Source organism: Nymphalis io, chromosome 23 (assembly GCF_905147045.1).
Source record: "Nymphalis io chromosome 23, ilAglIoxx1.1, whole genome shotgun sequence".
Lineage (NCBI taxonomy): Eukaryota > Metazoa > Arthropoda > Insecta > Lepidoptera > Nymphalidae > Nymphalis > Nymphalis io.
In genome coordinates this window covers 5,649,972-5,794,150 of record NC_065910.1, presented here as the reverse complement: position 1 = coordinate 5,794,150, position 144,179 = coordinate 5,649,972, and the positions used below count along the sequence as shown (strand labels likewise).

Below are 144,179 nucleotides of genomic sequence, written 5' to 3'. Positions count from 1 at the left end.
TATAAGTTGTAAAAATGTAAAAATAATAACAAATGCGCGCGTCTACATTAAAAGTAGGGATTTTGATTGGCGCGTAAAAACCTGTTTTGCGTCTTACTCCCGCGCTTAATTCCCCACTATCGATGCGCGGCTGATTCTACAAATACTCGTTTTACCGCGGCGTCACTTTCAGTCAGTTCGAGCGGTATGTGGAGCGAAGACGTATTTCAAGAAGTCAGCAAGTTGAGTTGTTTTTGTTGAAGAAGTGAAACCAATTGAAGCGAAGATTATTACATGAAGATGCTAACTATAAAAACAGTTCTTTTAAGAGCTTGACATTACGTCATACCACGTCATTGCAAGCTGCTTCTTGTTTCAAATAAACAGTTCTTTTCAGAGCTATTAATTGTTTCAAACGAAGACGTCAAGTAATGAGGCATGCGTGGCGTGTGTATTCTTGTTGCTATGCGTACTGCTACAGAACTGTCAAAATTAAAATTCTGACAATATATATTATTTTGAATGCAAGTACTAAAAAGGATATTAAAAATTTTATTGGGTTTATTTTTCGATAAATTGTCATCTGGTATCTAGAATTGGCAGTGTTGACACTCCCGTGCCTCAGAAAGCACGTTAGGTCGTTGATCCTCTTTCGGATTTCTCGTCCCATAATGAACTCGCATAATGAACGTGAAGGAATGAAGGAATATAGTATGTATTTATGTTTGCGCACAGACTTGTGTACTATAACACATCTCCTGAGACATTTGTAAAAGTTGGTATACATTTTGGTATGATATCTTAAAGATCATTTAATAATATAAAGACCTTTGCAATTCGAAAGTTAAATATTATTCAGTAGTCGACAATCCTAACAACGCATTCTCTTTGTATTAAATTCCAGCAACTGTCGAGTTTGTCAGTTTGTTTCGGTAATGGAATTTTATATTAGTTCTATTGAATTTTTTCGATTGATCGAAGCTTCGATATTGAACATTTAAAAAGGCATAAGATACAATTATATAAAACAGCAAATCTTTTTATGTTTGATGTTATATGTCACCGAGTCACCAAACATGGTTGAAATGAAACATTTTTTTGTTATAATTTATACAAGCAATACGTAAGTAAATAATACAATCGGATCTTTATCAGTCTTTTAGGAAACATAAAATACATAGTATTTGGTTTTAATTTTGTTTTATAGTAATCGTTTATATATATTAGTTTGATCTTAATAATATTCGTGAAATATTTTAATGTTTTACGCATTCATTATAATAAAGATACCACATGTATCTCAAAATAGAGTAACATCGTCAGTCGAAATTACATAATTGAGATACAAAGTGAGTTCTTACCAAATAGCACTACATTAAAGATTATATATCTCCTTTCATTAGTCTTTATCTCATATTCTCACCCTTCCATTCCGCAGACAGTTCATCCGTAGTTATTTCTAATCTTACTCCTCTCTTATAGCTGTAATAATAAAAACCATTTTTCCCTTAATATGACTTTCATCGTATTACGTGTTCATACCATGATTTATTATAGCAGTGCTTTAAGCGCACCTTCTCTCGCACAATTCAGAATCGTTAAATACTAATTTCCGTATTTTTTTATTATTTTTTTGCATAAATCAAAGATTTCCAAATAACTTTCATCCCCGTCATCACTCAGTTAAATTATCAAAAAACCGTCGTTATTGCTAACCTTTATTTTATTATTGCTTACTGTGTAAAAGGAACTCGTATGCAAATTTTCATGGTGCTAGCCCCAGTAATTTGGGTTGTGCGTTGATATGACAGACAATCAGTTACTGTTTTATATACTGTATAGAAGATTATATGGTGTTTGTCTTGAAACAAATCGTCGTAAAACATTCATCATGAATTAATGACAAGGACGCGGTATTTGCCATTCATGCAATTGGCCTTTTGCCAATTCATTTTTTTTTAATTATCATTTAAAGCTTATGTGTATAAAAAAAACGTCAAAAGTCAGTGCATGTTATATGTTTTTTTTATATTATTGTATACAAACACATAAATATCACGGGTAATTGGTAATTGGTGCTAAACAAATAAAGACAATGCATGTTATATCTTTTTAATATTATCACTGGCAATTTGTACATGACGTCTAAACATATATATAGTTGTAACGGATGTTTATGTAATGATGAGCCGGTTGGCGTAGTTGACGGATGCTTGCCTTGCACGCCGGAGGTTGTGGGTTGGATTCCCATCAAGGACAGATATTTGTGTGCATTAACATGTCTGTTTGTCCTCTGCTATGTCGACATGAGAGAAGTATACAGATTCCTTCAGATGAATATCAACCACTGTGCTGGGGCTCAGGACCTGCTACTGCAGTCCATGGCAGAGTGGGGGATCGACCTGGCTGTGGCCTGCGAGCCCTATTACGTCCCTCCCCTACCTCACTGGGTAGGAAACCTAGATGACACCGTGGCGGTCGTCACTCGTAGCAGAACGGGTCCTCCCCTCTAACTCATTGAGAGGGGCTCGGGATACGTAGTGGTGGAATGGGGGGAGTATTCAGTTGTAGGTACGTACTTCTCTCCCAACCGTAGCCTGGCAGAGTTCGATATTTTTCTCGACTCTGTCAGGGCCGCGGTAACCAGACAGTCATCAAGACCGACTATGGTCGTCTGTGACTTTAATGCCAAGTCACGCACCTGGGGAAATCCAGCCACGAATCCGCGAGGAAGGGCCGTCCAGGTGTGGGCTTTATTTTCTTGCCTGTCCCTACTCAACAGAGGGAAGGTTCAAACCTGTGTGAGACATAACGGAGGTTCCGTGGTGGACCTATCATTCACCACCCCTGACGCTGCACGCAGAGTGAGGAATTGGAGGGTGGAAGAAGAGGTGGAGACTCTGTCAGACCACAGATACATCCGATTTGAGATCACTGCCTCCCACAGGCCAATAGAACCTCCGAGGGTGCCAACCACGCTCCTGAGGTGGTCTCTTGGCCAGATAGATCGCGAGCTGATCAAGGAGGCCGCCATCGTGCAGCGATGGGGTTCCGCGGGAAGGTGGGAGGGCGCCAATGTAGAAGAGCTGGCCAGCTGCATGCGCAACGCTCTTAAGGAGGTGTGCGATGCGGCCATGCCGAGGGCCCGACGTAGGACACCGCGCCGTTAGGTGTACTGGTAAGTACCCGAAATTGCTAAACTTCGAGTGACGTGTAACCGGGCGCGGAGGGTATACAATTTTTTTATTTACAGGCACAAGGGACATAAAATCTTAGTTCCCAAGGTTGGTGGCGCATTGGATATGTAAGCGATGGTTGACATTTCTTACAATGCCAATGTCTAAGAGCGTTGGTGACCACTTGCCATCAGGTGGCCCATATGCTCGTCCGCCTTCCTATTCTATAAAAAAAAAAAAAAAAATACGTCAGCTGTCGCAGACGAAACGGCTTCGACACGGAATTAGAGGGACAGTTGCTGGCCGCTTACCGCCAACTGAAAAAAGATTTGCAACTGGTAATTTGTCGGGCCAAGGAATGAGCGAGGGAGGAGATGTTGGCTGACCTGAATAGGGATCCATGGGGGCGCCCGTACCGAGGTGTGCGAGGAAAAGTTAGCACCCACGGCGCTCCCGTGACGGAAACGATGCCGCCGGAGCCTCTCCTGCGCCTGGTTGGGAGCTTTTTCCCCTTCCGGGTGAGCATGTCCCTCCGCGAATGGCTCCTCGCTCCGTGATCGAAGAAGAAATTGTGGCTCCACCACAAATCACGGAGCGAGAGATGGAGATGGCCCTTGATCGTCTGAAGGTCAGAACCACTGCGCCGGGTCTGGATGTGGTGCCAGGACGTGTTCTGCGAGATGCTCTGGAACACCTAGGTGGAAGGCTTCGGGAACTATTTGACAAGTGTCTTTCCAGCGGGCAATTCCCAAAGCCATGGAAAGAGGGCAAGCTGGTCCTGTTGCCGAAGGTGGGGCGTCCTCTAGAATCTCCTTCTGCATACAGGCCAATTGTACTGCTGAATGAGACGTGCAAACTCTTCGAGAAAATTCTCGCTGCCCGTCTTGTTCAGCATCTCGAGGAAGTGGGACCGGGTCTCTCAGAGGCTCAATACGGGTTCAGGGCGGGTCGATCAACCATCGACGCCCTGAACGCCCTAAAGACCCGGACCATGGAGGCGGTGGCCCGAGGGGACGTGGTCCTGGCTGTATCGCTGGACGTGGCAAACGCCTTCAACAGTCTTCCTTTCGAGACAATAAGAAAGGCGCTTCAATATCATGGGGTGAACGTCGGCTTTGACTACCTCCTGCAGGCACCTGTCTTTCCCGGGATGGGGCTGTTGTGCTACGCGGACGACACTCTACTCACGGCGACAGGGCGAAATTTCCAAGAGGCGGTAACCCTGGCCGAAGTTGGAACGTCGCTCACGATGGACCGGATAGAAATGTTGGGCTTGAAGGTCTCCATCTCTAAAACGGAGGCCCTCTTATTGCACGGTCCACGTCGGGATCCCCCTCGTGGAGCGTGTATCACAGTCCAAGGGACAGTGATAAAGGTGAAGGCCCATATGAGGTATCTGGGTCTCATCCTGGACGGAAGATGGAGCTTCAGGCAGCACTTTGTCCAACTGAGCCTGAAGCTTATGAATGCCGTCACCACCTTAGGCCGCCTCCTACCTAATGTGGGAGGGCCAGAATCACCATGCCGGCGATTATACGCCGGTGTACTGCGCTCCATGGCGCTATATGGTGCACCCATATGGGTAGACACTCTCACCGCTCGTAATAGAGCTCTTTTCAGGAGACCGCAGAGAGTTATAGCGGTGAGAGCGGCACGAGGTTACCGTACGGTGTCGTAGACGGCGGCGACACTTCTTGCGAGTGATCTGCCCTGGGAACTCCAGGCCGAGGTACTCGCGGAAGTGCATCGGTTTCGGGTAGAAGCCAGGGCGAATGGCGATCGTCTAGGATCAGCGGAGGTATGGCGAATCAGGTCTGTAGCCCAACAAGCTCTCATTCGCAGATGGGAGGAGGATCTGGGGTCCCCATCAGCAGGCCTGGCTTGAAGTATACAGATTTGAATCTTTGGGTAATTGACTTGAATCGCTGGGTAACAAGAAGGAGCGGCACACTTACGTTTAGACTTACGCAGGTGCTTACCGGACACGGCTGTTTCGGTAAGTACCTGCCGGGATACCGAGGCGGGACATATCACTCTCCTGCCATGAGTGTGGTGCGCCACTGGACACGGCACATCACACTTTAACGGAGTGTGCTGCGTGGGAGCCCCAGAGGCATACCCTAGCGGCGATAGTTGGCGGAGACATCTCGCTGCCGAGCGTGATTAACGCTATGCTTGGCAGCGAGAGGTGTTGGATGGAGATGGTCTCTTTTTGCGAGAGTGTCATGTTGCAAAAGAAGGTCGCGGAGCGAGAGCGAGAGATGCTGACCTCGCCTCTCGCTCTCGCCGCTGATTCGCTCCGCCGAAGAAGACCCGGGAGGAGGCGCCGACGCTATGCGCACCTTCTTCCCCCATTATTAGTATATATATAGTATATATTTTAGTGGGTATTCCGGCGCCTTCAGTGCCGGCGAGTCCCACATATCTCATGTGGGGGAAACGCGTAAATGCGTTTTTCCAGCGAAAAAAAAAATGTATTTGTCCTGAGTCTGGGTGTAATTATTTATATAAGTATTTACAAAAGAAAAATAGTATATGTAGTATATCAGTTGTCTGATTTCCATCGCACAAGCTCTGTACAAGATTATTTTGGGATCAGATGGCCGTGTGTGAAAAATGTCCCAGGATATTATTATTATTATGATTATGATTATATAACAATATGTTTGCATCGAAAATTATAGTATACATTTTTAAGAATTTCTAATAAAAGAATAAGAATGAGACTCATATCAAAATATATTGTGACATATGTGCCCAAAAAATTTCTCGTCTTTCGTCCAAAGAATGACTCAAATGACTACAAGCGACACGAATATCGTATGAATTGCCATTTTCATTTCAATGTATAAGCTAATCACGTTTAAATGTGTCTTAAAATTCAATGTGTTATATAAAAGCCGAAGAACTTAATGATTAAGTTATGCAAGTCACGTCTAACCCCGACTTCCTAAAAGTACTTACATCTTAGTTCATAAAAAAGTTTTTAAAGGTCATTTGAGTCCGTGTTCACTGTAATCTTCTAATGTTTTGGAATTCACGAGTTTTGTATTTTTTGCACGATTACGGAACATCCCTGATATGCAACAAACAAAGCTGTCTTTTTTTCTGGTATGACCAGATATATCTACGGGTGCACCTGTTTAGAAAATTTAAAAGACCCTTACATCTAATACATCTAATTAAACTAATTTAAGATACAATTAACAATTTTCTTATTCTTTTTCTAAAAGACTAAAATACATGAACCTTCAAGATTGTGGGTTCAAACTTGGGAAAGCATAACTGAATTTATGTTGTTAATTTGTAGTTATAATTTACTCGTCCACGGATTAATATTTATTTATTAAGGATTAATATTTCTTACAGTGCCAATCTCCATTTATATGGTAGTGACCACTCATTAATATAAATTACTTATATTACTTACTGATAGATTTTATTTAAGAGTTTAGAAATTAGATTAGCAATTTCTAAGTGTGGAAGGAAAGTTTTTTCAATAAATAAATAAATAAAGCATTTCGAGTAAACAATTATTCGATGTTAATTGTCCGTGAAAAAACAATTGCCTTTCGAACGAATGACTTTTGAGAAAAGAATTTTCCTGCTTAAATTCAAACCAGTAATTAAAAATACCACAAGATTTTTGTCTTATTTTAGATTTTCTATTTTGTTAAAGCGTTTGATTCTAACACTAGTTTATAATTAAAATGTTTTATGTTTATTAGATTTGTTTAAGCTTAGTTATAATAAAAATAAAACATTCGTATTTGTAATCAACCTAACTATGATATTAATGACTAGTTCACCCACTTTATTAAGGATCAGAAATTGGCTTTCGAAGATGAGCTAAATATTATAAAAGAAAATGAGCCATCTATACGTAAAACGATGGGATTAATGCTACGCCAACCATGAGAAATTAAAACAAAAAATATAGTTAATTCATAGTTCCTTATGTAATATAATCAATACTTCCTTATGTATGTTCGTTTGTTACAGTAGGTTGAGTAGTTAAGATATAAAAGCGCTACTCAACCGATCATCATGACATATCGAAAGAAAAGATCATAGGGTACCTATTTTGTTAAGGTTCGAGTTTCGCAATAATGTATGTGAATAATTTAATAAAATTGTGAATATAGGTAAACAGAATTTTGTCAGTAATTTCACGTTTTTGTACATAATATTTAAATGACCACAGAACTGGCAAGGGAGTAATTTCAATTTCATCTCATTTTGTATATATTATTGCGTATTTATATTTATGTGAGCCATTATCAAATTGAGTTTTGAAACGTCAATTTTTAATTTCGCATACATTTTTATATTTGTTTTTTTTTTCATTTATTAGTACTCTAAACGTAATTGTCAATAATAGATATAATTTATAATCATTACCCTAAGCACCTGTTGCACATGAATCAGATTTTATGTCAGGAAGATAAACATCTCATTTAATACATTCTAATCTAATACGAGTTAGGCCCAAGTGAACACAAAATCTTGAAATCTAAAATATGGCCGTTTTAAATACTACCTTTGTCCTTTAAAAACATTATTGGTATTGGCTTATTGGTAAAAGCTACCATGTCCCGCTTGACGCTATGGTAAAATCATAAACAGGGTCTAATAATGTGTGTTTTCTCTTGGGTGATCTTACTAACAATAATTCTTAATGGGTTCTCCGTTAAGTGGAGGGAACCACATTTTCATCAAATGCCATAATCGCTTTTATCGCCTCTCTTTGAACCGAGTAATAAAGAAATACCTTTGTTTTTATAAAGCATATTTTGTTTAACATTTTAGCCCTCCAGGATATCCGCAGAGTGCTCCGAAGATACCCCAAATAAAGAGGTATTATGCTCTTTATTTTTGCATCTGATGATGTCTCGTTAACAAGATCATCTTAATTTTGGTGGTAAAATTTATATCAATTATTGTACCTTTAGGTATTATCTTTTACAGTGACGATGAAACGCTTGTAAAATTTTACTTTTTGTTTTTCCTTTAGACTTTGAGATTATACTATTTTACTGAATATATCAATAATATTATTTTCTGCAAATAATACGTTTCGTTATGTATTGCTATATATACTGAAAATTATACAAGCGTTACGTGTCTGATAACGTTGATGAAAGTCTGAAATTCCCTGGAGGCAGAGAAACGATTACAGTATTAAGCAAATACAAAGTGACGTCTAATGAGAGCGAGATTAGTTAGAGATTCAATTTCAATTTTCAATGAGCTAAGAAGGTCGAGTGGTTAGAACCCTTCGATCATAACCTTCCATCGTAGATACGAATATGGGTACGCACTAGTATTATTTTATGTTCTTGTGGTCTTTTGTCATCTTGTTTTGATGTTTGTTGGGAGACATTATTACAAACTAATTAGTTAAAACAAACTATGTTTACGCTCATCTAGGTATCACTTAGTTATCAAATATTCATAGCATAAACATCAATACTTGTTTATGTTTGTGTTCCAATTTAAACGGAGTGTGGTATCACATTGGCGATGTACATAAGTAAAAGTTGATCTTTCTTACAGCGCGCATCTCTATGGGCTCTGGGAAATACTTACCACCCTGTTACCAATTTTCCAGAAAGCCGACCGAATTATAACTAAAAAATATTAACTGTAGTGAATATGGAAGAATTCTTTTATTTTATTATGCGTAGCAGTGGGATATTTACGACTTATTTTATTTTTGGTTTAATATTGTCTTCGAAAATTATACAATACATTTATTCAAATATCATTTTGGTGAAACTACGTAATGGCTCGTTTGGGTACAATCTAGTTAGCCATTTATTGTTCTGCAAAATGTAAAGTGTATTTCTGTGTTCCAGTCTTAGGGTATTCCTTTGCAATTACTGAATAAATAGACAAAACAATTTATATTTCATAATTGCCAACGTATAACAAATGTTAAGATGAATAGAAAACTTTTACGACATTTTAAGAAATTGCAGTGTGACATAAGTTCCTTAGTTTGTAACTATAAATTCTAGTAGATTTTCTTGAAAGAAACACCCGATAACTTTGTATTGATCGAACCTCCATTTGACCTCTTTGCAACTTTATAATCTAGCCTGTAGACAATTATTCAGTTACATAAATAACATCCAATTATGAGTTATTCTAAAAATAAATAACAAACTTTATGCTATCAGTTTTATGTGATGCTGTGTAGCAGTCAACGGGATCTCAACGCTTAGAGCGATCTCTTTAAAGTAGACCTTATTTTTATTTTTTATATTATCTTTCTAATCTCCATAGACATCTTATATGCCATTGGTATTTTTATATTATTTGTTATTTTTTAGTTTAATGGGCTGCATATTTATACGTCCATGTAATAAACATTTCAGAACTACGATTTTTATTTGTTCTCTTTTTTCTTGGGTGTCAGTTATTGTAGTCTTTCCTTTGTAGTCGAATAATGCATGGTATTCGGCCAGTCTATCTCTGATGGGGTCATCTCTATTGTAAATCAGCATTACAAAGTTGTAGTCTAGAATTTCCTTTGGTAATCACCATTTGTGCCGTTTTTACCAATTTCTTCGCCGCAAAAGATCTTATTTAAAATTGTGAGGAAAAAACATTATACACGCATACAATAAAAAAAAACATAAAACGAAGAATACAGTAATGACCTTATTAAGACGACAGTTTACATAATGCAGGCTTATCTGAATATGGTTGAACCTTTAATAGATATACCTTAATACATAAGTACACTAAAATACTATGTTGCTTAATTTTTTTTATTGTGATGGTAATCTTCGGTATGTATAAAGTGATACATTCTTGAATTTCCATCAAAAAATTTCCATATTCAAACTCGCCTGTTAACCTTCGTTTAACAGACAATATTTTTTCTACAGTACGAATTTTCAGCATTTAGATTTCGCTTTACCGTTTTCGCTTGCTTTTGTACTGAATTGTGGTAACGCCAAAAGATTTTGTATATGTGTGCCTCACTGTTAGGCACAACGTATAAAATATCTCAAAATATATTCCGGCGATTGATTGCAGACGACCTCAATTGCTAGGATACTGGAACGATGCAATTTAAAAAAAGTTCTGTAAATGAATCCTCGTGGCTTAAGTTTTTTTTTTTATATTTATCTTAGAAAGACAAAGGATAGCAATTCTTAGGCCCCGTAATGCTCAACTTCACCCATACTTACACTGATATTGTAAGTAATATAGTACACTTCTTACAACTTACCATCAATGCGCCATCAACAGCTTGATTTATGCTATTGTTATGTTTATTACATCTGTAATTACTCTCGTTCACTCTCCCTGGAATAGTGAATAAAACAAAACAAATATATGCCATTTGGCGTTAAAGTAAATGGTGGTGCCCACCCATATGGGCATCTATAAATCCGCACTACAGGTTAAAGGAGGATTATCATTTTAATTTGGCGCCCTCTAGAAGAAATAATGTCAGATAAAAAAAATTAAATAGCTTAAACAGCATACATAAAAAATACTAGCTTTTGCTCGACTTTTTATTTGCATTGATTCGATAATTGCGTAAAATTACGTACATCGATGGATAATCGGTTTCTTTATACATTATTTGTTTATATATATTATATATAACTTAGGTATTCGTTTTGTGAACGACAAAGAAAAAGATTTTAAGATAGATTGGCAGTAAACAATTTTCCTGTAGCAAACCTATCAAATTAAGTTGTATCAAAATCGGAAGGCTTAAAATGTTATTACTAAAATGTACAAAATTTATTAGATGTTGATTTAACAATATAAATGCATAATATTGGCTTGACTTTTTGTAATATGGTGAAAAATAGCTAATAAGAAAATATTTAAATAAACTATACCTATTGCAATAGCCTTATTAAAAACCTTACATAATATCTGTAGTTCTTAAGAAAGAGGATTTTCGTAAGATTAAGCCAATTAACATATTTTCCTTGGGACCCTCTTCAAGTTTAATCGCCGTTATGCCCCTGACAAAGGATAACATTTTCGTGCAATATTTGATATTTTTAGGATTATGGATACAAGATACTAGGTTATATATAAATATTTTTTTTAGGTAGGTGGACGAGCATATAGACCACCTCTTGGTAAGTGGTCACCGACGCGCACAGACATTGGCATTGTAAGAAATGTCGCTTACATACAACCTTACTTGCAATACGCCACCAACCTTGGGAACTAAAATGTTATGTCCTTTATGCTTGAAGTTACACTTGCTCACTCACCCTTCAAACAGGAACACAGCAATACCAAGTACGGCCGTGGTACTTACCCAGACGAGCTTGCACAAAGCCCTAACACCAGTGAGAATTCATTATATTCTTTCAATGTATCAACCATTTGTGAATTCTAAATATTATACATAAAATTATTTACATAACACATATATAATTTGAGAACTCAACTGTTCAAAAAGAACAAATATATGCATATCAAAATAAAGAATATTGCTACTATACAAATTATAACGGTGTGGAATAGTTACAAGAATGCTAGCAGCATTTTCGATTATCTGAGCGAAAAATAAACCAGCCCATCAATGAAAGATGGTGTTTCTTATAATTATTTTTTATTAATAATACCATCACCAGTAACCACCGCCCGTAGATGTTGGACATTTCTTACATCGCCAATGCGCCACTAACCTTAGAAAGTAAGACGCTAAGTCTCATCTGCCTTTAATTACACTGGCTCACTCACCATTCCAACCGGAAAACAGCAGTAATAAGTTCCACTATTTATCTATAGAAATTGTGAAGATCCCTTATAAGTATTTTAGAAAAGTGTTTACGCTATTACTCCATGGACATAAATACATAATTTAACCAGCAAACGACACACATATAAAATATAATTAGGAATTATTGTAGATTCAACTAATCATTAAAAACAGTGATTATGATATTTAAATACAGACTCTCTGAAGTTATGAAAAATAAAACGTTATTTGAAAGAGATTTCATTACAGAAAGAGGCTTTTTCTCCGTAAAGCGGAAGGACGCTTCTTGGAGCCTTCAGGCATTCCTTTTAAGCACTAACGAGGTGTAATTCTCTTTTGATTCGTTTTTTTCAGCGTCTTGGTTACTCACTACATTTTTTATTGCTTTGCTACAGATGTCTTGTAGACTTAACTTTAATGATTTTTTATATTAATATAATTAGTAAGATTCATAGCAACTAATATTATAAATACAAAGTAAGTTAGTTTATTTTGTTGTCACGCTTTCGCGTCTTAACTTATCAACCAATCACAATGAAATGTATACATGTTGTCAGGGAACATAAGACTAGAACACGAATACCATTTTGATAGCCTGTGAATGTCCCAATGCTGGGTTAAAGGCCTCCTCTCTCTTTGTTTGAGGAGAAGGTTTGGAGCTTATTCCACCACGCTGCTCCAGTGCGGGTTGGTGGAATACACATGTGGCAGAATTTCAGTGAAATTAGACACATGCAGGTTTCCTCACGATGTTTTCCGTCATCGTAAAGCACGAGATGAATTATAATCACAAATTAAGCACATGAAAATACAGTGGTGCTTGCGCGGGTTTAAAACCACGATCATCAGTTAAGATTCCCGCGTTCTTACTACTGGGCCATCTCGGCTTTTTTATATTCATTTAAAATATTTTTTTTATATTTTCTGTTAATATATTATTATAAAAATAATATCCTGTGACATTATTAACGCACGACCATCTGATCCCAAACTAAGCAGAGCTTGTAATATGGAAACCAGACAACAGATGTACTACATATACTACTTGTCTTTTGTAAATACATACTTATATAGATAATTATTTAATTAAATATTTTGTAAATAATCTCCATTTACTCTAGACATCCTATAAAATATCTTTCGTATGATATATATTTTATTTTTTGATACATTAAATAATAAAATTATCACATTAAAAACTAGTTTTGATACAAGATGTTTCTCAAACTTTATCCGATTAAATTATATATAAAAAAGAATAACTGATTGACTGGCATATTAACGCACATACGACTTATAAAGCGGATGAATATTTGTATGAAAATCCTTATTTTTTGTAGAAAGAGCTATGGAAAATGGTATTAAGCATTATATATATATATTAATTATGCATTAAAACGCAAGCGAAACTGCGAGTAAGGCGCTAGTTATGTTTAAATTTTTATTTCTGTCACGATAAACCACTATAATTTTTACTTTAATAAATAATATAGTAAATTGTAAATAGACATAATAGTTCATTATGAATTAAAATAGATAAGGCTAGATAAATAGATTAGACTTTGTGCTAAAAAATAAATTAATTATAATTAAAATGGTACAAAATTAATAAGGGCCTTGTATATATGTAACACAGATGTAATTAATGAATTTTAACTAATAAAAAATATTTTTTGTTTGTAGTGAAATTGTAATGAACTATATTGTACTGCGTATGTCCGCGAAAGCTTCTCGTGTAAAAAAATATTATTCGTATGTTTGTCCTATAATAGAAACGTTGTATGTACATATTGTACTCGTGCGAAGCGTTGACACCCATTCTTATAAAAATATTACCAAATAGGTTTCCAAAACGAAGTAATTTAAAATATTCAGATATATTTTTTTTTTACTTTTCTTTCGAAATAGTTTTATTAGTTGATAAGTAGTTTGAGGTCAATTACGTGGGACTATATTTTGTTACCTACTAATATGTGCAAACATTATTTCTTTAAATCATTATAATTATATATAAACGTATAAATTTTTATATGTATTTGCTTTAAAAAAATATGAGCGACTAAACTTAGGCAAATATTTTACATTTTTTTAATTTAAAATATTGAAAAAAATATGTTCAATGAAATAATTGACTTATATAAATTAAATAATGCAAACATAAACTTTTGCATTGATAATTTTAGTAACATTTGAAACTCTGCCATGCGTTAGAATGATACAGTAAACGATTTATGTTCGACCCAATGGGCGACTTTGCGTCTGGTTGAAACCGATTACCAATTTACGATGAATTCACAGCATCTGCAGTAAAATCAGTTCTTAATCTCATCTATTTTATTCGTTAAGATCCTAACAATCCGTCTCATACCTATTTTTTTTAATAAAAACTTAAATCGCAATAAAAACCTTTTCAAAACCTTACTTGTCTTAATTTCCGATGTCCTAGAAAATTTTGCGATATGAGTATTTATAATTATGAATTTATAATTTGCATGTTACACTTAACATATGCGCAAAATGCTAGTTTTAAACACAATACAATTTAATTGATTAAATTGATTATTTCACACATTTTACTGGTAGTAGAGCTTTATGCTAGCTCGTCTGGGTAGGTACCACCCACTCCTCAGATATTCTACTCCTAAACTGCAGTACTTGGTATTGTGTGTTCCGATTTGAAGGGTGAGTGAGCCAGTGTAATTACAGGCACAAGGGGCATAACATCTTAGTTCCTAAGATTGGTAGCGCAAGGTTGGTGGGGCATTGGTGAAGACCACCGCTTAGGTGGGTAACATTTCTTACAATGCCAATGTCTATGGGCATTGGTGACCACTTACCATCAGGTGGCCCATATGCTTGTCCACCTTCCTATTCTATAAAAAAAGATTCAATTCATAATTTTATTAAAGAACTAAATTAAATGACTTCATTTAGCATTATATATATTTTATTAGTAATACAATATTACTTTTATTTGTGTTGCAATACAAATTTAAGTTTATGTCGCTGTTATATATGCCTTTATGTAATTATTAATATAATTATGAACTGTTTATTTAGTTGTTAATTACAGTTCTTGTTTTATAATATTTCATATTTTATGAATCATTTACTTGTTGAAACCTGTTTCTGTTTTAATTTTTATGTTCCATTTTTAAATATATTATCTTGTAGTGTTTTGTAAATAAAATGAAATTGAATTAAATATTACTTATTTAATACGCTTTTATAGGCACTTTTGAAGCTACAAATAACATATCTCGATAGAATGCTACGTCTCAAAATGGTAGCAACGATGTTTTCATTTATTTTCTATTTTTTAAATGTACTGTATATTTCCTAAATTATATACAAATATATAATTATCCTTATTTAAATAGCTTCTTATCAGTACTTTTGAATTAAATTCAATGTTAAGCTTCGTCTTTGTAGAATCTACCAATAAACAACAACAAATTCGGTAGTTGCTCTTTTTCTTAAATAAAATACATTGTCAATGTTTTAGTACATGGTTAGGAAAACCGCATACCGCATAACCGTCTTACTCTACAAAAAAAAAAATGAAATACGTGCATTGTTGAAGCCCAGTGCAGATGTCCCTGAGGAGCTAGTTAAAATGGAAAAAATGCCTTTGCGTTTATATTAAGCTGCTACATTATAATATTAGGAAAAAATTTAAGTTGATCTCAAAATGAAAATGTTTGGTTTTATTCAAATATCATTTGCGATGCTTAAGAACTGATTTTTATGTTTATTTATAATGACATTAATATCAACATATACTATTTTTTCTTTTTGTAAATACATACTTATATAGATAATTATTACACCGCTGGGCGACCCGTAAACATATTATATATAATAACTATAAGATTCTGTTTCACCTCCACAAAGCAATCAACATTTACAAAAAGACCTTAAGTACTCATATCTGATACGAATCAATAATTATAATAATTATTCTCAATTATCTCGAAGTCAAGTGTACAACTATGGTTGATGAATAACTAAGGTACTCTGAATGTTGAATAACAATATAATGGTGCTATTTGATATTGTTAGAAATCTAGTAATAATTAATTGTATATATTATGTACATTTAGCATACATTAACAGTAACAGCCTGTGAATGTCCCACTGCTGGCTTAAGGCTTCCTCTCCCTTTTTGAGAAGAAGGTTTGGAGCTTATTCCACCACGCTGCTCCAATGCGGGTTAGTGGAATACACATGTGGCAGAATTTTAGTGAAATACATATGCAGGTTTCCTCACGATGTTTTTCTTCACCGTCAAGCACGAGATGAATTATAATAACAAAGTAAGCAAATTCAGTGGTGCTTGCCCGGGCTTGAACGCACGATCATCGGTTAAGATTCACGCGTTCTTACCACTGGGCCATCTTGGCATTTAGCTTAAAATCATCATAATATTATTGTTGATAAATTTAATGATTACTTATATTGTTTTAAATTTATTATCTCATTCTTTTTTATGGTGTTAGTATTGTCTGAATGTGGAATCAACTTCCTAGTTAAAAGTAAATGGTCACCACCGCTTATAAACATTAGGGTAGTAAGAAATATTAACCATTATTTATATCGCCAATGCGCCACCAAATTTGGAATCAAAAATTATATCTCTTGTGCTCGTATTGTATTTACAGAAAAAAATGCTTTTTATTAGCCAAATTTTAATATGAATTGAAGACTTCGGGATCTCCAGCCACACAGAGAGCTACTAGTCTAGACAAAGGAATAAAGATAAAGGAAACCGAGATGGCCTAGTGGTTAAAACGCGTGAATCTTAAACGATGATCGTGGGTTCAAACCCAGGCAAGCACCACTGAAATTTCATGTGCTTAATTTGTATTTATAATTCATCAGGAAAACATCGTTTTCCTTTACCGTCAAGCACGAGGAAACCTGCATGTGTCTAATTTCATTGAAATTCTGCCACATGGGTATTCTACCAACCCGCATTGGAGCAGCGTGGTGGAATAAGCTCCAAACCTTCTCCTCAAAAAGGGGGAGGAGGCCTTAGCCCAGCATTGGGACATTCACAGGCTGTTACTGTTACTAGACAAACGAGGTTGTCAAAAGCTTAAAAACTTATAACAATATCGGTATCAATGACAACATTAAAATGACCTAAACATAGATATTAATGCAAGGGCATTATATTAACTAACTTCAATTGCGTAAAGGCAATCATCACATACCTTGAACCAAATTGTTATCACTTTGATAATATAATTATGGTATTTTTTAATGGAATTTTCTAATAACCATGGCATATTATTTGTTTCGACATCAACTTTGATTCTATTATAAATATTGGAGGGAATTGATATAAATAATTGAGCATTTCGGTTAATCGTAATTTGGTTTTTAAGGATTCTGTGTTTTTTTTTTTAAATGTATTTCATAAATGTTTGACGTTATGTTTATGCTTATGTGTCGGAATCTTTTAAGTCTGTGTATGTAACTAACAGAGTTGATATTATGTGATGATGACATCTTTCTGACCGATCTCAGCCACGGTGGCCAATCTCAACGCAGATAAGCCAACTGCGAAGGACATATTATTGTGAACAAGTGTGTGCACAAACACCGATGGGACGGCAATCCGAAACGACCGGAAAGAGTTCAGGCATAGGTCCAACGGGTTTACAAGGTTTTTGAGGCACGGGATAGTTCACACTTCTTACTTCCAGACTCCGGATGCTACTGAGAATCTTCGACGGAAAAACCCAATAACTTTTTTATATCCAGTAATTTATAAATCAACGAGGCAAGCGAACTATGACAGTAAATGTTATTCGGAGACAATACAGTCATTTGGGTTCATTTTATTTTGTTTTGATCCTTACATGACAATTCCAAACAACAATAAGACATATGTTTATTGTTAATTTGTGACGTAATCATTTAAAAAAATAATTCTGAAAAAATCTTATCTGTGTTGTCGTAGCTATAATAAATCCTATAGTAATTTTAGAAACTTTTATTGAATAAATATTTAATGAATGAGCCTTTATATTGAATCACATTGGAGTCAGCAGTTATACGAAAGTACGTTTATTAAAAATGACGTTGGATACAATAATACGTGGTTCGTAATGCTCATATAAATGCATACAGTAAATGAGCAGAAGCGGTGTGTTTGTTCATTGAATTCATTTATCAAAAAAACAAGTGTAGATGATAAAAAAGAGTAAAACAACATGAAAGTACATTTTTTTAATATCCTCATGAGTGAAATCTTTCACTCATACGAAGTCGCGCTTTAATACAAAAAAACAACTTAGATGATAATAGTATCATCTAAGTTGTTTTTTTGTTTATTTTAGTTAAACTATCAATTTTTCTTTTTACTGGTGGTAGGGCTTTGTGCAAGCTCGTCTGGGTAGGTACCACCCACTCATCAGATATTCTACCACAAAACAGCAGTACTTGGTATTGTTGTGTTCCGGTTTGAAGGGTGAGCGAGCCAGTGTAATTACAGGCACAAGGGAGATAAAATCTTAGTTCCCAAGGTTGGTGGCGCATTGGATATGTAAGCGATGGTTGATATTTCTTACAATGCCAATGTTTATGGGCGTTGGTGACCACTTGCCATCAGGTGGTCCATGTGCTCATCCGCCTTCCTACTCTATATAAAAAAAAATTTAAACTTTCTCTATCGATAGATTATAATATTGAAAATTGACATACAATATGTATGTTATATAATATATTTCAGATATAACTACGGTGTAACTTATCACTATTGTTTATCGTATAAGAATTATTTACATTGAGGACATAAATAAGTATTATTAAATTAAAATAAATAATAGATCCTGTACAAATATGATCACACGTTGAATCGGAATTCTTGTCGCAAAATAAATTACTATTGTAACTAAAGTTGATTTGGTACTACTGAAACATTTCAACAGATACGTTCCTTTAATAGATTAATAATGCATAAAAAACTTGTAACAAGCACACGTACTTAAGGATAATCGTACCATTCGCCTTGACTGCAGCGTAATCGGTTGAAATTATCAAATCTTTATTCCAGCTTATCGAAACGGTAGCAACGAACTGTACATAATATTTTAAAAGTTATCACAACACTTCTAATAAAATAATTATAAACAATAGCTTATCTTTATATAATCTTTATCTTTGAATTGGTGTGAAGGTCCATCATTATCAGACATTTGATAATTATGTTGACCCAATAATCTTTCTTTTGTAACTCTCAGGTATAAATGATGATTCCTAAATGGGACCGTGGGCCAGTGCTTATTGTTGCGCATAATGATTAAATATCTTATATTGATAATTTATATCGGCTATGCCGGTAGGTATATTGATTTATTACAAAACATAATTTTGTATTTCGAATTAAACAGATAATACACAATGTTTTCTAAATATTATTTTTTTTGGAATTGAAATTTTAAATAAGAATTGTTTGATTTATATTTTTAAAATTTAAAATTTAGAATCAATAAATATATAATGTTTTACAATTTAATCGTTTAGTGTCAAAACCATTGCTGGAAGATACGAGAATTGTTGGTGGAAAGGATGTCGATATAGCAGCGGTTCCCTACCAAGTTTCAATTTTAAACAGAGGAAGACATTCTTGTGGTGGTTCAATCATTGGCAACGATTTAATATTAACAGCAGCGCATTGTTTAATCGGGTAAGAATTAATTGAATAAATCAATTAACAAAAATAGATAATAATAGATAGAATAAATACATAGAAAAAATTGAACCGTAATTCTGAATAACACTTCGGTATTGAACGGTAGTAGTATTGAAATATGATTTATTTATATTAATTACTTGATATGTTATGTATTTTTATTTCTTATACATATACTACACACTACATAATATAACAAAAATCGGATTAATCTAGTCTCCATATAGTAAATTGGGATGTTTTTGTGTCGTCAAACGGAATCCCAAGAAAATTTTATTTAAGTAAATTTAAAAAGGTTCACTATAGCCCTTGAATCGTAACATTGCAAGAAGTACAAACTCTATTCCACTACTCTATTCCTACTCTATTCCATACACATCAATCCGAAACCAACGATGCTAAGATTTTACATCCCTATTTTACATCCCTTGTACAAATATACATAGTGTTTGATATATGGTTGCCGAATAAGATATATGCATAGAGTTTGCAATAAGATGGTACCCACTCATCGGTAATTTTTTTAAATTTTTTTTTTCAGTTCATCTCCAATTAATTTACAAGTTCGCGCTGGTTCATCCTCCAGTACAAATGGTGGAAAAATTTATCCCGTTGGTGACTTCGTATGGAATCCAGCTTTCACTTACAGCAAAATGGATAGTGACGTTGCGATCATTTGGTTATCTAAGTCTCTTGATTTGAGCCCACGTATCGCTCCCATTGAAATGTTCAACGATGGAGAAGAAATCGATGACGGTGAACTAACCGTTGTTACTGGATGGGGAAATCTTAGAGTGAGTATTGTTTTGTATAACAATATATTTACTAATGTACATATCTAAAAATAATTTATCAATTTATTGTATGTTTCTATTTTCAGTAATATTAGTCTATTGTTGCTAAAGCTAAAGAATTAGATATTCATTAAATTACTTGATTTCTGAAATAATATTAAATAAAAACACTTATTTTAAAATAGTTTACCCTGGAAACAATTCCTATTCTTTTCTTTAATTCAATTATTTGAAAGCATAATTACAAAAGGGTGTTGTTTGAATTTACTTAGTTCCGGATGCGAGGCAGAAAATTCGGACGTTATTAGTAGTAAAATAATAATTTCACTAATAAATATTTAAACAAAAAATCTGAAATTTATGACTCATTTGGACTAATTTGTAGGAAGGAGGTGGTCTTCCACAGACGTTACAAATGGTGCTGGTCCCAAAAGTGAATGAAAATAGTTGTGGCAAAGCGTACGCACCACTTTATGCCATCACACCCAGAATGATCTGCGCTGGTAATCCGGAAGGCGGAAAGGATGCCTGCCAGGTAAATTATAATTTCTTAAAAGATTTCAATAAGTCTAAGTGTGGTAGTATATTTGAACAATCTATCTAACTTCCCATCAATGAAAACCACTATTCTATTCTAATATGGTGATGAAAAAATTAATAATTTATTAAATACTTTATGCTAAAAGCATAATTTAATTGACGGAATAAAACTCGTCACTTCGCATACTGTCTCATTTATTTTATTTTGTTTTAAATAGCGCAATCATAAGTACGGACTAGGCTTGAAAGTTATTATAGAATCATTACGTGATTATACATTTTTATGATTTCCATTTTTTCGACAAAAACTTGCAGAACCATTTATAAATCTTTGTCGAAATTCTAATTTTGTTACTACTTCTATTCAAAATTTACAGAACGACTAGTTTGTTTTTGCAGGTTTTAATTAGAACTTTAAAATAATTCAAATAAAATATTTACAACAGTTCGATTAAAAATCGAGACGTTTCGTTAAAATTGCAATAAAACCGTCAAAAATTTAAAGATAATATAGACGCTTCGAGAAAAACTTTTTTAATAATATGCATGTATAAGTAGATGTTTTTTTGTGTTATTTAGGGTGACAGTGGTGGTCCTCTAGTTCACAATGGAAAGCTCGCCGGTATTGTCTCCTGGGGCTTAGGGTGCGCACGGCCTAATTACCCTGGGGTCTACGCTAAGGTATCAGCTCTCAGAAACTGGATTGACGACCAATCAATTAATTTAAGAATGAAACACATCTTTCGAACTCTGTAAATATTTCCGTTTTAGATTTATCTGGTAACACTGATTATATTTTTAATTTTTTGATAAATAAATAAAAAGATTTATAGCCTATGGAGTTTTTAATTAATCCGTTCACATTTTAATTAAGATGTTATTAAACGGGGATTTCGAATGTATTCAACATATATACTCGTTATATTGGTCAAATCTATCACATTTAGTTCTAAATCATTTTATGTTTAGTCTGGTAGTGTAGTTTTCTTTCATGGTCTAATACGAAATGAATTATTATTAAAATCTATGAACGTAGAGGCTGATTTCATCGCCTCTTCTTAAATAATAAAAAAAAACAAAATTTGACACATGACAATAGCAGTAATTTTACTATTTTAACGAAAAGTTTAGTAGTTGTAAAATACATTTTTTTTATAAATTATTGACACCACTCGGGTTCATTATTACATAAAACGACTAATATTTTTTTAAATGATTTTCACGCCACGGCCATGCCGTGAATAAGATAAATTATATAATGTTGAACTCAACTGACATTAGATTTCAAAGGCATTTATTCAAATAACTTTTTTTTTTAATCGCGATCTCAGTTCATCAATCATGGACGTACAGTAAACTACACCGAGTGAAATTGAATTTTATCTTAGGTTATTAAAATTCAAAATCGCCTAAACCTTCAATATAGTATATAGGCATGTTAAATAATGAGCTTTTCCTGTCAAGTTCAAAACATTTAGGAAATTGCGATGGATAAGATAAAATAAGTAATAAGTTAATACAAAGATAAAAGTGTTTTTTTCATTTATTTCATAAAATAGATCTAAATTATATTAATAATATAAAAACGTATTTCTTTCAATTTCATAAATTGTAATTGAAATATTGTGAAAAGTTTCGATTAGAATATTTAAGGAAAACATTATGAGATTAAACACTATGAAATACTTTGTGTGGTTAAAGCTACGAAGGTTACGATTGTTTTTTTTTTTAATTATTTACTACAACAATTTCAGATCGTTCGAATTACCAATAGCATCATCAGGGTTATATAGTACATCACGTGTGCCTCTGGGACATTACATCATATTATTGTTTTAATTTAATTTTCATTATAATATGTACATAGTTAATGATGTTATTAAATTTGTTGAATCTCATTAGTTAGGATTTTGTATTAATTAGACACATATACTCATAACCAAATTAATCACTCAACTAACTAACTATATATATTTCTTATTTGGTAATATTAAAAAAAAAAAAACTTTGAATGGTAATAGCACAGATTGTTTTAGAAAATATCTATTGAATATAAATTTCGGATTGATATATAATATTAATTTTGACCGACGAATAATCCCATAAAATTGCGTGAGTTCGAATACTTACAAAGTTTATATTAAAGAATAAAGTTCAAACTACCATATACAAAGCAAAATAGTCGATAAGGAACTAAATACCGCAAGTAATTTGTAGACGCTTTTACACTCGTGCGGCTCCGCTGCAAGGTCGTTTTGGCATATTTATCGTCTCTTATTAAAGCTTAACGACTTCACTGACCGATGATAACAGGCAAAGCACATTGTCCGTCTATTTGTGTGTCCATTAAATTAGTTTACTTGAAAAATTAAAGAATTTATTACTTGGACTTTAATTTAAACAACGTCATCCTCTCAAAATGTTCCCAATTTCGCCGTAGTTTGTCCTTTTCTAATGTTTTGCCACACCAGTCAGCCGTTACTTACACATACAAAAAAACTCACATTATAGCCATTTTCATAAAATTTGTCCATCTTTTGTTTGGTTTTCTTTTGTGTTTTCATAAATCGATAATCTTATTAGCTTCTCCTTTTAGTCATATAATATTCATCTCTTTTTTCTGAAGAAAAATACAATAAAAGGTTTTATACTAACTAAAACCCTAGTAATATAAAAATATGGAAATATTCGAAGATAGGCTAGCCCTCCATGTCTTCAATAAAGACCCTAAGAGGGAATTATTATACTATACAATACATCGTACACAGAACAGACAAAAGTTTGGAATGATATAAGTACATATCAAACGGAACAACATCATACTCGTATTATTGCCACTATTCCTCGCAGTTGTGATTTGTATACATAACACACATATGTATATAATCCTTCTTAATACATATAATTAAATATTGAAATCCCTACGATATAGGTTCGTCTGTTTTGAAATTGGTATTGAAGTAGAATAATTTGCAAATGGAACGGCTATGGATAAATTTCTTATCAGTTAATATCAGTTGATCGGAAATGGAGGAATGCCGAGATGGCCCAGTGGTAAGAACACTTGAATCTTAACCGATGATCGTGGGTTCAAACCCGGGCAAGCACCACTAAATTTTCATGTGCTTAATTTGTGATTCCACTCGTGCTTAAGGTGAATATCGTGAGAAAACCTGCATGTGTCGCATTGGAGCAGCGTGGTGGAATAAGCTCCAAACCTTCTCCTCAAAAAGAGGAGAGGGAGCCTTTAGCCCAGCAGTGGGACATTCACAGGCTGTTACGGATAGGAAACTGGTTTGATTTCGTAAATACTTAACCATTACAAAAATAATTATAATGAATTATTATTCCGCTTGTTGTCTAGCCACAAAACTGGGGATATTTTGGGCGGAATGGGTGACTCTAATCTTTATTTACGGTACAAGTCCCCACAGACCGTTTGATTGCCTCACCGGAATCAAACTGCAATTGTAGATGGTTGCATATTGGCTGAGGCTGACAATTGGCTTTTGGACTTTGTACGTTTAGATTTGTTGTTGTTGATCTGTGTTTATTTTAGAAATTTTATTTGTGTATTCTATTTTATTAAGGTTTTAGTCGTAGATATTGAGTGGTAGCCTCCCTTCAATTATTGTACCACAAAGCAGTTATACTTTATATAATTTGCTCTGCTTTGAAGTGAACCTGGGAAGTTACTGATGCAAGGCGTATAACATTTTAGATTCTTTGTTTGGTATCACGCATTGACAGTGTTACAAGGGGCTTGTACTTCTAACAGTGCTGGTCAGTTAGGCATAGGTGACGACGTAGCATCAGGTAGGTTACTCGTATGCCTTTATCAAATATTTTGCTAGATCGCTGTCAAATTAAATAAAAAAGGCAGTCAAAGCGAATGCCAATAGAAGTAAAAACTTGAAACTATTAAATATATTTGTCCAATGTCTACATCTGATGACAAGTGAAATTTCTATTCATTTTATTATATAGCTTTTTATTCATCAAAATACACAGTATATCGTAAACTCGGTACAAAATATTATAACAGCTTAATTTAATTAAATAACAGTTAAAATACTCTTATATTATTTGTATATACTGTTAGTATTTACATAATAAATTTCAATCATTATTATCATCAATAATTTCCACAATACTTTTGTGGTTTCAACGATTTCATTATATTAACATTAGCGTGTCGGTGACGCTAAGCCACAAATCTATCTCCTACGATAAACGTACTGATTTACGCGCCTATAGGAGTTTTCACTTCAAAAATCATATAAACGACAAGTAAGTAATAATATATATAGGTTTGGTAGAACAACATGATTTAATCGGCATTCGACAGTATTATAAACAGCACCCTCTATTGTAATAAGATTCACGCAAAGTGATCTCTTCACTAGTAACAGTGTCGTTCATAAATTTTGAACAATATATATTATTATACTCAAATGCGTAAAATAATAGCAGATAATTGTCTCACTGCTGAGCCTATTGCTTCTCTCCTTTTGAGGAGAAAATTATAGTCTCCACATGTTTTCCTTCACCGCCGATCTCGAGATGAATTATGAGTTTCGTCTCCTATAACAAGATATCCTATATCACTCTATACCTAAAATTTCATAAAACTAATCTCGGTCATCAATCTCTGATACCGTCGCTTAAGCAGGCTCAACAGAGAATTTACGATTAAAAATAAATCACTCGATGTGTTTCCAGATAAATTATTAAGGTAGGTCTTTAAAACTGAATTATTAGTGTCGCTTGACACTTCAGTAAATATGAAATAGTTTTTGTTTTGCTTTTTAAATTGTTATTTTGTATTAGGTTTAAGTTAAATATAAGATTTTTTTTCGATTTTCAGTTTAATAAAAGTTGCCGGAGACAGCCAGTTCCACAGAGTGGTTGTGCGAGGTAGGAATTGCTTTAAAGATTATGCTGTTGTGGATTTCCAGCATCGAGGTGAGGTAAGGGTGGAATATATTATTCTGACGCATATGCGATAGAAATAATTTGAATCCGCAAACTTCGATTGAGATACACGTGTTAATTTTTAATTCAAATAAATAAAGAGAGAAAATTACAAAGCAAAAATCATAATAAAAAAATAAGGTAACGCTTTTTATTGTGTATAAAATAAGTTTGTAATAAAAATATTATGTTCAACTTTTTAAATTATTCAAAATACTTGAAAGTCAATATCTCGTTATACGTATAAAGATTCCAAACATTTTCCTTGCTAATTTTGTTTATGATTTTTAAAGTTTCTCTAAAAATATTTTACGAAGCAATGAAACTTAGTTCGCAACAAACTTTATGAATCCAACCAAGGTTTTATGATACGCAATCAAAATCCTCTTCTTACGTACGTACGTCGTGAAATTTAAAAATTGAAATAAAATTTGAGTTCTTGACTCATTAGACATAAAACCTTGACTGAGTATCTTTCAATGAAGGTCGTGCCAAGACTTTATGACCAGCTTAAGTTTTACTTCAAAAAAGGAAGGTGAGGCCCTTCCTTTTTTGAAGTAAAACTAAGTGTTTAATTTTTACGTACATAAGTATACTTTTATGCTTTTATTTGGATAATAGAATATAAAATAATAAGGTACTAATCTTATGTATGTTGATAAGTAATGGCCTGTAAATGCCCCAGTGCTGGGGATAGGCCTTAGATTGTCTCGTTATCGAAACTCGTAACTCCTAAAATCCTGAGATTTATTTAAAATCTAGGGTATATCAATATAAAGTTTATAGTTTTAACATTCGTTACATATTTATTAAATGGTGCTTTTCAATTGTGTTTCTAAGTATATCTTCTTAGAAATATTTAGTATTTGTATTTTTCTTAATTTCACTTTGACGTATTTTATTACCTGTTAATAGAATCAAACTAAACATCATTTTGGTTTAAAATCACAATTATCAGCCAAAAATTTCGGAAAGCTGAGAGCCCTAATATATCGTCATATCGACAGATATTGTGTGGCGAGCTCACACAATTGTAGTTCCAGTCCGTTTCCTAACCTTTGTTCAGAAAATGTATGTTCGCCGATTGATTGTATAACGCACGCTATTGTAGTAGATACATAATAAACATAGATTGTTTACTCGTATTATTTATAGCAATTGTCTTGATTACGGCTAAATTAAAACATTGCTAGCAACAAAGCTTCATTTAGTTTTTATTATAACGCAAAATACAATGAAGCGACTGTCTCTCAGTATATTTTTATTTTATTAGGCTTAGCCTTGTGGGATTATTAACCTTATAAAATGAAACTGTTAGCTGTCCAACAGTTAGTTAATATATTTGACTAGCTTCCACCCGTGGTTCCGCCCGCCATTGGGAAGGTTCAGCTGTTAAATATTTGTACTCCCCACGGCGTGTATGCCAAATTTTATGATATTAGGTTGAGTAGTTAAGACGGGAAAGAGTAACAACACGTAACAAATTGTAACACACATGTTCTCCTTCTTTTATAACTTTCATGGCTGGGGCAGCTAGTGTAGATCATTACGATCACGTGGAGTGAAGTCATTTGCCTTTCCGGCAAATATAATATAAAAAAAAAAACAAAGAAATACACAATGGTGGTAGGGCCTTGTGCAAGCCCGTCTGGGTAGGTACCACCCACTCATCAGATATTTAACCGCAAAACAGCGGTACCACTTACCATCAGGTGGCCCACATACTCGTCCGCCAACCTATACTATAAAACAAAACTCGCTTTCGTATTTATAATACTAATTTTGTTAGATACTCGTATCAAGGGATAGCGCGAAGTAATTGATAAAGTATTGCCAGTAATTTACATAGACTTTAAGTCCAAAAGGATGTAACAGTCGTTCTATTGTCATTTGTAAAAATATTATTTGACACCGTTTTGCCCGCGGTTTCACACGCGTAGTTTCCGGTCCCGTAGGAATGCGGGGACAAAATGTAACGTGTTACGCTTATAATGTAGCTTTAGCTTGGGTGAAATAATTTTTAAAATCGGTTAAGTCGTTAGGCGTGAGAGCGTAACAAACAAACACACTCACATTGGCATTTATAATTTTAGTTAGGCTTAGGATACATTAAATAAGTGAAAAAATGTTAAGTTGCCTACTTATTATATATATTATAAGTTATTTTTGCTCTCAATAACGGACACAAAATGTAATTATGTAACGATCAAGGCCATTTTTCGATAACTGCCTTCAGAATACATAAACTGAGTTCGTGATAAAACAAAATCGATTAAGCTCGAAGAAGAGAAATTTAAGTATTACAAGTGCAAAAATGCAACTTCGAGAAGGAAGCCGATCGAAGAATTCGTTTGGGATGGGCAGCATTTGGCAACCTTCGTCAAGTCCTCAAGTCGTCTATACCGCAATGTTTGAAGACGGAAGTCTTCAACCAATGCGTCTTACCTGCCATGACATACGGTGCCGAAACGTGGACACTAACTGCGGGACTAGTCCACAAATTCAAAGTCGCTCAGCGTGCTATGGAGCGAGCTATGCTCGGAGTATCTTTGAAGGATAAGATCAGAAATGAGATTATCCGGAAAAGAACCGGAGTCACCGACATAGCTTGCAAAATTAGCAGGATGAAGTGGCAGTGGGCTGGTCACGTATGTCGTAGGACCGATGGCCGTTGGAGCAGACGAGTCCTAGAGTGGAGACCGCGAATCGGCAAGCGCAGCGTAGGGCGCCCTCCAGCCAGGTGGACGGACGACCTTAAGAAGGTGGCGGGCACCAACTGGATGCGGAAGGCGGAGGACAGGGAGCTTTGGCGCACCTTGGGAGAGGCCTATGTTCAGCAGTGGACAACGATTGGCTGTTGATTGAAGTGCAAAAATGAGTTTGTTATTATAGTTAGTATACAGTTCCCTCTTAATGTGTGACAATCAATAAGTCCCGAGGCTTGTCGTTGAATATAACCGGTATTGATTTTAGTGGGAACTGTTATCGTCATATGGACAGATTTTATGTTGCATGCTCCAGAGTAAGCTTTGCGAGTAACTTAGTAATTTAAGCCCCAAAAGAAAAACGCCACAAACGCTACAAAAATAAAGCTTACAGCGAGTTTAATAGTTATGTTTAATCTGAGTTTTATAGTATAAAAAATATATATTTATACTTATGTGCGAGTGACGCCGCGGGCGACAGCTAGTGTAAAATAAAAACATAACAATTTCGCGTATCTTGCTTATATTTAAAAAATATATATTATACAGTCGACACGATTAAACATGACTGCGTCAATTTAAAGATTATTTGTTTGAGGAGATGAAAACCAATGGTAATATATTTTAATAAACTTTTAATAAATAAAATGATTAGCAGCATTCCATCAGGTAACACGTGCCACGACCAGTGTCGCTTAAAGGTCCAAGGTATTGATCGGAAAAACTATAAGCGTTGGTATGACATAATTATATTACATAAGTATTATAATATTTAAAAACATATGTTTTAAATAAAATTATAATTATATGGCTTAATATATATGCTATATATAAGCGAAATACCACTCATCACGAGATCTAAACTATCCGCCCAGTTGACTGGAAATTTTGTCAGTTACGTCCCCGACGTAGACGCTAACTAAGGACGGATTTTACGCAAATCCTATTCAAAATACATTTTTCTCTGTTGATACTATATACATATAACTAGCAACAAGACTTTTACGTAACGTTAAACAAGTTTTTACACAACGATATCATGAGAAGTGTGAACACAATTTTCTAGAGCTGAAGTAAATAATTTGTGAAACAATTTCGGTTTCACCTTGCCCTGCCTTCCATGTAAAATGAGGAGATTTACAATTTGCTTTTGATATCGAGCCATGAAACCAGACTCACTTTGCACAAACTACTTTTTTTTGTATTATTGTAACTCATATTTATATGTTAATGATTAATGTGTAACTTCATCGGAATACGATAGGGTTAAACATGTATTTTATTTTATTTTTAATATGTAGGTGAACTAGTCAAATGGGCCAAATAATAAACATTGGCACTATAAGAAATATTCACCATCTCCAAAGCGTCACCACGCTGGGTACCTAAGAAGCCATGTGCCTTGTTCTTTAATTTCACTATTTAACTCTCCTTTCTAACCGGAATCCAACAATACTAAGTATATCTGTTTAGTGATAAAATAAGTGATTAGTGATTGATACCCAGACGACCTTGCTTAAAAATTCTACTAGTAGTTACCCTGGCTTACTCACTCATCAAACCGGTATGATAATAATATTAAAAACCTACTGAGTTTTTTTACCGTTCATCTCAGATCAGGCTATTTCTTCCTAACCTAACCACCTAACCGGTGGTAGTTTCAAATTTGACTATCAATTAGTAAGTTTTATGCTTCTATATTAAATAAAGTATTTTAATTTTTCTTTAATTTTAATTAAGTATTGCTGTTTAGCAATATAATATATTATGATGACCAGATGGTACCCAGACGGGTTTGCACAAAGTTCACTACCACTTGTGAAGTGAAGTATTTCACTTGACTTCACAAGTTTATCTCTAAGTAATTTATATATTTAAAACCTTTTCATACTTGGCTTTAACTCGATACATAGAATAGAAAAGAAATATAATATGCTTTATTGTACAACAAAAGAGTTACAGAACCATTTTAAACACAAACATAAAAAAACGAAAACTATTTTGTACAAAAGGCGGTCTTATCGCTAAAAGAGCGATCTCTTTCAGACAACCTTTGGGTGAAGGACATGAAATAAATAAAGCGGTAAGGAGGTGTACTGATCATTTCAAATTTTATTTTTGAAATAATTATAAATACAATACTATGATATATACATAAATAATATATACATGTTTATGTATACATATACAATATATAAAAAAGTGTAATTATGATAATTGTAATAGTAAATAGCAATAAAGTGCAGCACATAATAAAACAACACTCCACTGATGATTATAAAGATAAATAATACGCCTTGAGTCGGATTTTAAATGTGTTAATAGTTTGAGATCGTTTTAAGGGGAGTGGTAAAGAATTCCATAGCCGAACTGCTTCGGCAGAGAAAGAATTGGTATAAAAAGAAGAAGTGAGAAGGAATTTTAAGAATTAGATTATCGTCAGATCGTAGAGTGCGGCCGGCTTGAATCCTTAAAATATATATGAAGGATTTAAGGTGACTTTAAGCGACCCTTACAAAATTGTATCATTAAATTGCTATCAATTTTGTGTTTTTATTATAGCTATAAAATCGCGTATTTACTAGCTCGACAGCGAGCTTCACTTAAACATTCTCTTCAAGGCGTTGACAGAAATTGGCCTCAACAAAATGAGAGTGATAATTCCGTTGAGCCGTGACCCGCATGACAATAAAGTTTATACATTTAAATATTATGAGGAAACTTTGAACAAATAAAATGTAATAACAAAAAGATTGATTCAAAACAATGTCAAACTTATATTTAAGGGTGAGTTCGTGTTTTAATTTCGTTAATATTTACTGATATTTTATAATGATCGCGATGTCTAATCTAATAAACGTTCTCGTGTTTACACGCATACGCTGACATTGTAGTGCATGCATTTGTTCAGTCCAGTCTTTCTATGATTAGATAAGATGTTCATTAGGACTTTCTTACTATTAATACATCTTTACAGCGGTATTTGAGAATTTATATATATATGCAATGCTGAAACAAGTCAATTATTAGATTAAGTTATCCTAACTAATATTGTAAATGCGAAAGTGAGTTTGGTTGCTTGTTACACTTTCACATATTAACTCACCGATAATTATGAATTTGTGCAAACACTTTAATAATAATAGTTCGCCAAACCGATTTCGGCTACGGTGACCAATCTCAGGAGAGATTAGCTAACTGCGCAAGACATATATAATGCATAAGTGTGTGCGCAAACACAGGTGCACGCTATACTCTCTAATTCTCATAATCCGATGGGACGGCAATCCCACACGACCGGAAAGAGTTCAGGCACAGGATCAACGGCTTTACGATCTTTCCGAGGCACGGGAGTGTACAAACACTTCCAACTTCCAGACTTCGGGCTGCTTTTGAGAATTTTTGACAGAAAAACTCAATAACTTTTTATTGGCCGGACCTGGGCTTTGAACCCAGGATTCCGGGTCTTCGGCCTTCCACTAGACCAACGAGGCTGTCAACGCTAAAGGCATTTACTTTATTGGGGTTACAAAATGGACATAACGTATTTAAAAAACCCACCACACACGGGCGAAGCCGCGGTCGTATATTAGTTAAATATAAAAACTAATCTCTTAAATATATCACTTCAAATATTAAATAATTTAACGGATCGTAACAAAAACGAGGACATCAAATTAATCAATGTTTAATCAAATATAATCCAAAGATCATTAAATTTTGGTCGGTTATGAAACAAGGGTTCAAAATTTATTAATCGAATAACCAATTACAATATCCATTGACTGTAATTATTTTAAAGGCTATTATTATAGTCGTATGTATATCAGATTATCAATTAATTTTCCTTTATGTGATTTTGTAAATTTTAAATTATGTATACAAAGAGATTGATTAGAAATGTATTAGATGAGATGAGCACATGAATGACCACTGAATTTACATGTGCTTTATATTATAATTTATCTCGTGTTCGGTGGTGTGGAAAAACATCGTGAGAAAATCTGCATTTTATCTTGGATGAAAGTCTAAGTGACGCAAAGGATATTTTGACCTTGACATTTTTACTTACTTATTACTTACAATATTGTAGTTATCAACTAAAATTGACTTCAAAAGTTTTATTTCATAAATTCCCTTTGAGAATGCTATAAATTTTTAACAATTTCAGTAAACAATAAAAAGTGTTGAAAGCATTCCAAGTCGGTTATATATTCGAAAGCGAGAAGCGTTAGTTAGCACACTCAACGCTTTCGTTGAAGTGTGTTATATCTAAATAAACAAATAGCTGTCGAGTTAGTAGTACTTTTGGTTAAGCAAATCGTATGTTACACAGACAATCTAGTATTTTTGTATGAGGAGTTGTGTTGCTGTTTCAAATTTAGTCAAACTGTACTGAATTTTTATTTGCAAATGTGTGCTTATAATCTAACTCGAACAATGTAAGGAAATTTGCATGGGCGAGTTGAAACTCTGCTACATGTGTACCTGCATTAGAGTGGTGTGAATAAGCTCCAAGCCGTCTACTTAAAAGGAGGATGGGCCTTGTACCAGAAGTGGAACGCTAACATTACGTTTTGGTGCATACCAAATATCTTAACACAAAATATTATGATATTAAAAAAATACGAATTGTGTTCGCGTTTGCTCGCTTGCAATTTAAACGTATAATTTTGACAATCTTCTGGGAACGTTTTTATGAAGCAAAAACATGTTTCTCTTTTATAGGACATGGTATTATTGTTGTGTTTCCGTGGACCAAATTCGTTGGCGAGAATGTTACACACGGGGATGCAGTTTTGACACTCCCTTGAGATATTTTATTAATTCTCATGCAAAACTTTGTGCTAAATTTGAGATAAAAGTATGTATATATAGTTCATCATGATATATTTCAGTTGTACATAAAAATATAGGTTTCTTGGAAGAGATCACTGCAAGTTCCTGCTGCTGACTACCTTTACATACTTAATCATCTTACTGTTCTTCTGTTATATATTGTTTGTAAATTGTGAGCAAAAAAATCTCAACAAATAAAAAATAACAATGCAAAAAAAAAGATAAATAAATTTTAGTCCGGTAAAAACATACGTCCCTAATACCAAAACCATTCGTACCTTTTGCTGTTGAGCAAACAAGTAAATTGGTATATTACACCGACAGCACGCTACGAAACTTATGAAGAGATTGATTGAGATGACATGAGATTCTGGACTTATCGTATTATAATGACGATCCATAATAGAGATTTCCCCATTATGAGCTTGCTGGCCGAATACCATGCAAATCAGCCTTTGAACCCCGCTACGGTCAATTGCACGAAGGAAGGCAACTGGGATAAAAAAAGAAAGAAGACACAGGCAAAACTGTAATTCTAAAATTTTGACTGTAATGCTGCCTGGAAATAAAACATGCAAGCATCAAAGAAACGGACAATAAAATGTCTGTGGCGATTGAAAAGGTAAAGTCCTCTGTGTCTCTCGTCGAAGTCCTGAGCTAGCTTTACAAATACCATGCAGACGTCTTCAGCGTTATCACTTCTAAATTTAAAATTCAACTCTTTATGAGTACGAAATTAGACATACGCACAGATTCACACAAGAGTGATCTGGTTTTAAACTTTCATGAGACGTACGAAACTAAGAATCAAACAAAAAAGTCTAATCATATTATAATAATTTATATAAATAAATAAATAAAATAAATAAATATATGATAGCTCTATTACAGTTTTTTATCTTCTTGTTAGTATATGTATGGTGCGTATTACTATTTTAATGTCTGTTATTATATTTTTATTACCTTTTAATTATAAGTAATGGTTAATAATAATATATTGTATTAGATAAAAACAAAAAATGTATGCACTTTCAAATCATTACGTATGTTTTACTGGTAATAGAGCTTTGTGCAAGCTCGTCTGGGTAGGTACCACCCTCTCATCAGATATTCTACCGCAAAACAGCAGTACTTGGTATTGTTGTGTTCCGGTTTAAAGGGTGATTGAGCCAGTGTAATTACAGGCACAAGGGACATAACATCTTAGTTCCCAAGGTTGGTGGCGCATTGGTGATGTAAGCGATGGTTAACATTTCTTACAATGCCAATGTTTATGGGCGTTGGTGACCACTTACCATCAGGTGGCCCCTATGCTCGTCCACCTTCTTATTCTATAAATAAATATAAACATAGTAGAATACGTGTAACTGTACGTACTTACAATATCTTAACAATAATATTACGTTAATTCGCACAAATATACTTGGTAGTTGAGTTTTGTGCAAGCCCATCTAGATAGGTACCCATTCTGCACATATTTTACCGCCGCAGCAATGCTTAGTATTTTTGCTGCGTTCCTCTTTGAATGGTGAGTAAGCCAATGGAATATAAGAACAATGGACAAAGTATCTTAATTCTGTAATATAATGTGTTAAAGTAAGAGATGGTTAATACCTCTTACAATGCTAGTGTCTATATAAAGGCAGTGGTGATTTAACATCAGGTAGCCCACTTGCTAGTCTGCCCATTTAATAAAATATAAAAATATTCATAGATAATTTTAATAGAATCAAGCAAAATCATTGTGTAAGCACAAGAACTAAAAGTAAGCTTATAATATCAAATATCTGGCTCAGCAAAGTCAAATTAAAAGTCCGCAATTTTTTTCAAATTTCGCCACCAATAATTTGAATAGATAATTGTTTCTAAACATTACTTGAAGTTTGTATTCATTGATTTACATAATTTATTTTATTTTATTATTATATTGGACTGTATTTCTTTTGAGAGAAGAAGTAACTAATAAGTTTAGTGTAAACAGCAAAGACTTTTAACTAAAGTCTACATTATGAACCAGTTGCAGCTTTATATTCAATTTTATTCTATATCATGACGATTCGAGACCTTAGCTGAGTGCTCTTATAAGTTCCTATGAGCTTACTTAAATAAATAAAGTGCTGTTTTGAATTTATTTAAAAATTATATATATTTTTTTTTCAAATTATACACACAGTCATCTGTTTCCAAGGTAGGCAACTTATTACCTGAGTAGGTAACAGCCTACTGATATAAATATTTACATACATATTACATTACATATTTTTATAAATGTATAAATACACATTCATTTACATGTATAATACACCAATACTCGGGGCGGGAATTGAACCCGCAGACCTGGAGCGGAATGCAATGCCACCGCTGCACTAATGTACCAATAATAATGTCTTTCTTTAATATCTTTTTTTATCAACATTCAAAAAAAAGTATATAGAAATGTATATATATATACATTTCATCTGGCGATCAGTGTACAGTAAAGCAAGAAAATATTAAAGGTGCACGTCGGAACAATACATGCTTTTAGTATGTAATGGCCTTTTAATGTTCTTGTATGTTTTATCTGTCTAAAAATATATTCTTAGATGAGTATCAAAATAGAGTGCTTTGATAGATTGTGCTAGAAAACCCTCGGTTTCGTAGAACCCTTTGTTCCGATGCAAAGAAAAAGTATTTCATGCGATCGTGCTATTTTATACGCTATCAAAATATTTTTTTTACAAAAGTCTGATCAGACTCGTAAATAGAAATGCCCTTTTATTATACACTGAACTGTGACAGAAGTCATATTTAATGTACGTATTGACGTAGTAGGTACTATAACTTTAATATTGCATACATTGGCCAGTCGTTTAACCACATCATGTTCAGTCATGGACACAGGATAGCCTTAACAGCCGGCCTGAGTTTGAAACTACTGGTGGTAGAGTTTCTGCAAGCTCGTCTGGGTAAGTACCACCCACTCATCAGATACTGTACCGCAAAACAGCAGTACTTGGTATTGCTGTGTTCCAGTTCGATGGGTGAGTGAGCCAGTTTAGTTACAGGTACAAGAGACATAACATATTAGGTTTTAAGGTTGGTGGCGCATTGGTGATGTTAGCGATGGTTAACATTTCTTACAATGCCAATGTCTATGGGCGTTGGTGACCACTTACCATCAGGTAGCCCATATGCTCGTCCGCCTTCCTATTCAATAATAAAAAAGAAACGACTCTAGTTCATAAGCTCTTACAGAATACAACTGTGATTCTTCTGGAATACCTTGTCCTTACCTTGCCCTTTTCAACCGAACTAATAACTCTTCGCACTCTTTTAAACTGTATTTGTGTCAATAATATTTGCTAATTCCATTAATTAATTAAGATCTAAAGGTTTTCAAGATGTAGTATGCGCAAGCGATCCCGTAGCGGTCCTCGTTAAGACAGAAAGGTACCGCTGATTTTTTAGTGGATATTCCGATGTTCGGGGCGCACTCGGCACCTTGGGGAAACACGTAATACAGCGTTTAAAAAAACCTCGACTCATAAAGCCTGAACTCTTTTTGGTCGTGTCGTATTTATTATCATATTATAAGTAAGTGTATATAGAGTGCATTTTTGTTTGCGCATATATGCATTGTTATATTATGCCTTATGCGTCGGGAATTTTAGAAATATATAACGGTTTATATACGTTCTATTCCAATCCAACTATGACTATTCTATATTTATTCGGTTCGGAACCGAACCAATGTAATGTAAGTATATACTGTTATGCCAAAATCAAACTAAATTGTTATTTTTTATGCTAATAGTCGATCTATTACATCGATCAGTAATAATATTAAATGAAATAATAGAAAAACGGATAAACGGCAACGATCACGCTTAGATTCGTCTCTGCTGTACAAATATTCTTCGGATATTTTGTTTGAAGAGAAGATTTTAAAGCTTATTGCACCACGCTGCTCTAATACGGGTTGGTGGAATACACATGTGGCAGAATTTCAGTGAACGAAATGAAATTTGAAATTAGACACAGGCAGGTTTCATCGCGATGTTTTTCTTCACCGCAAGCGCGAGATGAATTATCACCACAAATAAGGCACATGAAAATTCAATGGTGCTTGCCTGGGTTTGAACCCACGATCATCGTTTAAGCTACACGCGTTCTGACCACTGGGCCATTTGTCTTTTTTACGTGAATATGATATCGTTAATTAAATTATTTAGATGAATGTAGTTCTCTAATCCATCGATACAAGTATCAAGAGAAGTAATGATTTGTAAATGCAATTAAAAAGAATATGTCCATTTGTGAACCTAACAGAGCGGAAGATTGTGATCGTCTCGATACATCCGAATCGCGCTTCAGTAATTATTGTTTAAGGTCTAGCTATTTCGGAATAATATAAACATACTGATTTTTATTTACTATACTACTATGTACATGCTTAAAGCTTTAATGTAAATAAATTATATGAGTAAAAAATGTATATATTTATTATTATTGTTTAAATAAATGTAGATAGTTATCACCATGTCCTAGTTTAGTCTACTAGTTTTCTAAGCCACAGATATCCTTTTAAAATCACTAATGCATTCAAATGAGGTCGCACAGAATGAAGTTCATTCCTTTGGTATTACACGGATGTCCTTTAAAAATGATTTTCTCATTATACAATATGGAGTTTTATTGTTTTTATTAGTTGCTGCTTTATTGACTGCTGTTTGTTAAAAGAAGCACGCTTTTTTAAGAATAATTTCGCTAGGAACTTAAAATTTTTAAAGCAGGTGCTTGGAGAAAAGATACCTGCATAGAAAAAAAGTAGTCTCTTTTCGTATACACAATCTTTCTTTTTGGAAAAGAAAAGTTAGTAGGACAAATAAATCAAAATGTTTTATAATTCATCTCGTGCTCGTTTCTAGCTTACGTTACTATTCAAATTACGGTTGAAACCGAAAACTCTGATCTCTGTTATTTTCATTCTAATGCTATAATATAGAAAACACAATAACAAATTATAATTACAACAAAAAATCATTAAGTTGCAATTAGTTCGCATTCGAATTTTATGATTTCTTACATTATATCAATTTCCTTCATATAAAATATCGTTCTTGGATCAAAATTTGTAAATGTTAGGATTTGGATTTAGCTGTCAAAGTATAAAATTATTTAATAGCTCCATTAAATTGCCCCATACAAATATGGTCATACATTTTGTAGTTAACGAACGGTTTTTATCCAGACTAACCCTTAACAATGTCCGTGGTGTTACGTTTAATAGCCTATTTATTTCCAATAGATTCTTCCAACAAACTCTAAGCACTAGCAGATCGTTTAAACTTCTAAAAATATTCTTTCAGTATTTGAAATTTGTTTCAAACAAAGAAATATTAGAAAAACTTTTGTAGGTAATTTTTTTTAATTTTGCGTCATATGGGAGAAGTAACGATAAATAACCTTGAATTCACATGAAGTCTTTGTTTGAGATTTTAAATAAAATCTATATATTGAGTATGGATTCATGAAAATTATTTTTTGAATGGTCGATCGAATGTTTTGAAGTTGTTTATAATAATAATATCCTCAAGAGCGATTTCGGCCACGGCGGCCAATCTTAAGAGAGATTAACCAACTACGCAGGAGATATTACAGTGCACAAGTGTGTGCGCAAACACAGGTGCACTGTCTATTCCCTAACTCTCATTATCCGATGGGACGGCAATCCGACACGACCGGAAAGAGTTTAGGCGCAGGACCAACGGCTTTACGTGCTTTCCGAGGCCCAGGAGTATACAATATATATAAATAGTATTGTATTGTAAATAACTGCGGACCCCTATAGCGATGATGCACAAAGCGCCACTTCCTTCTCCCTGGTCTTCTTCAACGAAGCGACTTAGCAGTTAATAATCATATAAAAGAATCGTCAGTCATAAAAATGTCTCCAAAAAAGTACAGTAAAGTTTTCGTCCAGATTATTACTCCAAAGAAATATAAAAAAATGCAATTTAGACCAGTTGTAATATAAAAAAAATTACATTATTTAAAATATAAGGCAAGCATTATGATCTATAATATCTCTAGCGCAGGTCTCCCTTGAAAATGGCCTTTATAGCAGGAATCAATCAGGCGGACAACGTCCTCATCATCGTATATACTAAAATCAATGTTATTGAATATATATATTATCTACTGTACGGAGTTTTGCTGGTGGTAGAGCTTTGTCTAGGTAAGTACTGTACGTCTGGGTAAGTGCCACCCACTCATCAGATATTCTACCGCAAAACAGCGGCACTTGGTATTGTTGTGTTCCGGTTTGAAGGGTGAGTGAGCCAGTGTAATTACAGGCACAAGGGACATAATATCTTAGTTCACAAGGTTGGTGGCGCATTGGTGTTGTAAGTGATGGTTAAAATTTCTTACAATGCCAATGTCTATGGGCGTGGGTGACCACTTACCATCAGGTTGCCCATATGCTCCTCCGCCTTCCTATTCTATATAAAAAAAGAGTCAATCAAGAAGACTGGTAACACACGGGCACTGGCTATGAAAGAACCCCTCTCGCCATAATGGGTCTCTTTTTGCTCCTGAAGATAATGGTATATTTCTCTATTAATGTTAAACAGTTATTTTCCGTTACTAATTTAATTCCTTTGTTTTTTATTTAACTTGTCATTTCCGTTATTTTTTAAAAATTCACTTCTAGTTCCTAAAAGTACTACACGCTTAATATACAATTATCGTTGGTCATTAATAATTTTACCAGCTAAATAGCTACGCGCACATGCAGGCTTGGGTGGATAGCACCTAATTACCAATTATTCTCTATAGGCAAACATTCTAGTGTTCACACTTTGATGAGCGAGTGAGCCAGAACTACGAGATAAAAACTTTTTCCAAGTAATAAAAAAATACAGTTTCAGTTTTCAAAATATAATAAGTCGGTTAATTTATAGAGATAAATTATATGCTCTTTATATGCAGTTTTGGTTGAGGCTTAATGATCTGTACACTTGTTAATGTTGGTTTAACAATTTTTATTGCGTACTTCAATTGATTTATTCGCTCGTAAACTCGTTGCTATCAACGTATCGATAAAACAACATTTAAAATTAATTTATGCATTTAACGATATTTTATATATCATAAAAAAATGTTATTTTTTATTTCATATAATCGTCGACTTCGCTCTTCAAGCAGCAATCTTATACGTCATACATTTTTAAATAGCCATGGAATATTTTTTGACGTTACTTCAGTGTCGTAAATTGCCAGTAAAACATTAAAGATACACATAAAATAATAAAAAAAGTCTAAAAAGTAAAAATGTGTGTGTTGGTCCTTTAACTTTATTATAAGTACCTTGTAATGTTTCAATAAAAGCTTCCTGCGAAAATTGTTAAAAACCTTTTGTTGAGTAGTAAATGAGCTGGTGATCTTAAATCGTCTGAACAGATCTTTATAATTTATAGCTAGGAACTATCTTTATCACATCAAAACTTGAACGGAAGAAAACCGCATTAAAATCGGTTTATACGTTTGGAGCTGCGATGCCACAATTTTAAGCGTTAAATTTATAACAACCCTCTTTTTAATAACAATTTTTAATTACCTTTCAAACAGGATAACAGTTAGGTAAGCCTCCTTACCATTTTTAATAATATTTCGTGAGTTTATTGAACTCTTATACATCTCTATAAATTTTTAAATCCATAAACATATATGGTGAATAAACACGCAGATCCACATTAAAATAACATTAAAACACGTATGTGGAGATACCAATACAATAAATAAAATTAACCTTACATAACTGAGACTGTTATATTAATTTAAAAATATTAGAAATATGAGCTAATTTAAAGTAACTACCACCACAGCCGTTTAAAGGTTTTCTACCCTCTCCAGTGGAAGGTTTGGAGTTTATTCCACAATTTTGACACATATGACATTTTTGACACATTTGACACATGACAATGTGTATGCAGGTTTTATTGCGATATTTTCCTTCAGTGCCGAGCACGAGATGAATAAATACAAAATAAGCATATCATCTCGGCGCTCTCGGCTCTAGATTATAATCCAACATAATTAAATTTTATGAAAGCTTTAAATATTTGCTTGGGACAGAGCGCACTAATTTTTTTTGCACGATTAAAATATGGAAAGTTTTATATCTGGTACAGGTTCTCAGGAATGTACGATATTAACTTTTACAGCTTATAATAATGAGAAAAGTTCTCTGCTAGTGCGGTTGGAAAAAAAAGTCATGTCTGCGTAATCTCTGAAACTGTGCAAGCATTACATATGTCTCGGAGCCATTTTCTGTTATATAAAAAACTGCAAATGCAATGCAAGAAAAAATTAAATATATAAAATATATAATGTCCAGCTAATGTCTATACAACTATATCGTGTGCATACTCTGTCTCACTCACTCACATCGTCAACAAAATTAACTACACGGTAAATGGGAATTTAAACCGGGTCTGCTAATATCGAAATCTACGTTAAAAATAAAATAAAATAAATTCCATTTAAATAATACGTTTATTTAGTCCAATACTTTAGAATTACTTACATAAAAATATTAGTTGGATTTTTGAATAGAACTTCAATAAAGCCGGAATATATAGCATTAAATTCAATGTTGACTTAGTTTAATTAATTGTATTGCCAATGCCGTTCAACGAATCGAACAACGATATTGCGTCGAAGCCGGTTATTGCCATCAATATTAAAGTAATGTATCTGAAACCGTTACAGTTTAATTGAAGCTTTTAACTACAACTTGATTACAGGGTTGCTGAATGCCAATAAATTGCCAACATAATATTGCCATAGTTCTATATCGCTGCGGAACAGAACTCAAATGAGAACTGCTTTTTAAATGAAAAAAAAAAAACATTTTATTTGTTTTACTTATCAAGTATTGAATATTATTATAAAGCTAATGAAATCACATTAATGACATTAATAATTGTTGGTTTTATCTCATTGGTCCAGTAGGTAGCTTACACATAATTATTATTATGATCTTTGAATTCCGTGATGATATATAAAAGTTGATGGTTTTTTTTTGTCCATAAGTTGTAATTTGAAGTAAGAAATCAGCGTTGTCATAATCCTATGAGTACAAAACACGTAAAAGTATTGTTCCTGCACTTTTCCTCCGATAATGTGATTACTGTCCGATAGAAAAAGAGAATGTATGCACACGCTTACGCTATAATAGACCCTGCACAAATGACTAGCTGGCTAAAATTGCTATAAAGAACTTATATTAAGGTCACGACTAATATGTGTATAAATTTACGTCATTTATTTTTTATTGAACGGTTTGTGCTTAAGGCGTATATGAGTACTCATATATTTATTAATACAAATCAGAACGTTTTAAGGTATACTTTTTCTTTTCCCCTAATAAAATGTATCAACCGTGAACCCACCAAGCCGCATTGGAGCAGCGTGGTGGAATAAGCTCCAACCCTTCTCCTCAAAAAGTGGAGAGGAGGCCTTTAGCCCAGCAGTGGGACATTTACAGGCTGTTACGGAACCGTGAACCCACTATTGAGTTCTTACTTCTATTGAAAAAACTAAATATTATATAATATTAAAATTAATTAATTTAAATATTATTTTATTTTATCATTACATATAAAAGAAAATTATATAAAAGAATGAATACTAATTGTTATGTTACGACTATCTTCAAATGTATCAAGCCACGTCACAAAAATGTAATCTCTTCCAAAACGCTATTTCTCCTTTCTTCTTATATTACTATTGTTTGCTATCACGAAATTGCTTATTACAATTTCTTAATAAGCCTTAAAAATGCATAGACACGGCTACATTTTTAACCTTATATTGTATATTTAAAACCATTCTGATGATTTTTAATTGCAAAACGATAATTCTAAAAATTGCACCCCGTGTCACTGGCAAAATTTATGTAAGAATCAATTAGGCTATATTTATGTATTGAGCGTACACATCTATTAGCGCCTTAATAACCCACATTATGTAAGTAAGTAATCAACTTACCAGTAAAAGCCTTAACGTCAAGCGGCAGTAGGCCAGTGTAGTGCCTTGTCTCGTGCCTGGAGACATTGCCAGCCCACTTCCACTTCAACGTGATAATTCTACCGCGATGTCGGTGACCTTAGTTCTCTGACGAATGTCCTCATTTCGGATTCTATCTGCCAGAGAAACCACAATCATCGCGCATTTAAATTTAATAAAACGTAATATTTTCACATGGAATGTGACATTAATTTATTATATGTAAAAAAATATTATAAAATATTGGACTTGGAGTTAAGTACGGACTTTTGCACTTTTTGCCCTTCAAGTATTGATTTTATCGAGACCGCTACAGTAAATACCTCTACAATATAATGACGGCATTGTTCCATTCTATACATTTTAAGCTCTGTGGACTGCGCTACCGTTCTGGGTATTGTGGCTTACTCATGCGTATAATACGCACTGGGTGTGTATTTATAATTAATCTTAAGATATTTGTGTATAATAACTAACTTCTATTACTTCTTATTTAGATAAAAAAAATTTATTACTACATTATTTTATACCAACTAGTCTTACATTATTGCTTTTTTTATTTCAGCCAGCGATGAATCATTATTAAAATTTATTTATTCAGGGCTAACTTTGTTTAAAACACCCAGCCATTCCATTTCTTTTCGAGGTGTCATCAGATCGCTTGCGCATGCTACTGCCTGATGGTGCCCTTACTCTTACCTCTTAACGCCCTCTGCCTGGTTTTCTGTGGCGGAGCGAGACTGCGGATGCATCCTCCGTGTTCTAGGTACACAGCCTCCTTCTGCAAGATATATTTGTGAATGTTGCCTGGTCTGGTCAGGAAACTGCAGTCCATATCCTATCCTAAGGTCCATCTTTCTTTTTCTATCCGTGCGTAAAGATCTAAGAATACTTACTCCTTGAAATAATCAAATTACTTATTACTAATTTTAAAGTAGACACCGGATATACCCTGGATAAAGAAACAGATTTCAAATCACATACTGCCATATCACATTGGTTCTTCACATTGGTGGTATAGGTTCTTCTTTGTATATCCTAATCCGGTATGAACGTGAACGACTCTAAAAACAAGATTAATGAAAATTGATAGACTGGCTTAAGTATGAGAAAAATACACTGTGCCGTGTGTAAATTATATAAAGTTTTTTATTGGTTAATGATTTTCAACCACTTTTCACTATGTTAGATCGATTTCATCCCTTTCATGTATATTTCATACACTATAGCTTGGGGAGGATTACAAAATACGGATATTTTTTCGTGTATAAATATTGATTCTAAGTAAAGAAATAAGTGTTATATTTATAGTCTAAAGATTAAGTGTACATACTTCCAACTTGCAGACTCTGGACTGCTTCTGAGAATATTCTGACAGAAAAACCTAATAACTTTTTATTGGCCCAACCTGGGAATTGAACCCAGGACCTCCGGGTCTGGGGCTTTACATCAAGCCACTAGACCAACGAGACTAAAAACTTATACACTAGGATTGACTTAAAAATAGAAAAAAAACAAACAATAGCAAATAACAGTGCCAACGCAACTATGAATTCTAAGTATTTAAAATTATCCTTGACGTAAAATGATATTAACGGTTAATCACGCGATAGCCAAATGCAATTTCCTGTCAAATTGTAATTTGATTAATCCGCGTTTCACATGCTCAACACGTGGTTCGGAAGGTATTTTATAAATACCGATTCTATTTATATTACCTATTAAAACACAATTTCGATTTACCTTTTTTAAAATTTTTATTTATAGGAATTCGGTTTAGGGACATTTATTTTCTCATAAAGAATACAAAAAAACGCTTATAATGAGAAATTACTATTACAGATGTGAATATAATTTAAAAAGTGTCTAGGGTACAGTAAAATAAATATTTAAAAGACTTAAAATAGACTAATCACATCAACTAACTAAATTGGTATAGAAATCAAATCTTTTTAGCAAAGGTTTAAATAATGGAGACTTGCATTCATATAACCATAGCTCTTTCGAACAACGTATGTGTAAAAGGTCAAAATTATATCACACTGCAATTTTACTCTTTTATATACCTATGATTATGACTGATCATAATGTTTTATTATATAAAAATATATATGTAATAGAAGATGTATTTAATTTAAAAAGGTAGATTTTATGCACTAAAGCATTCATCAACCACGGCATAGAACACACACTTACGCAATATTATGGGGGCAAAATACACAACCGGTGATAATTTCGTCACAAACTAAAATTAATCTAGATCATTACGATTAAATCTTATCGTTTCCTTATGGAAAATATAGAATATAGACGACATGGCTGAGTCACGATAATATATTATATAAACATAAAATAAAGTAACGAAAAAATACACAGCTCATACAAACTCGGCTTTATGTACACACTAAAAACAACTTATGTTATTAAGGTATTATTTCTTTGCCCTGTATATATTTTTTCAGCCTAAAAGTTCGGGATTCAGACATATAATACTGAGAGTGAATATGGTTTTATCATAGAAGTATAACATATAGATATTTTTTAAGATACTTTTAATGTCTTAATTTTTAAATAATTCTAATCTTTAGATATTTGTACAGCTACAAGTGTGATTTGCAATGTATGGTGTTATACCCGTTGGGGGATTTTTTTGCGTATATAACCGTCATCTCATTTGTTTTATGAAACGATTATTCTATTGATTAATACAAATTAATACCCTTATATTAATAAGCGATTATTAATTTTATTTATGTTTATTTATTTGTATAATATTTAGAATATGAAGTAGGTTTACTATAGTTAAATATTATTATATATATTTTATACCAATAAAATCATACCGCTTTCAAGATTTGATTAATAGAAGTACCAATTACCCTTCCATCCTATTTCATAGGCAACATTCACGTTTTTCCGAATCGAATATATCAAATGAATAATCTTTTATTTTAAAATATTTATTCCGATGTTATACAAAAAAATGAAACAGATTTTTTTTATATGTTATTTATTCATTTTATAATTTTATTAGCCTTTTGACCATTGCAGCAGAAAATACATTTTTTAATACAGTTCCAAAACAAACATGGTGCATAATTAAGGTTACATGATTCTTATATATATTAATTCCATCCTATAAAGAATATTCTAGAACGAATTAATTACGTTATAAGATTTCCCAGTTAAATCTTATATCTCAATTTAATCGATATACTCGTATGTAATGCTTAATATAATTATAATTTATTTTTAGCCGAATTCCTTTGATAAGAATTAAAAATGTATGACGTACACAGATTATGTTATTATTCACTTAAGTTGAGATTATACAATTTTATTGATTATTTAAAGAACGGAATATTAGGTCTTTATGTTTAAATCAAGTTGGAGACTGGACACTTGTGGGATTATCTTAATAAGCAGGAAGTTGCACTTGGCTATCGCCTAATTAATTTAAGATTAGCTCAGGCCATAATCTCTTACGTCACAAAAATATTTCATTACTATATCGCTTTTTGCATTTGTCCTCCCCTTAGTACTTTATTTATAATTCACAAAAGATAAAAATAATATTTATTTACTTTTCGAATTATCTCTATTATAAAGATAAAGGTTGGAACATTTGAGTGCATTATCAGTATTAAATAAATCTCGCGAAATTAGTAAGATTATCATTAGATTTTTTTTAATACGTAGGCTATCTGGCAACTGGGCCACCTGACATAAAGTAGTCAGCAATACCCATAGACATTTGCATAGTTATGAATTCGATCAAGGGATAAATTATTGTAAACAAATGGTTTTGATAAAATTATCCAAACTATTTTTGAAAGTAAAAAAAAACTGATATACAAAATAATTCTCTCGCTATAAACAGTATGTCTGTTATTTATACGATGCGAAAAATAGTTATCAATAATGATCATAAGTTTTTGAGAGACAAAACGGAACACTCGAGTCATCTTCGATTAATTTTTTTTTACCAGATTTCTTTAAATAATTCAAAGACTCATGGCCCAGATTGCAAAATTAATAATACAGATAAATGTTACATAATAAATTAAATTTCAATTAAAAAACAACAATTCTTGATTTCAGAATGTTAACATCACTGGTGTTAAACTCAACGCTACGACCAACGCGTATATAATTTAGAATAACCTAATATTTATTGAAGTTAATTTGTTTATAAATTTTGTTATATGTTATTTAATTTCGTGATATGATTTTTACAACTACCGAAATTATAATGACTTAACTTTTGTATAAAAAGCGATGTTTTTACAATGAACGATCATAATTATTGTTGAACTTGAACAGGGTGGTTACTCTGCCTGTTTCATGAATATTGTTTATAACAACACAACACTTCTTTCGCTATCCTGGCTCACCTTCTGTTTTACTGGGCAACGGAGAATGAGACAATGAAATTACCATTTACCATTTTTCATACGAAAACTTGATATAATTTTTTTTATCAATAAGTAAAACAGCAACTAATAGCAATTAAAAAAACAAGTGAAATAATACATTTACTCAGTACTCAGATAGCGATCAATGGACGATAAGATTGATAGTATTTAATTAGAGGATTATTATAATGATAAAAAGGATTTTCGCAAAATTATTAAATATAGATATAGGAAACTTTTACTTTTTATTCGATAAACGTAATAACGAGTTTATAACTTCACTGAAAGATGATTCTTCAAATCGATACGTGTAAGTGCAATGCCACTTTCAAATTCAAGTCCAATTTCGGTCAATTAAACTTTCTTAGATCAGACCATCTCTAGGCCTTTTTTTTTGTTTCGCTGGAAATATGAGTTTACGCGTTTCCCCCACTTGAAGTGGGCGGGTATGTGGGACTCGCCGGCGCCGAGCATGCGCCGGAATACCCACTAAAAAACCAGCGGTACCCACACCCACATCGGTGTCCGAAGGCGCACCACACTCATGGCAGGAGGGTGTCACCTCCCGCCTCGCTATCCGGTGCAGGTACTTACCTAAGCAACCGTGTCCGGTAAGTACCTGCGTCAGCCTGAATGTGAGTGTGCTGTGACTCCGTTGCACCCAGCAACTCAAGTGAGGGCGGACCGCCTCCACTGTCACTAGGCCTGCCGAGGGGGACCTCAGATCCTCCTCCCACCTGCGAATCAAGGCTCGCTGGGCTAGGGCCCTGACTCGCTCAACTCCGCCGACCCTGGACGGACGCCGCTTGACCTCGTTTCCACCCGGAACCGGTGCACTTCCGCAAGCACCTCCGCCTGGAGTTCCCAGGGCGGATCACTCGCGAGAAGTGTCGCTGCCGTCCATGACACCGTACGGTACCCACGTATCGCTCTCACCGCTATGACTCTTTGCGGCCTCCGCAGAAGAGCTCTGTTTCGAGCGGTGAGAGCATCCACCCAAATGGGTGCACCGTACAATGCCATGGAGCGTACCACGCCAGCGTATAAATGCCGACATGGTGTTTCCGGCCCTCCTACATTCGGTAGGAGGCGGCCCAGGGCGGCAGCAGCGCTTATAAGCTTCGGGCCGAGTTGGATAAAATTCTCCCTGAAGCTCCATCTTCCTTCCAGGATCAGGCCCAGACACCTCATCTGGGCTTGCACCTTAATCACCGTCCCTTGGACGGTGATAGACGGCCCTCGAGGGGGACCCCGATGTGGACCGTGGAATAGGAGGGCCTCTGTTTTTGTAACAGAGACCCTCAAGCCCAGCATCCCAATCTGGTCCATTGATTCATTCATTCAGTCCATTGGTATCGGCCAGGCGGGCCGCATCCTGATAGGTCCTCCTCGTCGCCGTGATGAGGGTGTCATCCGCGTAGCACAACACCCTCATCCCGGGAAGGATAGGGGCCCTCAGGAGCCAATCGAATCCGACGTTCCACAGGATTGGGCCGAGTACCAACCCCTGTGGAACGCCGCAGCCTACCCAATGCCGGACAAGTCACCCATCGCCCCCCTCCCAGAGGACCACTCGGTACCGGAGGTATGCCCCCAACAGCCTTCTGAGATAGAAAGGCACCCCGTGGTATCGGAGTGACTCCCTTATAGTCTCGAAGGGAAGACTGTTGAAGGCATTCGCTATGTCCAGCGATACCGCCAGGATTACATCCCCTCTGGCCACCGCCTCCGTGGTCCAGGTCTTTAGGGCGTCCAGGGCGTCAATGGTTGATCGACCCTCCCTGAACCCGTAACCATCTCTAGGCCTAAAAGGATCTTTCAGGTGAGAATTCACCCAATAACCGAAGCTACCAGTGATATTGCCCGTTGCCCAATGATTGTAGAAGAACGTACACTGACTAACTTTGATTAGTAAGGACCAATACTACATGATTACTTTACAATTGCTGTTTATATTTTTTAAATATTCGTTATAAAGAACAACGGATGAAATGGTATTCTAGAGAATGTCGTAGGCAAGTAAGTATTTTATGTGTATTGTAGGATAATATAAAAATATATAAACGAGGCGTGAAGATGCATCTTGCGGGCCGGCAAGGCGAAGGCGGCTAGTGCAGAACGTTTTTCCCGTCTGTACTGGCCGTCGTCGCGTTTGGACTCTACTACCACTTACCATCAGGTGGCTACTCCACCTGTCATTTGCCCTCCCGGCAAATATAAAAAAAAAAAAATATATATTGAAAGAGAAAAGTAAGCGATCCCTTGGTTCTAGCAAGATATATAAGAAAAAACACAGATATTATATATCATAAAATATTTATATCTAGGCTTTTTATCAAAGTTTTAGCTTAGAAACTTATACATAATAATATTTTTTTTTCTACTTATTCTATTTTATAAATTGTATTTAAATAACAGCGATACTGTTTTATTTTTTCACTTTATATCAATTTAATAAAAAATATGTATTTCATGATTTGACATAATATCAGACACGTTGTGAATGCTTAACAGCAGTACTATTGTGAACATAGTGAAAACCTTGTCATTTATCATACCTGTTAATCTTTCAGCAACAGAAATATATAGTGTCGTTTGGCCGCCATAGTAAGAGATGTATAGGATTTTCGTGGCATTATTGTCGAGGCCAAAACATAGCAATTAATCATATAACGTTTTCACCCAAGGCTATATTGCTATATTGAAAATTGTAAATAATTAACGGCCTTACTTAAAAATAAATTTCACTAAACGAATGTTTCTTTAAACACCTTCGCTTTCGATTCGAAAGAAGAAGACACAGCATACGTCTACGTCGGGGAAGGAGTCACTGTGACAAGGAGTGACTGTGTTCAACTAAATCTTGTGACGAGTAGTATATATATATATATATATATATACATATATATACTACATATATATATATGTTGATTGGTCTCACAACACGGGTTAAATGTCACACAAACAAGATACACACATATAACCTTCACACATAAATGAAGTTTGTCCATTTAATTTGTCAAAATTAGCTCATTCGAAAATCGAAATAATTACAGTCCCTTTCAAATAAATTGTCAATAACCTTTTTTGGATTTCTAATAGAAGCGCTGCTTATATTACTCATATTCATTATTCAAATCATCAATCAGACAAATTAGCAAGCATTTTGATTAGTCCATATTTCATAAATAGCTTAATCAAATATTAATATATTAATCATAACAGCAGCTTTGGTCAGTTGCTGTTGTAACATACCAGTAAATAAATTGTATAATTATAAAATTACTTAAAAATATTTGTTTTTTCTATTACTATCTAAATCAAGTTTTCAGAATGGCAAATGGGCTACCTTTTTAAAAAAAAAATAGTCAAATTCAATCCTACCAAGACTGAAGCGTGTTTGTTCACCGCCAAGAGTCCATTCCAACTTTGGACAATACATTGAATCCAAAGCTAAAACTGCTGGCCAAAAATGGAAAAAGGATTCAGTGGATCGTCGTGCTAGAAGGCTCATTGGTGACCAGACACTGGTCACAAAACTCCAGACCTTAGAACATCGTCGTAAGGTTGCCTGTCTATCGGTATTCTACAAGATATATTTCGAAGAGTGTGCTCAGGAACTATTTAATTTGGTTCCCCTGTCACCTTTTTAGCACAGAACTGTGAGGCATCGAAAAAATCTGCACCCCGTAGTTGACGTATTTAAGACACGTACGAAACGATTTGCTTCCTCGTCTCTGATACGCACCGCCAAGGTCTGGAATACCCTCCCGACCTCCGTTTTTCCCACCACCTACAATATGGGTATCTTCAAGTCTAGAGTAAATAGGCATCTTCTAGTCAAGCGCGCTCCATCTTAGATTGTATCTCACTTTCCATCAGGTGCTCACCTGTCAACAGTCAAGCGCTAGCCTACACATTTATAAAAAAAATACTTACTCGCACTTCAAACTGGAACACACAAAAGTAAGTTCTCATCAGATTTACTTGCCCAAAGCACTACAAGCAATCAATTATATCATTATTGACATAAAATTTAAAGTTTTAAATGAAAATAGTACAATTAACAATAAATTTAAATGAACAATGAAATTCTGTCAGTGAATGTTTATGTGTTCCGCCTACAAGCAGGTGGCTTATTATTATCAAGTTTGATCGGACAGCGAACTAGGTTGGACGGTAATGTGACGTCACGACGATGCACTGCGGACGGGTGGGACGGCCCCGTCAATGTGGTATCAGCGTGATTTCTTCAGTATTTTAAAACAAGATGTCAAATGAGTCTGATTTCTTCTTCTGTTTGACTACTAATTGAATGAATGAATTAATTAATTTATTTCTCCATAATATTACATAGCGTCTTATCAACCAATTACAATATCAAATCTTAGGAGACTGGTGCCTAAAAAGGTATAGCCTGTACTTTAGGTCACCAGGCCCTCAACCCTCCATGAATACAACAATTAATTACCTAATATGAATATTTATAAAACACAACACGTCGCGTCATGCCCATGCCGCATTCATGCCGCGTCGTGCATTCGAACAGCTCAGAACTAGTTCAGAGCTGTTCGAATGCGGGATACACACGTGGATTTTTTTTCTCAAACATATGCAGGTTTTCTTCAACGCCGAGCCCTCAATGAGTAATGAATTATAAAAACAATTTATATCGAGACGAGTCATTAAATGTTATAAAATTATATGAAAATCCTATAAAATTAAGTAGCAGATCAAAGTAATTCAATCAATTAATTTGAATAACATTTTATACAACCAACATTATAAAGACCAGAAAACTTAAAACTCTAAAACCTATTAAGTTTCCTCCATAATTCTAGAGGCTCATTTATGAGACTTACTTAATTTAAAAGCTCTTTAACAGCCATATAATTTTAGAACCGAGGTGAATATATTTGAATAGAATCAGAGGTCGTGAGGTCAAACCTGGGTTACTAAATTTATATAATGGATTTCTCTTAAAAATAAATTCATTTTTAGTTGTAATTGAAAAAATCATAAGGTAACTTGCTTTTACGAAACAAATTGTAATACATTTTTATAAAATGTTTAAAATTATAATGTATATAAATAAAATAACAAGCAGAGATTCAACGAATAGACATACGGAGTGATAAACATATAGGTCGGTGGTTATTTTTTTTTTTATAGAATATTAAGGCGGACGAGCATATGGACCACCAGATGGTAAGTGGTCACCAACGCCCTTAGACATTGGCATTGTAAGAAATGTCAACCATCGCTTTCATATCCAATGCGCCACCAACCTTGGGAACTAAGATGTTATGTCCCTTGTGCCTGTAATTACACTGGCTCACTCACCCTTCAAACCGGAACACAACAATACCAAGTACTGCTGTTTTGCGGTAGAATATCTGATGAGTGGGTGGTACTTACCCAGACGAGCTTGCACAAAGCGATACCACCAGTATAGTACAGTATAGATTAGGTGTATAGAAGAAGGAAAAAGTGGGTGAACAAGTCGATATATGTAAATAGATGGGTGAATAAGTATATTTTAGATTGGTGGATAATTTAATGTATGTATATATTATTATATTGTGATTTTTTTTTATTAACAAGTTAAAAATCTCAAAATCAAAATAGCCATAAAATTTATTCGAGTAAATGATTAAAATAAATTAATGCTACCTATAATTACCAGTTTGAAATATATTCGAGAAGGTCCTAGTTACTCTTTTCTACCAATCAATTTGTATAGATATGTCGGATTAATATAATTAAATTACTATTCATCCTGTTTCAAAGTCAATCAAGTTAATAAATAATACACCTTACATTTAGGTAATATTGACTGCCTCGTTGGTCTAGTGGCAAGATATAAGGGATGACCCGGAGGTCCTGAATTCAATTATCAGGTCGGACTAATAAAAAGTTATTGGGTTTTTCGTCAGAAAATTCTCAGTAGCAGCACGGGATCTCGAAGTTGGAAGTGTATACACTCCTCGAAAAGCACTCAAAGCTGTTGGTCCTGCGCCTGAACTCTTTCCGGCCGTGTCGGATTGCCGACCCATCGGATTATGAGAGTGAGGGAATAGAGAGTGCACCTGTGTTTGCGCACACACTTGTGCAATATAATATCTCCTACGCAGTTGGCTAATCTCCCTTGAGATTGGCTGCCGTGGCCGAAAACGGTCTGGAGGACGTTAATATTATTATTATTGTAAATATTATGTATCAATAATGTTACGGTAACATTTCACTTATCGTTATTGTTCATCAGTAAACGACCATATTTAAAAATCTTATAAGTTTTTACGTCACTTTACGACTTCGAAACTAATATTTTTTATAAGAACAATTTTGAATCACACTTCGTTATCAATTTTAATATTCGTAAGCAAAACTAATCGTTTCTTGAATATACTAATCGAACATTATTAAAGTTGGTTCAGTAAGATAACGTACAATATAAATGCGATTGAATAAGACGACACGTTATAGATGACAAAATATAAAAGAGATTTCTTGTACTGTGTGCTCATCGTTTATTCAGACGGCGAACTCCGTACCACCTGAGACTCTATAGTAGTGGCAAATCGAATCCATTACCACAAAACATGACATACCAAAACGAATATATGACACATACGAAATAGAAATCTGTGATTCAACTATTTATATTTATGGTTCTTTTTGAAGACATAAATACAGACAGACATGGAATCAATCAATGTATTAGATTTTATATATAAGTTTATTTAACAGCTCTTATGAATTTGTGGAAAATATGATTGCAAATTATATTAATTATTTATCATTCAAATTATAGTTGTAAGATTTTATAAGAATTAATTACATTAAAGATTGTAATATGTATATGGGAGAGGCCTATGTTCAGCAGTGGATAATGATTGGCTGTTGATTGATTGATTGATTGATTGTAATATGTACGAAAAAAAATATCAATACAATTACAGTACAAAATGACAGCGTCGAACGTTGGCAAGAATTGGCAAAATAAATTGAACAACTGCCTTCGATCTGAAAGTCGTACTTGTATGTTTTCTTAGGATGCTTAAATGTCTGTAAATCACAATAAGCCATCCTATAATATCGTAAAAGTATGATTGGAAGCCGACAAAACTGTCAAAAGATAGTCCTCAATCATTTTGTTCTATCTCCACGATCCACGTTTTAATAGAACAACGCCGATGTGTTGTTTCATAAAACTTTAGATGGTCAAAAGACAAAGGTCTGATGATCCTTGTAAGGATAAAACGACAATCCGCGAGTGCAAACGACGTAATCTTTACCGTAAGAGTCGATAAGAGACCATACATCTTCTTAATATGGTATTTTAATATTGAAAGTTTGAAGTTTGTATTGGAGTGCCATAAAGTTAACTTTCACCAAACTAGGATTTTTTTTTAAAATAAGGTCGTCTGTTCCTAATTACTGATATTGACTGATATACACATTTACATATATAATTTACATAATACACCAAGACTCGTGGAATCGAACCCGCAATCCCGGAATGGAAGACAGGGTCACTGCTAACCAATATTAAAAAAATGCTGAATCTATTTAAATGATTTGTAAACGTAGAAGAATATATATATATATTTTACGAAAAAAATTAACATATGTGTATACATACCTACGTAATAAATAATAATATTGTTATCTTGAACAAATTTAGACCACGGTAACAAACACAGAGCTAGCCTATTTTTTATACTTTTACCCAGTATATAAAACTCTTTCAAAATTTACCCAAATCCATTAGAAAAAAACCGGGATATGTTGTATTTCTTACCAACTGAAATGAATAGGAGCTCTATCTTTAGAATTTACTTAATGTTTTCGTTATGAATGAGCCCTTATTAATAGTCTGATAATGACTTGTTACAGTATGTACAAAGATTTAGGTCGCGTCCGCATGTCTGTTTCATTCTGCTTATCATTGTTTTTTCCTACCATTTCACATCTATCAGGTATCATGCGAGATGAGACTCTTAAATCTAGAGTAGATGTTAAAATTGTACCATCTTACTACTGAATTTTGGCTTTTCAAAGTTTTTAATATCTATTTACATAATTAAATTCGTACTATTTATTAAAACTCCTGAATTAAATTAAATGAAAGCAATTAGATATACATACATAATATTATAACGTTATAAATCGTGATTAGTCGCGAATTATTTATTTATAAACGCCACGTGTATGTAAATACATATAAGCACATTACATATTGAAAATTAATTTAGGGTTTCACAAAAAATGCGATATCGGAACTATAAGGAATCTTTTTTTTTACCATTATCAAGATAGAGAGCCATCAGCGCGGGACATAATTATAGGGCACAAAAACACAGGTGCACTGTCTATTCCTTAACTCTCATAATCCGATGGGACGGCAATGCGACACGAACGGAAAGAGTTCAGGCGCAGGATCAACGGCTTTACATGCTTTATGAGACACGGGACTAACATTCAAACTCCGAGCTAACAAATCTTCGAATAAGAAACCCAATAACATTTTAATTCAGGACCTCATAGCCCTCACCCCTATAAACCTTTAGACCAACGATGCAGTCGCGTAAACTAGTTCTACCACGTGTATATCCATCACAGTATCGTGAGTTGGTGATTGCAGACAAATAATGAACATAAAGCAGTCCAAAATTGGCCAAATTTGAACCAGTAAATAAGAACCTCATGTTAAACCAAGTCAATTATTTTAGGAAGCAACTACTAAATTAGTTACCAATATTTATAATAACCGTATCAATATTAGACATATTTATTTCTAAGGTTAATATAATGATTTGGCAATCGTATGATATTTTTTTTTATCTAACCTCCAAGTTTCCCATTGTCACATTTAAGCTTTAATTAATACTCCAAAATGATGCCTATAAAATTCTTATTCAAAGAATCCGTCTCGTAGAGGTTAATTATGAGTAATCTGTTATGACAAAGACAAAATGTATATGTTTTTATTGTTATGTCTTCTTTGAAATAATAAACATGATCTCATTTGTTCAAACGTTTGTTACGCATAAAACAATATTTCTTTGTTTTTTATTTCTTATTAATATTGTTTGTTCAACACAATATGATTATACAAATACTATTAATTGAAATGATATTTTGTAAGTGTTTGTTGCTTAAAACATCACATCAAAGCATTTATTAAAAACTTTTTAAAAGTTAACAAGTTCCGTCCCGACTTTGAACGGGATTTTAAACAACCAACTGATCCATTACCTAGAAGATCACTGTTTAATTAATGATCGTCAATACGGGTTTCGACCAAAACGGTCCACAGGTGATCTTCTAGCGTACGTAACATACCTCTGGGGTGAAGCTATCGACAAGCATGGAGAATCGTTGGCTGTCAGCCTCGATATCTCCAAGGCTTTCAACAGGGTCTGGCACAGAAGTCTTCTCTCCAAGCTGCCGGCATATGGTCTGCCTGCTCAGCTATGCATCTGGATTGCCAGCTTCCTACACAAGCGTAGCCTTCGTGATTTAGTTGATGGTTGCGCGTCACAATTCTATGTAGTGAAAGCTGGGGTCCCCCAGATATCTGTACTATCTCCCACACTCTTTCTTTTGCATATCAATGATATGCTCTCTCTTGGGAACATACATTGCTATGCAGACGATAGTACAGTGCATGGTGGATACCACGGACGCGCAGTGGCTGGGCGAGCGGAAATTGAGGAGAGGCGGAAGGATCTTGTCATTGAACTCGATAGGACATTAGAGCTCATCGCCAAATGGAGCTCTGATAATCTTGTTGAGTTTAATGCCAAGAAAACACAGGTATGCGCTCTCACAGCGAAAAAGTCAGCATTTTCCCCCTCTTCCCTCCCTCTATGGTACTCCGCTGGTGATACAAAGCAAAATCGCCATGCTGGGGATTGACGTTCGCTGCGACCTTAGTCCAAGGGATTACATCGAGGCTGTTATAAAAACAGCTTTACGGAAACTCGGAGTTCTGAACAAGGTGCGGCGTTTTTTAACGCCACAACAACTGTGCCTGCTGTACAAAACACAGGTACAGCAGGCACAGGCTCTGAGGAATTATTCTCTCTAATTCCTGCTTCCCCCTTCCTTCTTAAGTCCACGCGAGCTGGTTCTCGATGTCACCGCCTAACTGTGACATCAATTCCATCGCGAACACAGAAATTTGGCAACTCCTTTCTTTGTCGCACTTCCAAAAAATGGAATTCCTTACCAGCTCACGTGTTCCCCTCCTCTTACAACCCGGGTTCCTTCAAACGAGGCGTGAAGAGGCATCTTGCGGGCTGGCAAGGCGAAAGCGGCTAGTGCAGAACGTTTTTCCCGTCTGTACTGGCCGTCGTCGCGTTTGGACTCTACTACCACTTACCATCAGGTGGAGTAGAGTCATTTGCCCTCCCGGCGATATAAAAAAAAATAATTGTAAAATTCATACAAAGTAACGTTATTTTAATGATTTTATTGTTTCTTTTAAGTACATATGAATGAATATTTATTTATTATAGCATTCACTTTAAGCATTTCGAAAAAATGTATTCCAGTGTATTTTAAAGAACGTAAAAATAATATTGAAGTAATTCATAATAATTTCATCCATAACGTGTTTACCGGCTAATCTAAGTTTGGTAAGTATTTTTCCATTTAGTACGATTATACTTCGAAATCGATATCACCACTATTTGGAAAATAACTAGAACAGCATAGATAAGTAAATAGGTGATTACTGATTGTTCACACAGTATATTTTTTAATTCAATAGTTTCAATTACTTAAAACTGTAAATACTATATATTTTTTCTTGGCTCTCTACCGCATACATCATATTCACGAATGAACACAAGATACGTCGCAATGGATGAAGTCTTGTTGGCGGTACGCCAAGTGCGAACCCATAACACTCACCTGTACACAATCGTCCATTACAAATGCATGCGAGAGTGCTAATCACTCCCCACTACCGCCATCTTGTACCCCTTTCACTTTTGTTCCCTACGGTTCTTAATGATTGAGCTTGTTTTATTGTGCATTCGCATTTTCTAGCCTAACTAGAACTTTTTGGCATAATTTCGTTGGAAATCTCAACCAGTTAGTGAATCTCATTTCTAAAAATTAGAGTGATAAAAATCAAATTCACAATACGTAAATTGAAAGTCCAATGAAAACAACGATTTTGTTATATAGTAAATATATACCGATTATTACATCACGAGTCACTATGGAATCAAAATTATCAGTAAGAAAAACTTTTAAATCGACATTTATAAGTGTATTGAATTTAATGAAACTTATTTTTTTTCATTGTGCCGTTGGCGCAGTTGTCAATTGACTTTTCGCTTTGTGATTCTAGGTATTATGTATTTTACTTTTTTTTAACATAATTTATTATAATATCTGTTTATTATAATTGTTCGGTCTTAGTGTGCAATAAAGTGTCTTATTGTTTTTATTATATAAGTATGTTTTATATATTTAAACATTCATTTAAAATTCCATATTTAAATATATCAGTCGGCTATTACCAATAACACAGATGATAATATGTTGCCACATTAAGAACAGCGTGTAGGACCACCGTGTAAATGAAAATAATTTAGTTACTCTTTTATATCAGTTCAGTTACATTATTAATATTAATATTATAGGTAGGTGGGCAAATGGGCCATCTGATGGTAATTGGTCATTACCGTCAATGGAAGTTGGCCATGTGGGAAATGTTATTTACAGTAAGAAATATATAAGATTTCTTACATTGCCAATGCACCACCAACCTTGGGAACTATGATGTTATGTCCCTCGCCTGAAGTTACACTGGCTCACTCACCCTTCAAACCAGAACAGAACATTACTTAGTATTGTTGTTTAACTGGAGAATATTTGTAAGGAGACCCAGACGAGCTTGCACAAAGCTAGCTTCATGACTTAAAGGTTTTCTACAAAGCGATTAAACATAAATAATCACTATATAAATTTCATGAAGCTAAAGTGCTTTGAACAACTATCGCCCTGTCCAATTGTATAAGTGTACTGTGTTAGTAGAAGTGCAATGCAGGTGCAGACAAAGAAAACTCGTGCAATCGACTTCGGAGGGCGTTAGAAGCTTCCAGTCTGCCCGTGACAAAAACTGAATTGTTGAATCGCGTCGGGTAAAATAATACAATAGAAAAATGGCGTCACTGAAATTGATAAAATATATTTAGAACAGAAGTGAAATATCAATTAAAAAGTAACTTAAAATTACGAATTTAAGGACATTTTATCAAGACACGAACAGATCAATTCAAATTTGCTAATAATGCAATAAAAAACAATTATACATCACATCAATACTCACACTGACACCTAACAATTACGCGCCTAAAGTTATAATAAGATACAAAAGAAGCCTGTGACAGCTACGTTATGTATGCTGCCAGTGCTATAGTCCACAGATAATCGCTAACAATATAAAATTTAAAATGCATAATAGTATAGCATAAAATCGCTAAACGAGTTCTATATAAATCAATTTATTTCATATTTTGTTAAATTTATTCAATAATAATTTAAAAATGAAGTTGAATTAATTAATTTGAAGCATGCGATATTTGTTTAATTTAGTTAGTAGTCTAAAGAAAACTTTTGGCTCAATAATTAGTATTTCAATTATTTATGGTCATTGATACTTATATTTTAAAATTAAAATATACATTGTACACAATACGCTTATCTATCTTTCTACTATGAACATTTAGATGTTCACGTTGTAGGGACCAGTTGCAGTCAAAACAATGTACGACTGTAAATGAGCCAGAACTTGCAAAAAGTTTTAAACCACTTTTGCACAACCAAATAATGAATATAAACTTTGGGTACTGGTTCCTTAGAGGATTTGTATTCTTTATGCATTTGAATGAGTTGGATTTTTTAGAAACGTTTTCATATATCAACAAAATTTTCATAATCACTTATGTTAACAGAGTTTGTAGTTTACAGAAGCTAGCAAAACACTTACGGAATTACTTAGAAACGTTGCTTAGTAACTGCTTAGTTGCACACTGATTTCTCTGTTTCTTTCATTATTGATTGTATATTCGAAATAAGAACATACAGCTTTATTTAACTAATCATCCGCTAAGCAACGTTTTTAAGTGTTTTAAGATAGAGAGAAAAAACAATCAAAAATGTGTACATTTCTTTCAATTTCATGAAACTGTTATTTGTAGTAGTAATTTTAAGGAAGAGTTACATACGTACGAATGACATCATATCATATGTAAATAATTAATATTATAAATGCAAAAGTTACTTTGTCTGTCAGTTACGTTTTCACGCTAAAACCACTGGACCGATGTTGATTAAATTTGGTATGGAATAAACTTATTCTTGCCCCCCTCTTCCTATCACGCGAGTGAATCGATGCTCTTAATATAAACAATATCTTTGATGGGTTATGAGGGTATATTTATTTGATTTTTTAGGCATCTAATATATTATTTATTGAAACTAAAAACTATTGTAATTGACAATATTATAAAAAAACGTAATTATAAATATAATTAATAAGTTAACAAGTTAAGTTATAATTAACAAGTTATTTGAATTTACGTAATACCGATATGACATAAAATAAGTTCCATCGCTGACTCGAACAACATTACCAGTTTACATAGTTTGGCACATCGATACAAACTTGCGTATCTTTCGGTCTTCTACAGGTTATTCTGCGGATAATCCTCCAGTACTATATTATGATTTAATGCCTTTTTTACTCTTTTACCATCAGACCACAGCTAGACACAATAAAACGACGTCCGACATCTAACCAATTCTTATGAAACGTTTCGATTCCTCATTTCTCATGCTACACAGGATGTGAAATATCCTTCCAGCGTCTGTATTTTCTGAGCATTATAATCTGGGTAACTTCGAGGTAAGTTAGTAAGATCAATCTTAGACTTCAGAGAATTTACCGACAAGCATACCTGTGGTAAGCTTAATAGATAAAATAAACATGACGAGCCGGTTGGCGTGGTTGGTAGATACTTGCCTTTTCACGCCGAAGGTTGTGGGTTCGATTCCCACCTAGGACAGACATTTGTGTGCATGAACATGTTTGTTTGTCCTAAGTCTGAGTGTAATTTTCTATATAAGTATGTATTTACAAAAGAAAAGTAGTATTTGTAGTATATCAGTTGTCTGGTTTCCATAGCACAAGCTTTATACAAGCTTAATTTGGGATCAGATGGCCATGTGTGAAAAATGTCCCAGGGTATTATTATTATTAAACAGCGCATTGTTTTGCACTTAAATTACGCAAATGCGTCGTTCTCCATTGGACTTTAAATATTTACACATCTCTGGTACTCATATTTTAAAATCTTATCTTTGTCTTTCTAGAAATAAAAAAAAAAATAAACAGAATTTTACATGGGTATTTTATATGTAAAAAACTGAGCAAAAAGTGTTTCTTTTTTAAAGAATCAGTATACGCTTCGGTGCTAAGACTAAAACATTTTGCATATAGATGATTTTACATAAGAAACTTTCTCGCTCGCGGATTAGCTCTGTTTTGAAATCGACAAGAAATGAGAAACACAAAATTGACACTATTTGCAAAAATACGACAAATTGAATTTAAAATAGATTTTACTTAAATTATCTTAATTAAAACATATAAATGCAATAATATAAAATATATAAAGCGTTTATTTTTTTTATTCTTATGATAAATTGTTAATTTTGTCTAAAAACAACAACAATATTCTTTATATGTAAGTATGAATATTGAATATTCTAAATATCATTCTGCGTTAACCTGTGAATGCACTACGGTTCTGTAAGTCCAGAATATTTTAAATAACTAAAAACAATATTGAGATAAGAAATTTCGTCTTTGTAACTTGATTCTCATGTAAAGAAAAATATAATCATTAAACGAAAATTTATATTTAAACACTTCAACACAAAACTTTAAAAAGTAACTGTATATCGTCAAAAAATATAACATCGAAAATAACTTCACCAAAATAAGGGATCTCAAATGCATCCTTTTGGAACTCCCTATTAGCACCCAGAAAACTATTTTGTTTATTTAAAAAAAAAAAAATATGAGTTTTGTTATTTTATTTGCAATTCAAGTAAATTTTATGACAATGTAAATATAACTATAATTTTTTTTTTTTTTTATAGTATAGGAAGGCGGACGAGCATATGGGCCACCTGATGGTAAGTGGTCACCAACGCTCTTAGACATTAGCATTGTAAGAAATGTCAACCATCGCTTACATATCCAATGCGCCACTAACCTTGGGAACTAAGATTTTATGTCCCTTGTGCCTGTAATTACACTGGCTCACTCACCCTTCAAACCGGAACACAACAATACCAAGTATTGCTGTTTTGCGGTAGAATATCTGATGAGTGGGTGGTACCTACCCAGACGAGCTTGCACAAAGCCCTACCACCAGTAAGTAATAATTAATGTTTGCTACAAGAGACCTGGTATTATTCCAAGCAAAAATTACGTCAAAGTTTATTTTGGTCATAGCCAATGAGCAATCATAAATCGCTTGTATAAGCTTTAAAATATCAGAGATTAATTCAAGATTTGTTATCGCAATATTGAATGAAAAACTCTAGATTTAGATAATACTGCAAACAGATTGTGTACATGATTATTTTGGGTGTAAATAAAATTTTATTATTATTGTTACTTAAATTGAGAACATTCCATGCATTTGCTATCTAACAATTAAAAATGATTCTTCACTCTTCATTCCTTAATGATTGTTGAACAACAAATGTTTAATGCAATTTTATACATTTGAAGAGCCAGGAGGACCTTCACCAGAACTCATTTTCTCTCAGGGGTAGATATGGGCGTGGTAGAATAAATGATCAACTCCAAGATGCAATCGACGTAATTTAATCAGTATGCACATAAATAGTACGATGATTACTGCTGGCTGCAGCACTAAGCGATTCGTCACAAGCGTGGTGCGCGTTCGCCGCCTCGTTCGAGAGTGTCGTTGAAAATGGCTGCCCGCGCTGCCATCGACAATGTCGCTTAGCTAGGTTGACAGCTTGTCTACCTGACATCTGACGGAAATGCCGTCACACACATATTTTTTAATGTTTTTTTTCATCTAAAATATTTCGACTGATTGTATCGCTGGTCATAATATAAAAACTATCGTCCTGACCAATTTGGATCCGGATTGGCAATGGCGGCTGTTATAAACGAAGTAGCTGATATTGTAATAGTACATTAGAGCCTACAGACACTTAACTGTAACATATGTGATTAGTAATGATTTTAATTGTAAAATTAAACAAATGCTTGTAATGCTATGCATTGAAAATTGCCCAACCCTAGTCGAGAACAGCACCAGAATTACGAAAACTTTTTACACTGTCATTTCAATACAACAGAGCCTAAATGTTGCTTCCAGCTAAACTTAACCTTTTAAAACTGTAAGAAAATCAGTAGTTTCGAAGAATAGAGTAGTTTTAATCCAAATAATTATTCATTAATTTCGTGTAAAAGTAATCATAAATTAACATTATTTACTGAAAGTTGTTGCATTAATATTAATGCCTAAAATGACTGCATTTGAGTGGTTAATGTGTTTATGATGTAGTGCCATGTGATTTTCATCTTTAAATTTAATATATTTATATTTTAAATTCTTTTAAAATACATGTGATAAAGTAGTAAAAAATGCTATGCAAGATCAGAAATGATGACATCATCAGGCGAGCAAAAGTAATCCAAATAATCCGAAGAATTGAAATTAAATTGAAAACGCATGTTTAAATATACCGTAATAAACCCGACATTCACGCGGACGAGGTTACGGGCACTAGCTAGTTCGCTTTAGAAAACATAATCATTTTTCGTAAATAAAATGAGAAATATTTAAAAAAAAAACCATTTCAATTAAATCACTCTTCACTCACTGGCTAATAGCTAATGAAATAAGGACTAACTATAGCTATGTTTATCAGAAAAAGAATAAGAGTTGTACGTAAAAAAAAAAAAATCATGAAATACGAAATTTACGCGAAGTCACTGACAGAAGCCAATATATTTCTATATAATTAAATATTAGTTAATAAAAACGATAATTTCTAAGATTTATAACCTAATAATTTAATCTAGATTATTTTACGTAAGATATTCCTAATGAAACGATAACGTATCAGCCACGGAGTTGATCATGAAATTATCTTGTTGTAATAAATATAAATATGTCAATACACATTCTGGTCACTATGTCAAAATGCAAGATAATACAAACTTTATCAATGTAGAAAAACACCTAAAGAAATAGTATAATAAGCCTCTACGGATCTATATTATATTTGAAATCTTCCTCTTAGACACTCGAGATTTATTATTATAACGATACTAACGAAATACCTAGGTCACCTAATGGCAAGTGGTACTCCTTTTTTTGCAGGCAATACGTATTTACGCCTTTCCGCCACATAAGGTGGCATTTGGGACTCACTAGCGTCGTTGGCGCCAGAATACCCACTAAAAACCAGCGGTAACCACTACGTCTATTGGGAGGTGTCACTGGATCGCTTACGCACGCTTCCCTAATGCCCCGATGGTTTGCCCACTAATGCAATCCTCAAATATATAAAAGGGTTGCCGGGGCACAGGGAATCCTCTTAGTCCCAACAACGCTTAAGGCGTATGGCCCTGACTCCGCAGCCTCATTTTGAGATATAACGTTTTCACAAAAGGAGACATCTCCTTCCAGCACTTCTCGCTTCCAAGTATGGTGCTTATTAAAATCAAGCGAGAGCTCTTCGCTGACTAAGGCCACCAGGAAGAGGCGCTAAAGCCTCCAAGCGGCACAAATGAAACAAATTTCAATATAACAGAGAAATGATCAGAAACGTTTATTTTATTCCCAAGGTTTGCTATCGTCGATGAACTCATAAATTGTATGGTTTATAAATGGAATAAGAGATAAATATAATATTACAAAGATAAAATTAGTACATAATACATAGTGAATAACCGTAAAACCCCATTGATAGTGGGTAATTTAACATTCAAAGAGTTACCTGGTCCAGTCAGGATAATATGTTGTAGTAGATATTTCAATCAAAGTTGATACTATTGGATTGTAGAGATAAATATTTTAATTTTAATGATATTTTTAAGGAACATATATTCGACAATCAGTAACAAATATAACCTAGAAGTTGCTTGAAGTGTGAATGCATGAATTTGATTACATGTGCTTAATACACATTTCAGGATAGTTACTATCGTCGTTATTATTCACTGAAAACTTGTTTTAAGAAATTACTTTGAAACTAATAACATTAGAAGTTTAATTGATTACATAACATTATTTTGTACATTTTATTTACATGACTACCTTAATAAAAAAATGCTTATCTACGTTATTATTAAATGATGAAATTATTTTTTATCATTTTTTAATATAGTTTTGTCATATAAAAGTAAAAGGAACAGACTCTTAATGTCCTACAGCAAAAGCCTCATCATTTCATAACAAGAAGGAGGATATTTTGAGGATATTGCTACTACGATATGAGTAAGTAAATACATATACGGCAGAATTTCATCCACATCCAGGTTTCCTCGATTTTCTCAAGTGTTTATGTCATTGCCGAGCACTAAATTAATTATACACGTGAGAATTCAACTAAAACATTTCATTTTTTTTTTTATAGAATAGGAAGGTGAGGACGAGCATATGGGCCACCTGATGGTAAGTGGCCACTAAACGCCCTTAGACATTGGCATTGTAAGAAATGTCAACCATCGCTTATAGCCAATGCGCCACCAACCTTGGGAACTAAGATTTTATGTCCCTTGTGCCTGTAATTACGCTGGCTCACTCACCCCTCAAACCGCAACACAACAATATCAAGTATTGCTGTTTTGCGGTAGAATATCTGATGAGTGGGTGGTACCTACCCAGACGAGCTTGCACAAAGCCCTACCACCAGTAAAAAACGTTGTATTTTAAATATAAATAGTTTTTGCTTTGCCTTGTCCTACTTTAATATATGCAAATAGGCACAAATGTATCTATATTAAATTATTTATATTAAATTTTATATATATTAAGTATTTTTTTCAAAATATGAACTTAAAAGTTATTTTGTTTTAAGAGTATAATATAAATCTAAAAAAATCTAGATTGAAAACAAAATACAACACTTTATGCTGTAGTTAAATTATTTTTTTATTTGGAAAGTGAATCAAATCAAACTCGAACTACAACAGCTTATCAAATAATCGCATCGTTACGTAAACGCAATTATGAAGCAGCACCAGCTATCAAAGCGTCGATATCAATATTTCATATTTCCAAAACCTCATATAAAAGCAGACCTTGATAATTTATTTCAGTCAAGCCTTTAAACATGTCGTGGGTGTGGAGTGTTATTGCGCTTTCTGTAATCGCAACAACGGGAATCGAAAGTGCTAGAATATTAGCATACTTTCCAACACCATCAATAAGTCACCAGATAGTGTTCCGTCATATAACAAAAGAATTAGCTAGGCGAGGACATGAGGTCACCGTAGTTACAACCGATCCAATGCCAACAGAACAAGTCCCAGCCAATATGACAGAAATCGATGTCCACGATGTTTCATATAAACATTGGGAGGAATTATTTTTGATTCATAAAGGAAAAAAGCAAGATGTTTTAAATCAGATGAACAAGCTATTTGAAAAATTGGCAACAGTAATCAACATACAAATGGAAACACCTAATGTTCGAAAAGTTTTACGGAATAAGGATAAGAAATATTTTGATTTACTTCTGCTTGAAGCTATTTGTCGTCCATTAATTGGGCTTGCACACATGTTTGATGCTCCTATTATTACAATTAGTTCATTTGGTGCAGTTCCACATCAGTATGAAATTTTCGGAGCGCCTATGCATCCATTGATATATCCCACACCTGGTAGTTTTAGATCATATAATTTAAATCTTTGGGAAAAGGGATTTGAACTGATGAAATATTTCATATCAGAATATATGATTTCAAGTACTAAGGATTTCGATGTTATGATAATGAAGAAAACATTTGGTAATGATGTCCCAACTATTGAAGAGTTGGCAAAGAGAATTCAAATGTTATTTTTAAATGAACATCCTATTTGGGCAGAAAACCATCCAATACCTCCAAGTATAGTTTTTATAGGAGGTATTCATCAGAGTGGTGTTAAAGAATTACCTAATGTAAGTAGTTTAATAAATCATAAAAAATCTAACATCCCAATAAAATGCAGTGTTATATATATAATAATTATAATTTTAACTAGTTATAATTATGTGAAAAATGATACGTAAAAATAGGAATAACTCGGGATTCAGCCTAATTTATACTATTTTTTTTTAAGTAAGCTAAAGTTACAATGGCCCATTTATGCTTTTAATTTTATGACGAATTATTAATTTCATAAGAAATCAAACTTTATTTCTTAAAGGGTAAAAATAGGAATAAAGAATAACTTATTTATTTTAAGAATTACAAGTATTATTAACTATAAAAAATAGTAGTGTATTAAAATTAAATTGTATTTATTATAGGACCTTAAAAATTATTTAGATTCTTCAAAACATGGCGTTATATACGTAAGTTTTGGGACAAACGTTGATCCATCATTATTACCACCAGAAAAGATTGAAATTATGACAAAAGTTTTCTCGCAATTAAAATATAATATTCTATGGAAATGGAATAATGATGACTTACCTGCACTGTCAAACAATACGAAAACATCTAGATGGTTTCCACAAAGTGATCTTCTTAGTAAGTTTTTATTAATTATCTCATGCAATGAACAATCGAAGTAAAAATACATTTTAAAGTATTCCTTAATTTTTAATATTATTAAATTGAATGTTGCGCAAAACACAAATAAAATAAAACATTATTATATTTTACAGGACACCCAAACGTTAAGCTGTTTATCACTCAAGGCGGACTCCAATCAACGGATGAAACTATCAACGCCGGAGTACCAGTAATTGGTATTCCAATGTTAGGAGATCAATGGTACAATGCAGAAAAATTTGTTCATCATAAAATTGGAATACAACTTGAAATAACAACATTGACAGAGAAAGAATTTAAAGATGCTATTATAACAGCGATTGAAGACAAAAGGTAATTTTTAATTATTATTGTAGTTTTTGCTTTAGATTAATTGCTTGAGACAGTTCTCTTAATGAAATTGTTGATTAAAAATTCAGGAGAATTAGTGAAAAAATAAAGTTACTTTAGAAATTAAGAATTTTTAGATTAACAGTTCATTTCTAAATAATATGACTAATATCGCTATATATATATATATATATATATATATCACAAATTTTCTAACTTTTTAGTTTTGTGAAAAATTTAATCTTAAGATTAATTTCAACCCCATTTAACATTAATAATAAATTGGAAGTTAATGATAATAACATTTGCTTTTAGTACATTTCGATGGATTAGAATTATGTGATATTACTTGAATTATTACGTATTTTGACAAAATTCTTTAAAATAATGAATAAAAAAAATTTAACAAATTGCGACGTCCTTATAGATCAATTATAAATTCTTTTCTATTTTGTATTTTTCAGCTACAAGAATAATATAATTAAGTTAAGAGCGCTTATGAGAGAGTTTCCCATCAAACCACTGGACAATGCTATATGGTGGATAGAACACGTCATCAAACATGGTGGACAACACCTCCAGAGTCCAGCGGCTCGGATGAGCTGGGCTGAATACTATGAAATAAAACTAGTGCTTATAGCTTTAGCTATATCACTAGTAATTTTAGTCTTACTCAGTTACGTATTAAGATTTGTTTTATCAATTGCTTACAATATTTATATTACGAACAAAAAGTTAAAAAGTTTTTAATTTAATTTATTGTTAAGATAAAATTTATAATATCTTATAAGACTGGTACCCATACGTTGTAATTAAGTTAAGTCAACATGTTGAATAATCATTATTTATAATTATATTATTTTCGATTTATGAGATCTATTTATCCAAGGTTTTTTAGTAGCCGAAATTATGGCTATTATGGAATGACATTTTTTTAATAATTATAAACATTTAAAAAAGACGCTTAAATAATTAAGCTTAAGAAGCATATAAATATTATACATAAAGCAATCACTTAAAATATAGTTTCGTCTTATTTTTTATTGATAGTTAACAAATGGCGGTGTGTTGTTACTTTTCTCCAGACCAAGTTTTCCAAGGCTTCTTATATCTGTAACTATCCGAATGCGCTAAGTATAAATTTAGATACTACGTAGAAGAATAAAACATAAGAATGATTAACTACTTTAAAAAATACTCAAACGTTTAATGAAATATATATATAGTATCTATAAGGAATCACTTTAGATGTTAAAATAGGTACTTATTTAAAATTTAAGAAACAAATAACTACGCTGCCATGATTTGTTATACATATGATACAGTTGTTTTATTTAATATTTATTTATACGTATTTAGGCCTTAATAATTTGTATGTAAAAAAATATCTTATTAAAGAAATAAGAAAATTTTACTGCACCGGCAAATTATATACAATCATTTAAATGGTAATGACCACATTTTTATGGTGCAAGACCGTGTTTATAATAGAAATAAAGAAATATCCGTCCAAAACAATCAAGTCCACTTTTCACGGTAATATTTCAAGTTTCATATAGGGATACCTTGTTTTTTGTTTGATTTGTTTAATACTAGCTGTACACCTGATATAAAAAAGACACACGTCGAATTGATGTGTAATTGCTATAATATTCGAATTTTTTTTTTTATTTTTCACATAAATTTATGGACATTGGTATCAATGTATGGCAATCTTCTGTTCTTAATTGCTTCTCACCTTCAAGATAGCCAAGCAGTTCCTCTAAAATTTGGTTCCTCAGTCGTTCCACTTACTTGAAGCATGCTCTGAGATTCCGTGCTATTCAATTTATTTACTAATATTTGTGTTTAGTAAATATTGGTAAAATAAAAATAAACAAGTAATTATAACTTACTAATATTGCAAAATTATAAAAATATTAGTAACAGTGAGTAACAGTAACAGCCTGTTAATGTCCCACTGCTGGGCTAAGGCCTCCTCTCCAATGCGGCTTGGTAGAATACACATGTGGCAGAATTTCAATGAAATCAGACACATGCAGGTTTCCTCACGATGTTTTCCTTCATCGTCAAGCAGGAGATGAATTATAAAAACAAAAAAAAAATAAGCACATGAAAATTCATGCTTGAATGCTTGCATGCATGCTTGAAACCCTGGTTTGAACCCACGATCATCGGTTAAGATTCACGTTCTAACCACTAGGCCATCTCAGCTATTTTTTTTTTTTATTATAAAAAGATTAATTATAAAAAAATCTTTTTGTTAAATATAATTTAATATTAGTAAATGTAAATTTATTTATTTTTCATATAAGACGCCTGTTGATTTTATTTATTATTAAAATAAAATGGTTGATCTAATCCCTGCATTGATATTGTGAGAAAAACTGCATACCTATGTCGGATGATATTCTATATTGCGTGTACCTACCGAGCTATTACTCAAAATGAAACATAGGAGGTACAGGAAAAGTTCTGTTGTTCAATTTAATACTGTAACAATAACATCAGTATTTTATTTCGGAAAAAAGAGTATCAAGAAAACCCGCAAAAAACTCAGTAGTTTTTTTTTACATTATAGGTGGATTTTATATCGTGCAATACACTTTATCAATAATTAAAATTATAATTTAATTAATTAACAGGAAAAGATAAATAAATAAAAGTCAGGAATTGACTGATTTGGATAATTTGCTACAGACGTTTCAACGGCAGCGATATGTTCGGCACTTCGGCCAACTCGTAGTCTCACTGGCACGGCAACATCACACAACAAATATGTAGACTCAAACTTTTTTACTAAACTTGTTACTGCCTGTTTACTAGGGCGAGAATTACGACCGAAAATCGGAGTTAACGCTCTTAAAGTAGCGGCCATCGACTCCGAATTTCTGTAGTAAATTTTTAAGATTTGCAGACGTTGTTCGTTCGTGTACTTCACCATGATGAAAAGGTTATATCTACTGAATAAACTGACAGTGACAGTTCGATATTAAGTGAAAAGGTGCGCTCACAAACTAAATTCAAAATTGTCAAGTCCCTATTGGAAAACCCCTTATAATATAATATATATGCGGACATTGGTAACTTCGGATGAAATTTCGGATGGTATGGTGGGGGCCCTTGAAGAAGACATGGTGGGCGTTGAGAGTGGAAGTGAAAAGGAGTCTTCAACTGGCCAACTTCCTGAAACATCTTAAGTTAAGGATGAGTATCCCATCGAACTTCAATTCCTCAAAATTTTTGCAGAAGTAAAAGAAATACCTATCGAAGAGCGCACTTCCTTGCCAAAAGCTAAAATCAATTAGCAATTCTTACACAATCTTTCAATAATTAACAACTATTTACCCAATTTATTGGCAAGTAATTGTACTCTCCGAGACACAAATGATTTAATTTATGCAGCAGCTAAAACACTAATAGTTAATAATAAGCAATCTCCTTACTTATCAAGAGAAGTAATAAAACCCTATACAGACCCTCCATGGAAGAAGAGGATAAAAATTAAAATTGAACGCCTGAGAAAAGATTTAGGTCAAATGGTAGAGATCTCGAGAGGAGTTAACTCACGAAAAATGATAAAAATCAAAGGCAAGCATAAAATATAATATACAGAATGAAACAGAACATAAATTAACAGAAGAAACAATAAAACAAAAAATAAAAGCACTAGCAGGCAGGATAAAGAGATATGAAGATAAAAACAATAAGAAACAACAGAATAAAATGTTCATTGAAAACGAGCATAGACTACAAAAGTTTAGATAGTAAAAAAGAACATGTTGATATTAAAACACCAAGCAAACGCTGTACCAAGGAATTCTTGGATAACATTTTATCGGAACCGGTCGCATACAACCATGACGCAAAATGGATATCTGAAATAGAACAAGTCAATAGTAACTTAAACACGAGCACTTTTGAAGAAATAACTGTAGTACATATTAAAAAAATGTAAGTAAATTGCTTAATTAAAAAGCACCAGGGCAACATAAAATTCAAAATTATTACCTAAAATATCTCACTAATATACATAATCACCTAGCACTGTTATTTACCAAGCTTTTGAAAAACGAAGAACCTCTAGAAGACTGGCTCACAACTGGAAAGGTCATTTTAATACCGAAAAATCACGACACCAAAAACCCAAAAAATTGGCGTCCTATCGTGCGATAGACGCCAATTTTTATTTTATTTTTATTTTATTGTCTACCTAGCATGTATAAGATTTTCACATCGATACTATCTGATCAACTGTACACTCATTGTCAAGAAAACAATATTATAGCCCCAGAACAAAGGGGATGTCGAGGCGGAGCCCGCGGATGCAAAGACCATTTAATGGTAAATAAAGCTATCCTAGAAAATGCACATAAGTGACAAAAACATTTAAGCATGAGCTGGATCGACTATAGTAACGCGTTCAATAGTATATATAACGAGTGGCTGTTGCGTGTACTTGACTTTTATAAATGCCCACATCTAATAAAATCTTTCCTTGAAAGAGCTTAAATGGAAAGTTATAATGATGATGATAATCGATGTAAATAGAAAACAATTCTACATTATTAATTATATATTAATTATATACATATTCAATCAACAGCCAATCATTGTCCACTGCTGAACATAGGCCTCTCCAAAGGTGCGCCAAAGCTCCCTGTCCTCCGCCTTCCCAATCCAGTTGGTGCCCGCCACCTTTTTAAGGTCATCGGCCCACCTGGCTGGAGGGTGCCTACGCTGCACTTGCCGATTCGCGGTCTCCACTCTAGGACTCGTCTGCTCCAACGGCCATCGGTCCTACGACATACGTGACCAGCTCACTGCCACTTCAGCCTGCTAATTTTGCAAGCTATGTCGGTGACTCCGGTTCTTTTCCGGATAATCTCATTTCTGATCTTATCCTTCAAAGATACTCCGAGCATAGCTCGCTCCATAGCACGCTGAGCGACTTTGAATTTGTGGACTAGTCCCACAGTTAGTGTCCACGTTTCGGCACCGTATGTCATGGCAGGTAAGACGCATTGGTTGAAGACTTTCGTCTTCAAACATTGCGGTATAGACGACTTGAGGACTTGACGAAGGTTGCCAAATGCTGCCCCAAGCGAATTCTTCGATCGGCTTCAAATTGATTTTAAAGTTCCATTTGGAACTTTTCGGAGCCTTGAGCAGCTTGGAGCATGGGAGGTCGGAGAGTAGACCTCATCATTCTCGATCTTTCGGCTTTAAGTTGAGTTTAGAGTGCCTCGAACCAAGCGGTGATCACTTCCGGTATTAAACCTGTTGATCACTGAAACATCTCTAAATATGTGCCTTTTATTCGAAATGATAAAGTCTATCTCGTTCCTTGTCACGTTATCAGGGCTTCGCCAGGTTCACCTCCTCTGAGGCTTCTTTTGAAAGAAAGAATTCATCAAAAAGAGCCCCTGCGCTTCGAGAAAGTTTACCAACATTTGCCCCCTGTGATTTCTGCAGCCCAAGCTGTAAGGTCTGACTTTCGATTCACCGCTATCTTGTACTCCCACTTTAGCATTAAAGTCTCCCATAACAACATTGTAGTGGGCCTTCGAGGTGTCGTTGAGGGTCCTTTGCGATGTCCTCGTACATCGCTTCGACCACATCATCAGAGTATGTCGAAGTTGGCGCATATACCTGTACGAACTTCAGGGAGTACTGTCGGAAAGTTTTAGGACAAGATACGCTATCCGGTTCGACACACTACTGATTTCCACAATGCTGCCAATGGGATTTTTGACTAGAAAACCGACACCAACCTGGGAGAGGTTATTACCTTCGCGGAAGTAGAGTAAGTTACCGGACTCTAGAGTTATCGTGTCCTCCTCTGTCTTCGGACTTCAGATAACCCCAGTATATGCCAGTTTATATGACTTAACTCTACTTCTAATTCGGCGAGGTGATGGTCCAGCCTCATCGAGCGTCCATTGTACGTTGCCATGTGAAGTCGTTTTATACGGTAGCCTGCCGTGAACCGGTGAATTCTTAGCACCCCCTGCTGTGCCAATACCGCGACCGCTAACCTTGGTCGGGCCTAGCAGGCTTGCCGGTAACTGGGGGCCTTTTTTTGGGCGCATCTGCCATTAAGGGGGGGGGGGGGGTTGCCCATACTCGCCGCGATAGGCAGGCGTGTTGGCGAGCGCAGTAGGGGGTAAGATGTTTATGGGGAGGGACGCTGCTGCCCATCCCCCCTTTTCCCCGTCGTACGACGTATTGAAACGAAGCGTCGTCGGAAAATGCCGCTTGTGCGTATCTAAATCGGAAGCGAAAAACTAGCTGAAACATATTATGTTAAAAGTCATAACAATTTGGTACAGTATATATTCTGGTGCTTAGCAAGAAAAAGCAAAATAGAAGTTTATAGATTATGGTGGAATGAAGAACTTAAACAACCCACTGTAAAAGTAAATAATATAGCCAAATTAATGTGGGAAATTCCCTTACAAACCGACGTCACAGTCACTCACAATAGACCGGACCTTACATACATAGGTAAAATCAACAATAATACTTACCTTATTGATGTTTCGGTACCATTCGACTATAATATTGGAGCAAAGGAAATAGAAAAAATCAGCAAATACCATCCGCTGAAAGTCGAACTCTTTTGACTGTGGAAAAGCATAGTCACAACGATTCCGATAGTAGTGGGCGCCATAGGAGTAGTGACAAAGAAACTAAAGCGGTACTGCGACAAACTAGAGACACACGTTAATATCAACATCCTCCAAACACAAGCATCACTCCACTCAACCTCAATAATCAGCAAAATTCTTGGAGACACAATATTTGTAACAAGCACGCCAACTAGTAACAGTGAGAACAAAAGTCTTACATCTAACAGCATTCAAAAACCTCACTGAAGCTGCTAATATATTTTGTATAATTTACACATTTTATACACTCACCTACAGACAATAATCATATCATACGTCCAAACTCTATTTATTGTACATAATTTTTTACTCAGGCCGACCTGTTTAATTATACATTATTGAAAATATGGAACAAAAAAAATAACATTAAAAAAATGCACATTTAAAAATAATAATAATAATATAAATAGGTAAGTAAGTTTCATGTTAATGTATATATATTACTTTTTTTGTCATTATTATATTAGTAAGTAGATAATAGGAAAAAAAAGAAAAAAAGAATACTTTATTTTTTAAACATTAAAAAACTAGATGGGGATAAAAACGATCTTTTTCCCGGTAACCGGGACGGAGTATTTATTAAAGCCCACTCAAAAAATTCGAGAAAGTACAAACGTGATGTACAAATAATAATATAATATAATAAATATATAGAAAGGATAAAAATATCTGCAGAAATTTACTGAAAAACGAACACGTTGCCACAAGAAGAAAGTATTGATTTTGTAGAATTGGAAACTTGGTGCTTTAGGTTTGCATTTGGTAATTACAAAGTATTACAAAGTGTCTTATTTCTAATTATTATAAGTTAATCCAAACTGTGTGTGTGTGTGATATTACTTGAAAATTTTATATTCCTTCTTCATTATTAGTAAAATTTTGCAAAAGTCAATTATGCATATAATATAATAATTAAGTTAATGTTGTATTTTTATTTTACCACTTACCGACGGCGGTAAGCCATTTGAATCCTGTAGCCATTGTAACTCTTAAACTAAAAAGATTACCTCAAGTTAAGTCAAAGTCAAAGAGACCTCAGTTATTAATCTTCTTTAACCATAATTCTTGCTTTGAAATATGTATATTATTTTTTTTGTATTATTTAAACACACAATAAAGAAAATATCCACATCACCACCACCTTATTTTCTTTTATTAAATGATCACCACCATCTTTTACAACCAATTTGTTTTTTATTCGTAGTATTCATCTGTTTTCTCTTTTAAAATTTAACACGTGCCAAATATTATCTTTTACTATAAAAGGGTAATAAAATATCACAAGATGTTGATGTTGTATATAAGATTCAAATAAAGCTGGCTTTAAATATGTATAAATGCAAGCATTGAATTTGTTTGATTAATGATCGAACGTATACGTTGTTGATTAAAAATAACGTTAAAATAAAAAATAAATGCTTTAGCATTTGCGCTTTGTTGGCCTTCCATTGCCGTGTTTTCAGCTTTTCCCGAAATAAAAATGGAGCATTGCCATGTTGAATTTTATCAGTTAATAAGGATTAACAATGATTAGTTTATTTAGTTATCTATGATTGTATTATGTAACAAATTATTTAAGAAAAGTATGTAAGAAGTTAGGTGGAATCAGTACGGCGAAGTCATACTCGTTACATTGTATTAAACCATTTTAAAATCAGATACAAATTATAGTTGACCAAACCGATATAAGATAAAAAATATTACTACCCTCTCTTAGGACTCGATAATCATGCAGTAAGCAATTTTTATCAGCAGAACTACTTATTGATAACACATTGATATGAAATATGGGTAAAATCTTTTAAAAAAAATATATATAGGTACATTTTAATATTTTTTATCAGTTTAACACTCATACTCATAGACAAAGACATGGCGGGTACGACAACGACAATATTTCTGTTATTTATGTTATCAGTGTCAGTAATTGAAGGAGCAAGAATATTAGCATACTTCCCAACACCATCGATTAGTCACCAAGTTGTCTTCCGTCCTATAATACACGAATTAGCAAGGAGAGGTCATGAAGTAACTGTCGTCACAACCGATCCAGTTTTCACCAAAGGGAAAACTCTTGCGAATCTAACAGAAATTGATGTCCACGATATTTCTTATAGCAAATGGAAAGATGTGCTTTTACAAAGTACCGGAAATAAAGACGATGTGTTGAATCATATAAAAATGATTTTTGAAAGAATGGCAATTATACTTGATTCACAGTTGCAAATACCAGAGGTGAAAAATATGCTAAAAAGTAAAGACAGAAAGTATTTCGACTTACTTATACTTGAAGCTTGCAACCGACCACTTCTTGGTATTACTCAAATGTTTGATGCACCAGTTATCACAATAAGTTCTTTTGGTGCAGTTCCTGTCCAATATAGTGCTATGGGTGCACCAATGCATCCATTATTATATCCCACACTTGGTCGACAGAAGTTATACAACCTAACACTTTGGGATAAAGGCATAGAAATGTTTAAACACGTGGCATTCGACATTATAGTTTCGACAACCGAAGCTTTTGACTATCAAATAATGAGGAAACATTTCGGTAACGACGTTCCTTCTTACCGTGAATTAGGTAAAAGAATCCAAATGATGTTTTTGAATGAGCATCCTATTTGGGCAGATAATCATCCTGTACCACCAAGCATCGTTTATATTGGTGGTATACACCAAGCCACAGAAAAAGAATTACCTAAGGCAAGTTTTGAGGATCCAAAATACGAATACGAATTATAAGTCATATAGGCATAAGTCCAACATTATCATAACCTATTTTTTATGTTGGCAGGATCTCCAAAATTATTTAGACTCGTCGAAACATGGTGTCATATATGTGAGTTTTGGTACAAATGTATTGACATCTCATTTACCACCGGAAAAAGTTAAAGTTATGGCAAAAGTATTTTCTGAACTACCTTATGACGTACTATGGAAATGGGATAAGGACATACTACCCGGACAATCAAAGAATATTAAAATATCTAAATGGTTCCCTCAAACTGATGTTTTAAGTAAGTTTCATATCAAATTTTGAAAAAAGGCGTTGGTGGCTGAAAAGAAGCACATAACAGCCATATTAAAAATTATAAAAAGCGCTTTAGTTGTTCTAAGCCTCCAAAAATTGTTTTTTTTATTGCTTTATTTAAGAATTCTATCTATTATTTGAGCTTGCAAAAATATACTAACAATAAATTTAATCTTGCTTATTTCAGGACATCCCAATGTTAAATTATTCGTAACTCAAGGTGGTCTACAATCGACAGACGAAGCTATAGATGCTACAGTGCCATTAATTGGTATTCCAATGTTAGCAGACCAATGGTATAATGTAGAAAAGTACGTTTTTCACAAAATCGGATTACAACTTGATATGCCAACTTTAACAGAAAAGCAATTTAAAGAGTCGATAACAACCGTGATTGCTGATAAGAGGTAAATATAATTTATTAGATACGTTATTACAAAATCGTATATTGCGTATTCTAATTATTATTACTTAATCACTTTTAGTTGTGTGGTTGCTAGCCGATATACTAGGCATATCAGGTTATAAAACTCACTTGAGAGTATCTGTTACAAAAACACGATACTTTACCACGGTTGACGTCCCATTTCACGGTGCGGGTATCACCGTACCACGTAGGGGTTAGAGGTGAAGGTGCAGGCCCAGATGAGGAATCTGGACCTGGACGGAAATAGAGCTTCAGGCAGCATTTTATTCAACTCAGCCACTCATTAATGCCGTTGCTGCCTTGGGTCACCTCCTATTTTTGTAGGAGGGCCTGAAACACCGCGCCAGCGTTTACCCACCGGTGTGGTGCGAAAGTTCTCATCGCTTGTAACAAAGCATTTTGGATGGAGACTGCAGAGTCATATCAGTGAGAATGATACGAGGTTACCGTATGATGATCAGTATGATCGGAAACCTTCCAGTGTCCTATTAGGTAGAGCGAGTCAGGGCTTTAGCCCGGCGAGCCTTGATTTGCAGGTGGGAGGAGTACCTGTTTAGGTGGTTCTCTGTACTCCGGAAACTCCTCTAGGAGTTAGAGGCATGCAGAGGTCGTCCGTTAGTATGCGTAAGCGTTCCTGTGACGCCCTTCGACGAGACAGAATGGGATGTGGAATTTCGGTGCCTATGGCGCCGGTAAATCCCATATTACCCACCCACTATCATTCACATCACATTATCCCCACTTTATATCGGACAAACCCCTAAAGGCGATTTTCCAGTAAGATTTCTAGCGAGATTAGATATCGTACCGCCAAAAATGATTTACAAAAAATGTTATTATTTTATTTTGGCGCATTATATGTCATTAATTAATGAATATATAAATATTAATTAATGATAAGTAAACATTTCATTAAACTTCTTACTGTCAGGGGTATGCCGCTATCACGTTGAATGACATATCAATTTAATATTTTATAATTATTAATTATTTATTTCAATTTTTAGCTACAAAAATAACATTGTGAGACTTAAAGCTTTGATGAGATCCCAACCCATCAAGCCCGTCGACAAAGCTGTCTGGTGGGTGGAACATGTCATAAAGTATGGAGCAAGTCACCTTCAAAGCCCTGCAGCTCATATGCTATGGTTTGATTATTATGAGATTAAATTACTTCTCATATCAGTAGCCATAATTATATCTATTTTAACCTTGTTAAGTTATATCCTTAAGCTGGTAATTAGTTTTGTATACAAATTGGTAAAAAATAATATTAAAATCAAACAGCAATAGACTTGTGATATTTATTAATATAATTCATGTAAACTGGCTAAGTGATAGCTATTATTGTATTTCTGTCTAGTATAAATGGTGATATTGATTAACTAAGAATATTTCATTTTATATTTATTTTATCGATTATTTATTTTTTATAAAGTGAATGTAAATTAAATAATGTTGTTTTTTTATTTACTTATATCATTGGACCTTAACTTAAAAATAATTATTAATTTAGAAAATGCTAGTGTATATAAAATATAGTTCACACTGTGACACATGAATATATAGATTTCTATTGAATTGTTTCTAAATGGCATATTCTGTATCTCAATTTGCAATTGATAGCATTATATTTTTTTACTTACCGTTATTTTTAAAAGTTAAGCTTTGTTAGTTTTCAATCTCTGGTCGTGTCCAATCTGATTGAAATAGTACTTTAACATTATGAGAACCGAGATGGCCTAGAGGATCTTAATCCAGACAAGCATTCTGTACCTACTTATAATTTTCTTGTTTTCGTTAGTCAACGAAAACATAATGTAGAAACCAGCTTGTGTCAGAGACATAATCTTCTGCTGCTTATTTATCCATCAAGCCGCACTAAATCAGCGTCGTGGAATAAACATCTTCCGTTCTACTTGAGGGGAGATAGAGGCTTTGGTTACCAATGGAATAATTGAGGACTGTAATATTATGATAATTTATAAAACTATCCTGAGATTATATACAATGTCAAGATGTTGCATATTCTTTGACTCATTATGTTATGTTTGAAAGTTTACGGGTTAGGGCGCGACCATATTTTTTTTTCACATTCTGGAAACCTTCATAAAGGTTCCTGGATCCCATGGGTGGGGGGAATCGGGTAATGTGGGATTCTTACCCACTAAACCTATTGCGATGGTAATCCACGGCGCAGATCGAAGAGGCTGCGGGATTGTGTTGATATAACGCATCCGCGGCCTCTCCCGTAAACGACGCTAACTTTACCAAAACTATTAAATATGTAAACCTTGTTGCTTATATAGTTAAGGATCTCCGATACATCTACATAAGAGTTCTCGAGACCACATAATTAACACAGTTACAATAAACACTTCTTATCTTCATCTTAGTAAACAACATACTTATTATATATAGTCTTCAGGCTTCAGGCACTGAATATTATCTTTGTAGTTTGGATGTCTCAGATATTTAAAGATATTTTCGAAAATAATAACATATTTTTGATGAAGAAATGAATCCTTATATTCAAATATGACCCATGATAAGTCAAGGATAATATATAGTTTCACAGTGAATTAATATAAGACTAGAGGGCCCAGTAGTAAGGACGCGTGAATCTTAACCGATGATCATCCACTTCCACCCACTCATCAGATATTCTACCACAAAACAGCAGTACTTGGTATTGTTGTGTTCCGGTTTGAAGTACTCAAATAAATTTTATGGCTATTTGGTTTTGAGATTTTTAACTTATTAATAAATCACAATATAATAATATATACATACATTAAATTATCCACCAATCTAAAAATATACTTATTCACCCATCTATCTACATATATCGACTTGTTCACCCACTTTTTCCTTCTTCTATACACCTAATCTATACTGTACTTTACTGGTGGTAGGGCTTTGTGTGTGGAATAAGCTACAAACCTTCTCTACAAATCTTCTCCTTAAAAAAGGGAGAGGAGACCTTTAGGCCAATAGTAGGACATTCACAGGCTGTTACGGTTAAGGTACAGTGAATTATATTAGTACAAGTCTTTAAAATAGCAAAAACTACTTGTATCTAATAGTCTATCAAACGCTGTCTTTTAGATTTTCGATAACATGTCACGTATGATCTAACCTAATTAAAAATCTCATGCAATCCTAAAAATCTAAGGTTGTTGTCACGAGAGATCACGCTATCAAACTTAAAAAAAAGCTTTATATAATTAACAATTTATATAAACGATGTTTTTAATTCATTTTTCTATGCAGATCTCTTTGTAGATTCCATAAAAACACTATTATTTTCGATATTATTGAAACAAAATATATTTTATAGAAAATGATAATATTGCTATTTTTAAATAAATCCTTTTCATTTCATACGTTTTAACTCCTATTTGTAACGAAACACGAAAATTAATATTTATACGCAGAGTTTATAAATGTGTCAAAAGTTATACACTAAAGATATTTTATATATAAAAAACAGTTTTACATTATAGTGTACAAATGAAGTAGCTTTAGTATGTTTTATTTTTAACAGTATAATAATATATATTTAGATTCAATAATATATAAAAACATTTTTGTATGAGCTTTTATTTCATTCATTATTTCATTTATTTGCAATGTAAACAATATAATGATTATTATGCAATTGATGTGTGAGCGAAATGCAAAGATATTTGAAGAGTATAAAATCATAGCTGTTCAACTTTATTAAACTAGATTAAAATAGGAACACAAATGATAATTTATAATTATGATAAAAAATTGTCAAGGACTAAATTATCATAAATCAATTTATTTTTAATCAATAGACTACTCAATTTCATTGATAACATATAATTATAACATTTATAAAATATTATTACGAAATATTATATAAAGTTAAGTTTTACAATTTCTTATCAGTCTAAAATTTAAAACTAGACATGGCACGCACGACATCGAAAATTTTTGTTCTGTTTGTGTTATTAGTAACAGGAATAGAAGGAGCAAGAATATTAGCATTTTTTCCGACTCCATCGATTAGTCACCAAGTTGTCTTCCGGCCTATAACTCACGAATTGGCGAGACGAGGACATGAAGTAATCGTCGTCACACCCGATCCGGTATTCCCGAAAGGAAAAGCTCCTGCAAACCTAACAGAGATAGGTGTCCGCGATGCCTCTTATAGTAAATGGCAAGAATTGTTTGTACATCACAACGGAAATAAACAAGATTTAATGCTTCAAGTGAGGCGGATTTTCGAAAGTTTTGCAACTATATTAGATTCTCAGTTACAAACAGCAGACGTGCGAAACATGTTTAAAAATAAAGACAGGAATTATTTTGATTTACTTATACTTGAAGCTTGCAACCGCCCGCTCATGGGTTTGGCTCATGTGTTTGACGCGCCAGTTATTGTGATTAGTTCTTTTGGTGCAGTTCCGCTTCAATATAGTACATTAGGTGCACCTATACATCCATTATTGTATCCAACACCAGGACGACAGAGATTATACAACCTATCACTTTGGGAGAAGGGCTTGGAAATTTTAAAACATGTGGGTCTCGAATTTTTAATAGCACAAACCGAAGATTTTGATAATCAAATAATGAGAAAACACTTTGGTAAAGATGTCCCCACTTATGAAGTACTTAGAAAAAAAATCCAAATGATGTTTCTAAATGAACATCCTATTTGGGCAGATAATCGTCCCGTACCTCCAAGCATAGTCTATATTGGTGGTATACATCAAGCTATAGAAAAAGAGTTACCTAAGGCAAGTTTTGAGAATTACTTTTAAATAACAATTTGTTACCTTATAAATAAATTATGAGTAAAAAGCATAAGTCTAATATTATCATCTAAATTAATTATTTATCTTGGCAGGATTTAAAAGATTATTTGGACTCTTCGAAAAATGGCGTTATATATGTGAGTTTTGGTACAAATGTTTTACCATCTATTTTGCCACCAGAAAAAATTAAAATAATGACAAAAGTTTTATCTGAATTGCCTTATGATGTGCTTTGGAAATGGGATAAGGATATATTACCTGGGCAATCAAAGAATATCAAAATATCTAAGTGGTTTCCGCAAACTGATGTTTTAAGTAAGTTTCATTATGTTACACTATTTCTTTACTAATCATCCTTATCTTTCTCGTCAAGTCACTGGGTTTTTGCAAATATGCTGGCGATAGTTCCATAAGCACTACAGTAACAGTAACAGCCTGTTAATGTCTCACTGCTGGGCTAAGGCCTCCTCTCCCTTTTGAGGAGAAGGTTTGGAGCTTATTTCACCACGCTGCTCCAATGCGGGTTGGTAGAATGCACATGTGGCAGGATTTCAATGAAATTAGACACATGCAGGTTTCCTCACGATGTTTTTCTTCACCGTTAAGCACGAGATGAATTATAAACACAAATTAAGCACATGAAAATTCAGTGGTGCTTGCCCGGGTTTGAACCCACGATCATCGGTTAAGATTCATATAAGCACTAAGTTCTTAAAAAATTGATAACTATAAAAAAAATTTATCAATTGATAAATTATATAATTAATAAACAAGTTTGGATATAAATAATCATATATTAGAATGAAAATAGTATATATACTTAATCTTAAATTTTATAAATATTTAAAATGCATTCATATATATTTCACAAACGTTGTTCTTTTCAGGGCATCCGAATATAAAACTATTTATAACTCAAGGAGGTTTACAATCAACTGATGAGGCTATAGATGCCACAGTGCCACTGATTGGTATTCCAATGTTGGGGGATCAATGGTACAACGTAGAAAAATATGTTCATCTTAAAATTGGATTACAACATGACCTAATGTCCTTAACGGAGAATGATTTTAAAAATTCAATAACAAGCGTTATTGAAGATAAAAGGTAAAAATGTATAATATTATTGAAATAATGAAAAGTTGACTACAGAATTTTAACGATTTTCAGCATTAAAATCATTTATTGTTATCAGAAACATAAACATTTGCATTTGATAAACTAGGTAACTAGTTAGTTAGTAGTGGTTAATGTTTCTTACAATGCCAATGTCTCTGGGCGTTAGTGACCAGTTACCATCAAGTGGCCCATATGCTCGTCCGCCTACCTTTACTAATTCGTATTATAATACCTAAAAGCATTAGGCACCTGTATAACCGACACAATTGCAATAAGCATTAACACTGCGACAATTATTCGTCATTTATATTTAACTATATTAAGTCTAGAGAAGTAAATTATAAGGATTAAATTTCCTAGACGCAATTAATACAATTTATCGAAGTCGAGTAACGGTTTAGGGAATCATAGTGTATACTTTTGTAATGTTTTTCATTTTAACTTTTTTAGCTTCAAGGATAACATAATCAGACTGAAAAAATTGATGAGATCATATGCAATCAAGCCTGCCGATAATGCTGTTTGGTGGGTGGAACATGTCTTAAAATATGGTGGAAGCCACCTCCGAGCGCCTGCAGCTGATATGTCTTGGGTTGAATACTATGAGATCGAATTAGTTCTTATAATGATAGCCATTATGATGTCTATTTTATTCGTATTAGGTTTCATCCTAAAATTAGTTATAAATTTTGTTTTAAAATTATTTCAATCGAATATTAAAGTTAAAGCTCACTAGATGTGACGTAAAACAAAATAAGTGTACAGGTAAAAATGTAAGCCTATAATTATTTATAATAATTATTAAGTTAATGTACATAATTATATTATTTAAGTGAAAAAAAAGAAAATACCGTCCCAGCAGCGGAAATCGAAGTTTGCGTTAACGTCACATGTTTTTGTCTAGGAAAATATTTTATAAAAGGTTTCATTAAAAATACTTTTCCGGGATTCTAAAACGCCTTACAACATTAACAAATTTGTAAGTTTAATTTAAGTACGTCTAATAACTTCCTCAACATGAATGAATGGTATTACATACAATGAGACAGTTTAATTGCTCTTTGCGATGATTAGTTAAAAACAAGCTTAAAACTCGATCGTTAAAATATGTCAGAAATAACTTTTTTGTAAATGAAATTTTACTGCAAAAATTATAAGTGAATTTTATTTAATAAAGTCATATAACCGTTTTACAATAAGTCGGTTTTTAATATTCTGTGATTGTACCAAACATCAATTGTACGATTTGTTTTATAAACAATAATTTTGCTGGTTACTCACTCACCCATGAAATGCCGACATAGCGAAATATTCAGTCAATGGGATGGGAATGAGAAGTAATAATCTAATTATAATAATTTTCGTATATACAGTCTTCATTGATTATAATTTAATTAGTTCGTTAGTTCATGAGACAGATGTTCCGTAGTTACAACTGGTTTGTTGAGCGCTGTGCGCTCACCACCCACTGTCGCAAAAACGATTGAGCTCATGAAAAAATGTTTTTAAGATTTAAAAACAAATTATAATAGATGTTAATATAATTGGACAAATACAAACCAAGATAATTGCCAAAAAATGTTTTTTTTTTTACTTTTGACTTTGAATAACATAACGCAAGCTCGAGATTTTATGAGACTTTTCAGACAACCTATTAATGCCAAAATGAAGACATCTACGAAAATTTTGTTTATTATCTGTCATTCCAAGATTGACCCTTTTTTATGCTTAAGTGACTGGACTAACAGCCAACTTATGGTCATATGCTATTTTGATGCATGTTTTCATTTTTTGACATTTCGCGATCGTTTTCTGCGATGAGTTTTGAGTTTGTTCTTATAGAATAGCCCTACAAGAGGCACACGATCAATAAATACAGATCATCGAACTAAGATTATCTCTAGACAAGACGAGGTTCTCCTGATCGGATTTGGATTCTCCAATTAGATGTCTGTCTTCAGATTATGAAACATAGACTGCGTCCGAAAATTTGGGAACTTGCTGTTTACAGTAAAGGGAACATTGGCACATGCAACTTCAATTTTATTATAATTTGTGTACTTCAATTATCATTATATAATAAGTACAATAAAAATTGGAAAAAATAAATTGATAAATGATAAATGATAAATTATATTTATTACTGTTACATATTATTTAAATAAGTATTAAATTTCTATTATTACTAGCATTGTTCAGTTTTTAGAGGATTTGTTTATCAAGTCTTATCTTTTGTAGTGGTATTTAGGTGACGTTAATTTTCTGTGACGCAACAAGAGATAAAAAAGGAAATATAACGATAACGCATTAAATAGTAAGTATTTAAAATACCTAATATCACCAAGCGATTTACTGATATCGATTTAATCTATGTAAATCACGGATATTTAATCTCCTAATCTGTTCTTTTGATTTCTATTATATTTTTTATTATAAAGAAAATTTCATCACGTCCGTTTTCATTTTCACATATAATATACATATTATGTCGTTGACATATTTCGCAATTTCAAATTCATTTCATGTGCTTTCGCATAATATACATCCCATTAATTTTAATATTAAAAATAAATATAATTGAAAACATCATAAATATTATTTTCAATAAATTAACTACTTGAAAACTACATAGATGAATGTTTTTTGATTTTTGTTTATAAGTTCTTTGATTTTGAATGAATGCCGCTTTTATTTTTATTTAATTCATCAAATGATTAAGTTCAGTTTCAATAGCAAGATTATTTAATTTTACTAGAAATTTATTACCAATATTGACGTAAAGCGCCAAATTTATACGGCTTCGACAAGGATTGTAGGTATTTGTTATTCCTATTAGTTTTGCTGTTGATACGTGAATTATGGTGTTTACAAGGCTATTTTGGCCAAATTAATTTCTACAGGTGATAAATATCATTTGTGAATTATTATATAACGATCTCTTTACAATTGACTTTTGTTAAGATAGAGATATTTTCCAGGCAACCTTAACGTAGATGATAGAAAAATAACATTAGGTTATGTTACATTGCGTATATTATTATCCCAAAAAATTTGGACGTAATATATGATTTGTTAGTACCATCAAGGTATACAGACGGTAAATTAGGAAAAAAAACGCGTTGCATTAATTTTAAAATAAATATTTCGACCATTAAAATTCTTACAAAATTCTCCCTTCTTACAGCTTCTCTTTATTTTAGATTGACGACCTGTTGGGCAAAAATAATTAGAAAAATATAGTTTATATCTTGAAGCAAGTTTTTAAATGTATTTATTTATGTACATGGGTCTATATTAAATAAATAAATATTCAATTACACTTATTCAATTATATGTAACATATATATCAGATATCTTATATCCGACTAGTAGTCGTACTATGAATCAATTTAAATTAAATTATCAAATCAATTGATATGGAATCTGAATAGGCAGTAGTGATTTAATTGATTATGGACAATACTCAAAACCTTTAGAGATAAACGAACAACTCTTTCACAAACAATTCAACCATGAGAGTTAAACCCATAGATTTTCTGATTAGCAATATACACAGTGAATAGACAAAAGCTGAGAAGTCAGAAATATGTGTAGTAGAGTTCTTTAATAATGTTGCATTATCAATTGATTTTTTTTTGTAATACATACATTTCTCAATCATTTTTTTATTTTAATCGGATTTGGAGTTATCATTCATCGATCGTTAAGGATATTACGCAAAACAGTATTTTTATTATTGAATCTTAGCAAATTAATCATAAAATTATCTATTTGTTTATCGAAATAATTATACCTACTTATTGTAAATAGAATTTTTTTTTTAAGTATAACCTGGCCCGGTAATAAAACCCGTAAACCAGATAAATATATCATTGCACTGCGTTTATTTTTAAAATACTTATATATATATATATATATATATATATATATATATATATATATATATATATATAGAATATTTTTATATGTAAGATAATCGTATGGATCTCGAAAAATATCCGAAGTTTGACGACAATAACGAAGTTCTCATAATCAATCAGCGCTATGACGATAATATTCGTTTCACCACCACCTACCACTAAATTTTTCAAACCACTAAATTTGACCCTTAAAGTGAAACAAATATATAAAATTCTTGTAACAAATGACTTTGGATTTTTTAAACTATCTTCAGGTTTATATTATTACATTATAATATTTTTAATATTAATCACATACGAATTATGCTTAAATATCCGAGCGGCAGATGTTTAGAACTGTGATAATGACATCGAATTATAATATAAATGGCTTATATACTATGCGCAACTTATTGTTTAAACAATAACAGCGTTTAATTCATACAATTTAAAGATCATAATTGTATAACTATCCGAAGTGAAACGAACATTAAAATAAATCTCCTAATTATCCAGTAAAATTTGGTATAAAATAATATTTTGTTCTGACAATTAATTAAAATGTTTTCCTTTTAATTTAAAATAAAATTAAAATCTAATTCATATTTCAAACACATAAGCATTTGTATGTCACATCTACTAGAACGGTTTTTTGGTAAAGATGGATCTTGTAATTATAGTGGTATAGAATAAAAACACTTTTTCATATAATTTTTATTCCAAGAGAAGAGTTTGGATAATATTTTAATAAAATGCGGTCGTATATTCTATACTGTGTGTAGGTATATACTGTGTATATATTATATGTAGCCGAATTCTACCTCAATAATAAGGACTATGCCAAAGATGACAGGGCATGGTACTAAAACTCTATAGTGTCACACATAGTCAGAATATGATGTCATGTAGACGTGTCATGTCGGTAGACGTGGTACCCATACGACAGATAACTAACTGATTCCTGTTATGTGGTGCAGGTATTTGTTTTAACAGCCATGCTTTCTAGCTTTCTAAGCACCAGCGTTAATATGAAATATGTAATATTGGGAAGGATAGCTTCCACTAAGGTTGGCTGTCCCTTGCCAAGATGATTATATTATTTTAGTAAAACAGCATCCCTATCTCAAGAAGGAGAGCAAGAAACAGCTGCCATCTATTTCTGTTCATCTAAAAATAACGAAATTACAATAACGAAATAGGAAAACCCTTAATTGTATTACTTGTATATAAGGCAAAAAGTAAATATACATAATTTATAATTACGAGGAACAAAAATAGATAAGCAAAATGGACTGCATAAATATATAAACATAAAAAGTTTGGAGTAATATAAGGGAACAAAAGTCCAACGACCAAAATGACACGTTGTTACGCGTGTTTACAACAAATACAAAAACTCAATCGTATCAACTCTTTGAAATTTTCTCTAAATTAGCACAAAGAGTTGCGTTTAAAAAAAGCAGTTTTAGCTTGAATGGATCAAAGAGATTCTTCGATAAAATATAATCTTATGATTCTCTTGATCTTTTGCTTAACATATGCTTTTGATGTTATATTTAACGAAGTGTTCAGTTGAAAGCAATGTTTGAGTAATTGGAATAATTTTCTGTGCTTAGTTAAATATTATATGGCATTTTGGCTAGAGATAAGATGGCCCAATGGACTTAAAATCTTCTTGGTGTATTATATTGTTGTTTTTATTATTTTATTATTTATATTTATAAAATCATATACATATTTCATAATAAGAACTAACAGCTCTAAATGCGATGGCTATTGCCTTCACAACTCGATAGTCACACCAGTTTATTTTGGTCTAGGATATATTGAGGTCACGTCCGAAGCATAAATCAGCTGAAGCAATTTGCGTGGAACATGTCGCACAGTCAATATTTCTATTTTGACATCCCATATTTTAACCAGACCCATTTATCACAAGGACGTTTTGTCAAATTTTAAACGCATTTTCATACCTATGAACAATGGTGTAGTTGATACTAACAGCAACATATTATATTGACAATACCCATTTATTAAATTTGGAATTAAAATTATGTAACCTAGATGATGCAACTTGCCCCTTTGGGTAGGTGAGTGAGCCAGTGTAATTACAGGCACAAGGGACATAACATATTAGTTCCCAAGGTTAGAGGGTCATTGGCGATGTAAGCGATGGTTAATATTTCGTACAATGCCAATGTCTATGGACGTTGGTGACCACTTACTATCAAGTGCCCATATGCTCGTCCACTAACCTATTCAATAATAAAAAAAAACCGTAGAAGTATAAAGTAACTACAAAAACTATCAATAAATTTAAAGATTGTCTTAATGAAACGGGTCTAAAAATTTGTCATTCTTTCCACTGGTGTAATTTGCCAAAATATTCTGAATTGTCCTCCTCAATTGAAAGCTCCTAATCTTCGAGTATTCACATGTTTTAGCCATTGGTCTCCCTTAGCTCTTAATAAGCCAAATAATAAGAAATCAGGTCTATTATATTTATACATTCTAAATTCGGTTACTTTAGTCTAGTATAACTTTGAACTTTTTTGTGAAGTATTTTTTAAGCTTAGAAAATTAATGCTTCCTACAATTTAAGATTTATTTAATGCCAAAAATTTAAACAGCCACGTTTACTTCTTCTCCAAATTTCAAATAAATGTTTTACTTAACACATAAAAAAAATTACAACGCCTGTTAAATTAAATTGGCTTATTTTTTAAAAATAACAATTTCTTCTAACAATCAAAAAGGAGTTAAAAATAAACAATTTATTTTAAAATATAGTTACTCAAACTTGTGTTATTACTCCCTTCCCGTGACGCGAGTAAAGCTTTATTTCACTGTTCTTAACAGCTCCTTTCAGAAAGAATGGGTTCATGAAAAAAGAGATTGCGAATTTCTTTCAAGATATTCATAACAGCAATATTTTATTCAGAACATAAAAGTATTTTTCTTTTTAAAAAATATGACCTGTTACACCTTTTATTACAAGAATGTATGTAAATAACTTGTAAATATCCACAGAAAATGTCTAATAAAATGTTTTTTTTTGTTATCACACTTCTGACTGGCACACTAATATTTATTAATAAGTTAATTGTATAGTTTTTTCTAATTCTCACATTTTGTGGAGTCAGTTGCCTACAATAATAAAACAATAAAAGCAGATTTTTTATTTTTAGGTTAGGTTAGGTTAAGAATAGCCATCATGGTCTGCCCCGACGCCCGCGGCTTAAAAGATAGGGCGTAACCCTGGTGCCGTGGATGCGTGAGGTGGGGGCCTCGCGTGTCTTATTTCAGACGGCCCTGATGAGGACAATAGTCGAGATGGCCTCGCGCTGCCGTACTCACTAGCGAGGAGTGCAGGAGGGAGCGGGATTACCTTTGCCCCCTGAGGAGAGCTCCGCCAATCCATGAGCGGAGCAAAGCACGGGAGAGGCCGCGGATGCGTTATATCAACACGATCCCGCAGCCTCTCCGATCCGTGCCGAGGACGGCCATCGCAGTGGTTTTAGTGGGTAAGAATCCCACAAAACCCAGACCACCCCGCCCTCCATGGGAGATTTCTGAAGGTTTCCACTGCGTGAAAAAAAAGAATAGCCATCACGGTAGCATGCGCAAGCGATCCCGTGGCGCTCCTCGTTAAGACGGAAAGGTTACCCCTGGTTTTTTAGTGGGTATTACGATGTTCAGGGCGCATTCGGCACCTTAGACACCGGAGAGCCCGACATACCCCCTACAGTTACCGTGAGGCAAACGCGTAATACGTATTCTAGCGTTAAAAAAACGCGTAATGCGTTTTCAGCATTAAAAAAAAGAGTTTAGAATAGTTGACAAACCGAATTAAAAAATAACAGAAAATGCACTAAAAATGATTGGCTTATTTTTTCCAATATCAACAATCATCATCATATTTCAGTTAACTTTCTTAAACTTTAATGAATTATACACCTAAACTTTCCTCAAGAATCATTCCGGCTAACGGTGAAGACCGCATCAAAATCCTTTTAGTAATTTTTCAAGTTTATCACGTTCAGACAGACAGGCAGACAGATGCGGGGACTTTATAATGTGTAGAGATGGAATATAATTATAATATTATTATCCTTAGTATTATCAACAATATTATTTTCAACATAATAAAATGTAATGTCCTACAGCTAGGCTGCCACTCATTTGGGAAGGCTTGAAACTCATTCCACAAACCTGTTTCAATGCAGATGTGGCTGTCATCTGAAACATGCAGCTTTCCTCTGATGTTGTCTTTCTCGATGAGAAAAACGGATGTGATTGTCCAGGTTAAGAATCAGTAGCAAAGCAACGTTTATGAGCAAGGCCGTTACAGCTTACAAGATTTCTTATTATTAATATAAAAATCAGTACTTTTCGCTTCTTAATAAGCAATAAACCCTGCTGATTGCACTGACAATCAGTTATGTATATGAGGGTCGGTACAGAGTTACTGTGGAAAACATAGCAAATTTTTGATTTCTACATAATATGTCCTTTTGAGAAACGAAGTAAATAATGTATAAATTAGCATAAGGATTAATATTATGTATAATTTGAACTAAAGTTAAAGAAACTACTTTTGCAACATTATCAATGTTTTTTTTTCTTTTTTTTTTTTTTTATCAATACGGAATACGAATGATTTATTATTTTATCAATACGGAATACCTATACTTATTCGAATAGGATATTTAAGATTAAAATTGTTCTAAAGTTGCCGTTTAATATTCGTATCATATCGTAACAGCCTGTGAATGTCCCACTGCTTGGCTAAGGCCTCCTCTACTATTTTTGGAACTATAATATATGTAATTTTTGGAACTATAACCAAACAATTCAAGAGTCAATGATTGCCCTTAGGAATGACTTTGACTATACTAACATTAGAAATATGTCACATTTTCCTATGTGGTTCTTGTATTAAATAAATTGTTCTCCGTAACAATATGTATAGGGACTCCTTTTATTGAACGTTATTACATTTTATACAACATGAAGGCTTCACTCTCGATACAAAATAATGATTTGTGGTCCGTAGCATTGGTTCTTCGTCTATACTAATATTATAAAGAGGTAAAATTTGATTTTGTTGTAAGTTTGCTTGAAATGGATAAACTCAAAAACTACTAAAATGTATTTAAGAATGCATTCACTTGTAGAAAGCTACATTATCAATGAGTTATCTAAGCTTTATTTTATATTCAAAAAAGTTAAAGACCCTTATGAAAATTGCAATAATGTAACCCAAGGTATTTTTTTTTAAATCATTATTTGGCGTGCGCTGCAAAAACTATTAGAAAAAGTCTAGTTTTTATATATTTAAAAAAAGTCCGCGAATAGCGCCATATACGCAAATGACGATATACGCAAGGTGGCTGACAGCGGATGGAGATTGAGAGCTAAAGATCGAGCTCAGTGACGTGCCATTGAAGAGGCCTATGTACGAGATATATGGACGAAAAAAGGATGATGATGATGATGATGAACAGTGCCGTATCTATGGGCGGTGGTGACCTATTATATTGAAAAAAACGCATAAAAAAATACACTTGGCGCTTTATGCATATACATCATTATATGCCCATAGGACTACGGTATTTGCAAATAGATCGCTTGGCGAATGTTTATATCGTATTAATTAAAAAATGCACGAGATGAAATCCTTATTTTACACGTACAAAGTCGAGGCGGGAAACCAATTTCTCATAATTATATTTGTTTCTAATTTTGTAAGCCTCATATATATTGAGAGCATAATATGAAAGTAACTCTGAATTAGCTTCTTACAAGAATAGCGTACGAATTTTTTTTAAATCCTATTTGGTGATTTGTCAATAGTTATATAAAATAGTTAAGGTTGAAGATAAGGAGTATTTATATATTCTAATACTACCGACTAATATCTGATTTAATAAATAATACATTGTTCTTTTTGTTACTGAAAAGTGGATAGTCTGAGATGAGCAATAAATGGAGTCAAGTTATTTATATAATTCTAGCTGGTGCTTGCTTCTTCGTCCGCGTGAAAGGTTTTATTGTGATAATTATTGCTGTTTTTTTTAAGATCACACATTTGTTTTTTGTTAACTTGTTTTTTGTTCCTTCGACTGTTTCTACTGTTTTCTTATATGTACCGATATTGAATAATTATAAATACGAATAAAGTCAAGGTTACTTGTCCAGTTTGATCTCACAATCTTCAGGACGTAATAACAAATTAAATGGAATAAGCTGCTATTGTGTCCGGTGTACACTACAATCAGTTCGAAACGACAATTATTATATATGTATTAAAGATATACTCAAATAAATATTTTTAAACTAGCTAACTTTCACAGAGTTCTCACGGTTCTAAAAATTATTGATTTCAAATAAAGCTAAGACAGTTAGCTTACTGTTCGTAAAAAATATGTTAGTTTACAAAGAACTGGGTAGCAGGTGCGAGAAAGAACTTTGGGTGGAATACACATTGATATGGTGACTGTGTAAAATTTTTATAATAATTATAATATGTTTTGGTGGAAGAACGGATCGTAATTAAATCTAGATTCACTGTTTTACAGTAACTGCCTGTTAATGGCCCACTGCTGGGCTAAGGCCTCCTCTCCCTTTTTTAAGGAGAACGCTTAGAGCTTATTCCACCACGCTGCACCAATGCGGGTTGGTAGAATACACATGTGACATAATTTAAATGAAATTAGACACATGCAGGTTTTCTTCACCGTCAAGCACGAGATGAATTATAATCACAAATTAAGCACATGAAAATTCAGTGGTGCTTACCCGGGCTTAAATCTACAATCATCGGTTAAGATTCACGCGTTCTAACCACTTGGCCATCTCGGCTACACTGATTTATCTATGATCAATACCCTCGTGGGTTGTGGTGTTCTTTTTGACGTTAGTTAAACTTCTCACTTACAATATTAATAATATATTTATTAGTTTCTTTACATTTATGAATGAATAATATACCTTATCATTTGTACATAAAACTGTGTTTTTATTCGTCTAAATTACAAACCGTGTGTGTAACATTGTAAACTATCTTGCTGAGAAAAATTACAGAAACGTTATTTTCTAGCGGCTCCTGCGACTTTAGTTATTTATATAAAGTTAATTGTAAATATAAGACTAATGATTTTAATTTAATGTGAGTGTTATTTTATGAAGGTTATTTTTTCTTTGCTTCAAAACTAGTAGAGCCAATCACTTAAAATAAAATTAAAAACGAGTACGTCCATGAACACGGCAATATCTTTATTATATTTAATAGACAATATCCTGACCGACTGACTGAAGCAAACAGATTAAAATCTTAATAAAATATAACTATGTACATTTGTTGCTAAAGAAAATGAAATGAAAATTTTGAATTTTACGCTAATAGAACCTAAAGACTGCCTTGAGTTAAAACAATGAACTAAAGCAAAATAATTAGTGTCGTCGTTAGTAAATTATATAATCCAATAAATAGCCCTATAATTGCGAAAATACTGTGCTGTAGATCTAAAAAATAGTTAGAGAGGTCGAAAAAAAATTTACCTTCGTTTATTTTATTATTACATCTTTGAATTGAAATTTTTATTTATTTATTATTCTTTAATTTGGTAATAAATAAACTTCAAAAAGAAAAACAATGAAAAACTATTCTTTTTTTTAAAATATGTATAAGCTAGCGCTTGACTGTTATCACACCGGATGGAAAGTGATGATACAGTCTAAGATGGAGCGCGCTTGCCTAAAAGATGCCTATTCACTCTAGACTTGAAGGTACCCATATTGTAAGTGGAGGGAAAAACGGAGATCGGGAGGGTATTCCAGATCTTAGCAGTGCGTATCAGAAACAAGGAAGCAAATCGTTTCGTACGTGTCTTAGATACATCAACTACATACGGGTGCAGATCTTTACGATGCCTATACGCGATCGCTTGTAATAATGCATATAACGTTTAATTTACCTAAGTAATTATTTATATTTGATTTTAAAAAAATACCATATAAATTATCTTTAAAAGGTAATGTATACATGTCTATGTCTTAAGGATTTTTTACAAACTGTCAAAAATACTTTTCAATTAATTCATTATTATAGTAATGAAAAGCAGGATGAAAACACTGAATAAATATTTTCTGAATGTTTAATAACTGCGAATGGTAATGATAACAAGTAAGCTACTTGATTATGTTTTATTTACAATTACATATGAGATAAGATTTTCGGTCTATGTGTGTATATAGCCGAGATGGCCCAGTGGTTAGAACGCGTGAATCTTATCCGATGATCGTGGGTTAAAACCCGGGCAACACCACTGTATTTTCATGTGCTTAATTTGTGATTATAATTCATTTTGTGCTTAACGGTGAAGGAAAACATCGTTAGGAAACCTGCATGTGTCTAATTTCATTGAAATTTTGCCACATGTGTATTCTACCAATCCGCATTGGAGCAACGTGGTGGAATAAGCTCCAAAACCTTCTCCTCAAATGGAAGAGGAGGCCTTAGCCCAGCAGTGGGACATTAACAGGCTGTTACTGTACTGTACTGTGTGTATATATAAATTAAATACAGTTTAATGTAAATTTATGAAATAAAAAATTTACAAACACACAGTCTGCACACACTTAAGAATGAATAAGCCTAAACATTAAAATCTAAGTGTAAAAAAATTTAAAGACTTACATAATGCATTTTACTATGATACTTTTTTGATATCAGTAGCAGCTCGGAGTCTGGAAGTTGGAAGTGTGTACACTCCCGTGCCTCAGAAAGTACCTAAATATCCTACGTCACGATCTACCTGATGGTAAGTGGTTACCATTATATTCTGTTCCAAGCTCGGAACTGAATGTAAAACTACGACTACCGCTTCTAAATGTAACAAAGTAACTATTTCAAGCACTAAAGGAAGACTTAAGCAAAACTATATTATAGAATGGACTGGCCGACGAAGCTAGAAGTAACGTTATATACATGTATGTGTGTATACTTTGTCAATGTATTTAAAGTAAGAAATAATTTTTAATGAAATGTCGCGAATTCTACTGTGTTATACTTATGACTACAACTTTAATATTTTTATAACTCCCCTGGATCATATTGATAAAAGTCTTGATAGTGTAAATGATAACTTCATATCGTCTTAATAAAGAACAAACTATTTTTGGTATATAAAGTGAATCCGATAATTAAGTACAGCAAAACTTGGCAAAATGCATAGATTTTTTTTTCTTGTTTTAGTGTTAGTGTCTGTGAGTACTGAATACATTTTATTCGTTAGTATTTATTAATATTGAATTTATTTTAGATGTAACTACAATTATTTATTTACTTTTTCGCTGGAAAAACGCGTTTCCGCCACAAGAAGGGGTATGTGGGGCTCATCGGCACCGAATGCCCACTAAAAAACCAGCGGTATCCTCTCCGTCTGTTTGGGGGGCTCCACGAAATCGCTTGCGCATGCTACCGTGACGCCCCAACGGTCAGCCCACCTGTTTAGGCCTCCGTTTCTAGGAGAGTTCCCGGATAAAGGGATATAGGGATAGGGGGAAACCATCCTAGCCCCAGTGGCTATTACGGCGAGGAGAGAAGATGCGCATAGTGCCGACAGATGTAGTTACTATTACTAATTTAGTAGTCACGACATAAATTCTGTTATATACAGTAAAAATATTTTCTAAATCGAGCGAGTGATCAGTTTAGCTATTCTGTGAAATTCGAAGCACGGTTGGGACGAATATCACAATTTAAATTGGGTTTCAGAATTCCTAGTAGATTCGTTGGTATTTTAAAATACTTATAAAACATTGCTGTCATTATTACCGCTACTTGAACTATTTATTATATATTGTTTTAGTGTTATCAGAAGATTAAACGAAAAATTTCGTTGCTATGATGATTTTTTTTTTTTTATAGAATAGGAAGGTGGACGAGCATATGGGCCACCTGATGGTAAGTGGTCACCAAACGCCCTTAGACATTGGCATTCTAAGAAATGTCAACCATCGCTTAATGAGCCACCAACCTTGGGAACTAAGATTTTATGTCCCTTGTGCCTGTAATTACACTGGCTCACTCACCCTTCAAACCGGAACACAACAATATCAAGTATTGCTGTTTTGCGGTAGAATATCTGATGAGTGGGTGGTACCTACCCAGACGAGCTTGCACAAAGCCCTACCACCAGTAAAATATCATTTAAATTTATATACATTGTATATTTGATATCAGCTTGTCTACAAATGATTCGTTTTTTTCCTAAATTTAATAAAAGGCTTAAAAAAAGTTTGTTTTTCAGGCTGCAGCTACCGAGCCATTGCCAAAAACTAAACTATTAAATGACGGTAACAGGATACCTATAGTATCTTTTGGTACTTTTGGTAGGGTAAGTATTCTTATCATAAGATAATCAGTAAGTATCTCTTAAAAAAAAAAAATAACCTTCTTCTCTTTGGGATTTAATTTATCTCCATTCTCTATTTCTCTTTGACGAATAAACTTGTCATGAAAGTCTCCCATTTCAAATCGATTCATAAATACTAATATTTATTAAGTAATGAGAATTTAATACCCATTAAATAGGCACAGGATATACCAGAGAAAGTAAAACCGGCGGTTATGCAAGCTATTACATCAGGCTATAGACAAATTGATACTGCAGCAATGTACAAAAATGAAGAGCAAATCGGTGAAGCAATTGCTGATGTAATTAGTCAAGGAATCGTGACGAGGGAAGATTTATGGGTCACCACGAAGGTAAAGATTTTACTTTTTTTATAATTTACGTATTTAATTATGAAACTCAGAATTATTTAAATATAATATTTAAATATAATATTGGAATATTTTTAGACGAAATTTGAAATATCATATAAATATCGGTAACATAAGAGCTGCTAAATTTTCTGATTGACGGTGATATATATATTTTCATTTTTTTTTATTTGTACAACGGTAAACTATATTCATTACCAGTCGTTAAATTTTATAAACGTATTTATAAATGGTTTCGAGGGGAATTTAAGCAAAGTTAAACCAAACTTATTACTGGATAATTGTGATGTGTTATTCCAACATGTGAACGCTACAGAGCACACCGTTTTAAGATTAATGGGAGTGCTCTGATACCTATTTCCTGGTGAACTGAATGGGTTATTAATCGATAATATTTTGTGGTCACTGTTAGCAAATCCTTGTTAAATGTGACTAAGTTATTAAAATCTAAATATAATATTAAAATGTTTACCATGTGACAGTATACAATCAGTAAGTTAACCAGTAAATGTTCAATCATTTGGTTAAAGTGTAATGCAGTTAATATTTTAAGATCCCAGAGTGGGGCACAAGCCGTCGCCCAAAGATTACCATCGGTCAAATGCTTTTTGGTCCTTTATGTTTATCCAATATTTTTATAAAGCAAATCATGCGTCTTCGCTAGGGTGGTATTCAGTTTATGACGATTTATCAGCAGTAGGCTTAAATATAGAAAGAATTAGTTTGGTTTTAATAACAAGGGAGAGAGAGACACATTTTGAAATAATGGACAGCAATTTTTGTTTTTCTTTTAAATTTTAATAAGGTATATCTTTAAGGTATATCTTTATTAAACACTAAGATAAAATGTATCTGAAAAAAATGAGTGTTTATTGTTAAATATATACATACTTAAAATAAATAAAGAAATTTCATGTTATGCAATTTTCATTTCATTTTATTATTAAATTTTGGTGTTGTCTTGGGTGGGTCATCGTTTTTTTTTTCTCTACAAAAACACATTTATGTGTTTCTCCCACATGAGGTGGGGTATGTGGGTCTCGCCGGCGCTGAAGGCGCCGGAATACTCACTAAAAAACTAGCGGTACCCACCCCGTCTTGTCGGGGGACGTCACGGGCTCGCTTGCACATACTACCGTGCCGTCCCGACAGTTGGCCCGCCTCTGCGGGCCTCCAAATCCTAGGGGGTTCTCGGGGTACAGAGACCCAACAACATTCACGGCGGGAGGAGAAGATGCGCATAGCGCCGACGTCTTCTCCCCCGTCCTTTTCGACGAAGCGGGTCAGCGGAGGCACTCTCCTCGCGCTCCCACTCCTTCTGCGACAGGGTCATCATATATAATTTAATTATATAATTGGAAAAAATAATGAATGTTATATTTTTGTTTTATAGGTTAACTTCGATACAACTGATAGAGAAGGAGTTCTACCAGCACTCCAAGCGTCTTTAAAGAAATTAAAGTTAGATTACGTCGATTTATATTTAATACACTCGTCGCTCAATCCGGTAAGCTTAATAACACGGATTAAAATTACATGATAAAAATCTTAATTTTAATAACATAATATAAAAGAAAATATTATTTTACTCGTAGTTGTCCTCTGAAGGTCATGATTACTTAAATGTTTGGAAAGGCATGGAGGATGTCAAGAAGTTAAATTTGGCTAGATCTATCGGCGTATCTAATTTTAACAGTTCTGAAATAAACAGAATTTTGGTGAACTCCAATACAATTCCTTCTGTTAATCAAATCGAGGTAACAGTTGTTCTATAATTTCAATTTATATACTTAATGTAAAGGACTATTTAAGAAATAATATTATGCAATTTCTCAGGTTAATCCTACTTACACAGACTTAGAACTTGTAGCATATTGTCAAAGCATGAACATAACTGTATTGTCGTATGCACCATTTGGGTTCATGGTAAACAGACCATTTGTAAATAATCCAACGACGTCAACCTTTAAAGATCCCGTATTAGTGAAGCTAGCAGAAAAATATGGAAAAACGCCCAGTCAAGTCGTTTTACGTTATCTGGTGTGTATATTTGTATTTTCATTATTTGTACTTATTTATTTTATAGGAATTGAATAATAACGTAAGATGCATCTTTGATCTACTGACTTGCTCATAATAGCTGCGAATTCTAAGATCCTGGATTCGAGCCCCCGGTAGGGTCAGAAATAAGCGACTTCGTTTTTATATCAAGAAATTCTCAGTAGCAGCTCGAAGTTTGGAGGTTGACAGTGTTCATGCTCCCTCAACCTGTGTCACGTACAGTCTTTGGTACTGTGGTACTATCTCCGATCATGTCAAACTGCCATCTCATCGTGGATGTGCGAGAGCTGAAAATACATTTGGCATTAAATTTTTCTTGCTTAGTTGGCTATTCCCCGTTGCACCTTATAGCACCGTACCGTAATATATAATTGCAACATGATATTATATAAAAAATTCAAACTCAACGTGGTAATTTATTTATAAAATTTCAGATCGACCGTGGAACAGTACCAATACCAAAATCAGCAGACATGGAAAGAATTAAGTTAAATATAGACGTATTTGATTTTTCTCTGACTTCAGAAGAAATTTACTCCATCAATGAACTCAATGAAAACGCTAAAGTTTTTAACTTTGACCACGAACACCTCACTGCCATATTTGACTATTTTGATATGTATTAAGCAAAATTAATGAATACCCAATTTATTTATATTGCTCCAAATTTTCAAGTAAAATAATGTAAAAAAAAATTAAGTTTTTGTGATTTGTATTTTCTCTCCATATCGTATAATTTTTAGATAAATCTGTCATTTAATTAATTCTTATGTTATAAACACAGTAACTTCGAAAATCCCATTTTGAGAAAAACTTGGTTAATGCTTAATTGTTAAATCGCTTTGTTACTGACAAACTATATTATAAATTATGTTAAAAATCTTATTTTTTTCATTCTGTACATTTATATCTAATAAATAATTGTTGTGCAGTAAATAAAAATAAATAATCTCTTATGAAAGAAGAATACAATTCATCAAAATTTATTTTGTTTAGGTTAAAATACCTTACTACCAACTACCAACTTTGAGAAGGAGGCTAAAAGAAGAATACGGGAGGTTGCGTCATATTTTTGAATTGTCGATCCCACAGCCGCTTAAGACCAGGGTATTAAATCAGTGCGTCCTACCTGTAATGACTTACCGTGCCGAAACGTGGACACTTACCATAGGACTGGTCCACAAATTTAAGCAATGGAACGCGGAGTGCTTGGGGTTTCTCTGGCAGATAGAATCCCAAATGAGGACATTCGCTAGAGAACAAAAGTCACCGACATCGCACGTAGAATTAGCTCGCTGAAGTGGAAGTGGGCTGGTCATATCTCCAGGCGCATTGATGGCCGATGGAGCCGACACGTATTAGAGTGGAGACCACGCTTAGACAAACGTAGGACGCCCTGTGACAAGATGAACCGACGATTTAAAAAACTGCCCAAGATCGGGATGGTTGGCGGTCTATGGGAGGCTTTCGTCCATCAGTGGACGGCAAAAGGCTAAAAAAAAGACTTAACAAGATTTATTTAGAAAAACAAGTCTTGTATCTACATATACTTCATTCTAGGTTGGCCTTTTTAATTTATATATTTTCATTGTAAAAAAAATATTAATATTTTTTTTTATCTATTTTCATAAAAATGCAGTTAGCAATTTTTAGTATTATAAAAATTATTGTCTATGTTACAATCAGTTTTAAGTAATATAATATATATGTGGATATTGTACCTTGAAAATGCATGTTGTTGTCTTAGAGTCGCGCACTTTATGTTAAGTTAATGTGTTTTTGTTATTACATGTGTAAAGTGTAGTGAGTTCTGATGGTCATTAATAAATAAATAAATATATAATATATATACACTTAATAGATTATAAAAAAAAACACACCAGCTTTATAAAAGTTGCACAAAACAATAAAACGGATAAATTCAGTAATAATAATCTATTATATAAACAAAATTGAAGTGTCTGTCTGTGATTAAAAAAAAAACTGCCCCTTTTAAAGTTATTATGGCTATTTGTCTGTCTGTCTGTTTGTCCAGGCTATTCTTGGAAATAGCTAAAAATTACAAATTGTAATACATAATACTCAATTATTATAAGAAGTATTTTGAGTATTCGTTTAGTCTTTATTTCATCAAAATTGATTGAGTCTATCAAAAGTTATAAAAACATACGTATTTTTGTTCTTACACATATAATTTTTCCTGACTGATTCATCAACGCACGCGACGCGCCTAAGCTACAGGGAGTTAATAATATAGCCTAAAGTGCAGTTAGAAACTTGAAATTTTGGCAGTTGATACATTTTATGATGCAAGCACCCACTAAGGAAAGATTTCTGGAAATACGGGTGGTATTAAAGGGTTAAAATAAGGGATGAACGATTGTATGGAAACCCATCTTTTTTGAAGGTAGATGACATGCAATTTCATATACAAGCTTCTGGTTATAAATAAATAAGAAGGTAAATAGGAGTGAAAGTTTGTATGAGGACTCCATTATTTTCGATGTAAGAAGAATGAATGAATGCATACATATTTCGTGATTTTTAGAAATATTGATATTTGTGTTTCTTAATTGAATGAATATACATGTATTTCAAAGTTTTCAGAAATTCTACCCAAACGGGTGGAAATTTATTTAGTTTTGTTTTGAAGTGTTAGGACGGTCATATGTAGATAATATCCGCTCAAAAACTTCATTCACATACTTCTGGGTGCAATTAATAACGAAATGCAAAATACACAATGTCTTAATACCATAATGTTCTAGGGAGGTGCAAGTAATACTTTATTTTAAGCGAACTCCATTAGTGAAGTTTGGATAAAGAAAACGTATTCCATTATTGCCATGTGCACCACTTAATTGATAGTCTCGAAGCTGTACCTCAACATGAACCTCGATTCCTACAGATTTATTGTAGGATGTGCTTGAGGAGAGGTAGTTTTCATTCCAAGAATACCATCCATGAGAATATATCATTCGAATTTGAAAGTATATAGTTCCCTCTTAAAGTGTGCTTCTCCATGATAGCCAAAAGTCCCATTGCCTGTCGTTGAACATGGCCTGCACTGATTTTAGTGAGAACTGTTATCACATGGACAGTTTTTATGTTGCATGCTCCAAAGTAAGCTCTGCGAGTAACTTTGGTCCCAAAAGGAAATACCTCAAACGTCGTTTTTTATATAAATAATATGTATGTATATAAATTGTAATATCAAAATCGCCAACTCTTATATTCCAATTTATATTAGTTTCGGAGTCAGAGGTCAACAAACTATGTTACTTATGTAAAAACCCTAGATTTAGATAAAACTGCCAAAAAAAATTGTTTATATGTTTTTGGGTGTAAATATATTTTTTTAATTATTATTTATGTTGCAGGTAGCAGGACGGGCAAATGGGCCACCTAATGTTAAGTGATCGCCACAGTCCTTAGACATTGGCGATTTAAGAAATATTAACTATTCCTAATGCGCCACAAATCATGGGAACGAAAATGTTATGTCCTTTGCGCCTGTAGTTACACTGGCATTACATTCAAACTGGAACGCAACCATACATAGTATTGCTTTTTAACTGTAGAACATCTGATGAGTGCGTGGTACCTAGAAGGGCATCAGGGACGGGCTTGGTAGGGCACAAAGCCTACCACGTTTTACAAAGAGGTGCTTCGATTATTAATTATAAATAAAGTTTTTAGTTAGTTGAATAGTTTTGTGTAGCTTGAATTTGACAGAATAAAAACAATTGGTACGCTTGCTCATTTACAGTATTAACTATATCTAACAGCGTGGGTAGATGCCGGGGTATTTAAGCAACAGAATCGTGTATCGGAATATTAGTAAGGGTTCACAGTAAATTCACTGATGATTATTAAAAGAATAACCATTAATCTAAAAATAAAAAAAAGAACCCTTAACCTTAGTATTTCCTAACCAGAATGACATTTTATGCTTTTTACTTTAAAATTACAGACTTCGAAGCTATCATTTTTCTTTTCCTTATAGTTAAGCGCGAGTGAAGCCGCGGGCAACAGCGAGTGTCCTAATATATTTGAGATATATTTATTATGGTGGCGGGCACCAACTGGATGCGGAAGACGGAGGACAGGGAGCTTTGGCGCTCCTTGGGAGAGGCCTATGTTCAGCAGTGGACAACGATTGGCTGTTGATTGATTGATTGATTGATTTATTATAGTCAAATAAAATGACAACAGTGTGAAGTATTAGGTACGTTATTTTAGCCCATTTTAAAAATAATCATCACTTATGTATTCGACATAATGTTTATTAATTATTTCGCATATCTTACATTCTTCATTTCCCAGCCTAGTGAGTAAATTGTGCAATTTTTTTTTAATAACGGACAATTCGTATGACGATATCGATTGAGGGTACTTTTATAATATGTGATTCTACAAATCGACGACGGCAGAGCATTTTTTGTTAAGAACTCACTTCATTAATAATGTTGACAACTGACTTAAATTGATATACTATTTTGATGCGTATATTTTTTAAATGTTACGATTATTAAAGTTACTTATTACTTTTTAACATTTCACGACCGTTTTCTGCTGTGAGTTTCGAGTTTGTTCTTACAGAATGGCCCTTATGCAGGTATTTGTTGTTTGACGCAATTTATTATTATGAATTTAATTTGTATACTTGTGTTACTAACTTATACGTTAATTTTAATTGGTCTGAAGTACATTGATAAAAGTTTTTATTAGCATAAATGATAATTTCTTATCATTTTTTTACAACAGTTGCTATATATATATAAAGAGGATTAAATAATAAATAGTAGTTGTACTAAGCTTGACAAAATGCTTTGTATTTTAGTACATATTCTAGTGATAGTGTCAGTAAGTATAAATGAAATTTAAATAATTAGTTTTATCATTATAGCTTGAATATTTTTTAATTCATACAATAAATTACAATTAATTTATATAATTATATATTAATGTATATATAGTTTGTGTTATCCAATTTATTTCGAATACTGTAAAAAGTAGTATATAAATGAATTTGAGCTAGGGACATTGGAAAATCCAGGAGGGTTTGTAATATCAAGCCTAAAATTTAAATGAGCCATTGAAGTCCCCATTTTCATAGTTGGACACAGATTGACCAGTGGTTCAATAAGTCTTCAAATTAACCATAGATGTATTAATTTATTTTAATTTGAATTTCATAATTGAATGTGTTTATTTTGTACCGTTGGCTTCCTAATTATAAATATATATATTAATAATTTGTGGACCTCACACTTTGACAAGACTTGATTTGACTTATTATAGATAGTTAGTTGAGCCGAGATGGCCCAGTGGTAAGAACGCGTGAATCTTAACCGATGATCGTGGGTTCAAGCCCGGGCAAGCACCACTGACTTTTCATGTGCTTAATTTGTAATTATAATTCATGTCGTGCTTAACGGTGAAGGAAAACATCGTGAGGAAACCTGCATGTGCCTAATTTCACTGAAATTCTGCCACATGTGTATTCCATCAACCCGCACTGGAGCAGCGTGGTGGAATAAGCTCCAAACCTTCTCCTCAAAAAAAAGGGAGAGGAGGCCTTAGCCCAGCAGTGGGACATTTACAGGCTGTTACTGTTACTGTAGATAGTTAGTTGCTTTATCTCCATATTATTCAAATTGTTAGTAACTCTTTTCATTAGTTATTATTATTCGATATTGTATCAACTTGGAATTATTAGTTTTCAGTATCAACGCACCTGATGTTTAAATATGTTTTATTTTTATGTCTACTTAATGCTATATGTAACTTAACGTGGAATTCGTTGTATAGTTAATCAAATACATATTTACCTCATCCCTATCCTATTCGAAAATTTCCCCTCAGACTCATTTCTTATGTTCTGTATTATCTGTCACCAATCGTCACAAAGGTAATTTAAAGATAATTTAATCAAATTAAATAACATCTTATATTTTAACCTATGTTTGATTGTAGCTATCATAATAATATTGTTGTCAACATTATTTTCTGTATCTGAAATAATTGTATAATATTTAATTATATTCTATTTAATTATAATATTTAATTATACAATTATTACATAATATTTTATTTTTTTTAAATAAAAGTTTGAAACATTGCCGTACTACTGATTTTTCATATTATTTTCTTACTGTTCTACTATAATAGCGCTGTAGAAAGTTTAAAGTAAGTATAACATAAAATGTGGAGTTTAGGTTTCGACGTTAAATATATTTGCTTGCATGTTTTTACCTACTTATGTATAAAAATATGAGTTTCATAGTGTTATGATTTGCAGGTAACAACTGCTGACGCGCTCCCGAACACTAAACTATTAAATGATGGTAAAAGCATACCAATAGTGGCATATGGCACATTTGGGAAAGTAAGTACTGTTTTACCTAAAATATCATGAAATAAATAAAACTTTCTTAAAGGGATTAATAGAATTTTGAGTTATAAAGTAATTTATACAACATAGGCTGTCTCAAGTAGTCAGTGTAATTCGTCGTAATAACGTCTCTCGAAGGTCTATCTACGTTCTCCTATTTTTTGTATAAGAATCACATTAATTAACCTATTTTAAGAATCTCACTGAATAAAATAAATCGATATGTTGCAGTTTCATTAAAATAATATATAACTTCCCTGCTAACATCAAGATTAATTTTACGCAACCTACTCTTATAAATTGCGGGATATTACATATTGTAAAAGGTTATACTTGTGCGTGTTTTCATTAGACAAATGAAGTGGAGATCATAAAACCAGCGGTCATAAATGCTATTGAAGCAGGATACAGACACATTGATACAGCGGCAGTGTACCAAAACGAGGAACAAGTTGGTGAAGCGATCGTTGATGTAATGAGTCGTGGAATAGTCACGAGAGAAGATTTATGGATCACTACCAAGGTAAAGTTTAAATTATTTTTTATCTCTCTGTTATTGTTACTTATTTGTCAAGCAGTTTAATACTTTTATGAAATTGTAATCGGCGCAAGAACACTATGTATTGTAACTAACAGTGTTCGCTTTCAAATGGGTGTACATAAATTTTTTCTAGTTTTAGTAAATAATTTATTAAGATATTATTTATGTAACATCCGCCAGCAAACCTTTAATAAATAAATAAAGTTTATATAGTACCTTACATACTATGAACTTGGTACTCTCTACTATATATGAGTTAAATTAAAAATACATTTGCGAGATGGCCCAGTGGTTAGAAAGCGTGAATCTTATCCGATGATCGTGGGTTCAAACCCGGGCAAGCACCTCTGTTTCTTGTGCTTAATTTGTGATTATAATTCATCTCGTGCTTAACGGTGAAGGAAAACATCGTGAGGAAACCTGCATGTGTCTAATTTCATTGAAATTCTGCCACATGTGTATTCTACCAACCCGCATTGGAGCAGCGTGGTGGAATAAGCTCCACGACCTTCTCCTCAAAAGGGAGAGGAGGCCTTAGCCCAGCAGTGGGTCATTAACAGGCTGTTACTGTACTGTTGCGAGTTTATTTGATTATTATTTTAATCTAGCTAATCTCCAAAGTCGGATTGTGTTTGCCTTTTTTTTAACCTTTAGTTCTTTTTTTATGAATATTAACTGTATGTAAATATGTATAGACACAACATAGTAATAAAACGATGTATCAGTAAAATAAAAGCTTTGTTTTGCTAAATTGCAATATACTTTTATACATATGAAATCCTCCTTACTAAGTTATTAACAAATTGAGAATACATTATAATTGATTTCTACGATAAATTTGTTTTGGCTGATTTGTTTAGAGGAGTTTTCAAGTAACTAACTGTTATTATTAGGCATATTATTATATGTTTCTTTTTTTCTCTTACAGCTGAGCTTAGATGTCGGTACCCGTGAGGGGGTACTTCCATCACTTCAAACGTCTTTAAAGAAATTAAAGTTAGATTATGTAGATCTGTATCTGATACACTCGCCGATGAATCTAGTACGTTAATGAAAAATATGATGTTTTTTTAATTGCATTAAATATTATCATGGCGTTTTACGTCAGTTTTATCTTTTTTTTTTCATTTTATTTTATTTCAATTACATTGAACTAATATTTTTTTCTTTTATAGTTAAATGTTCAAGAATATGATTACTTAAATGTGTGGAAAGGCATGGAGGATATTAAGAAATTAAATTTGGCCAGATCTATTGGTATATCAAATTTCAACAGTACTGAGATAAATAGGATTTTGGCTAATTCCAAAACAGTACCATCTGTTAATCAAATCGAGGTAAGGTTTCTATAACTTCAAATTAGTGACAATATTTAACAATTATAAATTATCATAAAAACGCTCTTTTTTATTTTATATTTATTAATATTCAATTAAGATATATTAAAAATAATTTTATCAATGTTTTCAGGTTAACCCTATTTACACAAACTTAGATCTTGTAGCATATTGTCAAAGTTTGAATATAACCGTAATGGCTTACGCGCCATTTGGATTCCTGGTGCCAAGACCATACTTAAATTATACAACGAGTGTAACATTTGAAGATTCGGTATATAAGAGAATAGCACACAAATATGGAAAAACTACTAGTCAAGTTGTTCTACGATACTTGGTATGTTTTTTGGAAAGTAATATGTTTTATTTATGATGTATGCCACGGCGACAAATCTCAAGGAAGACCAGCCAACGGTGCAGGAGATATTATAATGGACAAGTGTGTGCGTAAACACAGGTGCTCTCTCTATTCTCTCACTCTCATAATCCAATGAACGAACGAACGGGTTCACGTGCTTTCACACACGCACACGCCTACTCACACACGCAAACACACACACGCGCACACACACACACACTTCCAACTTCCAAAGAGATAAACCCAATAACTTTTGTAAGCCTGACCTGGAGGACCTATGACTGATAAAAGATTTTTTTTTAATTGAGTTAAATAGACGAGAAGGTAGACATAACTGCGCTTTTTATACATATATAAATAACAGCTTTATTTAAAAAAAACTACCTTGACTTGATTTGATTTTTCAGATTGACCGTGGAACAGTACCAATCCCAAGATCAACAAATACGAAACGAATTAAGTTACATTTTGGTATATTAGATTTCAATCTCACTCCAAATGAAATTTATTCGATCAATGAACTTAACGAAGATGCTAAGGTTTACAACTTCCAAGACGAATCTTTCTTCGCTGCGCTATCCGAATATTACGGCATGTAACAATAAATTGTAAAATTAGTTTCGAATCCAGTTTTTTAAATGATATTTATGATTTTGTATATATTTTTTTTTTATTAAATGTGATAATTTGAATATATTTTTTGTTATTTTTCCCATTCCATCTTATGTCTTTCCCAATCAGGAGTAAAGACAAATAAACTACTTTGACCTTGAACGAGATCTTGAATAAATAAAATTATATATGGATAAAAAAATAAATTTTCAATGCCGGCGAAGTTGTTATCTGAACTTGGGAGGTAAAATTAAAGTGGTTGTAAGACTTTGAGTGAAATACTTTATTACAACTTTACTGGTGGTAGGGCTTTGTGCAAGCTCGTCTAGGTAGGTACCACCCACTCATCAGATATTCTACCGCAAAACAGCAGTACTTATAGAATCAGACATAAACTAGACATTAAATCTTAGTTCCCAAGGTTGGTGGCGCATTGGCTATTTTATTTTTATTTTTTATTATATATACTGTATTATAAATTAAGATATATTAATCAAGAACAGTTTGTAGTGCATAACACAGAATGTTAAACACACAACTAATCAAATACGTAACATTAAAAATGTATATAATCTGGATCCAAAAAAATATGATAATGATTATGCTTATATAAGGCAAGGTATACACGGCAAATATTGGCATGTTCAAGGAGTACTATAACCAAGTCTCTTTTCCAATTGAGAGAATAAGGAGAGGGTGCTTGGTGAAATACAAGAGGAGTTCTTTGTTTAGCAGTGGATCATTTAAAGGCTGTTACTTACTTAATATTAAAACCATCAGTTAAAATTTGGTAACTATTAAAAAAAATCAATCATCAGCCATCTGTGGTTTAGTTCCTCCTTTTAGGATGTGTTATTTATCTAACAAAATAGATATATAACAAATCCTAAAAGGAGGAACAACAAGATAGATATTTAAAACCCTTGTATTTCAGAAAGTCTTTTTTATTTAGAAATAAACTGTTTTATATTGAATTACCTCATGTTAAGTGACGACACGGTCAAGGATGTAGTACGTTTGCCTAAAAGAAACCTGCATTGAAAACTCTCATTTATGCATTAATCCAAATCAAGTATCAGTTTCCAACAGAATAAGAAAATTAATATATATTTTTAAAAATCTCAGGCATATTGTGGATACTCTTCTCTTAATAAGAACCTATAAAGCGCTAGCAATTATGAAGACGTTCAGAAACTATTAACTACCTGAAAAATGAACATCCACATCACACTTAAATATAGCATACATATACCCACACACATACACACACTCATGCACACACACACTTTGGATTAATTTACAATAAAAAAAATATGACTAATTATTGTAATGTAATGCTTTGTAACAATTTAATGGGAAGGAACTGACTTCTGACGCACGGGTAACACCAGTTCAGGAGTCAGGGCTACTTTTTATAATATGTATGTAATAGTTAACATTAAAGTATTATTATTATTAATCATATTATATCAATGTTTCTAACATACCCAATATTTCCATACTCTCGATTATATCATATCCAATTTATAATCGATTATCTCGAAATTGGATTATCGCATGAACTTCTAATCCGATTTACAAGGAATATTCAAATTATAAGGGCTTATAGTTGTCAAGTGTCATTAATTGTATCATGAATTATATTAATTTAAAATATTTAGTATTATATTCGATTCTATACGAAAAACGACGAAAAGATATAGAAATCATATTTAGTCATTATCTTTAGCTTACTGTTCAATTTCTATAAGATATACCCCTATAGGTCGTTTAAACATAAAAATGTACCAATATTTTTTACGGAAAATAAAACAAACATTTGATTAAAATTAAATAAAAAATGCTCAATATTCAGCCTGATTGGTTGGTTTGGCCTGGATTGGTTTATAATTCAAGTGAGTATTGTAGCATTAGACAATATATTTCCCCTTCTCTGTCACATACTCAACAATTTTAGGTTTTATTTGTACTTATGATTTCAGTTTTAACATTATTGTTATTTGACTATATCGTTTTTATAATTGTTTTGATAGCATAACTGATAATTTCTTATCATATACCATAAAACACAGTATTGTATTTCAAGCAAATCCCGTTTTTTTGCCAAAGTATTTACAACAAGCTTGACAAAATGTATCGTATTTTATTAAATGTTTTCGTGGCAATTTCAGTAAGTGAGATTCATTCATTTTAATTAATAAAAACTAGCTATACTATGACAAACGTACAAACCTTTTTTATTTACATAGAAGATTATTTTGTAAGTAAAGTTACATTCAATTATATTGGAAACGGCAAAAGCGAGACAAAGCTTAAAATAACAATGAATCAATTCACTGCCTCCTGTTCTCTGTTCGAACATATTTGGTTAATAATAATTTGCTATTGAAACAATTTGAGTTGAAATTGTTACTGGAATTTACGTAACCGTCCAATAGCAGACAAGGCCGTAATGATTTCTGTTGCTTATTTTGTTAATAATTAATTGTCTGTGTTATTTTATTAAGATCAATTAAAAAACACTTAGAATCTTATCCGTATTTATAATCTACGAGTATAATTTTATCGAGATGCTGGCACAGATTTTGATTTAGTATCAACTTCTCGCAAATCCTTTCTTAATGCGCCTCATTGCAAATTGCATGTACATTCTCGATATTTCAAGTCTTTATATCCTATATTTAAGTCGTAGATATTAATATAAATATGTTTATTTATACTGCACATTTCGTCTTAGGTTCCATTGAATATGAAATTAATTTATCAAATTCAACAGTATTTCATTTCGTTATCTTTAATTATGCTATCTATCTAAGAGATACGACATTTACATAAGTGTATTTGCTTTTGAGTATTTAAATATAATAAAATAAATTATGTTTCATTTGTTTCTTATAACAGAAATAATATAATAGCATGTTAATTTTAAAATAATGGCCATTAATGATTTATCTCTTAAATAAATCATACGGAACTTAAATAAATATGTCGCTTCTTTGGTATTCTTTAACAAATATCAGCTGATATATAAATAATACATAAGAAAAAAGTAACAAAAACAGGTTTGGTCTTTAAATGTAAGTAAATAAAAAAATATCCTCAATATAAATATAATATAATTTTATGAATTTAGATAATATTTACTGCAGGTGGCAAATGCTGATGTATTGCCAAAAACTGTACTATTAAATGATGGAAACAGGATACCAATAGTTTCATTTGGTACTTTAGGAAAAGTGAGTATTATTTGATCAAATTAATTTATTATATTTTTTTTGTACAAAAAATAAAAGCAAGACTATTTCTGATGTATTCATTAATCTCAGTAGATGTTCCTTGCATTGGATTAAATAATACTAGTTTAAGTTTCAAGTTCAAGTTCGAAATCATTTGTGCGTACAAAGAAATTAATCTCTTGAAATTATTTTATTTTATCAATAGACAAGGGACTTACATTTGATAAAACCTGCCGTGATACAAGCGATTGAATCAGGATATAGACACATTGATACAGCCGCAACTTACAAAAACGAAGAGCAAGTCGGTGAAGCGATTGCTGATGTAATTAGTCGTAGAATAGTAACGAGAGAAGAGTTATGGATTACTACGAAGGTAAAGTCCTCGAAAATTACTAGTCTAGTTTCATCAATATTATGCTTTTTCTCTCGCGGGCCATTGATTGGACAAGCTCAATATTTTCACTTTTGCTGTTAATTACTTATACTTATATGAGTTTCTTTCGCTCGTTCTTAAGTCCGAGCTTTTTGATTTCTTTCGGAAATTGTGATAGATTTTTGAAAGTTAATGTAAAATATTGAGTAAATATTTTAAGTATGAAGCTCGCAGTTGTTGCTTCAGTTGATTACAAAATGACATTTGTCAACGTTACAAGATTGTTGATTTTGATTTGTTTTGAATACTTCGAATATTATTCTTTCAAACAATAATATCACAACATCTGTGTAGACGACGGCCGTAATGTTTGAAAGACGAGTATTTGCTGAGAAAAACAGAATATTATTTTCCAATAATATTATTATGTCTATGATTACTTTGTTTTAATCAATATAACGTCCATGTATTCCCTCTTCTTGTTATATTTTCTGTAATACTGTCTATCAATAGGTTTCTTAGTTTAGCATCTAGAAAGTAAAAAATATATACGAGTATATTCATATTTGATCCAAAGTCAAATGGTATTCATCCAATTTACTTAATTGTTTTTTTTTAACAAATTCAATAAGTTTATTTTTCCTCTTTTTCACTAGTTCAACCTAAAAGTTAAACACACGATCCAATTAGTTACATTCTATCCAATCAAAGTTAAGTTCAAACAAAATTACTTTAATATGGGAGAAAATCATTAAAATTACAAATTAAATTAATAAATCATTATTTACTTACCATACGAGAGGATATCAAAGTGTTTTTTCTTTGAAATGAAATCTCTGCAGAACTTATTATTTAAAATTATTATCCTATTGCAATTTTTATTTCATAGCTGAACTTAGATGTCGGAAATAGAGAAGGAGTACTTCCAGCACTTAAAGATTCTTTGAATAAATTGAAATTAGATTATGTAGACTTGTATCTGATACACTCGCCTGAAAACCTGGTAAGTTTATTAAATTAAATACATTATTGAAAAAACGGCATTAAGATATTTAATTTGAATGTTAATTTTGTTTAGGGAATAATTAGTTAAACAATGTTTATCTTCGAATGCCAAATCAATGACGACAGAAAGAGATAAGTCACTATTTAACTACACACTCGCTAAAATCCTGTTATGTTATAAGTAACTTTTAATAGCAGAGATCAAATAGATAATTAATTATCTTTTACCCAGGCGTCAATTCAAGAATATGATTATTTAAATGTATGGAAAGGCATGGAGGATGTGAAGAAATTAAATTTAACAAGATCCATCGGCGTATCCAATTTCAATAGCTCCAACATAAACAGAATTCTGGCCAACTCTGAAATAGTGCCATCCGTTAATGAAGTTGAGGTAAAACTTGATATATATTTCAGCGACAATCAATAGACAACATTGGGAAATATCAACGTTTACTAACTCAAAGCAAAGAAAATCATTAAAATAGGTTCAACCAAAAATAATAATGTTTTTATCGTTTTAATATATTTGCTCGTGCAAACTAAGAACTACTTTCTTGATACAATCGTTCAAAAAATAAATTACTCGCTGACTGATAACAACGAACAACAAAACTACTAATTAGATTAATGAGATTAAATATCATTAATTAAACATAAATTAAAGGATGATATTACGATTTTCAGGTAAATCCTACTTACACAGATATAGATCTTGTAGCTTATTGTCAAAGTCTTAGCATAGCAGTTTTATCTTATGCTCCATTTGGATTCATGGTGCCTAGACCAATCACATATAATGTAACATCTACATTCAAAGAGCCGGTATTAGTGAGAACCGCTCAAAAATATGGAAAAACTACCAGTCAAGTTGTTCTGCGATACTTGGTATGTATATTTTTAAGTACTTTCCATTTACCCGTTACAAAATTTACATATATTTTAAACATTTATTAATAATTTAATTAAATATTAAAACTTTATTGTGATGCTATTTTAATGATCATTCTTGCCTTTCGAATAATTGAAATATTCGAAGTCAAAATATATAAGACTACGGTTTTCTACTAAACGCTGTACGTGACGTGCGATTGCAGTGTAAACTTCCGATCGACGTTTCGCAGCGTCAGCGGTATGCATATGTCAACAGCGAACGACCTTTCGAGTTATTTCGGAACATTACAAAATGAGGGTCGTGTCTAGCGTCAGTACAAAATGTCAAAATTGGAGCTCACTTGAATCAGTAATATTCTTGACCTAGTTGGTTTATCATCCTCAACACATCATCACTTTCGATCCGGTGAAATAACGGTCAAAACTTAGCGTTTTCCTATAGGAGATAATCAGTTTCAGTGCATTTATAACTAATATTTTCTTAAAAGGATTATTTTTTTTTTATTATTTTATTTATTTGGGAAACATACAGCATAATATAATACATAAAATTTAGTAACAAAATAAATTTCACTTAAGCCAACAAAGTTTCCACTTATACAAACAAACATGGAGTGAACCTAACGATAACAAGTTATTTAACAATTTATTAAGATATATGAATAAAGTATTAAAAATAATTTAAAACAGAAAAAAAAAAAAAAAAAAACGATAAGTATATTACTGACAAATACAGTTTTTTAGAGCTTCTTTGAACTTAAATAAATTTTCGTTAAATATATCTATACTAGTGTAGCGTTTATTATGATTGTCACATGCTCTTACTAAAAAGCGATTTTTAGCATAGTTCGTTCTACACATTGGGACATAAAAGGTATGCTTTGAACGGGCAATGGAATGTGAGCACTTGATATAAATGTTGTTGACTAAGTACATTGAATCGACAAAATTATTTACAATTTTGTAAAGAAAAACCTGATCTTTGCATTCCCTGCGTTTCTCAAGCGACAAAATATTAAGCTTATTAATAGCATTGGACCCAAATTTACGCGTTAATCTTCTAATAAATTTATTCTGAACATTTTCGATAGCCATAACATACTTAGAGTATTGTGGATTCCAAACCGTTGAAGCGAATTCCAAATTAGATCTTACATACGAGTTATACAACACATTATATGTATTGATATGCTTAAAGTCTCTTCCCTGGCGAAATATGAAACCCATCATACTGTAAGCTTTTGCGATAATTTTATTCACATGCCTGTCAAATAATAAATTAGAATCTAGAAGCACTCCTAGGTCCCTAACCTCGGTTACCCTCTTAATTAAATGATTGGAAATTGTGTAATCAAATAAAATTGGATTTTTTTTTCTAGAAAATGTTATTACATTGCATTTTTCAAAGTTAAGATGTAGGCCATTAGATGAACAATATTGCACTAAAATATCCAAATCATATTGCAAGTTTGAGCAGTCATCACTTCTTTTTATGATTTTAAATAGTTTTGTATCATCGGCATATAGAAGTATGTCAGGATTTTGAAAATTTTTTAGTATATCATTAATGAAAATGTTAAACAATAGGGGACCGAGGTGAGAGCCCTGAGGAACCCCAGATGTTATGGGGACAAAACTAGAAATGTGTCCCTTGACAGCGACTGCTTGAGTTCTGTCACGGAGATACGACGTTATCCATCTTAGCAAATCGCCGTGTATACCAGTATATGCAAGTTTTTTAATTAATAGCGTATGTGGAATTTTATCAAATGCTTTTGAGTAATCGGTATACACAGTGTCAACCTGATGTCCTCTCTCCATGGCTGAAAGAACAACATCGAGAAACTCAACAAGATTAGACTCAACTGATCTTTTATTTACGAATCCATGTTGTTGGGTAATGAGCAGAGGTTTTATTAAAGGAAACAAAGTATCGTAAATAATCTTCTCAAATAATTTAGGTATGATAGATAACATTGATATTCCACGATAATTTTTGACAATATGCTTATCTCCATTTTTAAAAATGGGAACAACAAGCGATTTTTTCCAAACAGGTGGTAGTATGCCTGAATATATGGATTTGTTAAAGAGTAAATGTAAAGGGATTGATAAAGATTTACTGCATCGTTTTAAAAACATAGGATGTAATCCATCTGGGCCACTGCCTTTAGACGAGTCAAGTTTTGAGAGATATCTTTCAATGGTACGGCATGATACATTAATAGTACTAATTAAGGACTGACTACTATGCTTGTTTAAATAATCAACCTCGGGTTGATTCACTTCTACTTCAAAAACTGATTTAAAGTAGTTACTAAATAGATTAGAGATCGATGGGCCGTCGGAGCCAACCGTATTGTCATGAAACATGGTGTCAGGTATATTATTACTACCTTTCTTTGATTTTATAAATGACCAGAATTTCCGAGAACTGTGATGAATATTATCTTCAGCCCTAGCAATAAAGACATTATAACACTCTCTTTCCATCAATTTAGTTCTGTGTCGAAGGTCAGCAAATTTGTCATAGTCACTATTATGACCATAAATTTTCCATCGTTTATGCACTTGTAATTTCTTTTTAATCAATTTAATTAAAAACTTGCTAAACCATACAGGATATTTATTGATATCGTATACTGTTTTAGCTGGTACAAAGCGATCCACAATATTATTAACTATTAAATAAAACTTATCTACTGCGTTAATTATATCACATGTTTCGAATTGTTCCACCCAATCAATATTATTTAGCTCATTGTTAATTGCGTTGTAGTCAGCAACATGAAAGCGACGAACAATTCGAGGAGCATAACGTAAATTTGAATCATTCAACATAATATCCGTCAACACAGAGAGAGACGGATGATGAACGTCTTCAGGCAAAGATAATGGTGTTGTTCTATCGACCGAACAACTACAGTTAGACAGAACGAGATCCAATAGTCTATTATTACCATTAAAAATCCCATTATACTGACACCAGCCAGAGAAGCACATAAAAGCAAATAGTTGCATAATTAAATTATTTTCGGATGGGTTTTGGATAGCTAGCGTATTTTCAGAGTTATGTGACCACACAATATCTCCCATGTTGAAATCTCCTACAACAATATATTTATCAAAAGGGTTATTCAAATTTAAATCTGATAAGAACTCAAAAAATGTGGCTTCAGAATCGCTCTGGTGTTGATTTTGAGGGAAATAGCAACAGAAAAGTCGTAGTTTTTGTTTACTTAAACCCTGTCCGACCACTATATTAACAAAAGTTATATCAGCACCTGGAAGAGACATTGGTGTCCTAGAGTGTTGCATGTCGAAATAGATGCCACGACGTACTGCTATAAGTGTACCACCACCCTTACTTACCCCTAGAAGTGCATAGTCACGATCATTCCGGTATACGTTATAGCGTGAATCGAAGAGTTCTTCATCAAAGATATTAGGAAGTAACCAGGTCTCGCTTAGACAAATTACGTCATAATTGGAATTTAACAAATTAAAATAGAACTGTAAAGTTTTAGTGCGCAATCCTCTAACATTTTGATAATAAATATTTAAGTACATAGTAATATATATTTTAAATTATAATTATTGTGAGTAATAATATTAAAGAGAAATAGCTTTTCAATGCACCTAGATGCCAGATAAGAATTAAAACATACCTTCAAGTCCATAAAACAATACAATATCAGCCTAATTTTCTTAATAAATATAATTAAAATATTAACGAAAACAAGTAAAAATATAAAACTACAAAAAATATTCTTAAAAAACTGAACAAAGTAACATACTTTAATATTATAAACCAACAAATTAATAACGCTTATAAAATTTTGTTTAAACACTCTTTGGAAGTAATGTGAATAACTGGTGAATTGTTAGTCTTACGAACCATAACAGTGCAATTTCGAACCCAGCAGAATAAGTAACTTTTCTCTTTGCATTTTCGTCGAGCTTCATTCAAAAGAGCCTTGTTGTAAGTGGACAGGTGGTCATTTATGTAAATAGGATTATTTCTGCCTGAAAAACCAATGTCGCATGCTTTCAGATTTTTTAACTTCCTTAACGATGAAAGAAAATCATCCTTTTTGTAACGTGCTTGCATTTTTAAAATAATGGGACGCGATTTATTTTCAGACGAATCATTCCTTACCGCTACCCTTGTTACAAAATCAACATCGGTATTAAAATTTATGGGGTAACCACTTTTTTCAGCAAGGGTCTTAATAATATGGACTAAGTTTTCGCCCTTATTTTGTGGAATACCATTTATTTGAATATTAGAGCGACGCACCCACTGTTCATTTCTGTTAGTGTTTTCCGATAATTCTCTAAGCTTAAGTTTCAACTCCACGAGTTCTGTTTCATAATTTTCTATTTTAGTAACTTCCTTATCTAGATCATTCATTCGATCAACAACAGAATTAATGGAAGACTCGATCGTATTAATTTTTGTAGACCAAAAAGTAACAGATTCTGAGAGCTTTTTAAATTCATCAGTAATAAAAGATTTGAATGACTCCATTGTGTAATGCAAACTATTGAAGCGCTCATCAAAATGTGCAATCAACGATTTAATATCTATGATTTGGGCTTGATTTGTATTTATTTTATCAGAGATCATATTTAATTTTGGACTTATATTATTTTTCTTAGATATTTTGCAAACTGGACATTTCCATTTAGCTTTATTCATAGGCAGAATCTTTTTAAAGTCGCTTTCATTTATACCAACACATGAGTAATGATACATACTTTGACAAGCCGTACATCTAATCATTTCTTCTGGTCTTACGATCTCTGAACAATGTTTACAATCCATTTTGCATATATATTATTATCACAAAAAATGTAGGTAGAAAAAAAGCTAAGAGTAACTCTGCTTAACAGACCGATTGTTGAATTGCAGTCAAACCAGCGACCAAAAGGTCATAAGCGCCGGGAAATAAGCGTCGCTTACGCGTTCACTTCAAACACTGCACACTACTATTGCAATTTAACAAATAAAATTTGAAATTTGTAGTTTTAATTTATATAATTCACATTTAGATATAATTTAACACATAAAATTATTGTCATTAACACAAACTTTAACTATTTTTCAAAAGTTCACTCCCGATTATCGACTTATATACTGTTTTATAATAATTATTTGCGTAGCGATTACATACAGCCGTTTGCAATTGTCGATTACCAAAAATGATTCATAAAGACGTATTCCACACGTTAGTAATAGATGTTTTATTGTGATCAAGATATCGTTAGTCGAGCGTTGATGGTTTGTCTGGTTGAGACGTCGTTCGAAAGTTTCGACCGATATCGGACGTCACGTACAGCATTTAATAGGAGACAGTCATACTTATATAAAAGTAAAATGTTATATTATGTTTATATTCGTTAAAAGTGAAAATATCATTAGACTGTTAGTTATGACCGTTTTATATTTTTCCCTTATTTGTTTGAATTTACATTAATTACATTTTCAGATTGACCGTAAAACAATACCGATTCCAAGATCTACAAACATTGGACGAATTAAGTCAAATATTGATTTATTTGATTTCTGTCTTACTTCAGAAGAAATATCCTTGATCAATGAACTCAATGAAGACGTTAAAGTTTATAACTTTGACGACGAATCACTTGCTATATTATTTGATTATTATGGCTTATAGAAATATTTTTATTAATGTGAAATTTATTATGACAATTTATTCATAGAAATAATTATTTTGTTTGCACCTCTTTTTAAAATTGTATATTTATTCAATCAAATTTTATCATATAATGAGTTAAATTTAAATATTTCACAAATAATATTTATGTGAAATTAAATTATTAATAAAAGCTTTTAAAACAAGGAAGACTGTAATATATTTTTTTATAATCTTGCACTGCTATTATAGAGATAAGCCGGGATGACATTTCACTATAATATTATCAAATATAACATCACATGAGAGCTCTCTATCTTACATATATAAATGTTATTTTAAGCGGTTGGTTTATGGGGTAATTTACATATTTAAAATCTTCGTAATTACTGCTTAAAGCCTTTATTTTGTAATGAATGAATCTTCATTTTAGAATTGAGCCAAACACTCTCAAGGGCTCTAGTATTCAAAACATGATTACAGAAAAATGTATGTTCAGGGTAAAGCTTATTAATTGATTGATCGAATTATCTTGCGGGCGGAAACTACAAAAAAGCAGCTTCACGATATCCCACGCAGTTGTGACTGGACAGGAAAAAGTGTATTTATTATGCAGCAACGATGCAACTGGCATTTAAATCCGGAAGATGAAGACTACTGCAAGGAACGTGATAAGAGATCACTACATCAAAATGGTCCTTATGGACATAGATATCGTGTTTTCCGAAGAGCTAATTAGTGCTTAGTGCCTTCATATGGAATCTGAAACTGCCATACAATGACCTAAAGTAAACTAAAATAGCAAAAATAATGTCAATGTATATTAGATATATATATATATTATATATATATATATATGTAATATACATTGACTATAATATATATATATATATATAATAAAGTAAATTTAACAGTCTGCAAATGTCCCAATGTTAGACTAAGTTATCTCCTCTTTTTTTAAGGAGAAGGTCGAGCGTAATCCATAAAATATAATATATAGAAACAGGGTTCACAATAATTATCGTACAATTACGATACATACCTAGATACGATGTACGATAATTTTTATTATTATGTAAAATTTGATAATTACATGAACCAATAACAATAACAATTGTTTTTACTATCAGCGCCGTCTAATGGCTCATTTCTTTCTTAGGAACAATGGTAGTCGCTTCATATATTGGTTTGATGCGGAGTGTTGGCAGTTACAATATTTCGCGGGATCGAAATAAAAAAAATTAGACTATGACCTTTTTTTTAGGTTACTGCACAAGTGTACAAAATCACGATAAGCGATATAAACCGAATAACTTAACTCAATATTAGTAGTAAAACGCAATACAAAATAATGATACATTAATCACTCCATAATATATTAAAAAATAAAACACTAAGCATAATTTTCTCATCATACATCATCAGCATCAATTTGAGGTTTCTTCAGAAGGAGGAGAGTTTGAGACGAGAGAATATTATAACATTCCAGTAACAGCCTGTGAATGTCCCACTGCTGGGCTAAGGCCTCTTCTCTTTTAAGGCTTTTTGAGGAGAAGGTTTTGGAGCTTATTCCACGACGCTGCTCCAATGCGGGTTGGTGGAATACACATGTGGCAGAATTTCAGTGAAATTAGACACATGCAGGTTTCCTCACGATGTTTTCCTTTACCATCAAGCACGAGACGAATTATAATCACGTAATTAAGCACATGAAAATTCAGTGGTGCTTGCCCGGGTGTGAACCCACGCTCATTGGTTAAGATTCACGTGTTCTTACCACTGGGCCATATCGGCTTGACATCTTATAACATTGCCAATATTCAAAATTCATACTGATAATGAAAATATCATTTGACAGCTTAAAATTTTTATATAAAAGCTAATATCTCTACCTCGTAAGATATGATGATATCAAAATTGATTGAATTAATGATATTTTTATCATAAAAGAGTGCTTTTTAATATAAGTAATTCTGGCATTTGAACGTTAATAAACTTGTCAAAATGTTGTTCGTTTTGTTACAAGTTTTACTGTTTGTGTCGGTGAGTACATGAAATATTAATTTGTATTTATTTATTTTAATAAAGGATTATTTAGTTTAGACTAATTATTACTTACTAGTAAGAGTATTTTAGATATACGTTGTGCTCGATTCATGTTGTTAGATGTTTACATGGTGATACCATGTAAACATCTAAACAAACGTCTAGAAACCCTTTTCACTATTATTTTAACTGATTTTCCGATGTGGATTATAGTACTTTCGCTGGCGTTCCGGGAGTAGTGCAATTTTTGATCTCTTTTTTTTAAATTTTGTTGTAATACAATTACTCCACTAGAATGTGCTATCGTTGTTTTATTTGGTTACTTATTTTTTATTAAATTTTTGTTCCAAATTTAAAATATTACGAAAACTAAATAACTATTATATTGGACTCATGTACATTTAAGACCTTAAAAGTTTTATATATGGGATAGTTTTCTACGATGTCTAGACTACCCGATTTTCGATTTGCCAATTTTTTTATGTTTTTTTGTTATCATGTTATTTGTTACAAATAAAGTTGACATTATCTGAAATTTGTATGTAATTCTAATTATTGACACTAGACGGCGCTGTTTTTATTCTATACAAGTCACAGTTAACGTCAACGCTATCAAGTGAGTAAAAAAACTCGCACTATTTTTTTAGTCATTAATTCTACTGTAATTACTATTGAACGGCCAGGCAAACGCGACCAAAGCGCCATAGGTACACAGTGGAAATTTTCCGCCTACGTACGAAGCGCTTTGAATCCACATTCATCATTCGCACTGCGAAACTATGGAATGCTTTGCCTGAGTCCGTATTTCCTGATAGGTACAATGTTGGTGTCTTCAAATACAGAGTAAACAGGTTTCTTATAGGCAAGCGTGCTACATTTTAGACTGTGTCGATGCTTAACATCAGGCAAGTCAACGGTCAAACGCTGACCTATTAATAGTAAAAAAAAAAATATTAAAATTTAATTTATTCTTTACTAATAAAGTATTTTGTATTTTAAAAAAAGTAACTAAATAAGCAACAATTAATAAGGCGAATGAATAAATAATCTTTAATTCTCATTACGAAATTAGGAGAAGCTATGGAACTATTTTTGTAAGTTAAGTTATTGTAGATTACTTTTCGATTCTACAAAAAATTTATAGATATTCTCGTCTTTTAAAAGACAAAAGTTTCCCTATTATTATTTAACTGTCAATATTTTTTCGATGTAACACCGTAAAGGATTCTACATTAAAAACGATTTCTTATAATATGGCCGGCTTTGACTATGACCTATCAGTTTATTCACTACATTTGTATTTCTGATAATTTAGCTTTAGCCTTCAGTGCTGGCAAATTTATCAACTCTTTAAGATTTTTTTTTTTAAAACATAAAATACTAGTATCAATTATATGATATGTACAAAGATACTACTAAATCGATCATTTTTATCTGATTGAAAGTCGTGCAAATGTTATCATATATTGCTTTTTGTTTTATTTAATCGTGACCTTGAACTAGATGATTAGTAAGGCATCTATGTTATTAGAGATACCTTGTTTACTTAATTTCAATTATTTTACCAACTAAGTGACAGTCCGTCTCTGTTTTCCAATATCACTGCAGTTTTCATTTCTTCAAAAACTAAATTTACTTGTGTCATATTTTGGAACTTGATATTTATGAAATTGATCAGAAATATTGATTGGTCCCGCGGCTGAACTCTTTCTGTTCGTGTCAGATTGGGCAGCCTATCAGATACAGTACAGCAGTACAGTAACAGTAACAGTAACAGCCTGTGAATGTTCCACTACTGGGCTAATGCCTCCTCTCCCTTTTGAGGAGAAGGTTTAGAGATTATTCCACAACGCTGTTCCAATGCGGGTTAGTAAAATACACACGTATCATAATTTCAATGAAATTAGACACATGCAGGTTTCCTTACGATGTTTTCCTTAACCGTCAAGCACGAGATGAATTATAATCACAAATTAAGTATATGAAAATTCAGTGTTGCTTGCCCGGGTTTGAACCCACGATCGTCGGTTAAGATTCACGCGTTCTAACCACTAGGCCATCTCGGCTTATCGCCATATTGGCCTATCAGATGATCAGGGGAATTCAGATTGCCAAGTGCACTGATTGCACACACATTTGTGCACTATGTTATGCTTAACACAGTTGGCTAGTCTCTATTGAGTATCATCATGTAGGGTAGTAAATCAAAAATATTGTGAAATTAAATTTGATTTTAATATTTCAGTATATTTTGTTAACATTCTAACTTTAAATCACAGGTGTCAACTGCCGATGCATTGCAAAAAACTATACAATTAAATGATGGTAACAGGATACCAATACTCTCGTTTGGTACTTTTGGAAAAGTGAGTATTTTTAGATTACATTGCTTCATTCAATTCAATATATCGATCTATAAAGCTACTTAATCAATTTACAAGGGAAACTTTATTTAATCATACGTACTTCTATGTAGATTAATTACACGACTTGTCTATATAACCTAAGCATGAAGTATAATAACGGTTTCACAGTAATTATAGAGTTCACACATTTCTACAATGCATTCCAGATATTAACAGAGGCTCATATAGAAGAATTTCAAACCTTAAATCAGAAAACGATATGCGTCTGCCTGAAACAATATTTTTGATGCCTGTTTGTCAAATCGCTAACTCATAAAGCCGCAAATCCAAAGTTCTAGGTTCGAGTCCCTGGTTGACCACGACATTACTATATTTTCTGAACTATACTCATAAGCCTATCGGATGATGAAGGGAGTTAATGTTTAACTCATATGACTATTGAGTATCAGCATATCAAATTCTACAGACTTAGTATAGAAAATTTGTCAATTTTCTATACTAAGTATTCAACAGCTAGATATATTCTTTTCATATAAGTAATTAATTATCGTACATATTTAGTACAGAGCTGAAAATAATTTACAAACACATATTGACTGACTTCAAAGACATTATAATTAATTATAAGCATTTTATAGAGACAAGATATTCCTCGCATTAAAGAGGCGGTGATCCAAGCTATTGAAGCAGGATATAGACAAATTGATACAGCCCATGCGTACCAAAATTATGAAGAAATTGGTGAAGCGATTGCTGATGTTATAAGTCGTGGCATAGTTAAGAGAGAAGACTTATGGATTACTACAAAGGTATGTTATGCTCAATAAACCTTTTCTTTAAAAGTACCGCTACTCTATTCCTGATAAAATTTATTGGGAAATTTTTGTAGAAACTTCTGACTACATTTATATCAAGTGCGATACTATATTTTAATTTCGCATTATATTTTATTCGGCTTATTTTTATTCATAGGTTCCATTCAGAGTTGGTGATAGACATGGAGTACTTCCAGCGATATTAACATCTCTACTAAAATTGAAGTTGAGTTATATAGATTTGTATCTAATACATTCGCCCGAAAATCTGGTAAGTTTTTGTAAAAAAAAACACCTAAAGCATAAGTTATACTATTATTTCAAATAAATCAATAAACAAACAATCCATTTCTCTAATTTTTTTCTTATTCACTACAGAATTTTAAAAACATAATCATGACATATAATTGTATTTACGTTATATTTTCAAATTTCAATTTCAACTTTAATGTATATTTATTATTTATTTTAATGAAATTCTTATTGTCGTGGTCGTAGTGTCTTATGGATGACATGCATAGACATTGGCATTGTAAGAAATATTAAACATTTCTTACACCGCTAATACCAAAGTAAGATATAAATCCCTCGTGCACGTAGTTACACTAGCTTACTCACCCTTCAAACCGGAACAAGAGAATACTAATTATTGCTGTTTTGCGATATGTCCGATGACAGGGTGGTATCGACCCAGGCGACTGTTTGTTTCCCAAATAAAAAAAAAACAATTAAACTCATAACGAATGTAATGCAATTAGTTATTTTTTATCTAGTTCTTCCTTGAAACACATGATTACCTAGATGTGTGGAAAGGCATGGAGGACGTTAAGAAGTTAAACTTGACAAGATCTATTGGCGTATCAAATTTTAAAAGTTCGCACATAAATAGACTTCTGGTTCATTCAAATACAGTACCATCTGTTAATCAAATCGAGGTAAGAGTCTATCAATCATTTTATTTATTTGTATTTACATATTTGTACTTAGGTATAAAGAAAATCTGCTAATTTTTTATTTCATTTTTATGGCTAAGTCCAGATAATAGATAAAAAACATTGGATGTAAACTACAATATATTTTAAGAAATTGTGTCTACAGTCAAAAATGCTTAAAATTACTTATTACTAATTAATTGCTTAATCTTGAAAAAAAATTTATTTATATTCGTAGTGCTATTCAATCAATCAATCAACAGCCAATCGTTGTCCACTGCTGAACATAGGCCTCTCCCAAGGTGCGCCAAAGCTCCCTGTCCTCCGCCTTCCGCATCCAGTTGGTGCCCGCCACCTTCTTAAGGTCGTCGGTCCACCTGGCTGGAGGGCGCCCTACGCTGCGCTTGCCGATTCGCGGTCTCCACTCTAGGACTCGTCTGCTCCAACGGCCATCGGTCCTACGACATACGTGACCAGCCCACTGCCACTTCAGCCTGCTAATTTTGCAAGCTATGTCGGTGACTCCGGTTCTTTTCCGGATAATCTCATTTCTGATCTTATCCTTCAAAGATACTCCGAGCATAGCTCGCTCCATAGCACGCTGAGCGACTTTGAATTTGTGGACTAGTCCCGCAGTTAGTGTCCACGTTTCGGCACCGTATGTCATGGCAGGTAAGACGCATTGGTTGAAGACTTTCGTCTTCAAACATTGCGGTATAGACGACTTGAGGACTTGACGAAGGTTGCCAAATGCTGCCCATCCCAAGCGAATTCTTCGATCGGCTTCCTTCTCGAAGTTGTTCCTACCGACTTGTATTATCTGTCCTAGGTAGGTATATTCACTAACAACTTCGAGAGGTTTCCCCTCGACGTATATCGGTCCCGGCACGACATGCCTATTGAACATGACCTTGGTCTTGTCCAAGTTCATACCGAGACCGACACACCGGGAAGACTCGCCTAGGCTACGCAGCATTTCGGTGAGTTGTTCCAGCGACTCTGCTATGATGACGATATCGTCGGCAAATCGAAGGTGTGAGATGTACTCGCCGTTTACATTGACTCCATACCTAGTCCAATCCAGCGTTTTGAAAACGTCTTCCAACGCGTTGGTGAACAGTTTCGGGGATATTACATCCCCCTGTCTCACCCCTCTGCGCAGTTGGATCGCCTTCGTCTTACAGTCCTGGATGTGGACAGTCATTGTAGCGGCGTTGTACAGACATCTCAGTACCTCGATATATCTCCAATCGATATGACATCTCTGCAATGAGTCGAGCACTGCCCAGGTTTCGATGGAGTCGAAGGCTTTCTCGTAGTCCACAAATGCCATACACAGCGGCTGATTGTACTCTTCGGTCTTCTGCACAATCTGCCGAACAGTATGGATGTGGTCCACGGTGCTGTAGCCTGATCGAAAGCCGGCTTGCTCTGGGGGCTGGAACTCGTCAAGTCGTCTGGCGAGACGGTTCGTGACGACTCTTGAGAACAGCTTATACACGTGACTCAGGAGGGAGATTGGTCTGTAGTTTTTCAAGAGGGTTTTATCACCTTTCTTGAAAAACAGTACCACCTCACTCCCGCTCCACGTTTCCGGGGTCTTGCCATGTTGGATGACGGAATTAAAGAGGCTTGCTAGCTCTTTCAGGACCGGAGTCCCGCCTGCCTTAAGCAACTCTGTTGTGATTCCGTCATCTCCCGGAGCTTTGTTGTTTTTAAGCTGTTCTAGAGCCGCCCTAATATCTCCTTGGTCAACGACCGGGAGCTCCTCGGAGTAATGGCGCATAAGAGGGGCGCGCTGGTCATCAATACTGATTCCCACGGGTTTATCCGATCTTGAAGAGAACAACTGCCCATAAAACCTCTCTACTTCTCCGATAATCTCAGGCCTAGAGGTAACGACCCCACCATTTTCAGTTTTAAGTTTTGTCAGACGCGGCCTCCCAAACTTGCGAGCGAACACTTTCGATCCCCGATTTTGCTCAATCGCAGCCTTGATGGCACGGGTATTGGAGCGTCGGAGATCGCGTCGCGTCAGCGTTTTTATTGTTCGGTTTAAGGCCTTATCTGACAAAAACGATGGTAGTTCTCGTCGTTTTCTCATGAGCTCGAGTGTCTCAGCAGAGAGTTTTGGTGCGTTGTCTCTTCTCTGTGGCGGAAAACACTTGCGGGATGTGTTTTGCAGTATTTTGACCAGCGTGTCGGTTCTCTCATCAATGCTGCTTATGGTTTCCAACGCGGTGAATTGATTTTGAAGTTCCATTTGGAACTTTTCGGAGCTTTGAGCAGCTTGGAGCATGGTAGGTCGGAGAGTAGACCTCATCATTCTCGATCTTTCGGCTTTTAAGTTGATATTGAGGTTTAGAGTGCCTCGAACCAAGCGGTGATCACTTCCGGTATTAAACTTGTTGATCACTGAAACATCTCTAAATATGTGCCTTTTATTCGAAATGATAAAGTCTATCTCGTTCCTTGTCACGTTATCGGGGCTTCGCCAGGTCCACCTCCTCTGAGGCTTTTTTTGAAAGAAAGAATTCATCAAAAAAAGCCCCTGCGCTTCGAGAAAGTTTACCAGCATTTGCCCCCTGTGATTTCTGCAGCCCGAGCCGTAAGGTCCGACTTTCGATTCACCGCTATCTTGTACTCCCACTTTAGCATTAAAGTCTCCCATAACAACATTGTAGTGGGCCCTCGAGGTGTCGTTGAGGGCCTTTGCGATGTCCTCGTACATCGCTTCGACCACATCATCAGAGTATGTCGAAGTTGGCGCATATACCTGTACAACCTTCAGGGAGTACCTGTCGGAAAGTTTTAGGACAAGGTACGCTACCCGGTTCGACACACTACTGATTTCCACAATGCTGCTAATGAGATCCTTTTTGACTAGAAAACCGACACCACCCTGGGAGAGGTTATCACCTTCGCGGAAGTAGAGTAAGTTACCGGACTCTAGAGTTATCGTGTCCTCCCCCTGTCTTCGGACTTCAGATAACCCCAGTATATGCCAGTTTATATGACTTAACTCTACTTCTAATTCGGCGAGGTGATGGTCCAGCCTCATCGAGCGTCCATTATACGTTGCCATTTTCAGTCGTTTTATACGGTAGCCTGCCGTGAACCGGTGATTCTTAGCACCCCCTGCCCTGCCGATACCGCGACCGCTACCTTGGTCGGGCCTAGCGGGCTTGCCGGTAACTGGGGGCCTTTTTTTGGGCGCATCTGCCATTAAGGGAGGGGTTTGCCCATACTCGCCGCGCTGGGCAGGCGTGCTATAGTGCTATTAATATGTTATTAAAACAAAAACTGGATAATTAATTATGTTTAAAAATAATGGGGGACATTTACAGGCTGTTACTAAAAAAAAACTACTATATATATTAATTTTGTAATTGTCTTTTTAGGTTCATCCTACTTATACAGACTTAGAACTTGTATCATATTGTCAAAGCCTAAACATTACAGTTCTGTCTTATGCACCATTTGGATTCATGGTACCGAGAGGATTCGTATATAATCCAACGAAATCAACGTTTAAAGAACCGGTACTAGTGAGAATAGCAAATAAATATGGGAAAACCTCTAGTCAAGTCGTTCTACGATACTTGGTATGTACCGTAAAGTATATTAAAGCAACAGCCTCTAAACTCCCATTGGTATCATTAAATTTATTTTTTATATATTATTTTAGATGGACCGTGGAACAATACCAATTCCAAGATCAACAAACGCAGAACGAATTAAATTAAATATTGACATATTTGATTTCCGTCTCACTACAGAAGAAATTAACTTAATCAACGAACTTAACGAAGGAGCTAAAGTGTACAATTTTGATCCATTGTCTTTTTTTGTAATGACGATTTACTTTAGTTTATTCTGATATGAAACTTGTATCAATTATGATACTGGTGTTCGCTTAGTGCCTGAAACTGATCCATAGTCATAATTGAAATGCATTTCGAACTTTTCTATTTAATCTTATTTTTGTATAAAAAAAAAAACACCTTTAATCATTGCCAAAAAAAAACCGGTTCACCAACAGGGAGGAAAACTACTGGACTGTTTTGACTTTGCCTCTTTTTATAGAATTAACACAGACTCTTCATAATTTATAAACTCTAACAACATGATTTTTTATTGTGTTACCGTAACAGCCTGTGAATGTCCCACTGCTGGGCTAAAGGCCTCCTCTCCTCTTTTTGAGGAGAAGGTTTGGAGCTTATTCCACCACGCTGCTCCAATGCGGGTTGGTAGAATTCACATGTGGCAGAACTTCAGTGAAATTAGACACATGCAGGTTTCCTCACGATGTTTTCCTTCACCGTGAAGCACGAGATGAATTATAATCACAAATTAAGCACATGAAAATTCAGTGGTGCTTGCCCGGGTTTGAACCAACGATCATCGGTTAAGATTCACGCGTTCTTACCACAGGGCCATCTCGGCTTATTTATTGTGTTATGCCTTAATAATCACAAAATATGTAAAATACATAGACATAATGGCATGGCGTGGATAAGTGGGGCCATTGGCATTGTCCGTGTAAGACGTATTATAGAGCATCCATCCATCTTTAATGCGTCATCTTGGAAACTAATATGTTATATTCCTTGTGCTTGTACACACTGACTCACGGATACCTTAAACTGGAATACAAGGTTAAAGTAATCGGCATAAGTTCATATGTCTATATTTTCATAATGGAATATGTCTGCGAGTTATTTTTGTAAAAAAGATGAAAATAAAAATTAAATTAATCAACTACAAAGAATATCATTGTATTATTTACAAATACTGCAATATGATATTTAATTTTAGAAATGTATGAAGTTTGTATTTTTTTTGTTATCTAAATTGTTAAAATCCTTGCTTGATAATGGTATTTTAAGTTGAGATTTAAATTTTATTGATAGACAAAATCAAAGATATCTGCATTACATAAGTTAGTACATTGAAAAGGTGAAATATACTTAATGTTGATAAGATTTTATATTATCATTCGTATCTTATTTTAAGATTCAGTAACATTTAGAGGTTGTTTTTTTTTCAATAATTATGTATGTATAAAATATAAAATGTTTGTTTTTTGAAAAAATTAAAAACGTAAGATTTGCTAAGATAATTTAGAAGATAATGAGGATAATATTTGTAATGATGTGTTTTTATTAAAACTAATGATCGCTCAGTGGTCGAAAATCGACCATAATTTATTTAAATTTTATTAAAGTTTGAATGTTATTAAGGTATTCTTGTCAAATTTATACACATAAATAAAATTGAAGTGTTTGTCTGTGATTTCAAGATAACTGCCTCTTTTAAAGTTAATATGGCTATTTGCGATTTACCAAAACATTCATTTTTTTATTTTTGTCTGTTATTCTGTCTGTTTGTCCTTTTTTTCACACTGGAAAAACGCAAAGGATTCATGGCGGGGTTGTTCAAGGCGCGTGACTTCTCGTTTAATGCCTAGAACCAGAGTAGGTTCCGCCAACTATCTGGCCACCGCAGCTCTGTCCGATCTGAGATATGTCTCTAACTCTGCCAGGCTGCGGTTAGGGGAGAAGTACGTTCCCACAACTACGTACTCTCCTCACTCCGCCACTACGTCGCCCGAGCCCCTCTCAATAAGTGAGAGGGGAGGACTTGTTCCATTCCGAATGAGGTATCACCACCACGGTGTCGTTCAAGTCCCGTGCCTAATGTGGTAGGGAAGGGATGTAATAGGGCTCGCAGGTGACAGCCAGGTCAATCTTCCACTCCACCATGGATTGCAGCAGTAGGTCCTGAACCCCAGCGCAGTGGTTTATATTCGTCTAACGGAAGCTGAATTCTGCGCTCATGTCGACATTTCAGCTTCCTTCTCGGCTTGGAATTGTCCGACATTGGTGGTGGTCTGTGTGCCTAAGACCACCTTACCCTTCGTGATGGGTGGAATGCACTCCCTAGACCCCATCATGTGCCCGGAGGGTATTCCAACATCCGCGAAAACTGCGCAGCGCAACTTCCCGGTGCAGCACACAGATTTTTGGCCATCGACGCTGCACCGTAAGCAAAGCCCACCGTCGTTCAGCTCTAGATGGGAAGAGTGCCTTGGTGTGGCCAAGACTCATGCACTTAAAGCAGCGCAGAGGACGTTGCTCCAACACGTACAACCTGGCCGAGCTCCACCCAACCAGCAGATGACCGCCGTCGGACAGTTTTTCGCCACCGCTATCGGACATGTCACTCGAACCATACCTGTCTATTTGTCCTGGGTTTGAAGGCTAAAAATTACAAATTGAAATAGCTGAATTATAAGAAGTATTTCAAGGTTTCGTTTAGTCTTTATTTCTATGCAATCGGTTGAGACTGTCAAAAGTTATAAAAACACGTATTTTTGTTGTTATATCTATACACATATAATGACTTTTTATGACTGATTCATCAACGCAGAGCCTAAGCCACAAGGGTTGGAAATATCTATGAGTATCTCCTAGGAAGGTACAAGTGACACTTTTTTTTAAATGAACTTCACTATGTTAGTGCTGTTTGTATAAAGAAAACGTACCCATTATTGCCATGTGCACCACTTATTTGATAGTCTCTAAGCTTTACCTCAACATGACTCTCAATTCCTTCAGATTAATTTTAGGATATGCTCGATGAGAGGTAGTTTTCATTCAAAGAATACCATCCTTGAGAATACATCATTTGAATTTGAAAGTATAATAGTTCCCTTTTAAAGTGTGCTTCCCCATGACAATCAAAAGTCCCATTGTCGTTGAACATGGCCGGCACTGATTTCAGTGAGAACTGTTATCACATGGGCAGTTTTTATGTCGCATGCTCCAGAGTGAGCTCTGCGAGTAAATAATCACAGACTTCCTAACAATCATTTATCCTTTCCTTATACTTAAGCGCGAGCGAAGCCAGGGGTAATGGCTAGTACTAAATAAAATCACAGACTTTGCCAAGACTACTCAGTTTATTATCGTATCTTTTTCAAACAAGTGATGTAACATTTAAATAAAAAACAAATCCAAGACTTACATAAAAAAGAATTATACTTATTATATGTTTTATTAAAACAAAAAATAAGGCAATTAAAAACAAATGTTGTGAACTTGACATACATTTTAATAAGTTGCTTCTTGGGCTTATATAATATAGAAAAAGTATATAATATAGAAAAAAAGTAGTTATGTAACAGTTTTGGTTAAAGTGTAAAATGGTCAAATGACCGCTGATTTGACTAATCTGGTAGGTTAATGTTAATAATAATTATTATTTTTAAGGGAAAATTACAATGTTATGACATTTATAGCATATTAATATAAAATAATACATACATCAGCCTAGTTTCCACCAATAACAACAAAACAATTACTAAAATTAACTAAAACAAAACCTACATAAAATCACATTGTTAAAACATATAATAATAATAATAATAATAAGTGAAATCAATAAAGTTGTATATGTAGTTACCTTATTATTAATTTATTTTATATCGAATTACCAACAAAAGTTACAATAATACAACAACCGATTAATAATTTAGGCTAAGCAAGATTAATGGCACTTTTAATTACAGGTAATGACGGCATGCTTTTTATTAATTTTGTATTAACTGAATGACCAATATAATACGGTAATAACATTTTCTAATCACTAATAAATAACATATTATGATAACAATAAATAATGTATGACAATTTATTGTACTTAGTATTCATGATCATTTTAATTGTTTTTTTTTTAATTTTAACAGCAGCTCTTATGATATAAATTAATTATCATTAATGAAATTAAACAATGTGGATTACGAAGCGACGATGAAATCATGCGACTTAACAAGAAATATATTCTTATATATGGCATGTAATCTTTTAAAGATCATTTCAGATTATTTTAATAAGTAACAGCCTGTGAATGTCCCACTGCTGGGCTAAGGCCTCCTCTCCCTTTTTGAGGAGAAGGTTTGGAGCTTATTCCCACGCTGCTCCAATGCGGCTTGGTGGAATACACATGTGGCAGAATTTCAGTGAAATTAGACCCATGCAGGTTTCCTCACGATGTTTTCCTTCATCGTAAAGCACAAGATGAATTATAATCACAAATTAAGCACATGAAAATTCAGTGGTGCTTATCCGGGTTTGAATCCAGGATCATCGATTAAGATTCACGCGTTCTTACCACAGGGTCATCTCGGCTATTGAAATAAGTCAACTGTTAATTTGAACAATATTGAAATATAATCTAGGAGAAAAAAGTGTAATATTATAGTCAAGAATGTCAAAAATAATAGAGAAAATCCACAACAATTTAACAACAAAACAACAGTTTAAAACATATATATAATAATAAATAAAAAAACTATGCCTTTTTAAAATGAATTATGATTTGACATTATTGTAACTTAATTTAATTTAGTTACTTCCAATTAATTGTATATATATATATATATATATATAGATAGATTTTTTGAAATATATAATATGAATATCTGAATAGACTTTATTATAATTTTGGCAGCTATGGCTATAGCAAGAATGAGTAACAACCACAATATCTTTCTTGAGTGGAGTAAATCTTTAGGTCTTAATGTCAACCCTAGCAAATCTCAAGCCATCATTATTAGCAGCTGGAAACAAATTTCAAAAGTTGACTGGTCTTCCAGAATCCAGAATGTTTGACAGTACTTTCATTCCTTATTCTGACTATGTTAAAAACCTGGTAGTTTTTTTGATAATATTCTTAGCTGGACTCACCATATGAATGTCATCAGCAGGAGAGTGTTTGTAGCTCTGAGGTCTTTGCATTGTCTTCAACATTTTCTTTTAAATAATGCTTGCACAGTTCTACTTATTCCTATTCTTGGTTAATAATAATAAAACAATAAAACTATAAATACTTGGTTAATAATAATATAACAATAAAACCGAGACTTCAAAATACTTTTTTAAAAGTGTTTTCTGGATTTTTCAATGTAGAATTAATTGAATATTTCGATAACTTTTCCACCAATCGAGTGTAATAAAATTGCGATTTTTCTCTTTTCACAATCCTAATCTAAGCCAATGGCTAATAAATATCGTTCGAAATGTAGTAGCCATTTTCCCACATTCAATTGTTATTTATTTCGTTGTTTATAAGCTAACAATAAAGCTAGCGGTCCCGATGGAATACCAGCCATAGTGCTGAAGAAGTGCGCAGCGGAGCTGTCTCCTGTGTTAACGCGCCTGTTCCAACTTTCTCTCTCTTCGGGATGTGTGCCGGAGGCTTGGAGAAGAGCTAATGTGCAAGCGGTTCCCAAAAAAGGGGATCGGTCTGACCCGGCAAATTATCGGCCAATAGCTATCACCTCAGTACTTTGTAAGGTGATGGAACGGATTTTAAACAACCAACTGATCCATTACCTAGAAGATCACTGTTTAATTAATGATCGTCAGTACGGGTTTCGACCAAAACAGTCCACAGGTGATCTTCTAGCGTACGTAACACACCTCTGGGGTGAAGCTATCGACAAGTATCGAGAATCGTTGGCTGTCAGCCTCGATATCTCCAAGGCTTTCGACAGGGTCTGGCACAGAAGTCTTCTCTCCAAGCTGCCGGCATATGGTCTGCCTGCTCAGCTATGCACCTGGATTGCCAGCTTCCTACACAAGCGTAGCCTTCGTGTTTTAGTTGATGGTTGCGCTTCACAATTCTATGTAGTGAATGCTGGGGTCCCCCAGGGATCTGTGCTATCTCCCACACTCTTTCTTTTGCATATCAATGATATGCTCTCTCTTGGGAACATACATTGCTATGCAGACGATAGTACAGTGCATGGTGGATACCACGGACGCGCAGTGGCTGGGCGAGCGGCAATCGAGGAGAGGCGGAAGAATCTTGTCATTGAACTCGATAGGACGTTAGAGCTCATCGCCAAATGTGGCTCTGATAATCTTGTTGAGTTTAATGCCAAGAAAACACAGGTATGCGCTCTCACGGCGAAAAAGTCAACATTTTCCCCTCTTCCCTCCCTCTGTGGTACTCCGCTGGTGATGCAAAGCAAAATCGCCATGCTGGGGATTGACGTTCGCTGCGACCTTAGTCCAAGGGATTACATCGAGGCTGTTATAAAAACAGCTTCACGGAAACTCGGAGTTCTGAACAAGGTGCGGCGCTTTTTCACGCCACAACAACTGTGCCTGCTGTACAAAACACAGGTACGGTCTTGCGTGGAATATTGCTCGCACCTTTGGGATGGCTCCGCTAAGTACCTACTTGAGGCCTTGGACCGGTTGCAGCGACGTGCCGTACGCATTATTGGCGACGTAAAGGTCACAAACACCCTTGAACCTTTACAATTGCGTCGCGAGATAGCAGCACTGAGCGCTTTCTATCGACTGTATCACGGCGAGTGCTCTGAGGAATTATTCTCTCTAATTCCTGCTTCCCCCTTCCTTCTTAAGTCCACGCGAGCTGGTTCTCGATGTCACCGCCTAACTGTGACATCAATTCCATCGCGCACAAAGAAATTTGGCAACTCCTTACTTTGTCGCACTACCAAAAAATGGAATTCCTTACCAGCTCACGTGTTCCCCTCCTCTTACAACCCGGGTTCCTTCAAACGAGGCGTGAAGAGGCATCTTGTGGGCCGGCAAGGCGGGGACGGCTAGTACAGAACATTCTTCCCGACTGTACTGGCCGTCGTCGCGTTTGGACTCTACTGCCACTTACCACCAGGTGGAGTAGAGTCATTTGCCATCCCGGCGCATATAAAAAAAAAAAGAAGCAACTTCGGTAGGGAATTTTTAACCACCACTTTAAAACTTTTGACAGGAGCCACGAAACTAAATTTAAAGTTTTAGGATGTTAAATACCATGTTAATGTTTACAGCACGCACTTCTAAAACCATGTATTATTATTATAATTGATCTTTTAGGCTTTGTTTACACCTTTATAATATTCACGTATTAATTGTCACTGAATTAACTGATCTTGCTCACACGCAGCCTCAAGGCGGACTGTTATGAAAGATATAAGATGAGATCATAAAGATACACACAATACGTATGTAGTATTAGTTTTATATAAAAATTGCACAAAAAAACACTGAATACTCGAAATTGTTAACAAAACTTTTCAATTGTGACAACAGCGTTTGACAGTGCGCGTACCGGTCCTACAGATAATCATTTATTGATTTTTAGTTGTGAAGCAAAACTTTTAATAAATTATTAAAGAAATGGCAAAATAAATATATTAAAACGCAAAAATATCTATTAGACAAATTATAGGATAAATCATAAGCAAAAGAGTATATTAAATGATCAAATATTAATCTCATTTCAATTTTACCAAAGACTATAAACATTCCAAGAGGACGCGTTTGTATACACGCATCCAATGCGTGATTGAGTATGCGTGTGTGTGTATGTTGTAGTGTGTATAATGTTTTATTTTATTAATTAAAGGTGTTTCTAATGCATATTTCACAAAAATTTTAACTTTCTGCACTCCTCCTTTATCTAAACTTTAACTGTGCAAAATTTTACTCTTCTTCGTCCACACAATTGGCGGCAAAAGTGGGGTGCTTCACGTATTTATATTATAGATAATGTAAATTTCTAAAACTTGCAACTTGTGATGTAGGTCAATATTTATGAAGCTCTAAAAAATTAAAGCCAAATTCTAATTGTCAACATAATTAGCTGGATTCTCTTAATTATTATTCTCAAGATTTTCAACATTATTATAATTAAAAAAATATTTACGTTTGCGCATGCTACCGTGACGCAAAGTACAAAACAGCTACGTCCGTTTATTGATAAATTTACTTAATGTAGGCACGTGTTACTTTGTTACTGCTTTATTATATGCATAGATAAACTTTATTGCACACAAGTAAAATACATCATAATATACCATTATGTACAAATACAGTCTTAATACATAATGTATAGATAACGATATAACTATCAGTATTTGTAAATAGGGAAGTGTTAATAGAGACAATAACATATTATTTACCTTCACAATTATAACAAATTATACATATATATATACATTCTGGAACACTTTTGGCGTCAGGCGCGTTGTGCAACGTTACGACGTCCCCTGGTTCTGATATTTTTTATTATAATCTTGAAGTGTATATTGCTAAGTTTTTCGATTTCCTACCCGATGATATATTTTATACTTTGTTTTCCGCGACATTCTTCTTGCAGTCGGGGCCGAACATTTTCGAACCTCGAAGCATGTTGGTGAAGTTTTGCGTTCCTGAGTATATTGTCTACAAATTACCTACTGCGCCGACTTTTTAACTTCCAGTGAATTAACGTGCGTAAATGCGGAGTTGGCAAAATTATAATGTAAGAAAGAGATACAAAGACAGTTTCTTCTCTTTCTTACAATGTTTAAATAATTTATACTTAAACTAATTTTCGTCCGCAACTTATGACATAGGACATGGGAAATATTGTTAGGTATCTTTTACGCTATGTTATTATTATGGTTTTTATTAAAAACCGTAATATGTTCTTTTATGTACCCCTGACAACACGTATGTAATATTTTGATGATCGATTAATATCGATTCAGAATATATAGAAATATATTGTTATTAGACGTCCTTGTATTTTGAATTGCGTCCATATTTTTTGGATATTGATAATTTGTATAATGTTGTGAGATAATCAAAGAAAATAGGTAAAAAGCAAAAATAAACTTAAGAGTAATAATCTATAATATTTAAAACAAAAATATCAACTTAAGACAGCAGCTATGATTTCAAATCGGAATCGAACTCGGTCCGCTCGAAAAGTCGTAGTATTTCAGATCTTTAGGTCAACTAATAGTTACACGGAGGAATAAAATTTATGTACTGAATCTTTCATTATACCAATATTAGCGTGTCGGGGACGCGAAACCACGAGCTACGATAAAACAGCGCAACGCGCTCAAGAAGTTTTCACTTAAAAAAAAACAAACATAATGTCATCACAACAATGGTTTTATGTGATCTAGGTTAAGATAAAAACATACCATAATATTTTTAATATAGAACAAAATAACGAGTACAGTTCACACCGAAATTTTCTAAAGTTATTCATGTCATGGCTGGGGTCATATTTCTGCTGTGGCGTTTAACTATGTACCTAAATAAGAATTTCAAACCAAAAAACATTATACGTTTTTCGTATTTTATTTTTGGGTATCTGATTTTATTTTAATTAATAATAAATATTTCTAAATAAATTAATTGTTACAACACTGTTACAGTTAATAATGTAATTATTGGATATACTTCTGTTTCTTAAATTAATTATTTTTAACATCAAATTCAGTTTTAGCAAAAAATCAACATTAAATTGGTATAAAATTTAAATAATTAACTAAAATCAATCTAAATTGAAGAGATACATTCTTAAACAAAATTAACGTATTCGGTAGTTAGTCCGGTTAAAATAAATATTAACCAAACAATTAACAATTATTCGCATTTTCTAGTGGTTTGATTTTTTTTTAATTTGCAATATATATTTTTTATAGTACATATTTTACATATATGATTTGTATACTACAGTATCATATCAGTTTTAAAAAAATTGTAAATCATTCAATTATCTACAAAAAAAAATTCGAAACAAGCGTATTCACAGTTTACGATACTTATGACATTTTATGTCATAAGTACCGGTTTTTTGTCATATTATGACTGAGTATTTTTTTAGCAGGCATAGGATTGATGTTGATTTTTGATATTTCACTTATAATAGTGTACCTAAGACCTCAGGAATATCAAGCAAATTTACAGCTCTTTTACTAGTGGTAGGGCTTTGTGCAAGCTCGTCTGGTTAGGTACCACCCACTCATCGGATATTTTACCGAAAAACAGCAGTACTTGTATTAGTGTTTCGGTTTGAAGAGTGAGTGAGACAGGGTATTTACAGGCACAAGGGACATAATATATTTGTTCCCAAGGTTAGTGGTGCATTGGCGATGTAAGTGATGGTTAACATTTTTTACAATGCCAATGTTTATGGGCGTTGGTGACCGCTTACAAACCAGGTGGCCCATAAACTCGTCCGCTTACCTTTTATATAAAAAATATGACTATGTGAATTATTCTAAGCTTATTAATATTTGTTTGTCTTTTTTGATCGAACAATGTATTTTATTTAATGAATGATTAATCAATGACTATTCGATGATTGTTGTCCATTGAAACTATTCGTAGTATCACACTGTAGCAATACGCATAGCAACAAGAATACACGCCACGCATGCCTCATTATATGACGTCATCGTTTGAAACAATGAATAGAATGTTTATTTGAAACAAAAAGCAGCATGCAATGACGTAGTATGACGTAATGTCAAGGTCTTAAGAGCTGTTTTTATTATCTTATCTATCTTCATATAATAATCTTCGCTTCAATTGGTTTCACTTCTTCAACGAAAACAACTCAACTTGCTAACTTCTTTAAACACGTCTTCACTCCACGCGCCGCTCGAACTGACTGAACGCGACGCCGCGGTAAAACGAGTATTTGTAGAATCAGCTGCGCATCGTCGATAGTGGGGAATTAAGCTCGGGAGTAAGACGCAAAACAGGTTTTTACGCGCCAATCATAATCCCTACTTTTATTGTAGACGCGCGCATTTGATATTATTTTTACATTTTTACAACTTATATTTTTCTTGTATTCCTATTGGTTAATTTTTACTCCACTTTTTGTATATGTACTCGTACTATTCATCAATCAATAATTCATTCCACTATATTCCATCGTTTCTACTGTCCATCTACGTCTATCATCTGTGTCTACGTCCACCTCCTAAAACACTACATGAAAGAAAATTAGCCATCTTTATATCGCGAGATCTGTTAAAAGTCGTTTTTTTTTGTTAGAGTGGAAAAACGAGCAGGGGGCTCACCTGATGGAAAGTGACTACTACCGCCCATGGACATCTGCAAAACCCGAGGGCTTGCGGGTGCGTTGCTGGCCTTTAAGTAATGAGTATGCTCGTTTCTTGAAGGTTGCTATGTCATATTGGTTCGGAAAAGTCGCTGGCGAAAGCTGATTCCGTAGAGTGGTTGTGCGAGGCAGGAAATGCCTCAAAAATTACGCTATTGTGGATTTCCAGACTCGAGGTGGTCAGGATGGAATTTCAAGTTGTGGCGCGATGTCCAGTGGTAAAATTTTGCAGCCAGAACTAATCCAAACAATTCCTCAGAACATTGTCCCATAAAATATGCGATTGAGAATGCAGAGATCAAGAGATGACAGAAATTCCTTAAGACAGCCTTAGCGAGAGACCAAAACGCGCATGTTTCCGAAGGATGACGCACCAATCTCTCACCAATCTTGCCAATTAACTCAGTCTTTGCCATGGCAATAAAACTTTTGAAAGACATAGAGGCAGAGTTGTATTCCTTTTTAAATGCGTTGGTATATACATCACGATATGCGAGAGAATTCTCGCTTTCGGCGTGATGCCATTTTGCAGAAGCGACCAAACCAGGGCTGGGATCTGCCAACGATGGGTATTGCAGATTATGAAATGAAGAGTTACACTGAAGAACCACATCAGCGACCGAGTCAGTAACGACATCTGAATCATCCGGCGAGAAGCAAATCCGCCCCCATGGATAGGATGTAAAGAAAGACCGCATTTCATCCCAGTTTGCTGACCTGTAGTGCCACACACAGTGGCAGCCCTCGAACAGAAG

General features: G+C 33.5%; 8 protein-coding genes across 9 annotated transcripts; all 8 read left to right on the top strand.

Annotated features, from left to right (window-relative positions):
* Window positions 1–19,198: 19,198 nt before the first annotated feature.
* LOC126777470 (vitellin-degrading protease-like) lies at window positions 19,199–21,696 on the top strand. Its single transcript, XM_050500478.1, has 5 exons — window positions 19,199–19,252; window positions 19,438–19,600; window positions 20,148–20,400; window positions 20,786–20,935; window positions 21,520–21,696. Exons 1-5 carry the CDS (start codon window positions 19,210–19,212, stop codon window positions 21,694–21,696), a joined length of 786 nt encoding a protein of 261 aa, XP_050356435.1. The 5' UTR covers window positions 19,199–19,209.
* A 45,652-nt stretch (window positions 21,697–67,348) lies between these two features.
* Window positions 67,349–72,872, top strand: LOC126777469 (UDP-glucosyltransferase 2-like). The gene is made up of 5 exons (XM_050500477.1): window positions 67,349–68,176; window positions 68,528–68,750; window positions 68,888–69,107; window positions 69,569–69,785; window positions 72,720–72,872. Exons 1-5 carry the CDS (start codon window positions 67,349–67,351, stop codon window positions 72,870–72,872), a joined length of 1,641 nt encoding a protein of 546 aa, XP_050356434.1.
* Window positions 72,873–78,373: 5,501 nt separating this feature from the next.
* LOC126777592 (UDP-glycosyltransferase UGT5-like) lies at window positions 78,374–79,220 on the top strand. Its single transcript, XM_050500663.1, has 3 exons — window positions 78,374–78,481; window positions 78,573–78,795; window positions 78,997–79,220. Exons 1-3 carry the CDS (start codon window positions 78,374–78,376, stop codon window positions 79,218–79,220), a joined length of 555 nt encoding a protein of 184 aa, XP_050356620.1.
* Window positions 79,221–83,174: 3,954 nt separating this feature from the next.
* Window positions 83,175–85,881, top strand: LOC126777467 (UDP-glucosyltransferase 2-like). Its single transcript, XM_050500476.1, has 4 exons — window positions 83,175–84,008; window positions 84,119–84,341; window positions 84,914–85,133; window positions 85,596–85,881. Exons 1-4 carry the CDS (start codon window positions 83,175–83,177, stop codon window positions 85,879–85,881), a joined length of 1,563 nt encoding a protein of 520 aa, XP_050356433.1.
* Window positions 85,882–98,456: 12,575 nt separating this feature from the next.
* LOC126777466 (aldo-keto reductase AKR2E4-like) lies at window positions 98,457–102,523 on the top strand. Its single transcript, XM_050500475.1, has 6 exons — window positions 98,457–98,477; window positions 99,361–99,447; window positions 99,645–99,818; window positions 101,230–101,343; window positions 101,432–101,593; window positions 102,332–102,523. Exons 1-6 carry the CDS (start codon window positions 98,457–98,459, stop codon window positions 102,521–102,523), a joined length of 750 nt encoding a protein of 249 aa, XP_050356432.1.
* A 3,856-nt stretch (window positions 102,524–106,379) lies between these two features.
* LOC126777567 (aldo-keto reductase AKR2E4-like) lies at window positions 106,380–111,165 on the top strand. 2 transcript variants are annotated; one of them, XM_050500630.1, is made up of 7 exons: window positions 106,380–106,515; window positions 108,202–108,288; window positions 108,647–108,817; window positions 109,764–109,877; window positions 110,011–110,172; window positions 110,306–110,509; window positions 110,938–111,165. In XM_050500630.1, the coding sequence occupies exons 1-7, from the start codon at window positions 106,501–106,503 to the stop codon at window positions 111,127–111,129; spliced, it is 945 nt and encodes a 314-aa protein (XP_050356587.1). In that variant the 5' UTR covers window positions 106,380–106,500; the 3' UTR covers window positions 111,130–111,165. The 2 variants fall into 2 exon arrangements, with proteins under 2 accessions (XP_050356587.1, XP_050356586.1); XM_050500629.1 differs by lacking the exon at window positions 106,380–106,515 and adding an exon at window positions 106,707–106,763.
* Window positions 111,166–112,123: 958 nt separating this feature from the next.
* LOC126777465 (aldo-keto reductase AKR2E4-like) lies at window positions 112,124–122,395 on the top strand. Its single transcript, XM_050500474.1, has 7 exons — window positions 112,124–112,153; window positions 114,292–114,378; window positions 114,584–114,754; window positions 115,644–115,757; window positions 115,992–116,153; window positions 116,447–116,647; window positions 122,146–122,395. Exons 1-7 carry the CDS (start codon window positions 112,124–112,126, stop codon window positions 122,332–122,334), a joined length of 954 nt encoding a protein of 317 aa, XP_050356431.1. The 3' UTR covers window positions 122,335–122,395.
* A 565-nt stretch (window positions 122,396–122,960) lies between these two features.
* Window positions 122,961–132,462, top strand: LOC126777464 (aldo-keto reductase AKR2E4-like). Its single transcript, XM_050500473.1, has 7 exons — window positions 122,961–123,008; window positions 126,639–126,725; window positions 127,364–127,534; window positions 127,698–127,811; window positions 128,314–128,475; window positions 131,874–132,077; window positions 132,161–132,462. Exons 1-7 carry the CDS (start codon window positions 122,961–122,963, stop codon window positions 132,350–132,352), a joined length of 978 nt encoding a protein of 325 aa, XP_050356430.1. The 3' UTR covers window positions 132,353–132,462.
* The last annotated feature ends 11,717 nt before the right edge of the window (window positions 132,463–144,179 follow it).

Excerpts from the sequence above, each read along its gene's own strand:
- LOC126777470 (XM_050500478.1), top strand. The coding sequence starts at position 19,210 with ATGATTAAATATCTTATATTGATAATTTATATCGGCTATGCCG. Across the intron at positions 19,253-19,437 it reads AATTTATATCGGCTATGCCG|TGTCAAAACCATTGCTGGAA; the intron begins GTAGGTATATTG and ends TTAATCGTTTAG. Across the intron at positions 19,601-20,147 it reads GCAGCGCATTGTTTAATCGG|TTCATCTCCAATTAATTTAC; the intron begins GTAAGAATTAAT and ends TTTTTTTTTCAG.
- LOC126777469 (XM_050500477.1), top strand. The coding sequence starts at position 67,349 with ATGTCGTGGGTGTGGAGTGTTATTGCGCTTTCTGTAATCGCAACAACG. Across the intron at positions 68,177-68,527 it reads GTGTTAAAGAATTACCTAAT|GACCTTAAAAATTATTTAGA; the intron begins GTAAGTAGTTTA and ends TATTTATTATAG. Across the intron at positions 69,108-69,568 it reads ACAGCGATTGAAGACAAAAG|CTACAAGAATAATATAATTA; the intron begins GTAATTTTTAAT and ends TGTATTTTTCAG.
- LOC126777592 (XM_050500663.1), top strand. The coding sequence starts at position 78,374 with ATGATGTTTTTGAATGAGCATCCTATTTGGGCAGATAATCATCCTGTA. Across the intron at positions 78,482-78,572 it reads CAGAAAAAGAATTACCTAAG|GATCTCCAAAATTATTTAGA; the intron begins GCAAGTTTTGAG and ends TTATGTTGGCAG. Across the intron at positions 78,796-78,996 it reads CCCTCAAACTGATGTTTTAA|GACATCCCAATGTTAAATTA; the intron begins GTAAGTTTCATA and ends TGCTTATTTCAG.
- LOC126777467 (XM_050500476.1), top strand. The coding sequence starts at position 83,175 with ATGGCACGCACGACATCGAAAATTTTTGTTCTGTTTGTGTTATTAGTA. Across the intron at positions 84,342-84,913 it reads TCCGCAAACTGATGTTTTAA|GGCATCCGAATATAAAACTA; the intron begins GTAAGTTTCATT and ends TGTTCTTTTCAG. Across the intron at positions 85,134-85,595 it reads AGCGTTATTGAAGATAAAAG|CTTCAAGGATAACATAATCA; the intron begins GTAAAAATGTAT and ends TAACTTTTTTAG.
- LOC126777466 (XM_050500475.1), top strand. The coding sequence starts at position 98,457 with ATGCCCACTAAAAAACCAGCG. Across the intron at positions 98,478-99,360 it reads TGCCCACTAAAAAACCAGCG|GCTGCAGCTACCGAGCCATT; the intron begins GTATCCTCTCCG and ends TTTGTTTTTCAG. Across the intron at positions 99,819-101,229 it reads ATTTATGGGTCACCACGAAG|GTTAACTTCGATACAACTGA; the intron begins GTAAAGATTTTA and ends TTTGTTTTATAG.
- LOC126777567 (XM_050500629.1), top strand. The coding sequence starts at position 106,725 with ATGCTTTGTATTTTAGTACATATTCTAGTGATAGTGTCA. Across the intron at positions 109,878-110,010 it reads TACACTCGCCGATGAATCTA|TTAAATGTTCAAGAATATGA; the intron begins GTACGTTAATGA and ends TTTCTTTTATAG. Across the intron at positions 110,173-110,305 it reads CATCTGTTAATCAAATCGAG|GTTAACCCTATTTACACAAA; the intron begins GTAAGGTTTCTA and ends CAATGTTTTCAG.
- LOC126777465 (XM_050500474.1), top strand. The coding sequence starts at position 112,124 with ATGTTAAGTGACGACACGGTCAAGGATGTA. Across the intron at positions 112,154-114,291 it reads ACGACACGGTCAAGGATGTA|GTGGCAAATGCTGATGTATT; the intron begins GTACGTTTGCCT and ends TATTTACTGCAG. Across the intron at positions 116,648-122,145 it reads AAGTTGTTCTGCGATACTTG|ATTGACCGTAAAACAATACC; the intron begins GTATGTATATTT and ends TTACATTTTCAG.
- LOC126777464 (XM_050500473.1), top strand. The coding sequence starts at position 122,961 with ATGAAGACTACTGCAAGGAACGTGATAAGAGATCACTACATCAAAATG. Across the intron at positions 127,812-128,313 it reads TACATTCGCCCGAAAATCTG|TTCTTCCTTGAAACACATGA; the intron begins GTAAGTTTTTGT and ends TTTTTTATCTAG. Across the intron at positions 128,476-131,873 it reads CATCTGTTAATCAAATCGAG|GTTCATCCTACTTATACAGA; the intron begins GTAAGAGTCTAT and ends TTGTCTTTTTAG.